The sequence below is a fragment of the Phyllobates terribilis genome, unplaced genomic scaffold (genome assembly GCF_046119375.1).
Source record: "Phyllobates terribilis strain yellow unplaced genomic scaffold, ASM4611937v1 Scaffold_8__6_contigs__length_399053987, whole genome shotgun sequence".
Taxonomy (NCBI): domain Eukaryota; kingdom Metazoa; phylum Chordata; class Amphibia; order Anura; family Dendrobatidae; genus Phyllobates; species Phyllobates terribilis.
Window position 1 is genome coordinate 191,404,487 of NW_027362768.1, and position 144,179 is coordinate 191,548,665.

A 144,179-nucleotide genomic window follows, 5' to 3' on the forward strand; every position below is an offset into this window, starting at 1 on the left:
GTAAAATTTGGTGGAGGTTCCATCATGCTTTGGGGCTGTGTGGCCAATGTCGGCACCGGGAATCTTGTTAAAGTTGAGGGACGCATGGATTCCACTCAGTATCAGCAGATTCTTGACAATAATGTTCAAGAATCAGTGATAAAGTTGAAGTTACGCAGGGGATGGATCTTTCAGCAAGACAATGATCCAAAACACCGCTCCAAATCTACTCAGGCATTCATGCAGAGGAACAATTACAATGTTCTGGAATGGCCATCCCAGTCCCCAGACCTGAATATCATTGAACATCTGTGGGATCATTTGAAGAGGGCTGTCCATGCTCGGCGACCATCAAACTTAACTGAACTGGAATTGTTTTGTAAAGAGGAATGGTCAAAAATACCTTCATCCAGGATCCAGGAACTCATTAAAAGCTACAGGAAGCGACTAAAGGCTGTTATTTTTGCAAAAGGAGGATCTACTAAATATTAATGTCACTTTTCTGGTGAGGTGCCCATACTTATGCACCTGTCACATTTTGTTTGAATGCAGATTGCACATTTTCTGTTAGTACAATAAACCTCATTTCAAGGCAGAAACATTACTGTGTCCAACAGTTATTACATATATCAAACTGAAATAGATGTTGCAAAAACACCAATTTTTAAAAAACATTAAGCTTAAGATTAATAGGGGTGCCCAAACTTTTTCATATAGCTGTATGGAGAGGACCATATATGACTATGGCTCTGTCAAATATTTTTGTATCATGTTGGAATTAACCTGAATGTAATTACTTTAGGTATACCAGCATTGAAGATAATATTGCCCACTGACACTTGGTTGTCAGAATGTAGCCACACAAGATTTCATTATTAGAGATGAGAAAAATGTAGATAATTTGACCAAATTGTCATTATGGAAATGTAGAACCATATTTCTTGCCACAATACACTTTAGAGAGAATCCGCCAAAACCTAATTTTAGCAGAACTGGTAAAACCTCTAATTTCACTGGGATTTTCATGACTCTCCCCAACAGAAGATGTTGAGTGAAAGAAAGCATGCTGAATTTTAATGCCCAATATTTTATCCAAGAGAACAATGCAATGGATAGAGAACGGTTGTCAGAACAATTATCTAAGGTGCTTGGGAGCTGTGTAGTCATCATTAGTAGCTGTGATAGGAGTTTTTATCTCCCATGTAGAGAACTTGTGTGGCACAGTCTAGCCAGTTTCATCAAGGAATATGTTCTGATAAGAGTAGATACTGTCAGAGAAATAAACCGAACAGCACTAGGATGTCTCACAAGGATGTATGAATGTAGCCTAACTGAGATCATGACCGCCTTGAGGGAACATAAAGCCATGACGTTTCCAGAGAAGCCCCTGTGAGATCATATGACCAAAATTATGAGGAGACCATGAAAAGAATTAGAACCAATTAAACAATATATTAAAAAACAATCGCTGTCATGTTACTTTTATGCTAAGAATCCTCCAATATCTTATAAAGCAGAACTAGGTTCACGTACTAAAACATTGGAAATAATGGCCAGTCAGCAAATAGGAGAGAACCTGATAACGTTCTGATCTTTTCTCATTACGGTTTAATGCTTATTTTATGTTTGAGCTTAAGTTTAAAATGTAATATAAAACTTATCTATGCACCTTGTTGCGCTACTTATCTTTCCTTATAGTCGGAAGGTGATAAAACTTCAGTGTCTTACAGAAAACCTAATGCATTCCATATTTTCATTTGTATTAATTGCTATGTACATTTTAGTGGTAAACTTGCTGATTCCTTAATTATGCAAATGTCATCCATTAAAAACGTTTTAAGATGTTTGAAAGGGAAAAATGAAGCGGTCTAAAATCCCAAAAGTGAAAATATTAGAAATCTAAAGCGACATGTCATAAAAGTAGGAACATTTCTAGAGCAATTGTGAAAAAAAGAGATGGACTTATCAAACATATATCTTCCTTTCAGAATAATTGAGGTTAAGAGCACAGAACTTTGTCCAAATAGACCTTGATTGCTCCCATTCAATTCTGAGTACAAGATGGCTTTGAATATGGCAGAAAATATCGTAAAATTGTCAAACTGTATAAAGTAACCGAACCGAACTTTTTCACGTTTCACTGTACCCCGTTTTTTTTTAGACAGTGCACCCACAAATAAGCAGATAATAGGTTATCCTGCTGCTGGGACACTGCAAGGGAGAATCGCTTGTGGAAACTTGGCAGCTTTCTATAGGGAGATCAGACTTTGCACAAGTCATTCTGCTTAGTAGATCCCAGATGTATCCTTGTCTTTATTCGATAACCCCTATACAGGAATCTGAACTTAGGAGTTGAATCCATGGAGAAGTTGCTGACTGGTGGAGCGAGCTGGCAGCAGAAAGTTGACTAGATGGATCAAACCCAGAAAGAGCCGATAAGAGACAAAATAAGGAAGCAGAGATGAGGTCAAGAGGCTAGCTAAGGTCAGAACCAGAAGGACGGAGTCAGAGACAGAAACATCAGTCAAGAAGAAAACTAAGTCAGTCCAAGGTCAGCAACATAAATCTAACAAGCTGGATAAGGTAACTGGGACAATCGAGAAAAAATAAACCAGAAAAAGATTAAAGTTATAGCTGGAAACTCCCAGTTGACTTTTGGGAGTTTAAATGGGATGTGGTGTGTCGCGCCCCCTGGGGCCTTACTGTTTGGGGACAGTATATATATCACGGTGGCTGGCCCAGGGCGGACAGTGCACAAAAGGGGTAGCGATTACTAATAAAGTTCAGAGAAATTCGTGACGCCACTTGTGGTGTCTGGTGAAGGTCACCAGCGCTGCAGCAGTCCTCTGAGGCAGGTGACAAGGCAGCTAAAGATGGTACAGCTCCCCACAGGTGGAGAGGGCCTCAGGGCAGTGTAGATAGATAGATGGTGGAATGATGTGCTGGGCGTTGTAGTGCAGTGAGGATCAGTGATGCCGGCGAAGAAACAGACAGAGGCTGTTCGATGCAGTCGTCCAAGGTTTTACGTACAGTTCTTAGGCAATTCACAAATGCACTTTGCAGGTGAAGGCCTCCCTCGTCGCGCTGCGTTCACGGGACAGGGGTTCAATCCTTTCTCGAGCAAATGTAGGAATGCCTGGCGGAACCCCACTTTCATATGTACCTATCTTGACCTTTTTTCACACTCGGTCCTTCTCACCGTTGTCCTACGCTGAAGTCCTTCCTGTACGTCGGATCCGGGACCAACCTGACCTCCTGGGGATTAGAATGCAGTAACCGATCCCTCCTGACACCTGGCAGGAGCGGGGCGTACGGGTGCCGTCCTGCACGCGCTGTACCCCCTGGGATCCTTTACGTAGAATGGAGCCTGCTCCCTGCTCCCCTCCGGGGTCTCTATTCTGGGCCCTAACTTGTGGAGCAGAGTTCTGACTGAGCCTCTGCTCCCGGACTGTTCCACTGAACAGCCCTCACTAGAACTCCCCTTAGACCTAATATGGCTTTCTGTTATATACTTACTGTATACGTGCTCCGTGTATCTGTTTCCTCCACTCACCCCCTACCTTTGGGTTCCCCCCCTACTCCAGCCAGGGCCAGGGCTCAGCAGAAAACTACATTGCGTCTTGCCCCTCCTGCTGGCCTGGAGCGGTGTTGTGTTGGATGTAGGTGGTTGGGGTTCCACGCAGCACTCCCTCCTTACCTGAGAGAAGGGAGACACCACACCTCAGGGTGAGGTGCAGTACCTCTGTGGCGACTGAACCCTCAGGGGCGCCACATGGTGCAACTCCATAGGTTATAGCAGGGAGCTGACAATCAGGTCTGCAGAAAAATACACACTCCTTGGCTTGGGCAGCACAAGGCTCAGCCATACCGATTCGCTCGGTAAGAACATGCGTGCATCTGCCAGTGATTTCCATTGCCACCTTTTCTATTGTGAGGGCCACTTGCAAAGTAAGTGCAACACCGCCTGGAAAATGAGGTAGATGTATTTATGCATTGTTTTTCAATAGAAGAATACATAAAATGTTCTGGATTTATGACATTTCCTCTGCAAAAAATAATGAAATAAAAATCTTCCATTTCTGCACTCACTATACTGACGTGTACTCGATGTCACCAGAATCATTCAGCAGCACTTTATGTTTTCGTTCTGTAACTTTAGGTAATTATGTCTGATACCTTAAGGAAATTAAGATTCCAGATAAGACCCTCCAAAGCAAAACAGACCTCAGAGCATCCTCAACTCCCAATCTGATACCAGGTAATGTTTAATGGGATGTCCTGCTATTCAGGAGGAAGAAAAGGCTGCTGCATTTTGTAGACTGTTAGCCCTCGCAGGCAGGGTCCTCTCTCCTCCTGTGCTTAATTTTTGTTCAAAATTTTTGTAATTGTTTCAGCTATGTATACCCCTTTTCACATGTAAAGCGCCATGGAATAAATGGTGCTATAATAATAAATAATAATAATTTTAACATGTCCAATCCTTTAGTTCTCAGTGACTATAGCAGGAGGCCAGACATATCTGTCATCTGCTTCATCCCAACTTTACATTCACAATACATCCATGCTTGGTCAGTCCTCATCTGTATGGATACGTCAGTCTTCAGGAGGGATGTATAGATAACAGCTCTGTAACTTATATATTTTATTAATTTTCAGCTTAAGATGCAGAATAGTAATTTCTTTCATCAGAAATAACTCGGTGGCGAGTTGTTACTTTATATCTTCAAATTCCAAACAAACAACTAACATTTGAACAAGAGAAAACTTTCTCTAGTAGCGTGAAAAAAGGAAAAGTCAACAAAGATAAAGAGTAAACCCCCCAGAGAGGAAATCCCTGTGGATTGTCTACATTTGGCATGGACAAATAAACTGACTAAGTAGTTAAGGAAAAAGTAAAAGTAAAATAAGGACAACAGTAAAAAAGAGATGTCAGACGTCACTGCGCTCAGTGCTATTACTCGGGCAACGCACATCGTAATATCGTGACTTAATGACTTCATGCTGGAGGTTCTGGCCTAAAGTGAAGAGGCCAAAGAGAATCCGCGTAATAAGAGAAGATGAAAAAATGAGGCGCTGAGGACAGCGGGCTGCAGGGACAGGGACAGGTGAGATGAGTATTATTTTTTTTTTTACTGTTCTCCAGGTCCTCTTTAGTTCAGTAAATTTGCTGCATAGCACTTTTCTAAATTTTAAATATTATGAATTTTTGTAAAATTTGTTGAGAATTAAATTCCACTCTAATAAATCCACTTACCTCTATTACTGGCATCGATGACGGCTAGATAATTAAAACAGGAGCCAGAAATGCCTTCTAGTGTGAGGTGGTTCGCAGTGCAGAAAATAAATGCCATATAATATATATATATGTATATATATATATATATATATATATATATATATATATATATATATATATACAGTACAGACCAAAAGTTTGGACACACCTTCTCATTTAAAGATTTTTCTGTATTTTCATGACTATGACAATTGTACATTCACACTGAAGGCATCAAAACTATGAATTATCACATGTGGAATTATATACTTAACAAAAAAGTGTGAAACAACTGATAATATGTCTTATATTCTAGGTTGTTCACAGTAGCCACCTTTTGCTTTGATGACTGCTTTGCACACTCTTGGCATTCTCTTGATGAGCTTCAAGAGGTAGTCATCGGAAATGGTCTTCCAACAATCTTGAAGGAGTTCCCAGAGATGCTTAGCACTTGTTGGCCCTTTTGCCTTCACTCTGCGGTCCAGCTCACCACAAACCATCTCGATTGGGTTCAGGTCTGGTGACTGTGGAGGCCAGGTCATCTGGCGTAGCCCCCCATCACTCTCCTTCTTGGTCAAATAGCCCTTACACAGCTAGAGGTGGGTTTGGGGTCATTGTCTTGTAGAAAAATAAATGATGGTCAAACTAAACGCAAACCGGATGGAATAGCATGCCGCTGCAAGATGCTGTGGTAGCCATGCTGGTTCAGTATGCCTTCAATTTTGAATAAATCCCCAACAGTGTCACCAGCAAAGCCCCCCCAGACCATCACACCTCCTCCTCCATGCTTCACGGTGGGAACCAGGCATGTAGAGTCCATCCGTTCACCTTTTCTGCGTCGCACAAAGACACGGTGGTTGGAACCAAAGATCTCAAATTTGGACTCATCAGACCAAAGCACAGATTTCCACTGGTCTAATGTCCATTCCTTGTGTTCTTCAGCCCAAACAAGTCACCTCTGCTTCTGAGGATAAGTTTATCCGAGTCACCAGCCTCAGAAATCGCAGGTTAGCAGCAGCGCAGATTAGAGACCAGGTTAATGCCACACAGAGTTCTAGCAGCAGACACATCTCTTCAACAACTGTTAAGAGGAGACTTTGTGCAGCAGGCCTTCATGGTAAAATAGCTGCTAGGAAACCACTGCTAAGGACAGGCAACAAGCAGAAGAGACTTGTTTGGGCTAAAGAACACAAGGAATGGACATTAGACCAGTGGAAATCTGTGCTTTGGTCTGATGAGTCCAAATTTGAGATCTTTGGTTCCAACCACCGTGTCTTTGTGCGACGCAGAAAAGGTGAACGGATCGACTCTACATGCCTGGTTCCCACCGTGAAGCATGGAGGAGGAGGTGTGATGGTGTGGGGGTGCTTTGCTGGTGACACTGTTGGGCATTTATTCAAAATTGAAGGCATACTGAACCAGCATGGCTACCACAGCATCTTGTAGCGGCATGCTATTTCATCCGGTTTGCATTTAGTTGCACCATCATTTATTTTTCAACAGGACAATGACCCCAAACACACCTCCAGGCTGTGTAAGGGCTATTTGACCAAGGAGGAGAGAGATGGGGGGCTACGCCAGATGACCTGGCCTCCACAGTCACCAGACCTGAACCCAATCGAGATGGTTTGGGGTGAGCTGGACCGCAGAGTGAAGGCAAAAGGGCCAACAAGTGCTAAGCATCTCTGGGAACTCCTTCAAGATGGTTGGAAGACCATTTCCGGTGACTACCTCTTGAAGCTCATCAAGAGAATGCCAAGAGTGTGCAAAGCAGTCATCAAAGCAAAAGGTGGCTACTTTGAAGAACCTAGAATATAAGACATATTTTCAGTTGTTTCATACTTTTTTGTTAAGTATATAATTCCACATGTGATAATTCATAGTTTTGATGCCTTCAGTGTGAATGTACAATTTTCATAGTCAAGAAAATACAGAAAAATCTTTAAATGAGAAGGTGTGTCCAAACTTTTGGTCTGTACTGTATATATATATATATATATATATATATATATATATATATGTATATATAAATATATATAAAAAATGTTGCTATGCATCAACATATAGGAGCTTGTTCACACTGGCCACTAAACAGACAAAACCTAAGATGGAAACAAAATAAGCCAATACCCTGCTGTAAGTAAGTAAAACGTAATAATGCATATAAATAACATAAGGGACTTAGTAAACACTGTTTTTTATCACAAAAAGTGTAAAAGCCATCCCACCGCGTCAATCTGTACTCAAATCTGGATGTCCTATACTATCTCTACAGTATAATATATAGTCAGTATACTATATAATAAAAACGTAATAATGTAATATAATAAATATGTGAACAATATATAGTGAACACTAGTCAATAAAAGCTAATAATGTAATTCAATACATACATAAATCCCAAAATAAATGCTATAATATATACGGTAATAAAACATACGAGTTATAAAATAAACACTATACTTTATATAGTGAATACTACATACTAAAACCTAATATAATACATAAAGAAAACATAAAATAAAGGCTATAATATATAAACAACCTAATATATAAAATATACTGTACAATATATAGTTAATGCTAGATAATAAAAACCTAATATAATAAATGTATAAAATCTAAAATAAACGTATAATATATAGTCAATATACTATATAGTAAAAACTTAATGTAATAAAATACATATATAAAATAAACGATATACAATATATAGTCAATACAAGGTAATAAAACCTAATAATGTAATATAATACATAAATCATAAAATAAATGCTATAATAAAACTAAAACTTAATAATATGATAAATATATAAGTTATAAAATAAGCACTATATATTATATAGTGAATACTACATACTGAAACCTAATATAATATAATACATAAAGAATACATAAAATAAAGGCTATAATATATAAAACAACCTAATAATATGATAAATCTATAAAATATACTGTACAATATATAGTTAATACTAGATAATAAAACCTAATAATCAAATAAATGTATGAAATAAACATTGTATAATATGGAGTAAATGTATTATACAATAAAAACTTAATGTAATATAATAAATATATAAATTATAAACTAAATGCAATATACAGTGAATAGTAGGTAATAATAACCTAATATAATATAAACACTGTATAGTATATAATCAATACTAGAAAATAAAACAACATAATAAACACGTAACATAAAGTTAATGCTAGATAAGTAGATAATAAAAGAGATAGAACAAAGTTGCTATTTTCCAATATTTTCGTTTGTGATTCATCTAAATTAAGAGCACCTGATATTTGACTTGAAAGAAGCCGCTCCGGCAAGGTTCCCCCACCAAGAAGCCCGGCCTTAATAAAGACTGACACAGGTCACACAGTCAAGGATAAACAATCGCTCCCCAATCCTTTGGTTTCCAGCTGATGTGTAACTGTATCCCCCCGGTGGTTTTTGTCTGTTAATGTGCAGCGTTTTTATAAGGCCGGTGTCTCTTACAACCGCACAGCTCCGCACGGCGAGGCATTTGATTTCTAGTAATTAATCAGATCATCGTACATTCCCTGTGTCTCCTTCAGGCTGAGATCGTTAGTGATCTCAATCTGACCTCGGTAATAAAAGGAAACCATTCATGTTCTTAAAATACAGAAGGAGAAGCGCGGCCATCGGTTCAGGCTGCTGTCACCGTTCGGCCATTTTCTGTCTATGCGGAGGGTAATTTTACCAGGGTAGGATGCTCATCCGGATAGATCAAGCCGCTGAATGTCATGAAGATGGACGTTAATATGCCGAACATTGTTCTCCTGTGTGATAGAAACAGACTGCAGATAATTCACGCAATCCCGGTAATGAACGCTGAAGCCCCCGTCTATGTCGCTGCTTCTTCCTCCAGAGGCTTAACTTAGAAACACAATGTAATGATATTACCGCCGCGCCAATGTGTAAACCTCCATCAGCCGCTTCACCGAAAAGTAGCAAATAAACAACCACCGATGTTTGATTTCTACTTTTGGTTATTTTTGTTCTTTTTGTAAAAGAGTCGAATAATATTAAGTAATTTAAAATCAATTTACTAAAAGTATGGCGACCAGAGAAGGGCGAGAATATGTGGGTAGAATTGAATATTACTCGAATAGTACAAAAATCCACATTGGTCGAAATACGGATTTTTAGTAATTCGCTATCACACAGATTCAACAAAATGTTAGCCAGTTGGCAGCCGTTTCTCTGAACCATAAAGGGACATCAAAAAGTTAAAAAGCAAAAAAATATATATATACTCACCTTACTGCTCACCTCTTAGGCCTCTCCGCTCTTCACCGTTCCCATCAGGTCTTCGGAGCATCTTCTTATCACCGCTTCAAGACCTGAATCCTGTTTCCATACATACATGCAGAAGGTTGTTGAGCAGGTCGCAACGTCACGTCATCATGACCATTCACAGGCTTGTGTAAAAATGTAGGCTCAGTGCTTGCGGCAGATAAAAAAAAAGGTGCACCGAGGACCGTATGGAGGACGGTGAGGAGCGGAGAAGCTGGAGAGGTGAGTGGTGAGGTGAGCGATGAGGGAAGCGGTGAGGGGAGCGGTGAGGGGAGCGGTGAGGGGAGCGGTGAGGTGAGCGGTGAGGGGAGCGGTGAGGTGAGTGGTGAGGGGAGCAGTGAGGTGAGCGGTGAGGGGAGCGGTGAGCGGAGCAGTGAAGTGAGCGGTGAGGTGAGCGGTGACGGGAGCGGTAAGGGGAGCGGTGAGGTGAGCGGAGAGGTGAGCGGTGAGGTGAGCGGTTAGGGGAGCAGTAAGGTGCGTGGTGAGGTGAGTGGTGAGGGGAGCGGTGAGGTGAGCGGTGAGGGGAGCGGTGAGGTGAGCGGTGAGGTAAGAGGTGAGGTAAGAGGTGAGGGGAGCGATGAGGTAAGAGGTGAGGGGAGCAGTGAGGTGAGCGGTGAGGGGAGCGGTGAGGTAAGAGGTGAGCGGAGCGGTGAGGGGAGAGGTGAGGTAAGAGGTGAGGGGATCAGTGAGGAGAGCACTGAGTAGAGCGGTGAGGTAAGAGGTGAGGGGAGCGCTGAGGGGAGCGGTGAGGTGAGCGGTGAGGTAAGAGGTGAGGGGAGTGGTGAGGGGAGCGGTGAGGTGAGCGGTGAGGGGAGCGGTGAGGGGAGCGGTGAGGTGAGTGGTGAGGTGAGTGGTGAGGGGAGCAGTGAGGTGAGCGGTGAGGGGAACGGTGAGATGAGCGGTGAGGTAATAGGTGAGGTAAGAGGTGAGGTGAGCGGTGAGGTGAGCGGTGAGGTGAGCGGTGAGAGGAGCAGTGAAGTGAGCGGTGAGGGGAGCGGTGAGGTGAGCGGTGAGGGGAGCGGTGAGGTGAGCGGTGAGGTAAGAGGTGAGGGGAGCGATGAGGTAACAGGTGAGGGGAGCGGTGAGGTGAGCGGTGAGGGGAGCGGTGAGCGGGAGCGCTGAGGGGAGAGATGAGGTAAGAGGTGAGGGGAGCGGTGAGGTGAGCGGTGAGGTGAGCAGTGAGGGGAGCGCTGAGGGGAGCAGTGAGGTGAGCGGTGAGGTAAGAGGTGAGGGGAGCGGTGAGGTGAGCGGTGAGGGGAGCGGTGAGGTGAGCGGTGAGAGGAGCGGTGAGATGAGTGATGAGGGGAGCAGTGAAGTGAGTGGTGAGGGGAGCGGTGAGATGAGCAGTGAGGTAAGAGGTGAGGGGAGCGATGAGGTAAGAGGTGAGGGGAGTGGAGAGGTGAGCGGTGATGTGAGCGGTGAGGGGAGCGGTGAGGTAAGAGGTGAGGGGAGCGGTGAGGTGAGCGGTGAGGGGAGCGCTGAAGGGAGCGGTGAGGTAAGAGGTGAGGGGAGAGGTGAGGTGAGCGGTGAGGTAACAGGTGAGGGGAGTGGTGAGGGGAGTGGTGAGGTGAGCGGTGAGGGGAGCGGTGAGGTAAGAGGTGAGGGGAGTGGTGAGGTGAGTGGTGAGGGGAGCGGTGAGGTGAGCGGTCAGGTAAGAGGTGAGGTAAGAGGTGAGGGGAGCAATGAGGTGAGCGGTGAGGGGAGCGGTGAGGGGAGCGGTGAGGTAAGAGGTGAGGGAAGTGGTGAGGTGAGCGGTGAGGGGAGCGGTGAGGTGAGCGGTGAGGTAAGAGGTGAGGGGAGCGGTGAGGGGAGCAGTGAAGTGAGCGGTGAGGTGAGCGGTGACGGGAGCGGTAAGGGGAGCGGTGAGGTGAGCGGAGAGGTGAGCGGTGAGATGAGCGGTTAGGGGAGCAGTAAGGTGAGTGGTGAGGTGAGCGGTGAGGGGAGCGGTGAGGTGAGCGGTGAGTGGAGCGGTGAGGTGAGCGGTGAGGTAAGAGGTGAGGTAAGAGGTGAGGGGAGCGATGAGGTAAGAGATGAGGGGAGCAGTGAGGTGAGCGGTGAGGGGAGCGGTCAGGTGAGCGGTGAGGTAAGAGGTGAGGGGAGCGGTGAGGGGAGAGGTGAGGTGAGCAGTGAGGGGAGCGCTGAGGGGAGCGGTGAGGTGAGCGGTGAGGTAAGAGGTGAGGGGAGTGGTGAGGGGAGCGGTGAGGTGAGCGGTGAGGGGAGCGGTGAGGGGAGCGGTGAGGTGAGTGGTGAGGTGAGTGGTGAGGGGAGTGGTGAGGTGAGCGGTGAGGGGAACGGTGAGATGAGCGGTGAGGTAATAGGTGAGGTAAGAGGTGAGGTGAGCGGTGAGGTGAGCGGTGAGAGGAGCAGTGAAGTGAGCGGTGAGGTGAGCAGTGAGGGGAGCGGTGAGGTGAGCGGTGAGGGGAGCGGTAAGGTGAGCTGTGAGGTAAGAGGTGAGGGGAGCGATGAGGTAAGAGGTGAGGGGAGCGGTGAGGTGAGCGGTGAGGGGAGCGGTGAGCGGGAGCGCTGAGGGGAGAGATGAGGTAAGAGGTGAGGGGAGCGATGAGGTAAGAGGTGAGGGGAGCGATGAGGTGAGCGGTGATGTGAGCGGTGAGGGGAGCGGTGAGGTAAGAGGTGAGGGGAGCGGTGACGTGAGCGGTGAGGGGAGCGCTGAAGGGAGCGGTGAGGGGAGCGGTGAGGTAAGAGGTGGGGGGAGTAGTGAGGTGAGCGGTGAGGTAACAGGTGAGGGGAGTGGTGAGGGGAGTGGTGAGGTGAGCGGTGAGGGGAGCGGTGAGGGGAGCGGTGAGGTAAGAGGTGAGGGGAGTGGTGAGGTGAGTGGTGAGGGGAGCGGTGAGGTGAGCGGTGAGGTAAGAGGTGAGGTAAGAGGTGAGGGGAGCGATGAGGGGAGCGATGAGGTGAGCGGTGAGGGGAGCGGTGAGGGGAGCGGTGAGGTAAGAGGTGAGGGGAGTGGTGAGGTGAGTGGTGAGGGGAGCGGTGAGGTGAGCGGTGAGGTAAGAGGTGAGGTAAGAGGTGAGGGGAGCGATGAGGTGAGCGGTGAGGGGAGCGGTGAGGTAAGAGGTGAGGGGAGCGGTGAGGTGAGCGGTGGTGAGGGGAGCAGTGAGGTGAGCGGTGAGGGGAGCGGTGAGGGGAGCGGTGAGGTGAACGGTGAGGGGAGCGGTGAGGTGAGCGGTGAGGTAAGAGGTGAGGTAAGAGGTGAGGGGAGCGATGAGGTGAGCGGTGAGGGGAGCGGTGAGGGGAGCGGTGAGGTAAGAGGTGAGGGGAGTGGTGAGGTGAGCGGTGAGGGGAGCGGTGAGGTGAGCGGTGAGGTAAGAGGTGAGGTAAGAGGTGAGGGGAGAGATGAGGTGAGCGGTGAGGGGAGCGGTGAGGTAAGAGGTGAGGGGAGTGGTGAGGTGAGCGGTGAGGGGAGCGGTGAGGTGAGCGGTGGTGAGGGGAGCAGTGAGGTGAGCGGTGAGGGGAGCGGTGAGGTGAACGGTGAGGGGAGCGGTGAGGGGAGCGGTGAGGTAAGAGGTGAGGGGAGCGGTGAGGGGAGCAGTGAGGTGAGCAGTGAGGGGAGCGCTGAGGGCAGCGCTGAGGGGAGCGCTGAGGGGAGCGGTGAGGGGAGCGGTGAGGGGAGCGGTGAGGGGAGCGGTGAGGTGAGCAGTGAGGGGAGCGCTGAGGTGAGAGGTGAGGGGATAGATAATAGATAGATAGATAATAGATAGATAATAGATAGATAATAGATAAATGATAGATAATAGATAGATAAATAATAGATAGATAATATATAGATAAGAGATAGATAGATAATAGCTAGATAATAGATAGATGATAGATAGATAAAAGATAGATAAAAGATAGATAATAGATAGATAATAAATAGATAATAGATAGATAATAGATAGCTAATAGACAGACAGATAACAGATAGATAGAAAAAATATAGATAATAGATAATAAATAGATAAATGATAGATAATAGATAGATAAATAATAGATGGATAATGTATAGATAAGAGATAGATAGATAGATAATAGAAAGATTATAGATAGATTGATAGATAATAGATAGATGATAGATAGATGGTAGATAGATAATAGATAGATAGATAATAGATAATAGATAGATAATAGATAATAGATAGATGATAGATAATAGATAGATAATAGATAGATGATAGATAGATGATAGATAGATGCTAGATAGATGATAGATGATAGATAATATATAAATGATAGATAATAGATAGATAATAGATAGATGATAGATGATAGATAGATAGATAATAGATAGATAATAGATAATAGATAGATGATAGATAGATGATAGATAATAGATAGATGATAGATAGATGATAGATAATAGATAGATGATAGATAGATAACAGATAGATGATAGATGATAGATAGATAGATAATCGATAGATGATAGATAATCGATAGATAATAGATAGATGATAGATGATAGATAGATGATAGATAATAGATACATAGATAGATAGATAGATAGATAGATAGATATTATAGATGACTAAATGTTTTGAAATTCAAATTTGCCAGCTTAGTTGCGTTTTTCCCCATAATGTTATATACTTTCCATCTCATACTACAAAACACACAATTGCCCTGAAACATGTACAGTATGTAACATTTTGAGGTCTTCTAGGACTGTATTGAACACTTTTCAAGCTTTTTAATGCAAACACAGTCTTGCACATTGCAATAGGACTTTAACATACACTGTGTGCAGAATTATTAGGCAAGTTGTATTTTAGAGGATTATTTTTATTATTGATCAACAACTATGTTCTCAATCAACCCAAAAGACTCATAAATATCCAAGATTAATATTTTTGGAAGTTGGAGTGGGCTTTTTTTAGATTTGGCTATCTTAGGAGGATATCTGTTTGTGCAGGTAACTATTACTGTGCAGAATTATTAGGCAACTTAATAAAAACCAAATATAATCCCATCTCACTTGTTTATTTTCACCAGGTAAACCAATATCAGTGCACAAAATTTAGAAATAAACATTTCTGACATGCAAAAACAAAAACAAAAAAAATTAGTGATGAATATAGCCACCTATCTTTATGATGACATTCAACAGCCTCCATCCATAGATTGTGTCAGTTGCTTGATCTGTTTTTGATCAACATTGCGTGCAGCTGCCACCACAGACTCCCAGACACTGCTCCCAGAGGTGTACTGTTTTCCCTCCCTGTAGATCTCACATTTTATGATGGACCACAGATTCTCTATCGGGCTCAGATCAGATGAACAAGGGGGCCATGTCATTATTTTTTCTTCTTTTAGACCTTTACTGGCCAGCCACGCTGTGGAGTAGTTGGATGCATGTGATGGAGCATTGTCCTGTATGAAAATCATGTTTTTCTTGAACGATACCGACTTCTTCCTGTACCATTGCTTGAAGAAGTTGTCTTCCAGAAGCTGGCAGTAGGTCTGGGAGTTGAGCTTCACTCCATCCTCAACCCGAAAAGGTCCCACAAGTTCATCTTTGATGATCCCAGCCCATACCAGTACCCCACCTCCACCTTGCTGGCGTCTGAGTCGGAGTGGAGCTCTCTGCCCTTTACTGATCCGGCCTCTGGCCCATCCATCTGGCCCATCAAGAGTCACTCTCATTTCATCAGTCCATAAAACTTTTGAGAAATCAGTCTTAAGATATTTCTTGGCCCATTCTTGACGTTTTATCTTATGTTTCTTGTTCATAGGTGGTGGTTTTTCAGAATTCCTTACCTTGGCCATGTCCCTGAGTATCGCACACCTTGTGCTTTTTGATACTGCAGTAACGTTGCAGCTCTGAAATATGGCAAAACTGGTGGTGAATGGCATCTTGGCAGCTTCACGCTCGATTTTCCTCAATTCATGGGCAGTTATTTTGCGCCTTTTTTGGCCAACACGCTTCTTGCGACCCTGTTGGCTATTTGCCATGAAACGCTTGATTGTTCGGTGATCACGCTTCAAAAGTTTGGAAATTTCAAGACTGCTGCCTCCCTCTGCAAGACATCTCACAATTTTGGACTTTTCAGAGCCGTCAAATCTCTCTTCTGACCCATTTTGCCAAAGGAAAGGAAGTTGCCTAATAATTAAGCACAATTTATATAGGGTGTTGATGTCATTAGTCAACACCCCTCCTCATTACAGAGATGCTCATCAACAGATTTACTTCATTGGTAGTTGGCTCTCAAGCCTATGCAGCTTGGAGTAGGATGACATGGATAAGAAGTATCATGGGATCAAAATACGCATCTGCCTAATAATTCTGCACGCGGTGTATATGGCTATGGGAGAATGAAGGAATAAAGAAAAGGAAAGAAAGAAAGATAGAAAATCAGGCGAGAGGGAATGTATAGGGATGGGGGGAGAAGAAAGAAAGAAACTTGTAATGTATAACGCTGTGAGATGTAATCGACATTACAGAATTTCCCTAGATATTATCCGTTGCGGAGCTGCAGTGCTCAGGCAGCCGCTGTAGATGGGGGGCTCGTGCCTGAGGTTCTTATAAGCCAATTTCTTCCATATGAAGACCCCAATGATGCGTCAGCACAGTGATATTTGGGACTGTTATGTTATCTCAGAAGCCTCCTGCTGTGCTGAGGTCTGTACACACTGGTCATCAATGGCCCCGCATCCGCTCACATAATAACGTCCCGCTCTGTAATATTCCTCCCGTGTACAGTGCAGAAATCCACATTTGTTTGTCAATAATCGTCACCTTACGTCGTCATCTGTGATTGGCAGAGATCATTATTCTCACCTGTACTAGATCTCCCAGCGACGCTCCTGTGAGCGGGGGAGGGGATATAGATTTCCCAAGCACCATGGATGTCACTGGTGTCCTTAAACCTAAATCAATCAGAGACACAAATGTTGCTGAGACGACAGAGTAACTACAGGACGTGGGCACGATCAATGCCGGGGGTCTCGCTCTAAGACGCTGATGGAAAATCAAAGCACCCTGAGAATATTCTGCAGAAAGTTCCAGGTATTATCACAAGTTTCACATTAGATAATGATTTTCCAGCTATATTTATCTTTATCTACAACATAATAATTCCTCTCTTCATATCCACAGCTGTATCAGGAGTTCTGCTACCTTCTTGGTAAAAGGATTGTCCTGCATAAAAATACGTATTTTTCCTATAAAATGCATAAGTATTAAACTTTCCTAGAAACCAGAAAGGAGCCATGATCTGAATATATCAGCACCGGACCCATGTCCATTACCGCCACTCCCAGCTTTGCTTTGACACGGTAGAGAGCTATGTCATCAGTGCTGTGTATGAAGTGGGTTGGCTGCTCACTTCCATACCTAAGCCAGCCTCCTTCTCTGTCACTACTGAACCATAGACAGAGGAAGCAGATAAGCTGTCAGCCGGCCCCTTCATACACGTCACTGGTCACGAGCTGTAATAGGTAGCTCTTTCCCATGTCAAAGCAAAGACGGAAGTGGAGGTTATGCGAATGGTGAAGATATCTTGAGATTGAGGTACCTTTCTGAATACAAGTATATTGGTAAGTTTCATCTTTTTGCTCCTTCACCCAGCGGAGGCAAGCCGCCACATTCTTATACCTGCGATCACAAAGTCAGTGTTTGCCAAATGTTGCCCACGTCGTCCATCTTTCATTGTCCCAAAGAGATGGAAGTCTGAAGGCGCCAAATCCAAACTAAATGGTGGATGTGGTGACAGACAAATTTTGCAATGTGCTCGATGGTCTTGACACTGGAATTGTGCTCGGCGAAAAGTTGTCATCTCTGCTCTGGAAATTTGAGTCTTCAGATTAGTCAACGTCTTCCAGAATTGACAGCCTCGTCTGTGATGACGCTGCTGTCCAGGAAAGGGTCACCTTCAGCCTCTTATTGGACCAAATGGTGCTGATATATTTGCATTTGATGCTTTTTCTCCTCCTGTGTAAGCATTCGAGGGATCCATCTGTCTCAAACCAACATTGCCAACATTTTTTCCAAAGCCGACATTGAGCTCTGTACATATTTCCCTGGTTGTAATCCACCAATTTGCAGGGATGAGCTGATCGAGGGTCTTCATTTTCAGAGTTGATAGCTGGGCATCATCATTTTTGCCAGAATAATAACATTTTTGCCCCTGTTGAAGTGCAGCACCCGCCGCCTGTGCTCACATCCACTGTATGGCCTCTGTAAACCTTCAGCGAGCGTCTGTGGATATCAATGGGGGCAATTATTCCAACATGGAGGAATTCACTGAAGCATCTCTGCTTAGTAAGCGCAATCTATGTCAGATTTTGGTCGACTGTCCCTCGGATGTACGACGACAATGGAATTCTGAGGATATTAGTGGGAAGACTGACTAAAACACCAACATCCAGCTCAGACGCTGTAGGCCAGCAACAGCCATATAGATGAAATTCCTTATCTCAGAAAGGGGGTTCACGTCCCTGTTTGTAGAAAGTGCAAGAAACTACAGTAAAACCAAAGAAATGAGCCGGAGCTCTTACACATTTGCACAAATACCAACGTACGCTCTGGCTCATTTCTTTGGGTTTGCTGTAGTTTCTTGCACTTTCTACAAACAGGGACGTGAACCCCCTTTTCTAAGATAAGGAAAGACTCGGCTGACACAAGGTAAGACTTTAATAATAGAGACAGGTTAGGACCGTCCTGATGGGTGCAGCTTGTCATGGTGGGAAGGTTTTTACGTTGTATTGATTAAAATAGACTTAACTAAGTCCTCAATGTTATTTACATGTTGTATTACTGTTTACTTATTACAGGGTACACGCTCCGTTTGTTTTTTTCTTAGTTTTTTTTTTTTAAATAGATAGATAATAGATAGATAATAGATAGATGATAGATAGATAATAGATGATAGATAATAGATAATAGATAATAGATAGATGATAGATAATAGATAGATAATAGATAGATTCATAATAGATAGATAGATGATAGATAGATGATAGATGATAGATAGATGATAGATAGATGATAGATAATAGATAATAGATAGATAATAGATGATAGATAGATAACAGATGGATAATAAATAATAGATAGATGATAGATAATAGATAATAGATAATAGATGATGGATAAATAATAGATAGATAATAGATGGATAATAGATGATAGATAATACATAGATAATAGATGATAGATAGATAATAGATAGATAATAGATAGATCATAGATAATAGATAGATAATAGATAGATAGATAGATAGATAATAGATAGATGATAGATAATAGATAGATAGATAATAGATAGATAGATCAATAATAGATAATAGATAGATGATAGATAATAGATAGATAATAGATAGATAATAGATAATAGATAGATAATAGATAGATAATAGATAGTAGATAGATAATAGATAGATAATAGATAATAGATAGATAATAGATAATAGATGATAGATAATAGATGGATAATAGATAGATGATAGATAGATAATAGATAGATGATAGATACATAATAGATAGATAATAGATAGATAGTAGATAGATAATAGATAGATGATAGATCAATGATAGATAGATAATAGATAGATGATAGATAGATGATAGATAGATGATAGATAATAGATTGATAGATAGATAATAGATGATAGATAATAGATAGATGATAGATAGATAATAGATAATAGATAGATAATAGAGAGATGATAGATAGATGATAGATAATAGATTGATAGATAGATAATAGATGATAGATAATAGATAGATGATAGATAATAGATAATAGATATATAGATAATAGATAGATGATAGATAGATAATAGATAATAGATAGATAATAGATAGATGATAGATAGATAATAGATAGATGATAGATAGATGATAGATAATAGATAGATGATAGATAGATAGATGATAGATAGATGATAGATAATAGATAGATGATAGATAGATAGATGATAGATAGATGATAGATAGATAATAGATAATAGATAGATAGATAATAGATGATAGATAGATAATAGATAGATGATAGATAGATGATAGATAATAGATTGATAGATAGATAATAGATAGATGATAGATAATAGATAGATGATAGATAGATAATAGATAATAGATAATAGATAGATAATAGATAGATTATAGATAATAGATAGATAATAGATGGATAATAGATGATAGATAATAGATAGATTATAGATAGATGATAGATAATAGATAGATAATAGATAGATTCATAATAGATAGATAGATGATAGATAGATGATAGATGATAGATAATAGATAGATAATAGATGATAGATAGATAATAGATGGATAATAAATAATAGATAGATGATAGATAATAGATAATAGATAATAGATGATGGATAAATAATAGATAGATAATAGATGGATAATAGATGATAGATAATAGATAGATAATAGATGATAGATAGATAATAGATAGATAATAGATAGATCATAGATAATAGATAGATAATAGATAGATAATAGATAATAGATGATAGATAATAGATAGATGATAGATAGATAATATATAGATTATAGATAGATGATAGATAGATAGATGATAGATAATAGATAGATAATAGATAGATAGATCAATAATAGATAATAGATAGATGATAGATAATAGATAGATAATAGATAGATAATAGATAATAGATAGATAATAGATAGATAATAGATAGTAGATAGATAATAGATAGATAATAGATAATAGATAGATAATAGATAATAGATGATAGATAATAGATGGATAATAGATAGATGATAGATAGATAGATAATAGATAGATGATAGATACATAATAGATAGATAATAGATAGATAGTAGATAGATAATAGATAGATGATAGATCAATGATAGATAGATAATAGATAGATGATAGATAGATGATAGATAGATGATAGATAATAGATTGATAGATAGATAATAGATGATAGATAATAGATAGATGATAGACAGATAATAGATAATAGATAGATAATAGATAGATGATAGATAGATGATAGATAATAGATTGATAGATAGATAATAGATGATAGATAATAGATAGATGATAAATAGATAATAGATAGATAGATAATAGATAGATGATAGATAGATAATAGATAGATGATAGATAGATGATAGATAATAGATAGATGATAGATAGATAGATGATAGATAGATGATAGATAGATAATAGATAACAGATAGATAGATAATAGATAATAGATAGATAATAGATAGATGATAGATAGATGATAGATAATAGATTGATAGATAGATAATAGATAGATGATAGATAATAGATAGATGATAGATAGATAATAGATAATAGATAATAGATAGATAATAGATAGATTATAGATAATAGATAGATAATAGATGGATAATAGATGATAGATAATAGATAGATTATAGATAGATGATAGATAGATAATAGATAGATGATAGATACATAATAGATAGATAATAGATAGATAGTAGATAGATAATAGATAGATGATAGATCAATAATAGATAATATATAGATAATAGATAATAGATAATAGATAGATAGATGATAGATAGATGATAGATAATAGATTGATAGATAGATAATAGATGATAGATAATAGATAGATGATAGATAATAGATAATAGATAGATTATAGATAGATGATAGATAGATAATAGATAGATGATAGATAGATAATAGATAGATAGATAATAGATGATAGATAGATAATAGATAGATGATAGATAATAGAAAGATAATAGATAGATGATAGATAGATAATAGATAGATGATAGATAATAGATAGATGATAGATAGATAATAGATAGATAATAGATAGATAATAGATGATAGATAATAGATAATAGATGATGGATAGATAATAGATAGATAATAGATGGATAATAGATGATAGATAGATAGATAGATAGATAATAGATAGATAATAGATAGATGATAGATAATAGATAGATAATAGATAGATACATAATAGATAGATAGATGATAGATAGATGATAGATGATAGATAGATGATAGATAATAGATAATAGATAGATAATAGATGATAGATAGATAACAGATAGATAATAAATAATAGATAGATGATAGATAATAGATAGATAATAGATAGATAATAGATAATAGATAGATAATAGATAGATAATAGATAGTAGATAGATAATAGATAGATAATAGATAGTAGATAGATAATAGATAATAGATGATAGATAATAGATGGATAATAGATAGATGATAGATAGATAGATAATAGATAGATGAAAGATACATAATAGATAGATAATAGATAGATAGTAGATAGATAATAGATAGATGATAGATCAATGATAGATAGATAATAGATAGATGATAGATAGATAGATGATAGATAGATGATAGATAATAGATTGATAGATAGATAATAGATGATAGATAATAGATAGATGATAGATAGATAATAGATAGATAATAGATAGATGATAGATAGATGATAGATAATAGATTGATAGATAGATAATAGATGATAGATAATAGATAGATGATAGATAGATAATAGATAATAGATAGATAGATAATAGATAGATGATAGATAGATAATAGATAGATTATAGATAGATGATAGATAGATAATAGATAGATGATAGATAGATGATAGATAATAGATAGATGATAGATAGATAGATAGATGATAGATGATAGATAGATAATAGATAATAGATAGATAGATAATAGATGATAGATAGATAATAGATAGATGATAGATAGATGATAGATAATAGATTGATAGATAGATAATAGATAGATGATAGATAATAGATAGATGATAGATAGATAATAGATAATAGATAATAGATGGTTAATAGATGATAGATAATAGATAGATTATAGATAGATGATAGATAGATAATAGATAGATGATAGATACATAATAGATAGATAATAGATAGATAGTAGATAGATAATAGATAGATGATAGATCAATAATAGATAATATATAGATAATAGATAATAGATAGATGATAGATAGATGATAGATAGATGATAGATAATAGATTGATAGATAGATAATAGATGATAGATAATAGATAGATGATAGATAGATAATAGATAGATGATAGATAGATAATAGATAGATGATAGATAGATAATAGATAGATAGATAATAGATGATAGATAGATAATAGATAGATGATAGATAATAGATAGATAATAGATAGATGATAGATAGATAATAGATAGATGATAGATAATAGATAGATGATAGATAGATAATAGATAGATAATAGATAGATAATAGATGATAGATAATATATAATAGATGATGGATAGATAATAGATAGATAATAGATGGATAATAGATGATAGATAGATAGATAATAGATAGATGATAGATAATAGATAGATAATAGATAGATACATAATAGATAGATAGATGATAGATAGATGATAGATGATAGATAGATGATAGATAATAGATAATAGATAGATTATAGATGATAGATAGATAATAGATAGATAATAAATAATAGATAGATGATAGATAATAGATAATAGATGATGGATAAATAATAGATAGATAATAGATGGATAATAGATGATAGATAATAGATAGATAATAGATGATAGATAGATAATAGATAGATAATAGATAGGTCATAGATAATAGATAGATAATAGATAGATAATAGATAATAGATGATAGATAATAGATAGATGATAGATAGATAATATATAAATTATAGATAGATGATAGATAGATAGATGATAGATAATAGATAGATAGATAATAGATAGATAGATCAATAATAGATAATATATAGATGATAGATAATAGATAGATAATAGATAGATAATAGATAGATAATAGATAATAGATATATAATAGATAGATAATAGATAGTAGATAGATAATAGATAGATAATAGATAGTAGATAGATAATAGATAATAGATGATAGATAATAGATGGATAATAGATAGATGATAGATAGATAGATAATAGATAGTTGATAGATACATAATAGATAGATAATAGATAGATAGTAGATAGATAATAGATAGATGATAGATCAATGATAGATAGATAATAGATAGATGATAGATAGATGATAGATAGATGATAGATAATAGATTGATAGATAGATAATAGATGATAGATAATAGATAGATGATAGATAGATAATAGATAATAGATAGATAATAGATAGATGATAGATAGATGATAGATAATAGATTGATAGATTGATAATAGATGATAGATAATAGATAGATGATAGATAGATAATAGATAATAGATAGATAGATAATAGATAGATGATAGATAGATAATAGATAGATGATAGATAGATGATAGATAATAGATAGATGATAGATAGATAGATGATAGATAGATAATAGATAATAGATAGATAATAGATAATAGATAGATAATAGATAGATGATAGATAGATGATAGATAATAGATTGATAGATAGATAATAGATAGATGATAGATAATAGATAGATGATAGATAGATAATAGATAATAGATAATAGATAGATAATAGATAGATTATAGATAATAGATAGATAATAGATGGATAATAGATGATAGATAATAGATAGATTATAGATAGATGATAGATAGATAATAGATAGATGATAGATACATAATAGATAGATAATAGATAGATAGTAGATAGATAATAGATAGATGATAGATCAATAATAGATAATATATAGATAATAGATAATAGATAGATGATAGATAGATGATAGATAGATGATAGATAATAGATTGATAGATAGATAATAGATGATAGATAATAGATAGATGATAGATAGATAATAGATAATAGATAGATAATAGATAGATGATAGATAGATAATAGATGATAGATAATAGATAGATGATAGATAATAGATAGATAATAGATTGATAATAGATAATAGATAGATAATAGATGGATGATAGATAGATGATAGATAGATGATAGATAATAGATCGATAATAGATGGATAATAGATAGATGATAGATAGATAATAGATGATAGATAGATGATAGATAACAGATAGAAAATAGATAGATAATAGATAGATAATAGATTGATAATAGATAATAGATAGATAATAGATGGATGATAGATAGATAATAGATAGATGATAGATAATAGATAGAAAATAGATAGATAATAGATAGATAATAGATTGATAACAGATAATAGATAGATAATAGATGGATGATAGATAATAGATAGATAATAGATGGATGATAGATAGATGATAGATAATAGATAGATGATAGATAGATGATAGATAATAGATAAACAATAGATAATGAATAGATAATAGATCGATAATAGATAATATATATATAATAGATAGATAATAGATAGATAATGGATAGATAATAGATCGATAATAGATTATATATATAATAGATAGATAATAGATAGATGATAAATAGATAATAGATGATAGATAATAGATAGATAGATAATAGATAGATGATAGATAGATAATAGATGATAGATAATAGATAGATAATAGATAGATGATAGATAATAGATAGATGATAGATAATAGATAATAGATGATAGATAGATGATAGATAGATAATAGATAGATGATAGATAATAGATATATGATAGATAATAGATAGATAATAGATAGATAATAGATAATAGATGATAGATAGATAATAGATAGATAATAGATAGATGACAGATAATAGATAGATGATACATAATAGATAGATGATAGATAGATTTACTATATGCCTATATACCTGTCCATGTTTCCTTCCCTGATTATTTTCACATTTTCACATTATTGGAAGGTATGGGATACATAGGACAATTTCTGCAATGTCTAAAAATAATTCCGTTGATCAGATCAATGGCTGCAGCCACATTGGTCTTTATTGCATATTTTTCATAAAGCTGAATACTGTAGAGATTTTTTTTCCAATTCATTCCGCGCGGTGAGATGAAATGACCTTATTTAACTGTACATATGTCAAGTGTATCCAAAAGTGTTTTCCAATAGACAGAAAGGTTAGATGAAAAACGTAACGATTCATTCCATTTCTTAGGGATCCTGCTGATTTACAGCCGATCATCTGACTTCATAATGACAAAGTTGATTGCAATACTAGAGAGGTTTGTGCTCACATTTTAATCTCAGGCTCTGGCGAGGCTGACAGTAATATATGTTACAATGTGACAAGGTGTTGTTTATTAGAGCTGATTGTTCTCGGTAACTTCTATTCTCTGTTGTACGACTTGTACCGCACAATGGGGAAGGCTCCATTCCCGCACTCTAATTTTCTGCTTTAAAAAAAAAAAGCAATCAATATGTAAAGACACATTGTGCAGGGGCTGGAACAATGGAATTAACTAGAAATATTGATATAATTTATTGATGGGTTACTAGTAATAACTATTAACATTATCATTAAGCTAAGGCCATTTTTTAAATTATGAAGACGCATCAAGGTCATTTATTTCAGCCATACATCTTTGGCCACAGATGGATCAATAAACCAACAGATGATGGGGACAGGACGAAGATTTAATAGATAGATACAAGTGCTTCTCACTAAATTAGAATATCATCAAAAAGTTAATTTATTCCAGTTCTTCAATACAAAAAGTGAAACTCCTATATTATATAGAGTCATTACACACAGAGGGATCTATTATATAGAGTCATTACACACAGAGTGATCTATTATATAGAGTCATTACACACAGAGGGATCTATTATATAGTGTCATTACACACAGAGGGATCTATTATATAGAATCATTACACACAGAGGGATCTATTATATAGAGTCATTACTAGTGTTGAGCGAGCATGCTCGACACTGCTCGATACTCGCAAGAGCATCACGCTACTCGGGATGTTCGGCGAGCACAGAGCATTTCCGGGTTACTCGGGCGGGAGCTCGGGTCTCCACCCTGCATGTTTGGCGCTCTTTACAGAGCCAATGAACATGCAGGGATTGCCAGCCAGTCACTGTAATGCTGCAGCCATGTTGTTTGTGGGCATTACAGTGATTGGCTGGCCGCACAGCGTCACCTCGAGTATTTAAAACGGGGCGCCGCCATCTTGGACACAGTCGCTCCGGATTAGACAGTGTAGGGACAGCGCTGCTGATTTAGGGAGAGATATAAACTGCAAAATAGTTAGTGTAGGGTCTGTAAAGGCTGCCAGATCAAACAAACAGTCCTTCTCAGGACTAATGTCCATCCCAGATATCAGGCAGGCAGGCTGTATAGGAGACACAGTGGTTATACCAGCAAACACTGCATTACAGTCCTGTGTGCTCCTAGAGAAACAGAAGTGTTGTTTCGCAGTTCCACGGTTCAAACCTCTGTATTATCCATTTTGGGCCATTTGTATCTAAAAAAAAAAAACAGTCTGAGTGTGTCGCTCACTGTTCAGCCGCAAATATCTCTATTTAAAAAGTGTGGTATACCCCAGTAAACAATAACTGTGGTTTTGCCATCCCACGGTAAACAATCTCTATTATTCAGGTTTTGGTAGTTTTTTCCGTAAAGAAAAACAGTAGTGTCTCCTAACTGTTGTGACACAAAAATATATCTGTTGAAAATAGTCTTGTGTAGGCCCGACATCCCAGTGTGGTTTCGCAGTTCCACAGGTCAAATCGCTGTACTATCCAGTTTTGGGCCTTTGGTATCTAAAAAAAAGCAGTTTGAGTGTGTCGCTCACTGTTCAGCCGCAAATATCACTATTTAAAAACGTGTGGTATACCCCAGCAAACAATAACTGTGGTTTTACCATCCCACGGTAAAAAATCTCTATTATTCAGCTTTTGGTAGTTTTTTCCGTAAAGAAAAACAGTAGTGTCTCCTGACTGTTGTGACACAAAAATATATCTGTTGAAAATAGTCTTGTGTAGGCCCGACATCCCAGTGTGGTTTCGCAGTTCCACGGGTCAAATCGCTGTACTATCCAGTTTTGGGCCTTTGGTATCTAAAAAAAAAGCAGTTTGAGTGTGTCGCTCACTGTTCAGCCGCAAATATCTCTATTTAAAAAAGTGTGGTATACCCCAGTAAACAATAACTGTGGTTTTCCCATCCCACGGTAAAAAATCTCTATTATTCAGCTTTTGGTAGTTTTTTCCGTAAAGAAAAAAAGTAGTGTCTCCTGACTGTTGTGACACAAAAATATATCTGTTGAAAATAGTCTTGTGTAGGCCCGACATCCCAGTGTGGTTTCGCAGTTCCACAGGTCAAATCGCTGTACTATCCAGTTTTGGGCCTTTGGTATCTAAAAAAAAGCAGTTTGAGTGTGTCGCTCACTGTTCAGCCGCAAATATCACTATTTAAAAACGTGTGGTATACCCCAGCAAACAATAACTGTGGTTTTGCCATCCCACGGTAAAAAATCTCTATTATTCAGCTTTTGGTAGTTTTTTCCGTAAAGAAGAACAGTAGTGTCTCCTGACTGTTGTGACACAAAAATATATCTGTTGAAAATAGTCTTGTGTAGGCCCGACATCCCAGTGTGGTTTCGCAGTTCCACGGGTCAAATCGCTGTACTATCCAGTTTTGGGCCTTTGGTATCTAAAAAAAAAGCAGCTTGAGTGTGTCGCTCACTGTTCAGCCGCAAATATCTCTATTTAAAAAAGTGTGGTATACCCCAGTAAACAATAACTGTGGTTTTGCCATCCCACGGTAAAAATCTCTATTATTCAGCTTTTGGTAGTTTTTTCCGTAAAGAAAAACAGTAGTGTCTCCTGACTGTTGTGACACAAAAATATATCTGTTGAAAATAGTCTTGTGTAGGCCTGACATCCCAGTGTGGTTTCGCAGTTCCACGGGTCAAATCGCTGTACTATCCAGTTTTGGGCCTTTGGTATCTAAAAAAAAAGCAGTTTGAGTGTGTCGCTCACTGTTCAGCCGCAAATATCTCTATTTAAAAAAGTGTGGTATACCCCAGTAAACAATAACTGTGGTTTTCCTCTTCCACTGTTCTAATCTACTCTTTATTACCCTTTTTCCATTGATAGTGCAACTGTGAGCTATTTTACTTCATTTACAATGGGCAAGGCGCGTGGCAAGGGACGTGGAAGTGGACGTTCTGGTGATGGTTCGTGCAGAGGACGGGGCTGTGGCCAAGGTGAAAATGTGCCACAACCAACAGCCACATCTTCTCACTCCCTCTTCTTGACCGAATTACTAGGGAAGCATAGAACAACACCAGTATTGAGAACTGATCAGTGTGAACAGGTTATTAATTGGATAGCAGATAATAATTCCAGTTACCTGGGCACCACCACCTCCGGTCTGTCTTCCACACGGTCAACTCTTAGTAGCCGTGAGTCTCGACCGCATACTCCTCCTCACCCTGATGCTCCTTCCTCCCACCATGCCGAGTGTCGTCAGACAGCAAGTGATCCCACACTTGGACACTCTGAAGAGCTGTTCACTGGTCCATTTCCATATTTGGGCCCCTTGCCTGATACGCTTGAAGTAGTGGAAGAGGAGATCCCATGTTGCGATGCCCTAATATTTGAACAGCCACGGCCACAGGAAGTCGACGTTGGCAATCTGTCACAAGAGGTGGATGATGACGAGACACAATTGCCAGGAAGTGAGGAAGAGGATCGTGGTGCGCAAGTGGAAGAGGAGGAGGTGGTGGATGATCTAGTAACTGACCCAACGTGGAAGGAGGACATGCAGAGTGAGGCCAGCAGCACACAGGGGGAGGGAGGCAGAGTACCCCAACAGGCAGGAAGAAGCAGTGTGGTGGCCGCAGACAGAAGGCAGGCAACCGTTCCCCGTAACACCAACACGAGGGACGTTGCCTGTACAAGCGGTAGGTCTTCCAGAGTCTGGAATTTTTTTAAAGACTCTGCTGATAACCCCAAAAAGGCCATATGTTCCACCTGCCATGCCAGCATCAGCAGGGGTAACAAAACTACCAGCCTGACCACCACCAGCATGATCAGGCACATGGCAGCAAAGCACCCGACTTTGTGGGGCGAAACCCAGGGTCCACGACCAGTGTCAGCGGGTGTCACCACTGCTTCTTCCACTGTTGTGCGTGCAATAGAATCCCCTGTTGTGTGTGCAAGGCAAACCCCTGTCCATACTGTATGTAAAGATGCCCCCTCCTCTCAGTCTTCACTTGTTATGGCAGTTTCTCAAGAAACAAAATCAACGTCCACGTCCACGTCCCACCGCAGCGTTCAATTGTCCATATCCCAGACCTTTGAACGAAAGCGGAAATTCGCAGCTAACGCCCCACAGGCCACAGTCCTAAATTCGCACATTTCACGACTGCTTGCATTGGAAATGCTGCCTTTTAGGCTGGAGGAGACGGAATCCTTCCGCAATCTTATGACGGTGGCCATCCCTCGGTACTCGGTCCCCAGCCGACACTATTTTGCCCGGTGTGCCATCCCGGCACTATACAAGCACGTGTCCCAAAGCATCTGCCGTGCCCTCAACAACGCAGTTACTGGGAGAGTCCACCTGACAACGGACACGTGGACAAGTGCTTGTGGCCAGGGACGGTACATCTCTCTGACGGCACACTGGGTAAACATAGTGGAAGCCGGGACCCAGTCGGACCTTGGGACGGAACACATCCTCCCCACACCAAGGATTGCGGGCCCTATGTCAGTCAGAGTTGCCCCCACAGTGTACAGCTCCAGCGCATCCTCCTCCTCCTCCTCCTCATGTTCAGCCACCATCTCAGATATCACCACATCAGTTACAAGCTGGAAGCATTGCAGTACTGCCTCCGCCAAGCGGCAACAGGCTGTGCTGAAACTCATAAGCTTAGGTGATAAACCTCACACTACTTGTGAGTTGTGGACAGCTGTGAAAGAGCAGGCAGATCTGTGGCTGAGACTGCTGAACCTACATCACGGCATGGTCTTGTGTGACAATGGCCATAACCTGGTGGCGGCTATGAGGCGAGGTGAGATCACACACGTACCATGCCTGGTTCATGTGCTTAACCTCGTGGTTCAGCGGTTTCTTAAATCGTACCCCGAGTTGCCAGATCTGCTCGTGAAAGTACGCCGCCTGTCAGCTCATTTTCGCAAGTCGGCTACAGCTTCCGCACGCCCTTGCTGTGTTGCAGCAGTGTTTGCAGCTTCCGGCACACCGACTGGTGTGTGATGTCCCCACACGTTGGAACTCTACCCTCCACATGTTGCAAAGGATTTGTGAGCAGAAGAGAGCAGTTGTGGAGTACCAGCTGCAACAAGGCCGTCGATATTCAGGTCAGACTCCACACATAAGACCTCAGGAGTGGACCTGGATGTCTGACATATGTACCATCCTGACAAACTTTGAGGAGGCCACCAAGATGGTGAGTGGCGATGACGCCATCATTAGTGTCAGCATCCCACTTGTCTGTCTTTTGCAATGCTCTCTGCAGAGAATTAAAGAGGAGGCATTGCAGCCAGAGTATGATGAGATGGTTCAAGAAGCCGTAGCGGGCGATTACACACAGCCCAGCCTCATCTCATCCCAACGTGCATTGGGGGACAATGAGGGAGAGGAGGAGGAGGAGGAGGAGGAGGAAGAACAGGAGCTGCCTTCATGCGTTGTAGATGGTAGTACCTGTACAAGTGTCATACCGTCGGTTCAGCGTGGGTGGCCTGAGGACAGGGGGGAGGAGGAAGAGGTGGAGGAGGAGAGCATGGTCAGTCGTCATCTTGGTGAGGACACGGAAATCTTGCCCGTTACCAGTCTGGCACGCATGGCTGACTTTATGTTATGCTGCCTTACCGTGACCCCGTTGTCAAAATGTTGGGTGACAGTCATTACTAGTTGGTGACACTTGTAGATCCCCGCTACAAGGAGAACTTTCACTCTCTTATTCCTGAGGTGGAGAGGTCTACAAAAATGGGGCAATACCAGAAGGCCCTTGCTGCAGAACTCTTAAAAAAATTCCCATCTGAACACGCTAGCGGCAGAGGTCACAGTTCGTTGCCCAACCAAGGTGTACAGGCGAGAGAGATGCAACTCCAATCCAGCAGAGGCAGGGGAACACTGTCAACGTTCTGGGACAGTTTTCTGACACCCGCCCAGCTTACAGGCCCTGAGGCGCGGGGTACTCTCACAAGGAGTGGAAAGTTTCAAAAGATGGTGAGGGAGTACCTTGCCGATCGTACCAGCGTCCTCCGTGATTCCTCTGTGCTTTTAATTATTGGGTATCCAAGCTGAACACTTGGAATGAACTCGCTCTGTACGCCTTGGAGGTCCTGGCCTGCCCTGCCGCCAGCGTGTTATCGGAGCGTGTTTTTAGTGCCGCTGGGGGAATTATAACTGATAAGCGCACTCGCCTGTCAACTGACAATGCTGACAAGCTGACCCGTATCAAAATGAACAAGGGCTGGATTGGGCCAGACTTCTCATCACCACCAAATGACAGCAGAGTAACATAAAGTCAAATCCACTGTTATTTCGGGAGGTGTATTCACATGCACCGCTTCACACCCACACATGGGTATATGCTTCCTCGTTTCGGCTGTTTAATCTTCTTCTCCTTATCCTCAGCCTCCACCACCACTATACCACCAGGGTGCCAGCATTGCAAGTTCCTCCGTCCTTATTTTTGGCAGCTTTTGCTTGCAAGGCATAAGCAAATACTATGGGACACCCACTCCCCAATAATGGGACTTATGTTAGTAATATGCTGTACTGCATGGCTCTTGTAAGGGGCATTGCAAGTTGCTCCGTCCTAATTTTTGGCAGCTTTTGCTGGGAAAACATAAGCAAATGCTATGGGACACCCTCTCCCCAATAATGGGACTTATGTTTGTAATATGCTGTACTGCATGGCTCTTGTAAGGGGCATTGCAAGTTGCTCCGTCCTAATTTTTGGCAGCTTTTGCTGGGAAAGCATAAGCAAATACTATGGGACACCCACTCCCCAATAATGGGACTTATGTTTGTAATATGCTGTACTGCATGGCTCTTGTAAGGGGCATTGCAAGTTGCTCCGTCCTAATTTTTGGCAGCTTTTGCTGGGAAAGCATAAGCGAATACTATGGGACACCCACTCCCCAATAATGGGACTTATGTTTGTAATATGCTGTACTGCATGGCTCTTGTAAGGGGCATTGCAAGTTGCTCCGTCCTAATTTTTGGCAGCTTTTGCTGGGAAAGCATAAGCTAATACTATGGGACAACCACTCCCCAATAATGGGACTTATGTTTGTAATATGCTGTACTGCATGGCTCTTGTAAGGGGCATTGCAAGTTGCTCCGTCCTAATTTTTGGCAGCTTTTGCTGGGAAAGCATAAACAAATACTATGGGACACCCACTCCCCAATAATGGGACTTATGTTTGTAATATGCTGTACTGCATGGCTCTTGTAAGGGGCATTGCAAGTTGCTCCGTCCTAATTTTTGGCAGCTTTTGCTGGGAAAGCATAAGCAAATACTATGGGACACCCACTCCCCAATAATGGGACTTATGTTTGTAATATGCTGTACTGCATGGCTCTTGTAAGGGGCATTGCAAGTTACTCCGTCCTAATTTTTGGCAGCTTTTGCTGGGAAAGCATAAGCAAATACTATGGGACACCCACTCCCCAATAATGGGACTTATGTTTGTAATATGCTGTACTGCATGGCTCTTGTAAGGGGCATTGCAAGTTGCTCCGTCCTAATTTTTGGCAGCTTTTGCTTGGAAAGCATAAGCAAATACCATGGGACACCCACTCCCCAATAATGGGACTTATGTTTGTAATATGCTGTACTGCATGTGACGCGCCCCCTGGGCCGTGTGTACACGTGTGTGGGATACCCGGTGCCGGGTCTCTGGGGTCTGTAGTCTCCGTGGCGGTGAACCGGTCCAGTGGTTCAGGCTGGTCAAACCAGTGGCAGTCTTTCTTAGGTTTTGAGGTTAATTGTCCGACTGCGCCACCCGTGGATTGCGGTCAGGGAGTACCACCGCTGCGAGGCAGACCGCTGAGGCTGGTGTTGTGTGCGCAGCATAGAATGGGATAACTCCCCTCGGGAGGAGTATAGCCTCAGGGCAGTGAATGTGGATGATGGGGGTGATGGTGCACGAGCGCAGCAGGAATGACTCAGAGTCTTTGCAGTGCAGTTCAGGGTCTTTACTGATGATTATAAGGTAGACCCTCCCGGGAGTACTGGCTAGCATAAGAGGCCTGGTCAGTCTGTGAGCAAGCAGGAGTTCTCCTGGCCAGGTGGAGTTGTAGGCCTCCCCGTCTGTCTGCACTCTTCCTGGCTACCTTGCTGTAAGCGGGTAGAAGTAGCCCACGTCCCTGAGTGTACCGTGTAGTGCTCACCCGTATGGCTGGTGACTTGGGGCCTTCTGTTAGCCTCCGCTCCACGACGGCGGTGCTGGTCCCTTGCTTGTGACTGAGCCTCCGGGCTTCTATGGCCAGAGGACCTGAAATCCCCTGCCGGCTGGTTTCTGCTGCTGGATATATAAGTCCTGACAGCTTCGGACTCCTGTGTCCGGTTCCTATTGTCTTCTGCCAGGGCGAGCTCTGCTCAGCTTCCAGCCCCTGGTCTTTAGCTCCTAGCTCCTACAGAGCTCCTTGCTGTTACTTTCCCTTGCTCTCACTCTGACTCTGACTGTTCTCTGACTCACTCAACCCCGCCCTAGATCCAGTTTATAAGGGCAGAATTCTCCCCTCCCAGGATTGGGGCAGGAGGATGTTGCATGTTTAAGGGATCCTGACCAGGAAACCTCCCACTTGCTCTCCGACGTAATATCTTTATTACTGTGGTGACCAGATCCCTGGGGTGCCACACATGGCTCTTGTAAGGGGCATTGCAGTTCCTCATAATTTTTGGAAAGCCTTCCATTCACTGCTTAGGCCAACAGTGCACGGGAGACCCAGTTGCTATAAATGGAAAAAAAGGTTTAGTTAATGCCCTCTGACCTCCATGTCATTTCCAAGGGGCATTGGAGTGGCTCGAAATTTTTGGTAGGCATTGCACTCACTGTATGCCCTATAACTGTGTAGCCGAACCGCTCCTTTTGTTACAGAAACATATCCTACAAGACATATCTGGTTGACTGGCCTGATATTGATGTGAATGGTCCCTGTTCCTCCTGCTCTTTCTCCTTTGCCACTACCTCATCCATCATTTATCACCTGAAGCTTTGTTTTAACGGGAGTCATAGAACTTGGATAGTAGCAGGAAAACATCCAGCAATCCTCGGAGGAGGTAGGATATGCGCCAAAACGCGGACCACCTCAGGCCTAGCCGCTACTACATACATGCGCTTGCATTACAACAAAACAAAGCAGATGCTAACTTCTATCATCCTCATCATGCTCCTCACCTTGGCACTCTCAACTCCCCTGATGGAGAAGCCAGGGCCCACCGGAGGAGTCTGATAGTCCGGTGGGCTCGGCCAATGCTGACCTAAAGCAGACCAGGCTAAGAAAAGTGTGGGAAGGGTTACCGGGACAAATAGGGGTGGCTGGGGACCGAGTATGGACACCCGGCCACCCCCTGGAGGCTGGGGAGCAAGCGGGGACACCCGGCCACCAGGCAGCTGGGGACTGAGTATGGATACCAGGCCGCCGACACAGCCATAGCGTGGTGGCCAGATTCCACCTCCACATGCCTAAAAGGCCCAATTTAAAGTGCAAGCAAGCAAGCAGTATGGTATTGCAGCCTGGGGGTGGGTGGGTGGCAGGCTGCATACTTGCGCTTGCATTGCAAGGAATGGGAGAGGTACAATTGAACACTGCCCTGGGACAAGGACTTGAATGGGGATAGTTGCAAGTCTGCAACGACAGGTGCAAGGTGGGAGGCATCTTCGCATGTACCATGAACAGGGGTTTGGCATGCACACACTACAGCGGAATAGGCTCTCCTTCCCACTAAATGCACTGGGGAGGGCACAGGTAATGTTTTGGTATACGCGCTTAATCTTATGTATAAGGCACACCAGGACAAATAGGGGCGGCTGGGGACTGAGTATGGATACCTCGCTGCCGAAGCAGCCATGAGGTAGTGGCCAGCTTCGGCCTCCTCCAAACTAAAAGGCCCCATTTCAAGTGCAAGCTAGCAGTATGGAATTGCAATCTGGGGGTGGGTGGGTGGCAGGCTGCACACTTACACTTGCATTAAAAGAAAGCATAGCAGATGCTAACTTCTGTCATCATCATCATGCTCCTCACCTTGGCACTTTCAAGTCCACCGATGGAGAAGTCAGGGCCCACCGGAGGAGTCTGGTTCTCTGGTGGGCTCGTCCAATGCTGCCTAAAGCAGGCCGGGCTAAGAAAAGTGTGTGGGGGGATGTTCCAAGGAGAAATAGGGGCGGCTGGGGACCGTTTATGGACACCCGGCTGCCCCCAGGCGGCTGGGGACCGTGTGTGGACACCCGGCCGCGGGGCGGCTGGGGACCAAGTATGGACACCCGGCCGCCGGGCGGGTGGGGACTGAGTATAGATTCCCGGCCGCCAACACAGCCATGACGTGGTGGCCAGATTCCGCCTCCACATGCCTAAAAGGCCCAATTTCAAGTTCAAGCAAGCAAGCAGTATGGTATTGCAGCCTGGGGGTGGGTGGGTGGCAGGCTGCATACTTGAGCTTGTATTGCAAGGAATGGGGAGGTACAATTGAACACTGCCCTGGGACTAGAACTTGCATGGGGATAGTTGCAAGTCTGCATCTTCTGATGCGGTAAGGATCACTTATGATGGGCACACTTTTAGACAGTGACCTGGGAGTCAGAAATGCTTCCAGGGGTCTTCCCCATGCTGTTCCCTTGTCTTTTCAGCACTTTATGCATGTGTCACACAGCACATGGCCAGATAAGGTTGTAAAATGTTAAAATGACATTTCCCGGTGAATGTATTTGTCATAGTTGAAAGCAATACAAAAATGCAAAAATGCATAAAAAATGCTACTTGTGAACATAGCCGAAGGTGTGGAGGAGTATTTTTGTTTTTGGTCATTTATTTTAACTTATACACAAGTCTTTACCCTGGAAAGGAAGTTCCTTAACATATTTCACAGGAAAAAAGTTTCACTTTCGTTTTTGAACGTTTTATTGTGAGCCCGTAAAAGTGGCTTAATACCTCTGACCACGTTGTTGACAGCAGTGACCTGGGGGTCAGTAATGCTTCCTGGGGCGATCCCCATGCTGTCCCCATATCATTTGAGCACTGTTACTATCGTTTTGGGCACTTGTTAGGCTTTTAAAAAACTGCCGGGGGTGCCACCGCAAAAATGCTCGAGTCTCCCATAGACTAACATTGGGCTCGTTGCTCGGGTCGAGCACCCGAGTATCACGGCGAGCTCGACCCGAGCTTCGAGCACCCGAGCATTTTAGTGCTCGCTCAACACTAGTCATTACACACAGATGGATCTATTATATAGAGTCATTAAACACAGAGGGATCTATTATATAGAGTCATTACACAGAGGGGTCTATTATATAGAGTCATTACACACAGAGGGATCTATTATATAGAGTCATTACACACAGAGCGATCCATTATATAGAGTCATTACACAGAGAGTGATCTATTATATAGAGTCATTACACACAGAGGGATCTATTATATAGAGTCATTATGTAGCACCCTGAGGATTCGGCTGCTACAGGGGTATTGCACCTCAAGCCAGAGGTGTGATATTCCACTCCCGGGTAAGGATGGAGTGTGGAACTGAGCTCAGTTAGCTGCATGCACTACACACATCCCATTTCCGAGGAACAGACCGATGGTACTCCCACTAGAGAAATGTGCAGGTACAACAGAGTCTGTTCCTGGCTGGAGTGGGAGGGGGGTGGAACATCCCAGTAGTGTAGGGGCAGATAGGGGGAGCAGCCTGGGTAAAGTTACGAGCTCATTGGGTGCTGGTCACCTGAGCTCACACATAGAGGGAGTATATAAGGTGGGAACCATCTTAGATCAGGGTCAGTCAGTGAGACGTCAGTCTTTTGCAGAGTGAGGTCAGTCTGTCAGAGCAGAGGAGAAGAGCAGCTCCAAGGCCAAGAGAGAGAGAGGAGAAAGAAAGACCCAGAGGGGGAGACAGAAGGAACTCCAAGAGCCCAAATTAGACCAGAGGGTGAAGAGTTGGCAACAGGGTACCGGATCCCAAGCTGGCAGAGGCTACAGCACACCTTAGCCAGGAACCGGAGGTCGTGGGCAGGATCTGCCACGATCACCCACTAAATCCACCCGGAAGGCAGACCAGGAATAGGGTCAGGGAACCCAGAGACAAGGGTTTACCACCAAGAGGCCCGAGGGAGCCGGACATAGGTGGATCCCTGGTGGGGAAGGCCAGAGAAGAGGACAGGACAGAAAGGGAGCTCAGGACCACGCTCCAGAATCACCTGGGGGTTGGCCGAGTCCAGGACCTGGTGGACGCAGCACGGCTCGGGTGGTCACTTAAGGCCGGAGTGACCAGAACAACTGCAGTAAGTAAACAAACCCTGAACTGCACAGCCCGACTCTGAGTCTCATTTCCATCCCCGCTGCACCACCACAACCCCCATCCTCTGCAACTGACCCCCTGAGGCTATACCCCTCCCGTTGGGGGTTATACTACCTGAGCTGCACATACATCACCAGCCTCAGCGGACCCTGCTGCAGCGGCGGCCGTATTGACCGCAATTCAACGGGTGGCGTAGTCGACACAAAAGAACATCTAGTAACACCATAAGGACTGCCACACACTGAGCTTGACACCCTGGGCACGGACCGGGTCACAGCCACTCGGAGACTACAACCCCCATCTGATCCGGCTCCGGGTATCCCTAACAACACTGGCCCAGGGGGCGCGTCAACTTTGGCGTAGTCGGCAGGATAACGTGCCCGCAACCACCGGGTACTGCGTGCCTGAAGAAAAGTTCATCGTTACCTTAAAAAGAAGTCTCCTGCCGGTTCCGGAGGGTCCCCGCCAACGGACCCCATCACAGGTCGTTTCCCGCCGGTTGTCCGCCATTTGCAGCTTTTTCCCGCCATCCATGGAGTTTCCCGCCACTGGGAGATGATTACCGCCATTTCCGAAGATTTCCCGCCTTGGGGGAGCGGACGCCATTATGGGCGTGCCAAAGGATGGCAAGAGGCCACCTCCCATCGTGGGCCAGGTCGAAGAATGGCGCCAAAAGCGGAAACCGCGCCCACCAACAGAGACTGTGATGCTGGAAGTGTCCATCAGCATGAGAGAACTGCCCCTGGAACTGAAGTTGCCCCGGGACCACCCTCGATGTGGGCGGAGACAGAAGAAGAGAGCAAAGATGGGTGTCGCCTGGAGCAGTCTGGAGAGAGCGCACCCGGAGACAAGACGTCTGGAAGAGAGTCCAGAGAGAGCCTATCCGGAGATGGAGGAAGAGCCAGGCAGCACCGACCCAGCGGTCAGGAGCCTGATGCGGGCCGCCACTCCAGGCAGCACCGACCCAGTGGTCAGGAGCCTGTTGCAGGTCGCCACTCCAGAAGGCCTGCTGGAGATCCTAACACAGCTCCCCCGAGACCGGGAGTGTGCACAGACCGCGCTGGAGGGCCTCGCACAGAGGTTGGCCCGGGTGCAACGAGAGACGTTGGCGGAGTGGAGCCGAGAGATGGCCCAGCAGACCGAGACTCGTCAGCGGAGCACGCCACCCGAGACGAGGAGACAGACCGCCTCTGAGGATGGCGCAGGAGGACTGAAGGCCGGAGGCGGCGCCGAGAAGGGAGCCGAACGAATGGAGGCAGGTAAAGGGGACGTCACTACCCCGAGCCGGGAAACCGCGTGCCTGCCCCAGCTCCCCGTCGCAGAGCCCGAAGTACCCCCTGCCGTGCCCGTCGCTGCAACGTCACCGCCGCAGACTAGGCCTCAAACGGAAGCCGCGACCCCTGTGACGTCACACGCCTCGACCCCGAGCGTGGCCAAGCAGGAAGTACCATCGGCCTGGTCGCAAGGCCTAGTACCCCCGGGCGCCGCAATACCAACAGCGCCCCCTACCTCCGCGGAGCCCCCGGCCTGGTCGCAGGGCCAAGTAACACAGGGCGCCGCCGTACTTACGGTGCCCTTTACTTTCAAGGTGCCCCAAGCCTGGTCGCAAGGCCTGGTTAACCCGGGCGCCGCTACCATCACGGCGCCCATAACACCTAAAGTACCGCACCTGGGTTAGGACCTGTTCGCCCAGCATACGTGCCCGGATGGGCAGCCCTTCGTATGGCCCCAGGAATACATCCAGCTGGAGCTGCAAAAAGCAAGGGCCATGTGCGAACCCCTGATCCCGGCTCCGTGGCCCATGAAGAGGATCTCGCCCCCGCTAGAAGAGACCCAGTTTGAGTGGGATCCCACCGGAGAAGACCTCATGGGGTTCACTCAGGAGACTCGGGCAGCCGCAGCGGAGCGTGCAGAGTGCTGCCGCCAGCAGCTCGAGGTCTTTGAGAGGGAGCGGAGAGAGAGGCGGGTCCGGGAACAACAAGCCCAAATAAGGAGCGCGGAGCAGAAGAGCCGGACCAGGAGAAACCCCCGTGCAGCGCATGGTCCCCGTACCATTGGGACTGTGATAAAGTTCAATCTGCAGCATGGGAGGGGTTTCATCAGGGATCACCGCACCCCAGGCGACGTCTTCGTGACCAGGAGAGACGTTGAGTCCCACCTACCGGAGGGACACAGAGGTCGTGACCTGTATTTAGGGGACGAGGTCACCTTCACCCGGCACAATTGTGCCAAAGGACCCTACGCCCTCCATGTGCATCGCCTGACGGAGGAGGAGCTGCGGTGTGAGGAGGAGCAAGAGGACCCGGACGGGTCTGAAACTGAAACAGAATCTAAAGAAAGAGCAGGAGGACGCCGTCGTTGAAGTACGGTAGAGAGAGACTGTATAAAGTTACCCGTCAGGGTATAAGAACTGTTCTAGTTAAAATATAGTCCCCGTTGGGACCAGCCAAGAGTGAACTGTTAATCCCGTGTGTCCCTATTCCCACTGACCGAGGACTGAGAGCGGTCAATCCTCCCTAATACCTGGCCGAGGACTGAGAGCGGCCATATTTCCCTTGTATATAGTTGCGCTTCCTAAAGCGCCCCCTACCGGTTTTATAGGAAACTGTTGTTTTTTCTTCAAGAGACTGTCGCACTTTACCCGGTCACAAGTTGCACCGTGGCCGGAGGAACAAGAGTGTTATTTATGATAAGTTTTATATGAAAAGTTTATGCTGATAATATATGATGTTTTATATGTTTATGTTTTGAAAAAAAAAAATAAATGTATGTTTGTGGATGTTTATATCTTACAGCCCGAGAACGTGCTGTGATTTACCAGGGGGGAATGTAGCACCCTGAGGATTCGGCTGCTACAGGGGTATTGCACCTCAAGCCAGAGGTGTGATATTCCACTCCCGGGTAAGGATGGAGTGTGGAACTGAGCTCAGTTAGCTGCATGCACTACACACATCCCATTTCCGAGGAACAGACCGATGGTACTCCCACTAGAGAAATGTGCAGGTACAACAGAGTCTGTTCCTGGCTGGAGTGGGAGGGGGGTGGAACATCCCAGTAGTGTAGGGGCAGATAGGGGGAGCAGCCTGGGTAAAGTTACGAGCTCATTGGGTGCTGGTCACCTGAGCTCACACATAGAGGGAGTATATAAGGTGGGAACCATCTTAGATCAGGGTCAGTCAGTGAGACGTCAGTCTTTTGCAGAGTGAGGTCAGTCTGTCAGAGCAGAGGAGAAGAGCAGCTCCAAGGCCAAGAGAGAGAGAGGAGAAAGAAAGACCCAGAGGGGGAGACAGAAGGAACTCCAAGAGCCCAAATTAGACCAGAGGGTGAAGAGTTGGCAACAGGGTACCGGATCCCAAGCTGGCAGAGGCTACAGCACACCTTAGCCAGGAACCGGAGGTCGTGGGCAGGATCTGCCACGATCACCCACTAAATCCACCCGGAAGGCAGACCAGGAATAGGGTCAGGGAACCCAGAGACAAGGGTTTACCACCAAGAGGCCCGAGGGAGCCGGACATAGGTGGATCCCTGGTGGGGAAGGCCAGAGAAGAGGACAGGACAGAAAGGGAGCTCAGGACCACGCTCCAGAATCACCTGGGGGTTGGCCGAGTCCAGGACCTGGTGGACGCAGCACGGCTCGGGTGGTCACTTAAGGCCGGAGTGACCAGAACAACTGCAGTAAGTAAACAAACCCTGAACTGCACAGCCCGACTCTGAGTCTCATTTCCATCCCCGCTGCACCACCACAACCCCCATCCTCTGCAACTGACCCCCTGAGGCTATACCCCTCCCGTTGGGGGTTATACTACCTGAGCTGCACATACATCACCAGCCTCAGCGGACCCTGCTGCAGCGGCGGCCGTATTGACCGCAATTCAACGGGTGGCGTAGTCGACATAAAAGAACATCTAGTAACACCATAAGGACTGCCACACACTGAGCTTGACACCCTGGGCACGGACCGGGTCACAGCCACTCGGAGACTACAACCCCCATCTGATCCGGCTCCGGGTATCCCTAACAACACTGGCCCAGGGGGCGCGTCAACTTCACACAGAGGGATCTATTCTATAGAGTCATTACACGCAGAGGGATCTATTATATAGAGTCATTACACACAGAGGGATCTATTATATAGAGTCATTACACACAGAGGGATCTGACTCGCCCCCTGGGCCGTGGGGCACACGGATCCGGGCAATAGGGAACGATGGGAGTAGTAGTGGCAACCCGGTTCCGTGGGTCAGGGTGGTCAGGCCAGTGGTAGTCCGTTATATTGATTATGTCCGACTACGCCACCCGTGGATTGCGGTTATTAGGAACCGCCGCTGCATGCAGACCGCTGGGGCTGATGAGGTGTGCAGCTATGGTAGTGTGACTCCCCACGGGAAGAGTGCGGCCCCAGGGCAGTATAGTGGATGGTGGGAGTGATGGTAGTGCTGGAGGAGCAAGGAGCACACAGACAACAGGTTGCAGTCCAGGGTCTTTACTAAACAGGTAAACTGACCCACAAACAGTCCCAGCTAGGAGGGGACCTGGATGTCTGAGAGCAACGGGGAAATTGGCCCTGGTCAGGGCGAGGGTGTAGGCCTACCGTGCTTTCTGCGCTCCTTCTGACTATCTCCTCTTGATAGGATAACAGCCCACGTTTCCGAGCTTTCCGTGCTTTCTCGCCTGTATGGCCTGCGACGTGGGTTCCTTTCTGCTCCCAGCCTTGTATGGCTTTACTGGTCCCTTCTGTTGTGGCAGGGCCTCCAGGCTTCTTAGGCCAAGGAATGTACAGTCCCTTGCGGACTGGTTCTCTGCTGGGGGATGTGGAATCCTTCCAGCCTCAGACACCAAAGTCTGGTAAAGCTAAGTCTTTCTCTGCCAAGACAGGCTCTCTTCGCCTCTTGTCTCTGGCTTGTGGCTCTCTCCTACTGCCACACTTCCTCTTAGGTTACAATGCAACTTTCTGTCCCTGCTCCACTCTGGGACACGTCTCAAAGCTGAGACAGGCTTTCCAGTTCTCTCTAACCCTGCCCTCAGTACCAGCTTTTATAGGGGCAGCCTGCTCCCCCTACTGGCCTGAGACAGGAGGCATTGCATGCTAATGTTCCCCTGACCAGAGAACCTCCCCCTTGCTCTCAGACACAGCTTTAATACATTTTGTGGCATCCAGGTAGGGTGACACATTCCCCCCTAGTGAAATTTAGTACTCCGGGACTAAACAATAAACAAGGATAATATACATGACAATAAAACATTAATAGACAGACGACGCACAAATTGAGTTCTTTAGGTCACAGTGTGGCCTGTGACCGGGTGTCCATATCACCAAGACAAAGGGGAGCCTTAACCAGGTGGGGGTCTGTCCTACCCCAAGTCCTTCACAGTCTTAGTTCATTCCTGGGTTAGGCTCAGAATGCAGTCCATACAAGGTCCCGGTTATAAAAGTCCATAACCTTTGAATCCTTACGGTAGCTGCAAGAAACTGAAACAGAGTATTACCAAACATGCATGTAACTTTGCAAACGATTCAACATTTGGCAACAGGGTTATTTACAATTTAGTACACTCTATATTCTCCAGCGAGCGGGTATCTGCCCCTTTGTGCTCCTGGTTGACCTCCTTAACCCACTGTCTGGTGGTGGACCAACCTGGCTTTCCCCACTAGCGTTAGGGGTACAGCTACCAGCTGGGTGTACAGGTAGGGCAGGCAGCTGTCTGCAGGTTCTTTGGCTTACCGCAGGCATGGCAGGCTCACTGTCAGCAGAGGGTTGACTCTCCTGGGCTGCTGGAACAGGCTCTTCTGCCTCTGGAACCGCTTGCTCCTCTTCACCTTCCGGCTCTGGTGTTGGTTGTTGCTGGGCCGGTTGCAGGAAATGCAGGACGGGTACCACTATGGCATCATTTATGCGAGTCCAGGACTGAGGGAACTCTCCGAGAACGGTGCTGATCATTTCTTCCTTGTCCTCTGCGGGTTCAAGGTCACTCTGATCCTCTTCTGCACTACGGAGTTGCTCGGGGCACCTTTTGAGGTGGTCTCTGGAGACGACACTAGTGGTTTCTCCTCCGTCCTTGGTGATTACGCACACCTTTGGGTTGTCGTGGTCAGACTGTAGTACGGTGTAGGGTTCCCTTTCCCACTGGTCGTCCAACTTATGTAGCCTTCTTTTTCGCTTTAGGACTTGCTCACCAGGTTCTAGGGGACTAGCAGGGGCGTGTTGATTGAAGAGTCTTTCTTGCTTCTCTCTCACCTGGGCCAGGCTCTTCTCCACACTCTCCTGTACCTTCTTGTACTGCAGTTGCCTTTCCGTATCCTAGTCCGCATCCGGGGAGGTGTCCTCAGGTATTAGGACTCCCATCTCCAGGTCTACGGGCAGCTTACCCGGTCTGGCTCGCATCAGGTAAGCCGGGGTGCAGTTTGTAGCATTCACCGGGATATTGTTGTACATGTCTACCAGGTCCGGCAATTTTTCTGGCCACAGGCTGCGTTCCTCCAGGGGCAACGTCTTCAGGAGATCAATGACTATATTGTTCATCTTCTCACACATCCCGTTGGTTTGGGGGTGGTAAGGCGTTGTCCGAATCTTCTTACAGCCATAGAGGTTGCAGAACTCCTGGAAGATTTCAGCTTCGAACGCTGGACCCTGGTCTGTCAGGACTAGAGATGAGCGGTGTTCGACTTGAACTGTTCGCCAATCTCAAATTCGAGCTGTTTTGGGCGGTGTTCGAGTTGTTCGACGAACCCGAACGATTTGCAAAAAATTCGGCTGTTCTAGGTTATGTTCGATAACTGTTCGTGCACCAAAAGCGTGTCCTGCATGTCTGGCGCTATTTAGAGCACCAATCATGCAGGGATTGTCTGCCACTCACTGTAATGCCACAGCCATGGTGGTTGTGGCATTACAGTGATTGCCCAAATCGATGGGAACAGTGCTCACAGTGAAACATGAAAAGCCGGCAATTCAGCAGCGGCATACACCTGTACCCGACAATTTAGAACCGAAAGAATAGAGCATCACACATAGATTAGATAGATATAAACATGTCAGCCACATATATACGAAGTACAGTGAAAGTGCTGCTTACTGTACTTGTCATTTAGCGTAAAGGATTTATCAAAAAAAATAATAGTGTTTTCATGCACCGTCTCTTTAAAAAAGCCGGCCGGCAATTCAGCATCTGTACCCGACAATTTAGAATAGAAGGAATAGAGAATCACACATAGATTAGATAGATAGAAACATGTCAGTCACATATATAAGAAGTGCAGTGACAGTGTTGATTACTGTACTTGTCATTTAGTGTAAAGGATTTATTTAAAAAAATAATAGTGTTTTCATGCACTGTCTCTTTAAAAAAGCCGGCCGGCAATTCAGCAGCGGTACCCGACAATTTATAACAGACAGAATAGAGCTTCACACATAGATTAGATAGATAGAAACATGTCAGTCACATATATATGAAGTACAGTGATAGTGTTGGTTACTGTACTTGTCATTTAGTATTAAAATAAAGGATTTATTATTAAAAAAATTGGCGTGGGGTTCCCCTTAATTTTAGGCTCTAGCGGAGGTTAAGCAGACGGCTGGGGCAGATGTTTGAAGCCTGGGAAGGGGGTAATACCCATGGAGCTTCCCAGGCTACTAATATCAGCCCCCAGCTGAATACATAGCCTTTACTAGCTATTAAAATGGGGGACCCCCCAAAAAAAATGACGTGGGGTCCCCCCTAATTTAATAGCTAGCAAAGGCTAGGCAGACAGCTGGGGGCTGATATTAATAGCCCAGGAAGGGAGCCATGAATATTGGCCCCCTCCCAGGCTAGAAACACCAGCCGTCAGCCGCCCCAGAAATGGCGCATTCATAGGATGCGCCAATTCTGGCACTTAGCCTCGCTCTTCCACGCTGCCCTGGTGCGGTGGCAGGGGGTAATAGGGTTGGGGTTGATGTCAGCTTATAATGCCAGCTGACATCAAGCCCAGGTTAGTAATGGAGAGGCGTCTATAAGACACCCCCATTACTAACCCCATAGTCAAAGTTAAAAAAAACACAAACACCCAGAATAAAGTCGTTTAATTGTAATAAAGACACAATCCTTTATTGTTCTAAATTAAACCATACTTACCGTCACGCCCATTCCAGCTGAAGCCAACGATCTCCTGCAATAAAAGAAAAATAATAAAGCAACCTCATCCTTACCTTTCCATGGTTCCCACAACAGCTTCAGCTCTGCTACATCGAGATGACAGGCTGGACCGCAGCAGAACGCTGCCATCCAGCCTCTCATCCCGCAGACACTGAGAAGCGCAGGCTTGCTTGCGCTGCTCAGCGTCTCTCTGTGACGACATCCAGATGAGCCGAGTTCATGTCCAATGAACTCGGCTCACCTCATGCACGTCACTGACAGCGTGGGAAAATTCTCAAGCTGAAGCGGTGAGTGCAGGAGAATTCTCCCACGCTGTCAGTGACGTGCATAAGGTGAGCTCATGTCCAATGAACTCAGCTCACCTCCTGCACGTCACTGACAGCGTGGGAGAATTCTCCTGCACTCAGCGCTTCAGCGTGAGAATTCTCCCGCTGAAGCGCTGAGTGCAGGAGAATTTTCCCACGCTGTCAGTGACGTGCATAAGGTGAGCTCATGTCCAATGAACTCAGCTCACCTCCTGCACGTCACTGACAGCGTGGGAGAATTCTCCTGCACTCAGCGCTTCAGTGTGAGAATTCTCCCACGCTGAAGCGCTGAGTGCAGGAGAATTTTCCCACGCTGTCAGTGACGTGCATGAGGTGAGCCGAGTTCATTGGACATTAACTCGGCTCATCTGGATGCCCTCACAGAGAGACACTGTGGAGCGCAAGCAAGCCTGTGCTTCTCAGTGTCTGCGGGATGACAGGCTGGATGGCAGCGTTCTGCTGCGGTCCAGCCTGTCATCTCGATGTAGCAGAGCTGAAGCTGTCATGGGAACCATGGAAAGGTAAGGATGATGTTGCTTTATTATTTTTCTTTTATTTCAGGAGATCGTTGGCTTCAGCTGGAATGGGCGTGATGGTAAGTATGGTTTAATTTAGAACAATAAAGAATTGTGTCTTTATTTCAATTAAAGGACTTTATTCTGGGTGTTGTGTTTTTTTTAAATACTTTACTAGAAACTCATGGTGGTCATGTCTAATATTGGCGTGACCCCATGAATTTCGGGCTTAGGGCCAGCTGATAATGCCAAGCTGGCCCTAACCCCTTTATTACCCAGTGAGCCACCGCATCAGGGCCCTGGATGAGTTGGGTACAGCGCCAGAAGATGGCGCTTCTATGAACGCGCCATTTTCCGGGGTGGCTGCGGACTGCAATTTGCAGCGGGGGTGGCCCAGAAAGCTTGGGCCTCCCTGCACTGCGGATTCCAGCCCCCAGCTGCCTAGTTGTACCTGGCTGGACACAAAAACAGGGCGAAGCCCCACGTCAATTTTCTTTAAATTATTTCATGAATTTCCTGAAATAATTTAAAAAAATTGAAGTGGGGCTTCGCACTATATTTGTGTCCAGCCAGGTACAGCAGGCAGGAACGGGCTGCCCCCATCCACCAGCTGCCTATTTGTACCTGGCCGGACACAACAATATAGGGAAGGCCTTTTTTTCTTAATTATTTCATGAATTTCATGAAATAATTAAAAAAAAAGTACGTGGGGCTTCGCCCTATTTTTGTGTCCAGCCAGGTACAACTAGGCAGCTGGGGGCTGGAATCTGCAGTGCAGGGAGGCCCAAGCTTTCTGGGCCCCCCCCCCCGCTACAAATTGCAGTCCGCAGCCACCCCGGAAAATGGCGCGTTCATAGAAGCGCCATCTTCTGGCGCTGTACCCAACTCATCCAGGGCCCTGGTGCGGTGGCTCACTGGGTAATAAAGGGGTTAGGGCCAGCTTGGTATTATCAGCTGGCCCCAAGCCCAAAATTCATGGGGTCACGCCAGTATTAGACATGACCACCATGAATTTCTAGTAAAGTATTTAAAAAAAACACAACACCCAGAATAAAGTCCTTTAATTGAAATAAAGACACAATTCTTTATTGTTCTAAATTAAACCATACTTACCATCACACCCATTCCAGCTGAAGCCAACGATCTCCTGCAATAAAAGAAAAATAATAAACCAACCTCATCCTTACCTTTCCATGGTTCCCACGACAGCTTCAGCTCTGCTACATCGAGATGACTGGCTGGACCGCAGCAGAACGCTGCCATCCAGTCTGTCATCCCGCAGACACTGAGAAGCGCAGGCATGCTTGCGCTCCTCACTGTATCGCTGTGACGGCATCCAGATGAGCCGAGGTCATGTCCAATGAACTCGGCTCACCTCATGCACGTCACTGACAGCGTGGGAAAATTCTCACGCTGAAGTGCTGAGTGCAGGAGAATTCTCCCACGCTGTCAGTGATGTGCATGAGGTGAGCTCATGTCCAATGAACTCAGCTCACCTCCTGCACGTCACTGACAGCGTGGGAAAATTCTCCTGCAATCAGCGCTTCAGCGTGAGAATTTTCCCACGCTGTCAGTGACGTGCATGAGGTGAGCCGAGTTCATTGGACATGAACTCGGCTCATCTGGATGTCGTCACAGAGAGACGCTGAGCAGCGCAAGCAAGCCTGCACTTCTCAGTGTCTGCAGGATGACAGGCTGGATGGCAGCGTTCTGCTGCGGTCCAGCCTGTCATCTCGATGTAGCAGAGCTGAAGCTGTCGTGGGAACCATGGAAAGGTAAGGATGAGGTTGCTTTATTATTTTTCTTTTATTGCAGGAGATCGTTGGCTTCAGCTGGAATGGGCGTGATGGTAAGTATGGTTTAATTTAGAACAATAAAGGATTGTGTCTTTATTTCAATTAAAGGACTTTATTCTGGGTGTTTGTGTTTTTTTTAACTTTGACTATGGGGTTAGTAATGGGGGTGTCTTATAGACGCCTCTCCATTACTAACCTGGGCTTGATGTCAGCTGGCATTATAAGATGACATCAACCCCAACCCTATTACCCCCTGCCACCGCACCAGGGCAGCGTGGAAGAGCGAGGCTAAGTGCCAGAATTGGCGCATCCTATGAATGCGCCATTTCTGGGGCGGCTGACGGCTGGTGTTTCTAGCCTGGGAGGGGGCCAATATTCATGGCTCCCTTCCTGGGCTATTAATATCAGCCCCCAGCTGTCTGCCTAGCCTTTGCTAGCTATTAAATTAGGGGGGACCCCACGTCATTTTTTTTGGGGGGTCCCCCATTTTAATAGCTAGTAAAGGCTATGTATTCAGCTGGGGGCTGATATTAGTAGCCTGGGAAGCTCCGTGGGTATTACCCCCTTCCCAGGCTTCAAACATCTGCCCCAGCCGTCTGCTTAACCTCCGCTAGAGCCTAAAATTAAGGGGAACCCCACGCCAATTTTTTTAATAATAAATCCTTTATTTTAATACTAAATGACAAGTACAGTAACCAACACTATCACTGTACTTCATATATATGTGACTGACATGTTTCTATCTATCTAATCTATGTGTGATGCTCTATCTTTCTGTTCTAAATTGTCGGGTACCGCTGCTGAATTGCCGGCCGGCTTTTTTAAAGAGACAGTGCATGAAAACACTATTATTTTTTTAAATAAATCCTTTACACTAAATGACAAGTACAGTAAGCAACACTATCACTGTACTTATTATATATGTGACTGACATGTTTCTATCTATCTAATCTATGTGTGAAGCTCTATTCTTTCTGTTATAAATTGTCGGGTACAGATGCTGAATTGCCGGCCGGCTTTTTTAAAGAGAGGGTGCATGAAAACACTAATATTTTTTTTAATAAATCCTTTACACTAAATGACAAGTGCAGTAACCAACACTGTCACTGTGCTTCTTATATGTGTGACTGACATGTTTCTATCTATCTAATCTATGTGTGATGCTCTATTCCTTCTTGTCTAAATTGTCGGGTACCGGTGTATGCCGCTGCTGAATTTGCCGGCCGGCTTTTTTAAAGAGAGTGTCTTCTGAGCAGTTTGTCAGCTTTTGGACACCTTTGCAGGTGTTTTCTATGTGTTTCTATGTGTTTTTGTTTGCCTGCCATTGGTTTTAACGGTGTTCGACGGTGTTCTAAGGTGTTCGACGAACAGTTCGACGAACAGTTCCTCGAACATCCCGGTGTTCGACGAACCGAACCGAACCCGAACACTACGGGGGTGGCTCAACACTAGTCAGGACCTGTTCCGGATACCCGTGTGGACGGCAGAAGTATTGCTGGAAGGCTCTGGCCGCTGTTTGGGCTATCAAGTCCTTTACCGGGACCACCACTAGAAAACGGGAATAGTGGTCCACGATTGTCAGGGCATAGATGTATCCTGACCGGCTGGGAGCCAATTTGACGTGGTCCAGAGCTACCAGCTCAAGAGGCTGCGTGGTGACGATGGGCCTCAAGGGTGTCTTCTGGCTGGTGCGGTCCTTCCTCCTCAGGTGACAAGGGCCACAGTCTCTGCACCACTTTTCTACTGCTCCTCTCATGCCGACCCAATAGAACCTTCCTCTTAGTAGGAACTCCAGTTTCTTCCAACCGAAGTGTCCCGCTCTGTCATGGTAAGCCCCCAGGACCATAGCTGCATCCCGCCTTGGGACCACGACTTGCCAGGTCAGCTCGTGCGTCCGGTGGTTAACAATCCTTCTGCACAACTTGCCTTCGTAGAGGAACAGCTTGCTCTTCTCCTTCCATAGCTGCTTGGCTTCCTCTGGGGCATCTGGATCTAGGCGGGCGTCTTCCTGGGTCAGCAGATCTTTCACCAGGCGAACTGCAGGGTCACTATCTTGGGTTTCGGCCCAGCTGTGGTGAGGTAGGGGATTCATCATCACAGTTGTTAGATCCTCCTCCTTCACGCGGTGAGAGTGTTGAGCGGCTCCATACCGGTGAAAGCGGGGAGTTCTACCTCTTCCAGCTCTTCTGGGTCTTCGTCACCTTCAGGTAAGTGAGGCATTCTTGACAGGGCGTCCGCGTTGGCATTGGTTTTGCCTGCCCGGTACTTGATCACGAAGTCATAGTTGGAGAGACGGGCCATCCACCGCTGTTCTAGGGCACCCAGTCTTGCATTGTCCAGGTGTGTCAATGGGTTGTTGTCCGTGTACACGGTGAACTTCGCGGAGGCCAGGTAATGCTTGAAGCGTTCCGTCACGGCCCACACCACCGCCAAGAATTCTAGCTTGAAGGAGCTGTAATTCTCCGGGTTCCTCTCGGTGGGCCTCATCTTCCGGCTGGCGTATGCGATCACCCGTTCTCTGCCCTGTTGGTTTTGGGACAATACGGCTCCCAGTCCCACATTACTGGCATCTGTGTGGAGAATGAAAGGCTGGCCATAATCAGGGTAGGCCAGGATCTCATCCCCAGTGAGGGCCAACTTTAGCTGGCGGAAGGACTCCTCTTCCGGTTTATCCCACTTGAAGGGTGGCTTTTGACTTCTGGACTTGGACTGTCCGATCAGGAGGTCCTGCATAGGAGCTGCCATCTTAGTGAACCCGGGGATGAACCTTCGGTAGTAGCCTACCAACCCGAGAAACTGTCTCACCTCTTTGATGTTCGAGGGGCTTGGCCAGCTCTTGATTGCCGTGACCTTGTCAGGGTCGGGGGCCACTCCTTCCGCGCTTACCACGTGCCCTAGGTACTGGACCTTTGGTTTCAGCAGGTGGCACTTCGATGGTTTCACCTTCAGGCCATAGCCTGCCAGGGCTTCGAACACCTCGGCCAGGTGCTTTAGATGGTCCTCGTAGGTCTTCGAATAGACGATCACGTCGTCCAGGTAAAGGAGGACCGTCTCGAAGTTTCGGTGCCCTAGACAGCATTCCATCAGCCGCTGGAAGGTCCCTGGTGCATTGCAGAGCCCGAAAGGCATACAGTTGAATTCGCTCAGTCCCATCGGGGTGGTGAAGGCGGTCTTCTCCTTGTCAGCCTCTGCCACAGGAACCTGCCAGTACCCGCTAGTAAGGTCCAAAGTAGAAAAGAAGTTAGCAGATTTTAGTGCGGCTAAAGACTCTTCTATTCTAGGCAGCGGATATGCGTCTTTGTGGGTGATACGGTTGATTTGTCTATAGTCCACGCACATTCTCATGGTGCCGTCTTTCTTTTTGACCAGAACCAAGGGGGCTGCCCAGGGGCTACAGCTGTCTCTAATGACCCCAGCTTCTTTCATCTCCCTTAGCATACCCTTGGCGTTCTGATAATGTGCAGGGGGTACAGGTCTGTGCCTCTCTTTTATTGGTGGGTGGCTCCCTGTGGGGATGTGGTGTTCTATCCCTTTTACTCTGCCGAAGTCTAGTGGGTGCTTACTAAAGACTCTCTCGTACTCCCGTACCACCCGGTAGACTCCTTGTTTTTGGTGCAGGGGAGTGGATTCAGCACCCATGTGGAGTTTCTGGCACCAGTCCTCCTTTTGTTTCTGGGAGCCATTACCCTCCGCCTGTGGAGATGGAGGCAAGGGTTCCACGGCCCTGATAGCTTGGTGTTCGACGACAAACAGTTTGGCGAGTGTAGCGTACCTGGGTAAGTGTACTTCCCTCTCCCCAATGTTGAGGATGCGGACGGGCACCCTCCCATGACGGACATCAACCACCCCCCGGGCTGTCAAAATGGTGGGCCTGCTGTCTGAGTACACGGGTTCTACCATGGCTTGGTAGTCTCTACCTTTCAACCCGATTGCAGTCCGACACCAGATCATCATTTCACTTTTGGGAGGCATGGAAATGGGGAATGGATCACTGAGTCTTACGCTACCGATCTCACCACCAGACAGTTCTACCTGCTGCCGTCTCATCAGGGCTTTTATCTCCTTGTTGAGGACTCTCTGTTGGCTGGAACTAGCATTCACCGCCACCTGTTGTAGAATTACAATTACTTCTGAAAGACAATTTTCAATTATGTTAGTACCCACAGTTATTTTAGGGTGACTTTCATGACGGTCAATGTCCACAATAATCACTCTCTGTGCCGGCAGTTCAACTTTACCAATTTTAATGGTCATCTCCTTGAACCCCATCTGCGGCACGGGTAAGCCATTACTGGCGATGATGCTCAAGTTACTGTCTGGATACCGTGTGATATCAGCATCAGTCCAATACTGCTTAAAAAGTACATAAGGGATAGTGGTTACTTGTGACCCAGTATCCAGCAAGGCGCTCATGGGGATACCGTCCAGCACCACGGGTAAAACCGGGCGCCCCCCAACGTACTTATCACGCCAATTATAAGGGCCTGGTGATCTTATGCCTGGGGGTCGGCCCTCTGCCCCAGGTTGGACCCGTTTAAATTACAGTACCTGGAAATGTGTCCGGGCTGGTTGCATCGACGGCAAATGGGCTGTCCATCCTCTGCGTAGCGGTCTGTGGGCCTCCCTCGGAACGACGGTTTCCTCCTCTGTCGATGCCACGGGACATCCTCCGGACTTGAAGCCAGCTCGATGGGTCTTGACGGGTCCACTTGCAACGCCTGGACGGTCCTGGTCAACGCCGCGACGCTCCTGGTCAGCTCCTGGACTTGGTGGTGCAGATCTTTCGACGGGGCTTGGTTCAGGGCCTGTGCATCAGCCTCCACGGAGTCCATAGAGGAGTGCACCGCCTCCTGGTGGTAGGTGATAGCAGGGCGCCGGGGGTTTATAGCGCCACTGGTTGCAGATTCACGGAGCACCCTTATGGCCCTGTCCTTAAATTGGGCAAAGGTTAGGTCGGGGTTCTGAAAGAACATGAGGCGCAGTTGGGCCCTGTGGGCGCTAGACAGCAGACCCTCTATGAATTGTTCTGTTAGCAGCTTATCGGTTTCCTGCACACTGCCAGGGTCAGTTTGTTGAATAGCCCTCAAGGCTTCCTGCAGATTTAGGGCATAGTCTCTGATGCTGTCCTGTGCCCACTGCTTACATCCATAGAACCTCATTTTAATCTCAGCGGAGGTACGTGTATCAAAGGTACCCCGCAGCCGGGCCAGAATACCCTTCACAGTCCTTTTCTCCTCAGTGGGCCATGATTTTACCTCCCTCTGGGCTGCGCCAGTTAACTGCCCAGTTAGTATGCTGACCTTCTGTTCCTCTGTCAGGGGGTAAACCTGGAACAAACTGTATAGCCTTTCCTTGAAGTCAGTTAGGGCATGTGGCTCCCCTGAGTACTTGGGCAGCCAGGCCGCTCCCGGGATGTAGGGTAAGGAAAAGGGCATAACCGCTGCTGCAGCTGCGTTGCTGGTAGTGGGCGCCTCTGTGTCCGACATCTTCCTCCCCCCCTAGTGAAGTGTGGCCTACCTTCCGAAGATCCTCTTCTGTAGGCCGCGGCTCCGCTGCTGCTCTGGACGAGGACCTGGCGTCGCACTCCGATGACGTCAGCGTCGCTCTCTCTCCCTTCCAGGACCTTGCGCAGCGTCGGTGCGTGGGGCGGAGCTTCGGATCTCGCGCAGTTTTGACGTCCACGCCCCTCTTCTTCCCGCGCGGCGTCCTGAAGATGGCGTCCGATGGCGGGAAACAGCTGCGGATGGCGGGAAGACGGCAGAAGACGGCGGGAAAAGGTCCAAGATGGCGTCTGATGGCGGGAATCGGCTCCGGATGGCGGGAAACTTCTCCACAGGTAAGTTTACAACAGTCTTTTTCAGGCACGCAGTACCCGGTGGTTGCGGGCACGAAATCCTGCCGACTACGCCAAAGCTGACTCGCCCCCTGGGCCGTGGGGCACACGGATCCGGGCAATAGGGAACGATGGGAGTAGTAGTGGCAACCCGGTTCCGTGGCTCAGGGTGGTCAGGCCAGTGGTAGTCCGTTATATTGATTATGTCCGACTACGCCACCCGTGGATTGCGGTTATTAGGAACCGCCGCTGCATGCAGACCGCTGGGGCTGATGAGGTGTGCAGCTATGGTAGTGTGACTCCCCACGGGAAGAGTGCGGCCCCAGGGCAGTATAGTGGATGGTGGGAGTGATGGTAGTGCTGGAGGAGCAAGGAGCACACAGACAACAGGTTGCAGTCCAGGGTCTTTACTAAACAGGTAAACTGACCCACAAACAGTCCCAGCTAGGAGGGGACCTGGATGTCTGAGAGCAACGGGGAAATTGGCCCTGGTCAGGGTGAGGGTGTAGGCCTACCGTGCTTTCTGCGCTCCTTCTGACTATCTCCTCCTGATAGGATAACAGCCCACGTTTCCGAGCTTTCCGTGCTTTCTCGCCTGTATGGCCTGCGACGTGGGTTCCTTTCTGCTCCCAGCCTTGTACGGCTTTACTGGTCCCTTCGGTTGTGGCAGGGCCTCCAGGCTTCTTAGGCCAAGGAATGTACAGTCCCTTGCGGACTGGTTCTCTGCTGGGGGATGTGGAATCCTTCCAGCCTCAGACACCAAAGTCTGGTAAAGCTAAGTCTTTCTCTGCAAAGACAGGCTCTCTTTGCCTCTTGTCTCTGGCTTGTGGCTCTCTCCTACTGCCACACTTCCTCTTAGGTTACAATGCAACTTTCTGTCCCTGCTCCACTCTGGGACACGTCTCAAAGCTGAGACAGGCTTTCCAGTTCTCTCTAACCCTGCCCTCAGTACCAGCTTTTATAGGGGCAGCCTGCTCCCCCTACTGGCCTGAGACAGGAGGCATTGCATGCTAATGTTCCCCTGACCAGAGAACCTCCCCCTTGCTCTCAGACACAGCTTTAATACATTTTGTGGCATCCAGGTAGGGTGACACAGATCTATTATATAGAGTCATTACACACAGAGCGATCTATTATATAGAGTCATTACACACAGAGGGATCTATTATATAGAGTCATTACACACAGAGGGATCTATTATATAGAGTCATTACACACAGAGTGATCTATTATATAGAGTCATTACACACAGAGGGATCTATTATATAGAGTCATTACACACAGAGGGATCTATTATATGAAGTCATTACACACAGAGGGATCTATTATATAGAGTCATTACACAAAGAGCGATCTATTATATAGAGTCATTACACGCAGAGGGATCTATTATATAGAGTCATTACACACAGAGGGATCTATTATATAGAGTCATTACACACAGAGGGATCTATTATATAGAGTCATTACACACAGAGGGATCTATTATATAGAGTCATTACACACAGAGGGATCTATTATATAGAGTCATTACACACAGAGGGATCTATTATAATTGAGTCATTACACACAGAGGGATCTATTTCAGGTGTTTATTTCTGTTAATGTTGATGATTATGGCTTACAGCCAATGAAAACACAAAAGTCATTATCTCAGTAAATTAGAATACTTTATAACAGCAGCTTGACTTCCTCCTGAAATGTCTGTTCAGTAAATGCCTCAATACTTGGTCGGGCTCCTTGTGCATCAATTACTGCATCAATGCGGCAATGTGGCATGGAGGGATCAGCCTTTGGCATGGAGGTGATCAGCCTGTGGCTCTGCTGAGGTGTTATGGAAGCCCAGGTGGCTTTGATAGCAGCCTTCAGCTCGTCAGCATTGTTGGGTCTGGGGTCTCATCTTCCTCTTGACAATACCCCATAGATTCTCTATAATAGATTCTCTATGGGGTTAAGGTCAGGCGAGTTTGCTGACAATCAAGCACAGTGATACTGTTGTGTGTAAACCAGGTATTGGTACTTTTGGCCATGTGGACAGGGGCCAAGTCCTGCTGGAGAAGGACATTTCCATCTCCATAAAGCTTGTCGGCAGAGGGAAGCATGAAGTGCTGTAAAATGTACTGGTAGACGGCGGCGCTGACTTTGGTCTTGATAAAACACAGTGCACCTACACCAGCAGATGACATGGCTCCCCAAACCATCACTGATTGTGGAGACTTCACACTAGACCTCCAGCAGCTTGGATTGTGGCCTCTCCGCTCTTCCTCCAGACTCTGGGACCTTGATTTACAAATGAAATGCAAAATTTACTTTCATCTGAAAACACCTTGGAGCACTGAGAACAGTCCAGGTCTTCTTCTCCTTGGCCCAGGTAAGACGCTTCTGGCGTTGTCTATTGGTCATGAGTGGCCTGACACCAGGAATGCGACACTTGTAGCCCATGTCCTGGATACGTCTGTGTGTGGTGGCTCTTGAAGTAATGACTCCAGCACCAGTCCACTCCTTGTGAATCTCCCCCAAATTTTTGAATGGCCTTTTCTTAACAATCCTTTCAAGGCTGCGGTTATCCCGGTTGCTTGTGCACCTTTTTCTACCACACTTTTTCCTTCCACTCAACTGTCCATTAATATATATATAGATAATAGATAATAGATAATAGATAGATGATAAATAGTATAGTGCGGCGGTGTTCACACTGTGCGGTAAAGTGGCAGTGACCCAGGAAAAGTTCAAACCAAATGTCTTTATTCTCCAGAAACTCACAAAGTAACGGTAATTGGTATCCTCCGGATCGTAGCCGAGCCATCAAAGTACAGTCCGGTTCCAGACCCATTGCTGGGGGCGACGGCTCCGCCGTATCGCTCTGGGGTGCATCAGAGTTTTGCCTTCTTGGGCTCTGTGTTTCTGTCACACAGACCAGTATCGCAGCTTGCAAACACAAAACTGATACACCCAAACCATTACTGCAGGTTTTTAAAAGGAATCTGTGGCCATGAGCCACTTGTAAGTCCTGGACTGGAGGGAGTGGACCGCCCCCCTGCCATCCTGTAGTCCACTCCAAGAATAAAAGCCTGTGCCGGATTTTACTAAATCTGCCTTGGTCAAATAGCTTGACCAAGTCCAAACTTACTTTTATTCTGCACTGGAACCACAGATATCTCTGTGATTGTAATGCACTCCAGGGAGTTCAATATGTTTCTATACGCATCCTGGGGCATACATACCGTCCCTCGCAAATAATTCTCCTGACTGCCTCACAATAGATAATAGATAGATGATAGATAGATATGAGATACATTAGATAACCATCTACATTAGTCGCTGAGCTCAGTGATTGGCTGCAGCACTGTTACCATGACATCACTGCTGCAGCTGATTTTACTTATCACTGAGTCTGTGGACAAAAAATGTGAAAGAAAGTGAACAATCCCTTTAACTATCCTCAGTGGTGTGTGTACCATAGAGGCAGCATGTGATATGAGGGCATCATTGGTCTTGTCACCATCTAATGGGTCACTGTCCTCGAAGTGATTCAATGGTGGCAATCACAGAAGATACGTCAGTGCTTTAGCTGTTACAATGGTCTCCATCTCCAGTGCCTCCGAGTCCATTTCACCAGCAGGTCGTTGTGTCACCCAGACCCTTACAACAGCCTAGACTGTATCTCTGCTTCTTCCTTTCTAGTCTGTATCTCTGCTCCCTCCTTTTGGTCTGTATCTCTGCTCCCTCCTTTTGGTCTGTATCTCTGCTTCCTCCTTTTGGTCTGTATCTCTGCTTCCTCCTTTTGGTCTGTATCTCTGCTCCCTCCTTTTGGTCTGTATTAGTGTTGAGCGAGCATGCTCGACACTGCTCGGTACTCGCCCGAGCATCACGCTACTCGGGATGTTCGGCGAGCACCGAGCATTTCCGGGTTACTCGGGCGGGAGCTCGGGTCTCCGCCCTGCATGTTTGGCGCTCTTTACAGAGCCAATGAACATGCAGGGATTGCCAGCCAGTCACTGTAATGCTGCAGCCATGTTGGTTGTGGGCATTACAGTGATTGGCTGGTCCGCACAGCGTCACCTCGAGTATTTAAAACCGGGCGCCGCCATCATGGACACAGTCGCTCTGGATCAGACAGTGTAGGGACAGCGCTGCTGAGCTAGGGAGAGATTTATCCTGCGAAATAGTTAGTGTAGGGTCTGTAAAGGCTGCCAAATCAAACAACCAGTCCTTCCCAGGACTAATATCCATCCCAAATATCAGGCAGGCAGGCAGGCAGGCTGTATAGGAGACGCAGTGGGGTTATACCAGCAAACGCTGCATTACAGTCCTGTGTGCTCCAGCTGATCAAATTGCTAGACTTATCCCCCGGTCTCAGAGGCCAGGAAAAATCCTTTTTTTTTCATCTAAATCCTGTATTTTTTTTCCCTCAGTCAGACTGTACAAATACGCGTCTCATTAACCTTTTGGTATCCCCCCCCTAAAAAAAAAAAAATTGAGTGTGTCTGTGACTGTTCAGACACCAATATATCTGTTTAAAAGAGTCTGGTGTAGGCCAGATAACTAGAACAGTGGTTTTGCAGTTCCACGGGTCAAATCTCTGTATTATCCTGCTTTTGGCATTTTTTCCGTAAAAAAAAAACTGTAATAGTGTCTCCCTGACTGTTCAAACACAAATACAGTCATATGAAAAAGTTTGGGCACCCCTATTAATCTTAAGCTTAATGTTTTATAAAAATTGGTGTTTTTGCAACAGCTATTTCAGTTTGATATATGTAATAACTGTTGGACACAGTAATGTTTCTGCCTTGAAATGAGGTTTATTGTACTAACAGAAAATGTGCAATCTGCATTCAAACAAAATTTGACAGGTGCATAAGTATGGGCACCCTTATCATTTTCTTGTTTTAAATACTCCTACCTACTTTTTACTGACTTACTAAAGCACTTTTTTTGGTTTTGTAACCTCATTGAGCTTTGAACTTCATAGCCAGGTGTATGCAATCATGAGAAAAGCTACTTAAAGTGGCCACTTGCAAGTTGTTCTCCTGTTTGAATCTCCTCTGAAGAGTGGCATGATGGGCTCCTCAAAACAACTGTCAAATTATCTGAAAACAAAAATTATTCAACATAGTTGTTCAGGGGAAGGATACAAAAAGCTGTCTCAGAGATTTAACCTGTCAGTTTCCACTGTGAGGAACATAGTAAGGAAATGGAAGAACACAGGGACAGTTCATTAAGCTTAAGATTAATAGGGGTGCCCAAACTTTTTCATATGACTGTATATCTGTTTAAAAGAGTCTGTTATACGCTACATAACTATAACTGTGGTAATGCAGTTCCATGGTTCAAATCTCTGTATTATCCACCTTTTTGCCTTTTTTACATAAAAAATAAAAAAATTGAGTGTCTCGCTCAGTGTTCAGACACAAATATATCTGTTTAAAAGATTCTGGTGTAGGCCAGAGAAATAGAACTGTGGTTTTCCTCTTCCACGGTTCTAATCTCCTTTTTATTACCCTTTTTCCATTGATAGTGCGAGTGTAAGCTATTTTACTTCAATGGGCAAGGCGCGTGGCAAGGGACGTGGAACTGGATGTTCTGGTGATGGTGCGTGCAGAGGACGGGGCCGTGGCCAAGGTGGAAATGTGCCACAACCAATAGCCACATCTCCTCGCTCCCAGTTCTTGACCGAATTACTAGGGAAGCACACAACAGCACCACTATTGCGAACTGATCAGTGTGAACAGGTTATTAATTGGATAGCAGATAATACTTCCATTCACCTGGGCAAAACCACCTCCGGTCTGTCCTCCACACGGTCAAGTTTTAGTAGCCGTGAGTCTCGACCGCATACTCCTCCTCTCCCTGATGCTCCTTCCACCCACCATGCCGAGTGTCGTCAGACAGCAACTGATCCCACACTTGGACACTCTGAAGAGCTGTTCACTGGTCCATTTCCATATTTATGCCCCTCGCTTGCTCCGCTTGAAGTGGTGGAAGAGGAGATCCCATGTAGCGATGCCCAAATATTTGAACAGCCACGGCCAGAGGAAGTTCACACTGGCAATTTTTCACAAGAGGTGGACGATGACGAGACACAATTGCCACGAAGCAAACATCTGCCGTGCCCTCAACAACGCAGTTACTGGGAGAGTCCACCTGACAACGGACACGTGGACAAGTTCTTGTGGCCAGGGACGGTACATCTCCCTGACGGCACACTGAGTAAACATAGTGGAAGCCGGGACCCAGTCGGACCTTGGGACGGAACACATCCTCCCCACACCGAGGATTGCGGGCCCTATGTCAGTCAGAGTTGCCCCCACAGTGTACAGCTCCTGCGCATCCTCCTCCTCCTCATGTTCAGCCTCCATCTCAGATATCACCACATCAGTTACAAGCTGGAAGCACTGCAGTACTGCCTCCGCCAAGCGGCAACAGGCTGTGCTGAAACTCATAAGCTTAGGTGATAAACCTCACACTGCTTGTGAGCTGTGGACAGCTGTGAAAGAGCAGGCAGATCTGTGGCTGAGACCGCTGAACCTACATCCAGGCATGGTCGTGTGTGACAATGGCCGTAACCTGGTGGCGGCTCTGAGGCAAGGCGAAATCACATACGTATCATGCCTGGCTCATGTGCTTAACCTCGTGGTTCAGCGGTTTCTTAAATCGTACCCCGAGTTGCCAGATCTGCTCGTCAAAGTACGCCGCCTGTCAGCTCATTTTCACAAGTCGGCTACAGCTTCCGCCGCCCTTGCTGTGTTGCAGCAGCGTTTGCAGCTTCCGGCACACCGACTGGTGTGTGAAGTCCCCACACATTGGAACTCTACCCTCCACATGTTGCAAAGGATTTGTGAGCAGAAGAGAGCAGTTGTGGAGTACCAGCTGCAACAAGGCCGTCGATATTCAGGTCAGACTCCACACATAAGACCTCAGGAGTGGACCTGGAGGTCTGACATATGTACCATCCTGACAAACTTTGAGGAGTCCACCAAGATGGTGAGATGCGATAACGCCATCATTAGCGTCAGCATCCCACTTGTCTGTCTTTTGCAGCGCTCTCTGCAGAGAATTAAAGAGGAGGCATTGCAGCCAGAGTATGATGAGATGGATCAAGCTGCCGTAATGGGCGATTACACACAGCCCAGCCTCAACTCATCCTAACGTGCATTGGGGAACAATGAGGGAGAGGAGGAGGAGGAGGAGGAAGAACAGAAGCTGGTATCATGCACTGTAGACGATAGTACCTGTACAACTGTCATACCTTCGGTTCAGCGTGGGTGGCCTGAGGACAGGGGGGAGGAGGAGGAGGAGAGCAGGGTCAGTCATCATCTTGGTGAGGACACGGAAGTCTTGCCCGTTACCAGTCTGGCACGCATGGCTGACTTTATGTTATGCTGCCTTAACCATGACCCTCGCTTTGTCAAAATGTTGGGTGACAGTCATTACTGGTTGGTGACACTTTTAGACACCCGCTACAAGGAGAACTTTCACTCTCTTATTCCTGAGGTGGAGAGGTCTACAAAAATGTGGCAGTATCAGAAGGCCCTTGCTGCAGAACTGTTAAAAAAATTACCATCTGAACACGCTAGTGGCAGAAGTCACAGTTCGTTGACCAACCAAGGCATACAGGCGAGAGAGACGCAACTCCTATCCAGCAGAGGCAGGGGAACACTGTTAACGTTCTGGGACAGTTTTCTGAGACCCGCCCAGCTTACAGGCCCTGAGGAGCGGGGTACTCTTACAAGGAGTGGAAAGTTTCAAAAGATGGTGAGGGAGTACCTTGCCGACCGTACCAGCGTCCTCCGTGATTCCTCTGTGCCTTTTAATTATTGGGTATCCAAGCTGGACACTTGGAATGAACTCGCTCTGTATGCCTTGGAGGTCCTGGCCTGCCCTGCCGCTAGCGTGTTATCGGAGTGTGTTTTTAGTGCCACTGGGGGAATTATAACTGATAAGCACACTCGCCTGTCAACTGACAATGCTGACAAGCTGACCGTTATCAAAATGAACAAGGGCTGGATTGGGCCAGACTTCTCATCACCACCAAATGACAGCAGAGTAACATAAAGTCAAATCCACTGTGTTATTTTGGGAGGTGTATTCCCATGCACCGCTTCACAACCACACAATGGTATATGCTCTCTCATTTCGGCTGTTTTTTGCTCTTCTCCTTATCCTCAGCCTCCACCACCACTAGACCACCAGGGTGACCGTGGTCCATGTTGCCAGCATTGCAAGTTCCTCCGTCCTAATTTTTGGCAGCTTTTGCTTGGAAGGCATAGGGAAAGACTATGGGAGACCCAGTCCCCAATAATGGGAATAATGTTTTTAATATGCTGTACTGCATGGCTCTTGTAAAGGGCATTAAAAGCATCTTGTTAAGCTACTGCGACCTCCACCACTCTCCCAAGGGGCATTAAAACCATCTTCTTAAACCACTCTGACCTCCACGTCTCTTCCAAGGGGCATTAAAACCGTCTTGTTAAGCTACTGCGACCTCCACCACTCTTCCAAGGGGCATTAAAACCGTCTTGTTAATCTACTCTGAACTCCACGTCTCTTCCAAGGGGCATTAAAACTGTCTTGTTAAGATACTGTGACCTCCACGTCTCTTCCAAGGGGCATTAAAACCGTCTTGTTAAGCTACTGTGACCTAAACCACTCTTCCAAGGGGCATTAAAACCGTCTTGTTAAATAACTCTGACCTCCACGTCTCTACCAAGGGGCATTAAAACCGTCTTGTTAAACCACTCTGAACTCCACAGCTCTTCCAAGGGGCATTGAAATGTTGTTTTTAATTACCTCTAAACTCCACGACTCTTCCAACGGGCATTGCATTTCCTCCAAATTTTAGTCAGCTTTTGCTTTTCAATACATAGGCGAACACTAAGGGAGACCCACTCCTCAATAATGGGTAGAAGGTTTTTAGTATGCTGTAATCCACGTCTGTTTCAAGGGGCATTGCAGTTCCTCATAATTTTTGGAAATCCTTCCATTCACTGCTTAGGCCAACAGCCCACAGGAGACCCAGTTGCTATAAATGGAAAAAATGGTTTAGTTAAGGCCCTCTGATGTCACTTCCAAGGGGCATTGGAGTGCCTCGAAATTTTTGGTAGGCATTGCACTCACTGTATGCCCTATAACTGTGTAGCCGAACCGCTCCTTTTGGTACAGAAACATATCCTACAAGACATGTGTGGTTGACTGGCCTGATATTGATGTGAATGGTCCCTGTTCCTCCTGCTCTTTCTCCTTTGCCACCACCTCATCCATCATTCATCACCTGAAGCTTTGTTTCAACGGGAGTCATAGAAGTGGGATAGTAGCAGGAAAACATGCAGCAATCCTCGGAGGAGGTAGGATATGCGCCAAAACGCTGACCACCTCAGGCCTATCCGCTACCACATACATGCGCTTGCATTCCAAGGAACAGAAAGCTAAGGCGATGGAAGGCCTCATGATCATTAATAATTTACTCGTTGTGTAGGAGGCCGACCACTGCTGCTGTCTACCTTCTGAACTTTGTATTGAAGCATGATTGACCCAGGTCCCGCAATCCTCTATGTCTGGAGGACGTGTTACATCCCAGTGTCCAACTGTGTCCCGGCTTATAATATTAACCCAGTGTGAAGGTGTCAGTCAGATGGACCATCCCTGGCCACATTCACATGTCCACGTGTTTGTGGTTAGGCTGTCCTTCAAATAGGGGCGGCTGGGGACCATTTATGGACACCCGGCCGCCCCCAGGTGGCTGGGGACCGTGTGTGGGCACCCGGCCGCGGGACGGCAGGGGACTGAGTATGGACACTCGGCCGCCCCATGGCGGCTGGGGACCAAGCGTGGACACCCGGCCGCCGGGCGGCTGGGCACTGAGTATGGACACCAGGCCGCCGATGCAGCCATGACGTGGTGGCCAGATTCTGCCTGCACATGCCTAAAAGGCCCAATTTCAAGTGCAAGCAAGCAAGCAGTATGGTATTGCAGCCTGGGGGTGGGTGGGTGGCAGGCTGCATACTTGCGCCTGCATTGCAAGGAATGGGGGAGGCACAATTGAACACTGCCCTGGGACAAGGACTTGCACGGGGATAGTTGCAAGTCTGCATCTTCTGATGTGGCAAGGATCACTTCTGATGGGCACACTTTTAGGCAGTGACCTGGGTGTCAGAGATGCTTCCAGGGGTCTTCCCCATGCTGTTCCAATGTCTTTTCACTGTATGCATGTGTCACACAGCATATGGCCAGATAAGGTTGTAAAATGTTAAAATGACATTTCACGGTGAATGCATTTGTCATAGTTGAAAGCAATACAAAAGTGCAAAAACGCATAAAAAATGCTACTTGTGAACATAGCCGAAGGTGTGGAGGAGTATTTTTGTTTTTGGTTATTTATTTTACCTTATACACAAGTCTTTACCCTGGAAAGGAAGTTCCTTAACATATTTCACAGGAAAGCAGTTTCACTTTCGTTTTTGAACGTTTTATTGTGAGCCCGTAAAAGTGGCTTAATACCTCTGACCACGTTGTTGACAGCAGTGACCTGGGGGTCAGAAATGCTTCCTGGGGCGATCCCCATGCTGCCCCCATGTCATTTGAGCACTGTCACTATCGTTTTGGGCACTTTTTAGGCTTTCTACAGACTGCCGGGGGTGCCGCAGCAAAAATGCTCGAGTCTCCCATAGACTAGCATTGGGCTCGTTGCTCGGGTCGAGCACCCGAGTATCACGGTGAGCTCGGCCCGAGCTTCGAGCACCCGAGCATTTTAGTGCTCACTCAACACTAGTCTGTATCTCTGCTCCCTCCTTTCTGGTCTGTATCTCTGCTCCCTCCTTTTGGTCTGTATCTCTGCTCCCTCCTTTTGGTCTGTATCTCTGCTCCCTCCTTTTGGTCTGTATCTCTGCTCCCTCCTCTTTGCACGTTGCTGACTCTAGGCGCAGACCAGCATTCAGCAATATTTCCAGCAGTGGGATTCGGCCCGGAGACGAGATTACATTTGCACGAGATAAATGTCCGCATTCCTATGAGCTAATAATGGTTTATTTAGAAATGTAACGCGGCAATATCGGCTATTTTGCACTAGAAATTATATTGCTGCAAATGTAAAAGGCGGGAGGGAGCGCAGAGCATTCGCCGTAAAAGCTGAGGAAACGCCGTCCCACCATTATTTTCCTCTATGTGTATTATTTTAAGGGCTGCAAATAAAACTGTAATATTCTGTGTGAATAATTTTACCAGAAAGGGCACGAACCGGTAAATCTAACAAATTGTCCTTTATTATGTGATTGTTTTTGCAATGCAAAATCCGCGAGGAAAGAAACATGGAAAATCTAAATGAGCAAATATTAAAGAACAAGAATACATTGCAGCGACAACGTACATCATGGCACCGCGCGCTGCACCCAGGACTCAGAAATCCCATTTCACTAGGAGAATATCGGCGTTAACTCTTGTTTTATTCATTCTCTCCTCATGGGATGCAGCTGTAGGGGGCGCCGAGGAGGCAATTACACTGCTGTCCTGAGAAGACCACAGTACATAAATAACAGCGCGCGTGGTGGGGGGGGCAGTAGGTGTTTTGTTGTGACTTGGCAGTGCGCTGTTCATAAGGTGACCATACACATTAGCTGAACGTTGGCCAAACCTACTAATTTCGCTAGAGCAAATCATTGAATGTGCAGCTGATTTTCATTTTCCCAGTGAGAAATGATGGTGGACAGAAGGGTTGGGCATGCCACTATTCAATATGCCTGATTCTTTGTTTGCAATGGAAATAAACTACAATCAAAGATGAATTACAGCAACTTATTACTTTTCTCATATTCAGAGCAAGTGCATGCTCGGCCAAGATGAGTGTACATGTATAATGGTGGTGCGTAATGTGAATAGCTCTTAGATGAATGCTAGGCGATGGACAGCCATTGTATATGCCTGGGTCAGCAATACTGCACTCTGATGATACATAGAAGGTAAGAAGAACTCAGAGAACTTGGAGGAAAGAAATGCAAACTGGCAAAAATTAGCGAAAACAGTCAGAATATATATAGCCTATATCAGGCCAACCAAGATACACACCTGAGTCTTGGCATTAATCTTTTTAGTGTTCCTGAGTCCTGTCTTCCTGCTGTCTCCAGGACCTCTGCTACTGGCTCATTTTCTCCTCTTTGCCTGTGGTTTCCCAGACCTCTGCTACCTGTTCCTGCTCTCCTGTCTGTCTGCGGTCTCTAGGACCTCTATTACCTGTTCCTAATCTCCAGGACCCCCACTACTCGCTCCTTTTCTCCTGTCTTCCTGCTGTCTTCAGGGCCCCTGCTACCTGTTCCCAGTCCCCTGTCCGCCTGGAGTCTCTAAGACCTCTACTACCTGTTCCCAATCTCCAGTACCTCTGCTACTTGCTCCTTTTCTGCTTGCGGTCTCCATGACCTCTGCTACCTGTTCCCAATCATCAGGACCTCTGCTACCTGTTCCTGGACACCTGTTCCCCTGCTGTCTCCAGGACCTCTGCTACATGCTCCTTTTCTCCTGTCTGTTTGCAGTCTCAAGGACCTCTGCTACCTGTTCCCGGTCCCCTGTCCACTGGGAGTCTCCAGGACCTCTGCTACCTGTTCCCAATCTCCAGGACCTCTGCTACCTGTTCCAAATCTTCAGGACCTCTGCTACCTGTTCCCAATCTCCAGGACCTCTGCTACCTGTTCCCAATCTCCAGGACATCTGCTACCTGTTCCCAATCTCCAGGACATCTGCTACCTGTTCCCAATCTCCAGGACCTCTGCTACCTGTTCCCAATCTCCAGGACCTCTGCTACCTGTTCCCAATCTCCAGGACCTCTGCTACCTGCTCCCAATCTCCAGGACCTCTGCTACCTGTTCCCAATCTCCAGGACCTCTGCTACCCGCTCCCAATCTCCAGGACCTCTGCTACCTGTTCCCAATCTCCAGGACCTCTGCTACCTGTTCCCAATCTCCAGGACCTCTGCTACCTGCTCCCAATCTCCAGGACCTCTGCTACCTGTTCCCAATCTCCAGGACCTCTGCTACCCGCTCCCAATCTCCTGGACCACTGCTACCTGTTCCCAATCTCCAGGACCTGTGCTACCTGTTCCCAATCTCCAGGACCTGTGCTACCTCTTCCCAATCTCCAGGACTTCTGCTACATCTTCCCAATCTCCAGGACCTCTGCTACCTCTTCCCAATCTCCAGGACCTCTGCTACCTGTTCCTGGACACCTGTTCCCCTGCTGTCTCCAGGACCTCTGCTACTTGCTCTTTTTCTCCTGTCTGTTTGCAGTCTCAAGGACCTCTGCTACCTGTTCCCGGTCCCCTGTCCGCCTGGAGTCTCCAGGACCTCTGCTACCTGTTCCCAATATCCAGGACCTCTGCTACCTGTTCCCAGTCTCCAGGACCTCTGCTACCTGTTCCCAATCTCCAGGACCTTGGCTACCTGTTCCCAATCTCCAGGACCTCTGCTACCTGTTCCCAATCTCCAGGACCTCTGCTACCTGTTCCCAATCTCCAGGATCTCTGCTACCTGTTCCCAATCTCCAGGACCTCTGCTACCTGTTCCCAATCTCCAGGACCTCTGCTACCTGTTCCTGGACACCTATTCCCCTGCTGTCTCCAGGACCTCTGCTACCTGTTCCTGGACACCTATTCCCCTGCTGTCTCCAGGACCTCTGCTACCTCTTCCCAATCTCCAGGACCTCTGCTACCTGTTCCCCTCATGCCTCACCTGCCTGCTGCACTGATGCCCATGGCCCGTGTGCTCACCTGGACCTTGAGCTGGGAGGATCCACCTCACCAGGTGAGCCTAACTGATACCTTTGGGAAGCTTTTTTTTTTACTTAAATATATGTGTTTTGAGCTAAAATTGTTTACCTTCCATAGTCCTAATGTGGCGCCCCTGAGGGTTCGGCCGCCACAGGAATGCTGCACTTCCTTAATGGAGTGTGCTGTTCCTCCTCTGAGGTAAAGCCTGGTGTGATGGTAGTGTATCAGCCTTTTGCATCCAACACCACATTCCACCAGAGGGAGCTAGTATACACTAAGTGCGGCTCCCCTGGTTACAGGGAGACTGGGGAACACAAAGTAGTAGGAACCAGTTAGTGGGTGTGGGTGGAGGAACAGTTAGTTAGTGACACTTCTAATTTCATATTTAATAGTACGCCATCTTTGATCTTGGTCTTGGTTGCTGTAAAACTACTGTGTGTTATGTGACCTCCCTCCGGGAGCGCAGATCCTGTGTGGGCCTGCACTGAGAAGGGACACAGCCCTCGTACCCTGGCCTTGGGACGAGAGGTAGGTTGCAGACGAGGAATGTCTCAACCCGGCCAAGGACCAGGATCAAGAAGGCCCGGGAGCTTTAGAGTGTGGCTCCCTAGCAAATGGGTCCCGGGGAGGATGCAGACGGAGCGGAGTACGCCACCTGTCCTCTTCTACCTGATCTATTCAGAGGGATTCCGGCTGCAAGAGGGGTACCGGCCCCCGACACCCGACCTCATACTCTATGTCCAGGACGGGAAAGCCCGGTTAGGCCCTGAGGATCCCGCCGGGCTTGGGATGGAGAGGAATTGCCACCCGAGCCATATACCTGAGAGGAGCTCAGAGGGAGACCCGGCCTATCTACACACGCACAGACGGGAAGGGGTAAAGTCTGTAGTGCAGGAACACTCTGGTGTAGGGATGCTACCTCACACTGGACTTCTTCGGAGGTAGTCGGACCCCCGTCCCTGGTGGCCGCAGGACTCCGCGAGGAGCAGGGAGAAGCCTTGCGCTGCTTATGAGAACTGTGAGTAAAGCCTTGGAAATTCATCCCTATGGCCTCCGGACTGTTCATTACGCGCCGTACCATGCGACGCGGTGCCCGCACTCCCCGCGCTACTACTACTACCCCTTTCATCCTGCCTTGCCTGCCCTGAGGCCTCGCTCTGCCTGTGGGGAGCAGCGAGAACTTTAGCCGCCATGACACCGGGCCTCAGCGGACTGTAGCGGCGTCTGGTGGCTCATCACCAGACACCACAGGTGGCGTAGTCGACAATTACCACTCAACCCGGAAAGCCCTAACATCATTTTCAATGTGACGGCCCTGGGCACGGAACGGATCCAGGCCACGACTGCATCCCCGTTCTCAACATCTGACCCGGCTCCGAGTACCCCATCTTCACAGGGCAGGGCTTGCGAGCGTCACACTTACACTTGCTATTTATGAATATAGAATAAGTAAACTGAGAATGTGTCAGTGAGCTCATACGATGAGGAATCTGTATCTCCTTTTTCTGTCTTTTTGCTGATTTATGACTTCAGGTCACATAAAAGTTAAGCTGAACTTCGATGTGGTCATAAATAAAATCAGCTTTGAGGATATCAGAAAAAGAAAGATAAAAAAAAATATTCCATAAAAACGAGCTCACTGATAGATTCTTGGTTAACTTTTCCAGCTGCCAGCAATGTGCAGGGAAAACGAGGAGTTTGTTGAAGCCAAACGGTGCATATTTTTCTGTAAAAAACAAATGCAAAAATATTTTTTTTCTTTCCTTTGAAAATACATTAATTGAATAACAAACAACAATGTTATTGGGGGTCTCAATGTCCTTTAAGCACCAATTTCCGTGATACTTACAGTTTTTTATCCACTTATGGGTTACCAATTTCAAAAATTATTATTTTTCAGCCCAAAATACATACAAAAATGATGTCTTTGAAATCTTTGGTTGATGACTGGTGGGTTCCCGGTACTGGGCTACATTTGGTCGTAGAGAGTTATCCGAATCCTTGACCTTCCTGATAGGTGGACTTCCCTCCTGAATTAACCACTTATATCTGTATCCTCAATGCCCTGGTGACGTCTCTTGCAGGGGACCAGGTCTCGGTGTTATTGTTACTCGGTCGCCTGATTTTTGGATGATTGAGACATTCTCATTAGGACTAGTGTTGAGCGAGCATGCTCGACACTGCTCGGTACTCGCCCGAGCATCATGCTACTCGGGATGTTCGGCGAACACCGAGCATTTCCGGGTTACTCGGGCGGGAGCTCGGGTCTCCGCCCTGCATGTTTGGCGCTCTTTACAGAGCCAATGAACATGCAGGGATTGCCAGCCAGTCACTGTAATGCCGCAGCCATGTTGTTTGTGGGCATTACAGTGATTGGCTGGCCGCACAGCGTCACCTTGAGTATTTGAAACCGGGCGCCGCCATCTTGGACACAGTCGCTCCGGATCAGGCGGTGTAGGGACAGCGCTGCTGATTTAGGGAGAGATATATCCTGCGAAATAGTTAGTGTAGGGTCTGTAAAGGCTGCCAGATCAAACAAACAGTCCTTATCAGGACTAATATCCATCCCAGATATCAGGCAGGCAGGCTGTATAGGAGACACAGTGGTTATACCAGCAAACGCTGCATTACAGTCCTGTGTGCTCCTGTTTCTGAAATTGCTGGACTTAGCTCCAGGTCTCGGGGGCCAGGAAAAATCCTTTTTTTTCATCAAAATCCTCTTTTTTTTTTCCTCCTTCACACTGTACAAATACCCGTCTTATTAACCTTTTGGTGTCCCCCCCCCCCCAAAAAAAAAAAGTGTGTCTCTGATTTTTCAGGCACAAATATATCGTTGAAAATAGTCTGGTGTAGGCCACAGAAACAGAAGTGTGGTTTTGCAATTCCATGGGCCATTTGTATCTAAAAAAATCAGTTTGAGTGTGTTGCTCACTGTTCAGCCGCAAATATATATATTTAAAAAAGTCTGGTATACACCAGTAAATTATAACTGTGGTTTTGCTGTTCCACGGTAAAAAATCTCTATTATTCTGCTTTTGGCATTTTTTGACGTAAAAAAAAAATAATAGTGTTTCCCTGATTTTTCAGACACAAATATATCTGTTGAAAATAGTCTGGTGTAGGCCAGAGAAACAGAAGTGTGGTTTTGCAGTTCCACTGTTCAAACCTCTGTATTATCCACTTTAGGGCCATTTGTATCTAAAAAAAACAGTTTGAGTGTGTCGCTCACTGTTCAGCCGCAAATATACAGTACAGTCCAAAAGTTTGGACACACCTTCTCATTTAAAGATTTTTCTGTATTTTCATGACTTTGAAAATTGTACATTCACACTAAAGGCATCAAAACTATGAATTAACACATGTGGAATTATATAGTTAACAAAAAAATGTGAAACAACTGAAAATATGTCTTATATTCTAGGTTCTTCAAAGTAGCCACCTTTTGCTTTGATGACTGCTTTGCACACTCTTGGCATTCTCTTGATGAGCTTCAAGAGGTAGTCACCGGAAATGGTCTTCCAACAATCTTGAAGGAGTTCCCAGAGATGCTTAGCACTTGTTGGCCCTTTTGCCTTCACTCTGCGGTCCAGCTCACCCCAAACCATCTTGATTGGGTTCAGGTCTGGTGACTGTGGAGGCCAGGTCATCTGGCGTAGCCCCCCATCACTCTCCTTCTTGGTCAAATAGCCCTTACACAGTCTGGAGGTGTGTTTGGGGTCATTGTCCTGTTGAAAAATAAATGCTGGTCCAACTAAACGCAAACCGGATGGAATAGCATGCCACTGCAAGATGCTGTGGTAGCCATGCTGGCTCAGTATGCCTTCAATTTTGAATAAATCCCCAACAGTGTCACCAGCAAAGCACTCCCACACCATCACACCTCCTCCTCCATGCTTCACTGGGGGAACCCGGCATGTAGAGTCCATCCGTTCACCTTTTCTGCGTCGCACAAAGACACGGTGGTTGGAACCAAAGATCTCAAATTTGGACTCAACAGACCAAAGCACAGATTTCCACTGGTCTAATGTCCATTACTTGTGTTCTTTAGCCCAAACAAGTCTCTTCTGCTTGTTGCCTGTCCTTAGCAGTGGTTTCCTAGCAGCTATTTTACCATGAAGGCCTGCTGCACAAAGTCTCCTCTTAACAGTTGTTGTAGAGATGTATCTGCTGCTAGAACTCTGTGTGGCATTGACCTGGTTTCTAATCTGAGCTGCTGTTAACCTGCGATTTATGAGGCTGGTGACTCGGATAAACTTATCCTCAGAAGCAGAGGTGACTCTTGGTCTTCCTTTCCTGGGGCAGTCCTCATGTGAGCCAGTTTCTTTGTAGCGCTTGATGGTTTTTGCAACTGCACTTGCGGACACTTTCAAAGTTTGCCCAATTTTTCGTACTGACTGACATTCATTTCTTAAAGTAATGATGGCCACTCGTTTTTCTTTACTTAGCTGCTTTTTTCTTGCCATAATACAAATTCTAACAGTCTATTCAGTAGGACTATCAGCTGTGTATCCACCTGACTTCTGCACAACACAACTGATGGTCCCAACCCCATTTATAAGGCAAGAAATCCCACTTATTAAACCTGACAGGGCACACCTGTGAAGTGAAAACCATTTCCGGAGACTACCTCTTGAAGCTCATCAAGAGAATGCCAAGAGTGTGCAAAGCAGTCATCAAAGCAAAAGGTGGCTACTTTGAAGAACCTAGAATAAAAGACATATTTTCAGTTGTTTCACACTTTTTTGTTAAGTATATAATTCCACATGTGTTAATTCACAGTTTTGATGCCTTCAGTGTGAATGTACAATTTTCATAGTTATGAAAATACAGAAAAATCTTTAAATGAGAAGGTGTGTCCAAACATTTGGTCTGTACTGTATATTTAAAAAAGTCTGGTATGCAACCAGTAAATTATAACTGTGGTTTTGCTGTTCCACGGTAAGAAATCTCTATTATTCAGCTTTTGGTATTTTTTCCGTAAAGAAAAACAGTAATAGTTTCTCCCTGGTTGTTCAGATTGCTTAAAAGAGTCGGGTGTAGGCCAGAGAAATAGAACTGTGGTTTTCCTCTTCCACGGTTCTAATCTACTTTTTATTACCCTTTTTCCATTGATAGTGTGAGTGTAAGCTATTTTACTTCCTTTACAATGGGCAAGGCACGTGGCAAGGGACGTTGAAGTGGACGTTCTGGTGATGGTGCGTGCAGAGGACGGGGCCGTGGCCAAGGTGAAAATGTGCCACAACCAACAGCCACATCTTCTCGCTCCCACTTCTTGACCGAATTACTAGGGAAGCACAGAACAACACCAGTATTGCGAACTGATCAGTGTGAACAGGTTATTAATTGGATAGCAGATAATACTTCCAGTTACCTGGGCACCACCACCTCCGTGCTGTCTTCCACACGGTCGACTCTTAGTAGCCGTGAGTCTCGACCGCATACTCCTCCTCACCCTGATGCTCCTTCCTCCCACCGTGCCGAGTGTCGTCAGACAGCAACTGATCCCACACTTGGACACTCTGAAGAGCTGTTCACTGGTCCATTTCCAGATTTGTGCCCCTCGCCTACTCCGCTTGAAGTGGTGGAAGAGGAGATCCCATGAAGCGATGCCCAAATATTTGAACAGCCACGGCCATAGGAAGTCGACACTGGCAATTTGTCACATGAGGTGGACGATGACGAGACACAATTGCCAGGAAGTGTGGAGGAGGATCGTGGTGCGCAAGTGGAAGAGGAGGAGGTGGTGGATGATCTAGTAACTGACCCAACGTGGCAGGAGGACATGCAGAGTGAGGCCAGCAGCACACAGGGGGAGGGAGGCAGAGTACCCCAACAGGCAGGAAGAAGCAGTGTGGTGGCCGCAGACAGAAGGCAGGCAGCAGTTCCCCGTAACACCAACATGAGGGACGTTGCCAGTACAACCGGTAGGTCTTCCAGAGTCTGAATTTTTTTTAAAGACTCTGCTGATAGCCCCAAAAAAGGCCATTTGTACCACCTGCCATGCCAGCATCAGCAGGGGTGACAAAACTTCCAGCCTGACCACCACCAGCATGATCAGGTGACTCGCCCCCTGGGCCGTGGGGTACCCGGAACCGGGCTTCATTTGTGGGATGCTGGAGGTTGTAGTCACCGTGGCGATGACCCGGTCCCGTGGCTCAGGGTGGTCAAACCAGTGGCAGTCGATTGATATGGTTTTCATTATTTTCGAATGTCCGACTACACCACCCGTGGATTGTGGTCAGGATGAACCGCCGCTGCAGGACAGACCGCTGGGGCTGGTGTTGGTGAGCAGCACAGGAATAGTATAACTCCCCACGGGAAGAGTGTAGCCCCAGGGCAGTGTAGGTGGATGATGGGGGTGATGGTGCGTGGGAATAATGACTCAGAGTCTCTGTAATGCAGTCCAGGGTCTTTACTCACAGTTCGTCATTCCACATTACTCCGGCCGGCTGTAACTTCCCGCGTCGCACCATGTTCACCAGGTGAGGGGGCTCGGCCAACTCCCAGATGATTTTGGAGCGCTTCACAGGACCCCCTTTGCGTGTCCTTCCTCTGGCCTGTCATACCCCACCAGTGACCACGCTTCTGTCCGGCTGCCTCGGGCCTTCTCTGGGTAAACTTTGGCGCCAGTTTCCCTGACCCTATGTGGTGCCTTCCTAGCGGGTGTAGCGAGGGACTGCACCATATAAAATGTCTCAGCCTCCGGTTTCTAGTTGAGGGTAGTTCCCCGCCTCCACTAGTTTCGGGGACCGGTCTCCCCCTTGGCCTGACCCCACTACTCAGGTAGATGCGGGCGTATGGTGGCTATCAGCCGGTCCACACCCCTGGGGTCCCTTCTCTCCTCTGTGTTTCTGGAGACTCCTCCGCTCTTCTTCATCTCTTCTCCCCTACTCTCTCTCACTCCTTTCAGTGCTGACTGGGTCTCACAGGCTAGACCCGCGTCCGGAGCAGAGCTCCACAGAGTCCTGCTCTGTCACATCTTCTCTCTGACTCCACTCAACCGACTTCTCTCTGAACTAAGATGGTGCCCACCTTTTGTACCTCCCTCTAGGTGCACCCAGAAACTGCTTCCTCCCTGCTCCTGCACTACCGGGTTCCCCCTTTACTAGGTGTTCCCTCCCCCCACTCCAGCCAGGGACAGGGACTGTCGTGCTCTACTTGGAGTATAGCGGTCGCCCTGCCCCCCGGACATGTGGTGTAATGCATGCAGGTGTCGGGGTCCTGATCCACACTCCATCCTTACCTGAGAGTGAGATATCGCACGTCTGGAAGAGATGCAATACCTCTGTAGCAACCGAACCCCCAGGGTGCTACACAGGCACATGGCAGCAAAGCACCCGACTTTGTGGGGTGAAACCCTGGGTCCACGACCAGTGTCAGCGGGTGTCACCACTGCTTCTTCCACTGTTCTGCGTGCAATAGAACCCCCTGTTATGCGTGCAAGGCAATCCCCTGTCCATACGGCATGCAAAGATGCCCCCTCCTCTCAGTCTTCACTTGTTATGGCAGTTTCTCAAGAAACAGCATCAACGTCCACGTCCCACCACAGTGTTCTATTGTCCATATCCCAGACCTTTGAACGAAAGCGGAAATTCGCAGCTAACGCCCCACAGGCCACAGTCCTAAATTCGCACATTTCACGACTGCTTGCATTGGAAATGCTGCCTTTTAGGCTGGTGGAGACGGAATCCTTCCGCAACCTTATGGCGGTGGCGGTCCCTCGGTACTCGGTCCCCAGCCGACACTATTTTGGCCGATGTGCCATCCCCGCACTACACAAGCACGTGTCCCAAAACATCTGCCGTGCCCTCAACAACGCAGTTACTGGGAGAGTCCACCTGACAACGGACACGTGGACAAGTGCTTGTGGCCAGGGACGGTACATCTCCCTGACGGCACACTGAATAAACATAGTGGAAGCCGGGACCCAGTCGGACCTTGGGACGGAACACATCCTCCCCACACCGAGGATTGTGGGCCATATGTCAGTCAGAGTTGCCCCCACAGTGTACAGCTCCTGCGCATCATCCTCCTCCTCCTCATGTTCAGCCTCCATCTCAGATATCACCACATCAGTTACAAGCTGGAAGCACTGCAGTACTGCCTCCGCCAAGCGGCAACAGGCTGTGCTGAAACTCATAAGCTTAGGTGAGAAACCTCACACTGCTTGTGAGTTGTGGACAGCTGTGAAAGAGCAGGCAGATCTGTGGCTGAGACCACTGAACCTACATCCAGGCATGGTCGTGTGTGACAAAAGCCGTAACCTGGTGGCGGCTCAGAGGCGAGGCGAGATCACACACGTACCATGCCTGTCTCATGTGCTTAACCTCGTGGTTCAGCGGTTTCTTAAATCGTACCCCGAGTTGCCAGATCTGCTCGTCAAAGTACGCCACCTGTCAGCTCATTTTCGCAAGTCGGCTAGAGCTTTCGCCGCCCTTGCTGTGTTGCAGCAGCGCTTGCAGCTTCCGTCACACCGACTGGTGTGTGATGTCACCACACATTGGAACTCTGCCCTCCACTTGTTGCAAAGGATTTGTGAGCAGAAGAGAGCAGTTGTGGAGTACCAGCTGTAACAAGGCCATCGATATTCAGTTCAGACTCCACACATAAGACCTCAGGAGTGGACCTGGATGTCTGACATATGTACCATCTTGACAAACTTTGAGGAGTCCACCCAGATGGTGAATGGCGATGACGCCATCATTAGCGTCAGCGTTCCACTTGTCTGTCTTTTGCAACGCTCTCTGCAGAGAATTAAAGAGGAGGCATTAGAGCCAGAGTATGATGAGATAGATCAAGAAGCCGTAGCGGTCGATTACACACAGCCCAGCCTCAACTCATCCCAACGTGCATTGGGGAAAAATGAGGGAGAGGAGGAGGAGGAGGAGGAAGAAGAATAGGAGCTTGTATCATGCGCTATAGACGGTAGTACCTGTACAACTGTCATACCGTCGGTTCAGCGTGGGTGGCCTGAGGACAGGGGGGAGGAGGAGGAGAGCATGGTCAGTCATCATCTTGGTGAGGACATCGAAGTCTTGCCCGTTACCAGTTTGGCACGCATGGCTGACTTTATGTTACGCTGCCTTAACCGTGACCCTCGCGTTGTCAAAATGTTGGGTGACAGTCATTACTGGTTGGTGACACTTTTAGACACCCGCTACAAGTAGAACATTCACTCTCTTATTCCTGAGGTGGAGAGGTCTACAAAAATGGGGCAGTACCAGAAGGCCCTTGCTGCAGAACTGTTAAAAAAGTTCCCATCTGAACACGCTAGCGGCAGAGGCCACAGTTCGTTGACCAACCAAGGCGTACAAGCGAGAGACAGGCAGCTCCAATCCAGCAGAGGCAGGGGAACACTGTCAACGTTCTGGGACAGTTTTCTGAGACCCGCCCAGCTTACAGGCCCTGAGGCGCGGGGTACTCTCACAAGGAGTGGAACGTTTCAAAAGATGGTGAGGGAGTACCTTGCCGACCGTACCAGCGTCCTCCGTGATTCCTCTGTGCCTTTTAATTATTGGGTATCCAAGCTGGATACTTGGAATGAACTCGCTCTGTACGCCTTGGAGGTCCTGGCCTGCCCTGCCGCTAGCGTGTTATCGGAGCATGTTTTTAGTGCCGCTGGGGGGAATTATAACTGTTAAGCGCACTCGCCTGTCAACTGACAATGCTGACAAGCTGACCATTATCAAAATGAACAAGGGCTGGATTGGGCCAGACTTCTCATCACCACCAAATGACAGCAGAGTAACATAAAGTCAAATCCACTGTGTTTTTTCGGGAGGTGTATTCACATGCTCCGCTTCACACCCACACATGGGAATACGCTTCCTCATTTTGGCTGTTTTATGTTCTTCTCCTTTTCCTCAACCTCCACCACCACTATACCACCAGGGTGACCGTGGTCCGTGTTGCCATTATTTAATGTTCCTCCGTCCTTATTTTTGTCAGCTTTTGCTTGGAAGGCATAAGCAAAAACCGTGGGAGTCCAACTCCCCACTAATGGGAATAATATTTTTAAGATGCTGTACTGTATGGCTCTTGTAAGGGGCATTGCAAGTTCCTCCGTCCTAATTTTTGGCAGCTTTTGCTTGGAAGGCATAAGCAAATACTATGGGAGACCCACTCACCAATCATGGGAATAATGTTTGTAATATGCTGTACTGCATGGCTCTTGTAAGGGGCATTGCAAGTTCCTCCGTCCTAATTTTTGGCAGCTTTTGCTTGGAAGGCATAAGCAAATACTATGGGAGACCCATTCCCCAATCATGGGAATAATGTTTGTAATATGCTGTACTGCATGGCTCTTGTAAGGGGCATTGCAAGTTCCTCCATCCTAATTTTTGGCAGCTTTTGCTAGGAAGGAATAAGCAAATACTATGGGAGACACACTCCCCAATAATGGGAATAATGTTTTTAAGATGCTGTACTGTATGGCTCTTGTAAGGGGCATTAAAAGCGTCTTGCTAAGCTACTGGGACCTCCACGTCTCTTCTGAGGGACATTAAAAGCGTCTTGTTAAGCTACTGGGACCTCCACCACTTTTCTGAGGGGCATTAAAATTGTCTTGATAAGCTACTGGGACCTCCACGTCTCATCTGAGGGGCATTAAAAGCGTCTTGTTAAGCTACTGGGACCTCCACCACTTTTCTGAAGGGCATTAAAAGCGTCTTGTTAAGCTACTGGGACCTCCACGTCTCTTCTGAGGGGCATTAAAAGCTTCTTGTTAAGCTACTGGGACCTCCACCACTTTTCTGAGGGGCATTAAAAGCGTCTTGTTAAGCTACTGGGACCTCCACGTCTCTTCTGAGGGGCATTAAAAGCGTCTTGTTAAGCTACTGCAACCTCCACTACTTTTCCGAGGGGCAGTAAAACCATCTTGTTAAGCTACTGTGACCTCCATGTCTCTTCCTAGGGGCATTCAAACCGTCTTGTTAAGCTACTGGGACCTCCACGTCTTTTCCGAGGGGCATTAAAACCGTCTTGTTAAGCTACTGGGACCTCCATGTCTCTTCAAAGGGTCATTAAAAGCGTCTTCTTAAGCCACTCTGAACTCCACAGCTCTTCCAAGGGGCATTGAAATGTTGTTTTTAATTACCTCTAACCTCCACGACTCTTCCAACGGGCATTGCATTTCCTCCTAATTTTAGTCAGCTTTTGCTTTTCAATGAAAAGGCGAAAACTAAGGGAGACCCACTCCCCAATAATGGGTGGAAGGTTTTTAGTACGCTGTAATCCACATCTGTTTCAAGGGGCTTTGCAGTTCCTCATAATTTTTGGAAAGCCTTCCATTCACTGCTTAGGCCAACAGTGTACAGGAGACCCAGTTGCTATAAATGGAAAAAACGGTTTAGTTAAAGCCCTCTGACCTCCATGTCATTTCCAAGGGGCATTGGAGTGCCTCAAAATTTTTGGTAGGCATTGCACTAACTGTATGCCCTATAACTGTGTAGCCGAACCGCTCATTTTGTTACAGAAACATATCCTACGAGACATATGTGGTTGACTGACCTGATATTGATGTGAATGGTCCCTGTTCCTCCTGCTCTTTCTCCTTTGCCACTAACTCATCCATCATTTATCACCTAAAGCTTTGTTTTAACGGGAGTCATAGAACTGGAATGGTAGCAGGAAAACATCCAGCAATCCTCTGAGGAGGTAGGATATGCGCCAAAACGCTGACCACCTCAGGCCTAGCCGCTACTACATATATGCGCTTGTATTCCAAGAAAACAAAGCAGATGCTAACTTCTATCATCATCATCATCATCATGGTCCTCACCTTGGCACTCTTAACTCCCCTGATGGAAAAACCAGGGCCCACCGGAGGAGTCTGGTTCTCTGGTGGGCTCGTCCAATGCTGCCCTAAAGCAGGCCGGGCTAAGAAAGGTGTGTGGGGGGATGTTCCAAGGAGAAATAGGGTTGGCTGTGGACCGTTTCTGAACACCCCGCTGCCCCCAGGCAGCTGGGGACCGTGTGTGGACACCCGGCCGCCGGGCGGCTGGGGACCGAGTATGGACATCCGGCCGCCCCCTGGCGGCTGGGACCGATTGTGGACACCTGGCCGCCGGGCGGCTGAGGACTGAGTATGGATACCAGGCTGCCAACGCAGACATGACGTGGTGGCCAGATTCCGCCTCCACATGCCTAAAAGGCCCAATTTCAAGTGCAAGCAAGCAGTATGGTATTGCAGCCTGGGGGTGGGTGGGTGGGTGGGTAGCAGGCTGCATATTTGCGCTTGCATTGCAAGGAATGGGAGAGGTACAATTGAACACTGCCCTGGGACAAGGACTTGAACGTGGATAGTTGCAAGTCTGCAACGACAGGTGCAGGGTGGGAGGCATCTTCGTATGTACCATGAACAGGGGTTTGGCATGCACATACTACAGCGGAATAGGCTGTCCTTCCCACTAAATGCACTGGGGAGGGCACAGGTAATGTTTTGGTATGCGCACTTAATCTTATGTATAAGGCACACCGGGACAAATAGGGGCGGCTGGGGACTGAGTATGGATACCTCGCTGCCGAAGCAGCCATGAGGTAGTGGCCAGCTTCGGCCTCCTCCAAACTAAAAGGCCCCATTTCAAGTGCAAGCTAGCAGTATGGCATTGCAGCCTAGGGGTAGGTGGATGGCAGGCTGCACACTTACGCTTGCATTCCAAGAAAACAAAGCAGATGCTAAGTTCTATCATCATCATCATGGTCCTCACCTTGGCACTCTCAACTCCCCTGATGGAGAAGCCAGGCCCACCGGAGGAGTCTGGTTCTCTGGTGGGCTCGTCCAATGCTGCCCTAAAGCAGGCTGGGCTAAGAAAAGTGTGTGGGGGGATGTTCCAAGGAGAAATAGGGGCGGCTGGGGACTGTTTATGGACACCCGGCTGCCCCAAGGCGGCTGGGGACCGTGTGTGGACACCCGGCCGCGGGGCGGCTGGGGACCGAGTATGGACACCAAGCCGCCGGGCACCTTGGGACTGAGTATGGATACCAGGCCACCAACGCAGCCATGACATGGTGGCCAGATTCCGCCTCCACGTGCCTAAAAGGCCCAATTTCAAGTGCAAGCAAGCAAGCAGTATGGTATTGCAGCCTGGGGGTGGGTGGGTGGCAGGCTGCATACTTGCCCTTGCATTGGAAGGAATGGGGGAGGTACAATTGAACACTGCCCTGGGACAAGGACTTGAACGGGGATAGTTGCAAGTCTGCATCTTCTGATGCGGCAAGGATCACTTCTGATGAGCACACTTTTAGGCAGTGACCTGGGTGTCAGAGTTGCTTCCAGGGGTCTTCCCCATGCTGTTCCCATGTCTTTTCAGCACTGTATGCATGTGTCACACTGCACATGGCCAGATAAGATTGTAAAATGTTAAAATGACATTTCCCGGTGAATGCATTTGTCACAGTTGAAAGCAATACAAAAGTGCAAAAACGCATAAAAAATGCAGCTTGTGAACATAGCCCAAGGTGTGGAGGAGTATTTTTTGGGGGGGGTATTTATTTTACCTTATACACAAGTCTTTACCCTGGAAAGGAAGTTCCTTAACATATTTCACAGGAAAGCAGTTTCAGTTTCGTTTTTGAACGTTTTATTGCGAGCCCGTAAAAGTGGCTTAATACCTCTGACCACGTTGTTGACAGCAGTGACCTGGGGGTCAGAAATGCTTCCTGGGGCGATCCCCATGCTGTCCCCATGTCTTTTGAGCACTGTCACTATCGTTTTGGGCACTTTTTAGGCTTTCTACAGACTGCCGGGGGTGCCACCGCAAAAATGCTCGGGTCTCCCATAGACTAACATTGGGCTCGTTGCTCGGGTTGAGCACCCGAGTATCACGGCAAGCTCGGCCCGAGCTTCGAGCACCCGAGCATTTTAGTGCTCGCTCAACACTAATTAGGACTCATTAGAGCACGACCTCCCCGTGACCCATCACGTCAGTCCAGATATGATGTAAATGAACTTTTAATATTCTTAAATACTTGCTAACCCAAATGAAATGGTGCATTGCTTAGAAAGCCATGTAGTGCTGCGAGCGCGGTCTCGTCTTTATGACACTTACCATAATCCCTTGTGTAATTAAGTGTAGAGTGGTTATGCATGCAGTTTGCCGTCCATGACAAGTCTCATAGAAAATACATCAGTATTAGCCACAGGTGAATTCGTTTAGAAAGATTAATGACTGCACCTGAATCTTAATGTCTAAGAAGAGATGCAACACTGAATCCTTAATTAAAAACTTGAATGAGTGGTACGGTTTTGCTTAACATCCCAAATTTTTAAGGTTGGGGTTTTTTTTTTGTTTTGTTTTTTTCCCATTGCTGTCAGCGGTGGGATGCTGGTAATTTACTGATCAATTAAGATGTAGATAGTTATTGACATGCAGAGATAAATAAAAAATCAATTTGAAGAACTGGATTTATAAAGAAGCTGTCGCTAGAAATGACTTTTTTGAAAGAACTTTGGATGTTTTATTTAATTATTTTACATGTTGTTATTCATAGTAAAAGTATTATCCATTCCTTGAAATAATCATTTTGTTACGCGGTCATAGAGACCTCGCCGTGTGCTGACACTTAGGCTATGTGCAAACGTTCAGGATTTTCTGCTGCAAATTCTGAAGTGTTTTCAGTAAAAAATACTGCATAAAATATGTGCATTTTTGCAGCATTTTTTGCAACAAAAATTTACAAACTGCAGATCTGAATCTGTTGCAAATCTGCAAGGATAAAAAGTCACATGTGCTTGAGATTCCAGAAATATGATTCACTTTGCTACTGTAAAACTCTGAATTTTCGACATCATATCCATGCAGAAAAAATGCAACAAAAACGCAACGTTTGCACTTAGCCTAACTGTCATTTTCAGCTTGTGCTGTTTCCACCCGGGGCAGGGACAGGAGTTATTACTTTATGATCATATGATGGGACTAGAGTTGTAGAGTAACAATATGCAACTGATTAGTAATTAATTATTGATTATCTTCATATATCCCGGTGTGGGTTATCTTATTGGCAGAATTCACACAATAAAACTGCAATGCAAATTTTTAAAGCGATTTTTTCAAAACTGCGCCAAAACAGAATTTTGTACAATATATATAGATACTTGTCACTATTATTAAGTTGTGTGTTGTTATGTCACCATATCGTGGTCTTCGTGGCATGGAAGCATTGGATCCTAAAGAGCTAAACTGAGGAGTGGAATCTAAGACAAAACCCTCATTTTCTCCCAGGGATCTGGATTTCTATCTATGGAGGCCTCAGATCATGACTAGTGTTGAGCGATACCTTCCGATATCAGGAAATATCGTATCGGATTGGATCGGGCCGATACCCAAAAAGTATCGGATATCGCCGATTCCGATACCGGAAACCAATGCAAGTCAATGGGACACAAATATCGGAATGAAAATAAACCCTTTCTTTCCTTGTAGGTTAATTCTACATGAAGTAAAACAACTAAGAATAATGTAGAATGACATGAAAAGCCGGCAATTCATCAGCGGCATTCACCGGTACCCGACAATTTACAACAGAAAGAATAGAGCTTCACACATAGATTAGGTAGATAGAACCATGTCAGTCACATATATATGAAGTACAGTGATAGTGTTGCTTACTGTACTTGTCATTTAGTGTAAAGGATTTATTTTAAAAAATATTAGTGTTTTCATGCACCGTCTCTTTAAGAAAGCCGGCCGGCAATTCAGCATCTGTACCCGACAATTTATAACAGACAGAATAGAGCTTCACACATAGATTAGATAGATAGAAACATGTCAGTCACATATATATGAAGTACAGTAATAGTGTTGATTACTGTACTTGTCATTTAGTGTTAAAATAAAGGATTTATTTAAAAAAAAAATGGCGTGGGGTTCCCCTTAATTTTAGGCTCTAGCGGAGGTTAAGCAGACAGCTGGGGCAAATGTTTGAAGCCTGGGAAGGGGGTAATACCCACGGAGCTTCCCAGGCTACTAATATCAGCCCCCAGCTGAATACCTAGCCTTTACTAGCTATTAAAATGGGGGAACCCCCCAAAAAAAATAACGTGGGGTCCCCCCTAATTTAATAGCTAGCACAGGCTAGGCAGACAGCTGGGGGCTGATATTAATAGCCCAGGAAGGGTGCCATGAATATTGGCCCCCTCCCAGGCTAGAAACACCAGCCGTCAGCCGCCCCAGAAATGGCGCATCCATAGGATGCGCCAATTCTGGCACTTAGCCTCGCTCTTCCCACTGCCCTGGTGCGGTGGCAGGGGGTAATAGGGCTGGGGTTGATGTCAGCTTATAATGCCAGATGACATCAAGCCCAGGTTAGTAATGGAGAGGCGTCTATAAGACACCCCCATTACTAACCCCATACTCAAAGTTAAAGAAAAACACAAACACCCAGAATAAAGTCCTTTAATTGAAATAAACACACAATTCTTTATTGTTCTAAATTAAACTATACTTACCATCACGCCCATTCCAGCTGAAGCCAACGATCTCCTGCAATAAAAGAAAAATAATAAAGCAACATCATCCTTACCTTTCAATGGTTCCCAGGACAGCTCCAGCTCTGCTACATCGAGATGACAGGCTGGACCGCAGCAGAACGCTGCCATCCATCCTGTCATCCCGCAGACACTGAGAAGCGCAGGCATACTTCCACTCCTCAGTGTCTGGCTGTGACGGCATCCAGATGAGCCGAGGTCATGTCCAATGAACTCAGCTCACCTCATGCACGTCACTGACAGCGTGGGAAAATTCTCACGCTGAAGTGCTGAGTGCAGGAGAATTCTCCCACGCTGTCAGTGACGTACATGAGGTGAGCTGAGTTCATTGGACATGACCTCGGCTCATCTGGATGCCGTCACAGCCAGACACTGAGGAGTGGAAGTATGCCTGCGCTTCTCAGTGTCTGCGGGATGACAGGATGGATGGCAGCGTTCTGCTGCGGTCCAGCCTGTCATCTCGATGTAGCAGAGCTGAAGCTGTCGTGGGAGCCATGGAAAGGTAAGGATGAGGTTGCTTTATTATTTTACTTTTATTGCAGGAGATCGTTGGCTTCAGCTGGAATGGGCGTGATGGTAAGTACGGTTTAATTTAGAACAATAAAGAATTGTGTGTTTATTTCAATTAAAGGACTTTATTCTGGGTGTTGTGTTTTTTTTAATTACTTTACTAGAAATTCATGGTGGTCATGTCTAATATTGGCGTGACCCCATGAATTTCGGGCTTAGGGCCAGCTGATAATGCCAAGCTGGCCTTAACCCCTTTATTACCCAGTGAGCCACCGCACCAGGGCCCTGGATGAGTTGGGTACAGCGCCAGAAGATGGCGCTTCTATGAACGCGCCATTTTCTGGGGCGGCTACGGACTGCAATTTGCAGCGGGGGGCAGAAAGCTTGGGCCTCCCTGCGCTGCAGATTCCAGCCCCCAGCTGCCTAGTTGTACCTGGCTGGACACAAAAATAGGGCGAAGCTCCACGTTTTTTTTTTTTTAATTCATGAAATTCATGGAATAATTAAGAAAAAAAGGGCTTCCCTATATTGTTGTGTCTGGCTAGGTACAAATAGGCAGCTGGTGGTTGGGGGCAGCCCGTTCCTGCCTGCTGTACCTGACTGGACACAAATATAGGGCGAAGCCCCACATAATTTTTTTTTAATTATTTCATGAAATTCCTGAAATAATTTAAAAAAATTGACGTGGGGCTTCACCCTATATTTGTGTCCAGCCAGGTACAGCAGGCAGGAACGGGCTGCCCCCAACCACCAGCTGCCTATTTGTACCTAGCCGGACACAACAATATAGGGAAGCCCTTTTTTTCTTAATTATTCCATGAATTTCATGAAATAATTAAAAAAAACAAAACGTGGAGCTTCTCCCTATTTTTGTGTCCAGCCAGGTACAACTAGGCAGCTGGGGGATGGAATCTGCAGCGCAGGGAGGCCCAAGCTTTCTGCCCCCCGCTGAAAATTGCAGTCTGCAGCCGCCCCGGAAAATGGCGCGTTCATAGAAGCTGGATGCTGTACCTGGCTGGCATACAAAAATATGGCGAAGCCCACGTCAAAAGTTTTGGGAAAAATTAATTAAAAAATAAATAATAATTTAGGGACTGCATCTTTATTAACTCCTCAAATGTCATTTAGTGTTAAAATAAAGGATTTATTTAAAAAAAAAATGGCGTGGGATCCCCCATAATTTTAGTCTCTAGCGGAGGTTAAGCAGACGGCTGGGGCAGATGTTTGAAGCCTGGGAAGGGGGTAAAACCCACGGAGCTTCCCAGGCTGCTAATATCAGCCCCCAGCTGAATACATAGCCTTTACTAGCTATTAAAATGGGGGACCCCCCCAAAAAAAATGACATGGGGTCCCCCCTATTTTAATAGCTAGCAAAGGCTGGCAGACAGCTGGGGGCTGATATTAATAGCCCAGGAAGGGTGCCATGAATATTGGCCCCCTCCCAGGCTAGAAACACCAGCCGTCAGCCGCCCCAGAAATGGCGCATCCATAGGATGCGCCAATTCTGGCACTTAGCCTCGCTCTTCCACGCTGCCCTGGTGCGGTGGCAGGGGGTAATAGTGGTGGGGTTCATGTCAGCGCCAGCTGCCATGAAGCCCAGGTTAGTAATGATGGCCGTCTATATGACACCCCCATTACTAACCTACAAAGTGTTAAAAAGAAAAAACACACTACACCCAGAAAAAAATAATTTATTTGAAATAAAACACCATTTTATTTAATTCTTAGTTTACTAAAAAAAAAATAGTTACCTGTCCACGTTCCTGCGCTGATCTCCCATGCACAGCTGTCACATCTGGAGATGGTGACAGCTGTGCATGGCTGCTGTAAGCTCACGCTGCCGGGAACACGTCCGCTCCCGGCAGCGGGAGCCACTGACTGAGGTCACCGGAGTGCATTCAGGCAGCGCAGCTCCGGAGACCTCCTTTACGGCAGTGCTGTACCGTGGGAATTTCTCACGATACAGCAGTGCCGTAAAGGAGCTAACTGGAGCAGCGCTGCCTGAACTCCGGTGAACCCTTACGGCCCCGTCATTCTAGCAGCGGCAGCGGTTCAGAGCGGTCACATTCTATGTGGCTGCTCTGAACTGGAGATCTTCGTGGGACACTCGTGGACTACTACGGAGGGGTAAGGATAAGGTTGTGGTTTATTATTTTATATTTTATTACAGGAGATCGATGGCTTCGGGGAATTAGGTGTCTAGGTGAGTATAGGTGTAGTTTTTTATTTTTTACTTTATTTTAGGTGGCGATCGGCGGGGACAGGTAATGTATGAACTAATTTCTTTTAGGTAACCACTGGCCACCAATGACATGTATCTAACATTTATTGGGGACACAGTAGGGCAATTTAAATAGCAGGATCAGGCTGATGGGAACTACTGCTCCCATCGAGCTGATCCTGCTGGCAGGAGTGGACGGGGGACAGACATAGGCCGATGGGAGTAGTAGTGTCACATCGGCCTATGTCTGCCTGCACGCACAGACACCGCGCACACCCGCACAAACATCGCACACACACCCCGCACACACACCCCGCACACATCGCACACACACCCCGCACACACATCGCACAGACACCGCACACACCCGCACAAACATCGCACAGACACCCCGCACACACACCCCGCACACACACCCCGCACACATCGCACAGACACCGCACAGACACCGCACACACCCGCACAAACATCGCACACACCCCGCACACACACCCCGCACACACACCCGCACACACACCCCGCACAAACATCGCACACACACCCCGCACACACACCCCGCACACACACCCCGCACAAACATCGCACACACACCCCGCACACACACCCGCACACACACCCCGCACACACACCCCGCACACACAGCCGCACACACACCCCGCACACACACCCCGCACACACACCCCGCACACACACCCCGCACACACACCCCGCACACACACCCCGCACACACAGCCGCACACACACCCCGCACACACACCCCGCACACACACCCCACACACACACCCCGCACAAACATCGCACACACACCCCGCACACACACCCGCACACACACACCGCACACACACCCCGCACACACAGCCGCACACACACCCCGCACACACACCCCGCACACACACCCCGCACACACACCCCGCACACACACCCCGCACACACACCCCGCACAAACATCGCACACACACCCCGCACACACACTAATCATGACGGGTCTGGGAGGTGAGGCTGACCTGTGCGGCCGTGGGAAAGTTCATGTGAGTTCATGCAGTCAAGCATGAACTCACATGAACCCTCTGAGGGCACCGCGGCGACTTCAAATGAACAGCTGATCGGCATCACCTGATACCTCAGCTGTTCATTTGAAATAACCGGCGGGAAAGCGCAGCACAGAACGGGAAAGCCGGCGGTGAAGTCTTTTCACTGCCGGCTTCCCCGCCCGGGTCCTTCGCTCCTTGGAGCTGCGCTCCCTGCCCGGTCCTAATTTACGATTGGGATTGGAGGTGGCGAGGGGAGCGGAGGATCGGGGTGGGAGGCTGCGGGGAAGCAGTATGGGGCTGTGTGATTGTTTAAAAGCCGGCGGCTTTTTACCGCGCGCCGGCTTTTAAACAATCAGGAGAATTCTCCCCCGCTGGGATGGCATTCTGATGACAGGCTGGATCGCAGCGGAGCGCTGCCATCCAACTTGTCATCCTTCACAGACACTGCAGAGCGCAGGCATTATGGGAACTTCCGATTCCGGTATTCGATATTGTAAAAGTATCGGAATTAAGTATCGGAATTCCGATACCGCGAATATCGGCCGATACCCGATATTACAGTATCGGAATGCTCAACACTAATCATGACCCTAGAGCAGTTTTCTCAGCGATATTTCATTATCTTAACATGCTAGCAAAACTCTTAACAGGCTGCAATTCATATAACTTCCACAGGGCGGCCACATATATAGCCATGTAGCGTAACCATCTCCAGACAGAGTATCTCAAAATCATGTTTTTTTTCTTCATAGCTGGTAATTTTTTATTACTTATCTTGAAATGTGTGGAGTTAAGGACAACTGTAAGGAAGAACACGTCTGCACCTCATAATGTCACAATGTGGTTAATATCACCTTCCCAACACACTTGTCATTCTTGTGCTTTAGTATTTTTCATCCCCTTCTGCCAAGAGTCATAGCTTTGTAATTTTTTCCATAGCCATAGCTCATGTCCGATTTCTGCTGTTACAGACAGATGTCAGCTGTATAACGCAGCCAGCATCTGTGGGCTATGTTGTGGGCTCGGATCCTAAGCCCGCTCCATGCACCCGCACCCAACATGCCGTACATGCTCGGCGGATATCAGGAAGGGGATGTTTCATGCAGGATTATTGATAAACCTACTGCTTTTTTTTTAATCCTCAGACTTATCAAGATGCACTTTACATACATAAATTTTACGTTTCCTTACAAATCAATTTTTTGCTGTCACAGCACGTAAATTAATGCAAAAACCTACCCAATAGATTTCCCGACTCAGGCTGACACTTTTTTTTTTATTGGTACTGGTCTATAGAGACAAAGGAAAAAAATATGTATTTTCCTTCTTGGCTTCATTCCTATCAACCTGTTAATTAATAACACATATTAGAATAAAATGCCCCCAGAGGTTCCCTGCTCTGTAGTGATAGAATTAAAGAAGTCTCTGTTCAGCCCTACGAGGGAACGTCGGCTCTTTATGCAAACACAAGGCAACTGCTGCTACAATAACATGTCAGTCACCTGCGCTGCTGCCAGCTCAAAGGCTGGGGCCCATCTGATGATCGGGGAGAAAAGAGACTTGTTACAAGTTTTCTTTTGTTTGTTTAATTCCACATTTTTAAAATGAAATAAAAATAAAAATAATTGTGCAACAAAGAAAATAAAAGATAAGTCAGTGACGTAAAACACAAATAGTCAACCAGCAGACTGTGCTCCAAATCCGGACTTGGCGTCCAAGAGACATTAGAGGAGAGCAGCATCGTCTGCATTGCATCCAGCGTTTCTCAGCTGACTGCACATGTTCCATTCAGGGTGATCCTGCCATCAGTAGATACGTGTGCACGGACCATGCGCAGAGGAAACAGCACTCAGTGCACAGGAAACAGCACTCGCTGCAGAGGAAACAGCACTCAGTGCACAGGAAACAGCACTCGCTGCAGAGGAAACAGCACACAGTGCACAGGAAACAGCACTCGCTGCAGAGGAAACAGCACTCGGTGCACAGGAAACAGCACTCGCTGCAGAGGAAACAGCACACAGTGCACAGGAAACAGCACTCGCTGCAGAGGAAACAGCACTCGCTGCAGAGGAAACAGCACTCACTGCAGAGGAAACAGCACTCAGTGCACAGGAAACAGCACTCACTGCACAGGAAACAGCACTCGCTGCAGAGGAAACAGCACACAGTGCACAGGAAACAGCACTTGCTGCACTCTGAATGCTCCATCAGTTAATATCAGCCGTACATACAACTTTTACTCCATGTTCATATGAGACTGACCCCAACCTGGTGCTGCCTGTGACCCACGCAACATTCATCATTGGGACATGCCCCTCATTAGTGAATACAGTCCTAAAGACGAGTGCCACATGTGCCAATACAAACAAAAGCAGCGAGATTGGGGTCCGTCCACATGTCCACATTAGAGGTGTCGGACCACCACTCTGATTTTGTGGAGCACGAGGCTTCAGTTCTCTGGTGCTCTGAATTAAGGTTTTATCTTCATCTTTTTGGGTTGTGTTCAGAATCTAAGTTACCTTCAGCAATTTGATCTGGGGTCTGAAAAAATATAAGGGGTCTTGAGTTTTAATTAAAGGGGTTTTCCACTACTGGATCATTCATTATTAATATCCCCGGGGTGCAACATAAAACAATAAAGAAACTATACACAAAGCTCTCATCACTCTGACAAGAATGAGCAGAGCAGCAAGACACAATAGCCAAAAAGAAAAGAAAAAAAGCACCAGAACAGGGACCCCAAACATATAGGCCATGTCATCAAGAAGTGTCTGCACACCAGATACTGATGATGGAGGAGACAGGTCACCAGATACTGATGATGGAGGTGATGGGCGGTCACCAGATACTGATGATGGAGGAGACGGGCGGTCACCAAATACTGATGATGGAGGCAACAGGTCACCAGATACTGATGATGGAGGAGACGGGCAGTCACCAGATACTGATGATGGAGGTGATGGGCGGTCACTAGATACTGATGATGGAGGCGACAGGCGGTCACCAGATACTGTTGATGGAGACAATGGGCAGTCAACAGATACTGATGATGGAGGAGACGGGCGGTCACCAGATACTGATGATGGAGGAGACGGGCGGTCACCAGATACTGATGTTGGAGGTGACGGTCGGTCAGAAGATACTGATGATGGAGGTGACGGGCGGTCACCAGATACTGATGATGGAGGTGACGGGCGGTCACCAGATACTGATGATGGAGGAGACGGGCGGTCACCAGATACTGATGATGGAGGTGACTGGTGGTCACTAGATACTGATGATGGAGACAATGGCCAGGCAACAGATACTGATGATAGAGGAGACAAGCGGTCACCAGATACTGATGATGGAGGAGACGGGCGGTCACCAGATACTGATGATGGAGGTGACAGTCGGTCACCAGATACTGATGATGGAGCTAATGGGCGGTCACCAGATACTGATGATGGAGGTGACGGGCGGTCACCAGATACTGATGATGGAGACGACGGGCGGTCACCAGATACTGATGATGGAGGTGACGGGCGGTCACCAAATACTGATGATGGAGGTGATGGGCGGTCACCAAATACTGATGATGGATGTGACAGTCGGTCACCAGATGCTGATGATGGAGGTGACGGGTGGTCACCAGATACTGATGATGGAGGTGACGGGCGGTCACCAGATACTGATGATGGAGGTGACAGTCGGTCACCAGATACTGATGATGGAGCTAATGGGCGGTCACCAGATACTGATGATGGAGGTGACGGGCGGTCACCAGATACTGATGATGGAGACGACGGGCGGTCACCAGATACTGATGATGGAGGTGACGGGCGGTCACCAAATACTGATGATGGAGGTGATGGGCAGTCACCAAATACTGAGGATGGAGGTGACGGTCGGTCACCAGATACTGATGATGGAGGTGACGGGCGGTCACCAAATACTGATGATGGAGGTGATGGGCAGTCACCAAATACTGAGGATGGAGGTGACGGGCGGTCACCAGATACTGATGATGGAGGTGACGGGCAGTCACCATATACTGATGATGGAGGTGACGGTCGGTCACCAGATACTGATGATGGAGGTGACGGGTGGTCACGAGATACTGATGATGGAGGTGACGGGTGGTCACCAGATACTGATGATGGAGGTGACGGGCGGTCACCAGATACTGATGGGAATAACATTTCTCTTTTCCTTAGTCATTTTGCATTTTGTTAAATGATAAAAATGAACTATTAAGTCTTCTATGTATGAAGCTTTTTACTCTGCAGCATTTTTTCCACATTTGCCTAAACCCTTTGCACACAACTGTACACGAATGAATATTGTTATAAAAAGGCATAACGGATCTTTGCTAACGCTCCCGGGTAATAATCCATGAATTAAAAAAGTTATTCCGCATGCGCGATATTACACATGTGCAGAGAGGACACAACAGGGTGTGAAGACGCAGAATCAGCCCCCAGGGATCCCTGCCCTAGCGGTGACATATACCATTAAACACAAGTATTATTTTCAGCTTTTACCTGGAGATCACTTTAAAAAATTCAGGCAACAGTAAATATCCAGTATCTGTAAATGCCGGAATCCTCTTGTAATGCGGGAGTGATACGAGCCCGTCTAACACTCCTTTAAGTGCTTCCTCTTCTTGAAGTGCTTTATTCTCTTGTTTTCCTCTTTGGTGCTTCGTGAACTGTACTCATTAGGGGAATTAAAACACTGCATCAAAAAAACAAAGCCTTAAAAATCTTTAAATTAATGAGTTGCGTTAAGCTAAATTAGTTATGCAAATTTTCCAAAAATGAAACAACACCTACTATCAATTTTAAAACGCTCTTCCATATGGTCGTTAATTCAGAAAGCTTTTGTTAATCAGCCATATTGTTCAGTTCTGGAGTCATAGACTGCGGTGGAGGCAACAAAATATTTCAGTGCAATTTGTCAGGATGATCGGCACGGGTTAACCCGTTCTTGACCGGTTGCCATCATTGGGCAGTGCCTTTCAACTGCCCTACTGGATCCTAGGGGACCTTTTCATCCACTAAAATAATTTGGTGTCTTGTATTTTCACTGAACACTAGTGGTTAACGTTGCACTGGTAATGGGGGATTCCAAGAGTGGATCCATCCTGAACCTTTCATCTGAACATCGCTGACCAGAAAACCACTTCACTATGTTACCGTTCCTGCGCAGGATTGCTACGTTGCTTATTTTGGGTGAAACTATCAAAACCCAATTGCAAAGGAAGTAGTGGACGGATTTTGAGTTATTCATAGGAGTGGGTCAAGGTTGTGGGATAAAACTTTTAAGACAAAACTTTCTTTGAGGAACTCACTTATATTGTATTGAGAAGAGCTGAGAAAAGACAAGACAGAAAAAGTAATAAATATTAAAGTTTACTGATGGGAGAAGCATTACAGAAATAGTCTTTCAAAGACTGTCACAAAGTGTAAAAATAGAAGAACCAATCAGTTTTCAGATATTACAATCATACATCGCCCAATGTCACCATGATGGTGGAGAAGCATCCAAGATGTCCATTGTGCTTTCCCCAAGACCCAGTTTGTTTACTGTGGCTTGTAGTAAAGACTTAGAGAGGTCAAAACTCGATAGAAGTCAATACTAATTTCTTTACATTTCTTAAAATCTGCATCAAAAAGTTGGGTTGAGTAGTCTGGTTACCTTGACTATTCAAAAAAAGTCTTGTGCCTTGTGGAATAGGCTCCATTATAGTGTATGATCTTCCTCGAGAGTTTGGCCTCAGTCAAAGACTTGTGCAAAATACACAAATTTCCAGTGACGTGGAAAGTGTTGGTACTTTCTAAATAATGTCAAATAAGCACTGCGAATGGTCCTCTACAAGCTCTTCAGGCTTCCAAACTTTGGAAAGAGAAATTGAAGACAGCGGGTCACTTGTTGAAAAATGTTATTCCGGTTGCCCAAAGCATTCGTCTTATTTTCCTCACTGCACCCCCTGTTACTCATCTAACACCAGGAATCCAAAACTGCAGCAAAACAAGAAATAAGTTGAAAAATGTCACACAGTTAGGCCCCCCAGGGGCCAATCTAAATCTTAAACATGATTAAACTCTAACTGTCCTGAAACCTAATCTTCCGATACACCTAAATGAACATAACTACTGACAGAGATAAGAATTACATCTCGAAATTTCAGGCTTCGGACAACATTATGGGCAGCAAATCAATTTGAAAGAGTCTGGCGGAAGAACTTGAAAAAAATAAAGTTAAGAAGTTTTCAAATATTCTTTTTCTTTATTTTTTTCATTTAGGATTTTTTTTTTCCTGACGTTTCTTAGAATTCTCACTAAAAGATTTTTGATTGTCCAAAGCCTACGACTTATCCAGTATCAACAAATTAATAAAATGAGCAGATGGAACCCACCAAGCAGTTGGTTCACATTCTGACGCGCTCACCAGTTGGGTTTTCTTCTTTTTCGCTACCATGTGGACCGCCTGCTGCTCTACCTCCTGGGAGAAGGCTTCACCCGATCCCCATCATGGCTGACGAAACTCAACATTACTGAAACTGACCCGCAAGGTTCTACTTGTTTACATTCATTTCCAAATAAAACTCACTAAAATGCTTTTACCAAATACTTATATTTATAGTAATGTTAAAAAATGTAGAATTTAACTTTAACTGTAGCTTAAATGGCGAAATCACAATTATCCAGTGCATGATAAAAGCTTGCAATAATGCTCAGCGACATAAATTTGTACTCTATTATTACTAGAAATCTACATAGGGGTTCACATAAGCTGCAAACATCAATTCTCTAAGGATTCAGAAGAAGCACTGCATCCCCCCTTGCTCCAGCCAAGAGGCAGCCATGTACATTTAAGGGGGTGCTTCCCTAGATCAATGCCTATCAGGACGATCGGCAGATCACTTCTGCTTCCATTGCTGGCATATCCTGCAAACTGCAGAGCAAACGTAAATTTAGCATTGGATAGAGGCCATTCAGATGAGCGACTGACCTTGTATTATAAAAATGGCTTGGGTCTGGCAAAATGGAAGCCAATCAAAATGGAAGCCAATCAAAATGGAAGCCAAATAAGATGTCCATATGCCCTAATACGTCCTCATAGGGAATGTGAACGGGCTGTTTTCAAGACACAACTTCTTTAGATCTGAATGTATTAAAGCTTTCAGTATAGTACAAAAAAAGTTATCTGTTTTAGTTCTACAGCACTTCCATCATCATAGACAGGAGAGTGCGAAGATATCAGCGACAAAGTGGATGCAAAGACTCCTCTGAAATATAAGAGGACTCCAGTGTTATATATGGTACATGGTGGCTGGTGGGACCCTGTTACAGATTTTGCATTGGGGTCCATTAGCTTCAGGTTACCCCCATTCATGAATAAAAACATTAGGGGGTAAATGCACCCAATAAAAAACCTTCAACCATTTTTAGCTTCAAGATTTCCAAGGCAATGACACAGATTGATACACGTTCCCTCCAGCACTGCCATCACTTGAGTAGATGGAGGTAAAGTTTTCACCCACAAAAGGTGAATAAACTCATTAGACTTAGGTTGTCCACACCGGCCAATTTATGGTGCCACCGGCCGACCTTCTAAGTTGTAAGTTAAGGGATGAAGGATGAGCCATGTTGAATTTCAAAGTGCGAATCGTTAATCCTCTAGGGAGATAAGATGCTGCCAGACATTGAGCCGAGCACGCTGGTGTATGGAGAGGTGTTAGAATTCGCTATTAGATGAATATTTGTTCAGTCGACAGCTATTGACCGAACGTCCAAACATGGACTTGAATTTTCCCTAGCATTATCAATATCTATTGCTTCAACTCTGAAGGACAGAAAGATGTCTCTAAAGAGAAGATCCACTTGTAGTTATCTTCAGATATGCCAATAAAGACATGAAGATAAGACTGATGGAGTCCATGTGCGCATTCCCCACCAAGTCACAGATTAAAGGGACAATGGAGCTGTGTCAAGCACTAGTTCTATAGATTTCCTTATCTTAGCTTTTCTGACACATAGCTTCCATAAAAACACCCTGGCTGTCAGTGTGCTCCATGACATAAGCCAAAAACAGCATTATTAAAGTCAACGTGGCCCCTTGTAGATTCCAAGCAATGGAAACCTTAAACAGCGCTAAATATCTTACATGGGGCTGCAGCCAATGTTGTATTGTTCCAGCAGATCCTGGCAGCATTAATGGTCCCGAGCTCTAGCAGAAGACAACTCTGTGTGTAAAGGACTTTGGGGCCAATCCCTTATTACTTGGGTCTATTTCTTTTTGGATGATACATACAAAACTGGTTAGATCTTATTGATGTGTTCTGGGTGTAGTGATAAGAGCAAAGACAACAGCGGAATAAAAATGGACCTTCACTTGTACCATACATCAGGGTGGCCTCTTTTCTTCTGGTGGATCCAAGGAACCAAACTGTCACTGGATCACATTCCCGGGGCACATAGGTGGTTCAGTTGTTTAAATCCAAAAATCATAAATAGTTGCAAATGCAATTATGCAAAAAAAACCATAACTTTCTCAATTCTTCCCCAAAAGCTCCTTCTTTTCCATTAATATGCTACACTTCATCATTTTTTACCTTCCGTTGCTCCTGGACACATTCTCGAGTAGTTCTTTGGTGATTGAGCATGTGCAATTCCTTTTCCTTATTCGGTTGCCATATTTTCCCGTGCGGAGAAACCATGCATACGCGGCTTCCCCATTTCAAGTGCACCTGATGAGCATACGCAGAAGAAATTGTTGTGTCTCTGCCTGCTCACTCTGCCCTAAAATCAGTAAGCTGTGACATCCAGGCACGGGGGAAGTACAACCAAGAGATGGTAGTAGGGTAACTATGGTTTGTAAAAAATCTTATTATGTTTCAGAGGCAACAAAGTATTGCTGATCGGTTGGAGGTTCAGATCCAGAGACCCCACTAATCACTGAAGCCCCTGTTCTGAAGCATGCAGCTCCTTCATCATCTGCTTGTATGGATTGATGTGAAGGCTCAAGAGTAATTCTATGGGTCCATCCACCACCCGCTGCACAGAGCCATAATGGTACTATTGAGCCCCTATAGGGCTCTGCGTGTGCAGCTCGTGCAGGAGTCGCACATTGCAGAGACGTGTTTTGAGGAAACGGTGGAGATTTTTGGACATAGACGCTTATCGATCAGCAACACTTGCTGCCCCAATAGCATATAAAAAGCTTTTACATAGTTACCTTTTAAAATTTCTAATTCTATTAATATCGAAGAGCAGCTAAAAATCTCCCCACGAGACCAAAAGCATCGGTAAAAAATGCTGTTTCTCACTCTGAAATGACTTCCATTTGGGACACTCATCAGGACAAGACATGTTACCTTGTACATGACGAGAGTGGAACAAAGGATCAGAGGAAAAACGGTGCAAAGAAACTGCATGATAAAGGGGTTATTCGCTACTTCTTAATTACTAGAGTCCCTCCGATAACATGAAATAGGAGGAGACAGTAGGTAGAACGTGCTTGTAATGTACGATCCAACTATCATTATAATCATTATAATAAATAAATAGGGGTTATGATAGACAGGTGCTGGCTGATGACCTGATCGTACAACTTTATAAGTGCAATTACCGTGTGCTATTGGGTGCATGGAGGAAGTGGAGGCAGATGAACAGGAGGGAGCAGGTTATGATTAACATTTAGAAGGAGGGAACAAGGGAGAGTTAGGTTAGGGAGTTGAGGTGATTGGCTTGTCTCAAGAGAAGAATTTGTAAAGCACGCTTAAAAATGTGGGGGCTAGGCATTAATCAGATCGTCTTGGGTAGTGCATTCCAGAAAACTGGAGCAGCACGAGAGAAGTCTTGGAGATGGAGGTGTGAGATTCGAATTATGGAGGATGCTAGTCTCACATCAGTTGCAGAACGGAGAGCACAGGTAGAGTGATAGACAGAAATGAGGGATGAGATATAGGGTGGTGCTGAAATGTGGAGAGATTTGTGGGTGAGAGACATACAGGGGGGGAAATAAGTATTTGATTCTCTGCCCATTTTGCTAGTTTTCCCACCTACAAAGAATGGAGAGGTCTGTAATTTTTATCGTAGGTCACTTCACCTGTGAGGGACAGAATCTAAAAGTGAAAACCAGAAAATCACATTGTATGATTGTTACATCATTAATTTGCATTTTATTGCGTGAAATAAGTATTTGATCATCGACCAACCAGCAAGAATTCTGTCTCTCACAGACCTGTTAGTTTTTCATTAAGAAGCCTCCTACTCTGCACTCGTTACCTGTATTAATTGCACCTGTTTGAACTCATTACCTGTAGAAAAGACACCTGTCCACACACTCAATCAATCACACTCCAACCTCTCCACCATGGCCAAGACCAAAGAGCTGCCTAAGGACACCAGGGACAAAACTGTAGGACTGAACCCTGAGGAACCCCGACAGTAAGAGGAGGGGACCTAGTTACTGAACCCTGGAAACCCCAACAATAAGAGGAGGGGACCTAGGACTTTGCCCTGAGAAACCCCGACAGTAAGAGAAGGGGGCCTAGGACTGTGCCCTGATGAACCGTGACAGTAAGAGGAGGGGACCTTAAGGAATCCAGATAGTAAGGGGAAGAGAAGGGGAGGAAGATACAGTGAAGGAGCGGTCAGGGAGGTATGAGGAGAACCAAGAGAAAGCAGTTCTTTGAGGCCGGTAGAGTGGAGCATAGCGTCATTGTCAGCCAGGAGAGACACGTGACTGCACCGTTTCAGAAGGTAAATGTGTCTTTTTATTGATTGATATGCAGAACTATAGCAGTTAAGAAGGGTTTGTTCAGTAATGTCAACAAATTCAGGGACGGCCTGCTGAACTCTAGGAACTATTGGTTTTCTAGCAGATGGTGCCCAGTCACTGATATCATGCACGCAATGTATTCCCCTTTAAAACTTAAACCTGAGCTCCTAATTGCCTCCTCTTCTGCCTTCAGGCTGGCGTTACATGGCAACTACATCACAGCACAATACAAGAAAATGGAATCGCTTTGCATCTGCAACCCTAGGGTGCTGCAACTGCAGCGAATTGTAAAAAATTGGACCCAATTAGAATTTTTGCAACTAACTTGTAGCACTCGCGATACCCCAATGCAACCGCATTCACTCATATTGAGCCGCCATGTGAAGCGTGAAGATGAAAACTAAACAAAATACCATAGACGTAAAGAGGAAGGGAGATAGGGAGTGAGCCAGTGGAGGACCAGCGTGGAGCTGCGGCGCCAGGACCGGTGAGAGGCCAGATGAGTATAATATTTTTTTTAACCCCTCTATTTTCCAGAACATAATAAACGTTTTTTTTTGTTATTTTTTAACCTTAAATTCGATTTGCATCCAATAAATTCAAAACAAATCTAAATTCTCCGACGAAGTCAAGCGAGTAAAACATCCCATATAAATGCTGGACGCACGAAAAAAAAAAAAAATCATTATTTGGAATTGATTTAATACAGAAAAAAAAATAAATTGTTCCATGATGAACATGTTGGGGTTTTGGATAATTATTGCAAAAAAAAAAAAAGGAATCCCATTTTAGTAGAAAGGAGAAGCCATTACAACGAGCGACAAAGAACGAGGTAATGAGGAAATGTGACATCGGATCCCACCAGAGCCCACAATTTACCACCATTCCCCCACTCCTACGACAACTCTCTCATTGATTACATCGTTTCCATTCACTTCTCTCGGAGTTTTTAATTTTTTCATTTTATTCTTTTGCCAAGTGCAGTCGAGTGTTTGAGCGCTCGTCTCCTCCGATGCTTCATATTTCAAGATCTACAGCGTCTATTCTATGTTTTCTTTGTTCTATGGCTCACAGAGGAAAATATTAGACGCCGGTTGCAGTTTGTTATATTAATATGCAGCTATGTTTCTCCCACCTGCTGTGGCTGAAATTAAACCTTGGTGTTCGGAATGACTCCAGACTACGAGTCCAAATAACATTTTATTATTTATTCATGAAGCCTGGCTAATTTGTGGGTTTCTGCTTTTTTTTTTTTTTTTTTTTGTGGAGTGAGAAAGTAGTTGCACTCTTGATAGCGCTTACAGTTCATCGAAATGAGAGAATTTTATTTTTTTAATTTTTGGATTTTTTTTTTCTTTATTATTTTTTTTTTTTTTTTTTTTACTTGCAGTGGAAACATTAAAGTCTGGTAAGGCTCGTTCTTTTTTTTATATGGTTCTATAAGTGTGTTCTGCTGGAGATATAAAGTAACAGGAGCGATACAATAAAACGTTATCTGAAGCGGCGGGGGCGGCGGCGGCTCGCACACATGTGGCTATCCACTTAACTGAACATTTAATGGCAATTGGGCTTAAATCTGCGAGCCGCATTTCCCCAAAATGTTAGGAGTCTGGGGAAGCCGAGCTGCTACTGGAAATAATGACCATTATACCAGTAATCCCCAGTTCAAGGTGATCTTCTTCAAAGGGAAATGGTTGGGTGTTTAGTCTTAAAGGGCCAGCACTCTTTTTTTATATATAGGATTTGTATTTAGACTATTTCCACCATGTATTGTAGTTTTGATCCTGCATTTGACTTCATTAAATAATGGAACATTTTTCTGTACTGGTGATTATGAAGTTGGGCATAGTTACAGGGCCCAACTTACATTGGATAGGGCACAGCAGACATCCCTTTTAAGAATAAAATATAATGTAAAGTGAAGAAATAAATATGCCCTATGCAAATGTTTGTATCCTTAATTTTCTGCAAGCTTCATTAAAAAAAAAAGTTAATTATTCATGATAGAAATTTGATACAATATTACAACATGCTTAAAAAAAAAAAAAAAAAACCTCAATCGGTGGCAACACACATCACAACCACTGGGTGGCCACATGTGGACACACAGCAAGAACATCTCCCGACAGGGTCCTAAAGGGATGGTCTCATGTTCTTTTATGGGGAAAATTGCAAAGTGTTTGCGAAAACGAACAACTTTGTAATTTATTTATTAAAAATCCTTTCCATTTTCAAAATCGGAGGTTTTTTTTTGCATTGTTGGATATTGCTTATTGCCTCAGTTACTGGCCACCTCTGCAGTCTATCAGCGCTGGCCGAACATGCTCAATGCTTATAAACTCTTTCCAATAGATCTGGTAACTGTTGCTCTGAAGCTTGACAAGTCGCTGGCGCACACTATTAGCTACCGATCCGGCCAACATCGGTGTCACTCCACTTCTCTGATGCTGCTCAGACATAGCTGTCTGTGCAGGGCAACCAGTCTGTTGCTCCGATCTGTCAATCATGAGGAGTGCACCGCCCCCCAGGAAGCAAGAAGGCAGCAGGCAGGGGAGCAATGCGCCTCTACTTCCGAAGATGAGAATGACCCTTTAAGAAAATGGATTTTTATTGACATAGCTGGTCATCTCACGTCACTCATCCCGGGATGTGTCGAGTCGTGAGGAAAGGTAAGGAATAAGTCATTTGTAGTGCCGAATAATCAGTAGGACACAGGATAATGACTAAATAATGGAGATGAGCTAAGTGACTTAATAAAAATTTAACTTTGGTAGAATTTTTAATAATTCGTTAAACTAGGCAAGTTCCAAACAATTTGCGATCCACTCCACCTAAAATAGCCACTATGGACATTATTCACCATACAAAATATTGCATGAAGGCTCACATGAACTCATGTGCCACCAGGTGGCTTTCACCACATCACGTGCTATAACACAGCCAATCAGGAGAGATTATCATAGCCTGTATAAAAGCCATGGCAGGGAATGCAGCAGCAAAAGTATGATGAATCTGGATAGTGAGAGGACGTCACAGCTCACAGATTAGCCATAGAGAGAAAGCCATAAAACACTGAATAAACATTACAGACAGTGTGTGTCAGAAAAATAACGTGTGAGAAAAAGAGATTAGTGTGAGATATGTCTTTTAGGAAGGTAGGAGGCTTTCAAGCACTTTCAATTAGGGGAAATTAATTTGCAGTAAATTGAATTTCCTGGAAACATTAGTTGAATGTCGAATTTTAATTTCACAATGAACAGACAATATCCAAATACAGTGAGCAAATCACAGCGTGGCAGTCACAGGCCTGATGGACCGGCCATTAGTAGCCCCCCTTTCAGCAGGATATAGCCTGAAATAGGAGCTTGGCTGGGGAAGGGCTGGCAGAGCACTTGCCCCCGGTGCTGATGGACGTAGTGGCGTCATTGGCCACAGAATGAAGAGCTATATGTAAGGATATATCAGAAATGCCTCCCAGCATGTACGGGCCAGCACTGGGTCTCTGCTCCTTGGCATATAGAGATTAATATGTTGGATATATGGGCGGGCACTTCTGACGATACGAATGGGTTCTTCTCACTAAAGGGTTAATACTACACCCCCGTCATGACTGGAATAGGAGGCATATGCTTCTACTTAATGCAGCTTTCCTCCATTCCTCGGCCAAATGCGATCAAACAGATGAAACTATAGTACGGTACAGTCCATCTGTACGATAATACCGCAATGGTATCACGAAGAGATAAGAGCCAAAGACTGCGCCCACCTATATCCTCCTCCGTCACACAGATTACCTAGGAATTTTGATGGAAAACCCATTTGCCTTTTTCGGAGTTAGAGTTTATATTTCGGAATTTTATCACCCGTAGAGATGATCGGATCGATTCCACGACGAATCAAATTCATTACAAATTTATCAATAATTGTTACATTTTGGCAAATTAAAATTTTGGTGATTTGACTTACATTCTTTTGAGGGATTAAAATAAAATAAAAAAAACACTATATTCACCAGTCAGAGGCCCTCAGCAAATCTTATGAGGACTATGCCACAGCCCCCCGGCCCTCTGTTCAGTTCTTTGGTTCTTCTGGCGCTGAGGTTCATGTGGTCACATGTGGGGGTGACAGATATCATTTATATTGTACATCGCCATGAGACTCCATGGGCCTCAGTGTCAGAGGAACTGAAGACCTGCGAGGAGGAACAAAGAGAGGCATAAAGCACATGACAGGTGAGGATAAGGTGTATTTTTATTATTAAACCCTATCCTGGCCCTCGGTTTATTATATTTTGGGGTCTGCAGGGCACAATAAATACCATCAGGTCCCTAATGTCTCGTGGAAGCGCACACCTGTTAATGATCTTGGGTGGAGATGTTGGAGATTCTGATTACTCTGTTAACCCAAGTGTCCATAACTGTTTTAATGTCCATAAATTCCTATTATTTTATTCAGGACACATGCACACAGCCATAAAATGGTGCTAATATTGCGCATTTTTTACATTTTAATTGCTATATTGTGAAGGTATAAAAAAAGCATTATGTAGGATATACAGAATACAGAATGTAATGCAGGTGCCGGAATGCAACACACAGAGACACAAGGCGAAGACAGTCAGAGATGAATATATACAGTTTATATACAGATATAACAAATATTAACAAAATATGAAATCTCTCAAGGTAGTGTGGTGCACCCAATCACGGGAGTCACCACGTCAGTTCTTTAACTCTGCATATGGCCCTAGAGCAGTTATTCCCACTAGGCCGAAAGTCAATTAAATCACGTTTAGCTTCTTCCGCCCCAACCGTTCCCCTCCCAACCTGAGTACCTAAACCCAACTGGCCCCAGTACCATGAGTGAACAGTAGAAGTGACGGCCCTGTTCATGTATGCAGCTCCTCTGCTTTCACTGGAGCAACCGTCTCCCAAATCCTCTCTTCCTGGCCGTTGGAGGCAGTCTCTCAAGCCGTGGATAGGGGGGTCCAGACCTCTTCTGTATCAGGGTCCGCGAACTCACTCAGCACTGCAAGCAGGTTCCGACTCTCCTCAGTAGGCACAGCACTCAGGGCACATCCGTGAGGGATCCGGAGCTCATCCACCAGTGTCCGACTGTGGCACCTCGCAGGCCTCTGGCATAGGCCAGCTACGCGGGTCTTCTCAGCATGTAGGGAGCACGTCTGCTCCTCTCTGCTGCTTGGCGCCAAAACCCCCTCAGACTTGGCGCGCTGGCCTCTTTTACCCAGGAACTCCTTCCTGGAAGTCACCTGACTGGGTCCAGCGTCTAAATCTGCTCCCCCTTCAACTTCCCTTGTACATCTCGGTTTTGCTTGACTGTGCCTGACCAGCAGATGGCAATCTCTCTCCATCTTTGAAGCATACTGTAAGAATTCTCTTAAAGGCTCTCTTGCCTCCATTACACTTGCACAGGAGCTTCTACTGTCTGTGTCTGCCCCTGATATGGCGGCAACCCAGTAATACAGACCTATAGGACCACTCTACAAGCGGCGTGGCAATTGCTGATGAACCCGCCATCATTTCACTAACTCTAACTTTTGCATTTCCGCAAACACGAATCTTCCAATGTGCCCGAGCTGTAGCCGCACTGCTTGTCCTCACCCCAAAAGTTGTATTTCAGCCTAAAACATATTTCACCAAATCACTAGAACTGGGGCGGTTTCTATCATTGCCGTAGACTTTGAACGTTGTGTCTATCAATGCTCGACCAGCAATCCATAAAAATGACACCTGTCCCCCTTCCATTCTAGCAACCGGGGGTCGGGTTTGGAGGCCAGAAGTCACGTCCCTACTGATCTAACATTTATCACCTATCCAGTGAGGAGGCGATAACTCTTTAGCGGTGGATCAACCTTTTAATATCTTTACTTGTCATATGTTCCACCATTATTCACAAATTATAGTACAAGTCTAAAATTTGTTGTTAAAATATAATATGCCAATGCTATTAAAAATAACCTGGAATTGTCGATCCACTGGACGAAACGTTCAGGAAAAGAACTTGACACATTTACAGAATTATTAATGATATTTTTTTCTAAAAAATAAAGCTTCTAAGTCTTTAATGAAACCATCAGAGGTTCCCTCTGTGACCGGCTGGGGTCGACTATTCCACAGAATAGCTCTTATAGTAAAGAAGCCTTGTATCCTCTGGGGATTTAACCAGTCTTTCTCCTTCGAGGGGGTTTTACATGAAACAGCTTTTGACTATACTTTTTGTATCAGCCATTTATGTACTTGTACAAGTCAATCTTGTCGCCCTTTAGACGTCGCTTCTCAAGACAACTTAGATTTAATTTTTCTCATCTTTCCCCATAACTAAGCTCCTCCATACCTCTTATCAGTTCTGTGGCTCTTCTTTGTGTCTTTTTCTAACTCCAGGGCGTCCATTCTATGAACTGGTGCTCAGAACTGAACTACATATTCCAGATGGGGTCGCACTAAGGCTTTGTAATGTGGTCGTATCACGCCCCTGTCCCACGAGTCCATGCCTATTTGCGAAATTCCTATTGGACAAATTTACTCAAATCAGATTTTTAATAAATTCAGTCCAAATTAGAGAGTCACGATTGCCATCATTCTACCGTAAGGTGCTTGCACATGCGCAGATTGGGAGTTGGGTCAATGACGAGCCGAGATCTCCATCTGTGCATGCCATTTTTCTGGAGACCAAAAGGTTAATTTGAGCATATGCCATCTCCGGCGCCATTTTGCTGAAGACCGCCAGAGGTTAGTCTGAGCATGCACCGCCTCTGGCACCAATTTGCTGAAGAACGTTGCGTAATGAATGTGCACAAGCGCCGCCCACAGAAAAGGACAGAGCTAGTGCAAAATTTAAGAAAGGAGGCTGATACAAAAGTGGAGGGGCCACGGCAGAGATAAAGACCCTGCCCACAGTCCAGCCCCGATGCACAAAGAGGCTATTGCACCAAAACTTCTGCAGTGAATGAAACAAGAACCGGGCTACGGATTTTTTCACTATAAATATTCATTAAATCAATATGACAGGGCCATTATGGCCATACCTTTACTTTAACAGGTTAAATTGTGATGACAGGTTTTCGCTAAAGCCCACGTAGAGAAACAGTAGCTGGACAGGCTATTTTAAACCCTTTTCAGGCCCTAAAAACAAAAGAATTCAGAAAAGTGCCAGGTAGATGGCATTAATATTGCTGGATTTGTGCAAAATAAATCCTGAAAATTTTGAATTCAAAAGATGATAATAATAATAATAATAATAATTAATAATAAATAATAATAACTATATTATTAAAAATAATAAATTACATTATTAATACTATTATTTATGTTACACTATTAGTTACACATGTGGTCAAAATTGCTGGTACCCCTCGTTTAATGAAAGAAAAACCCACAATGGTCACAGAAATAACTTGAATCTGACAAAAGTAATAATAAATTAAAAATCTATGAAAATGAACAAATGAAGGTCAGACATTGCTTTTCTGCTTCCACAAAATTAAAAAAAAAATTAACCTCAAGAAATCGGCCTGGACAGAAATGATGGTACCCCTGAAAATAATGTGACAAAAGGGACATGTTAAATCAAGTTGTGTCCACTAATTATCATCACAGGTGTCTACAATCTTGTAATCAGTCAGTGGCCTGTATATAGGGCTACAGATACTCACTGTGCTGTATATAGGGCTACAGATACTCACTGTGCTGTATATAGAGCTACAGATACTCACTGTACTGTATATAGAGCTACAGATACTCACTGTGCTGTATATAGGACTACAGATATTCACTGTGCCTGTATATAGGACTACAGATACTCACTGTGCTGTATATAGAGCTACAGATACTTACTGTGCTGTATATAGGACTACAGATACTCACTGTACTGTATATAGAGCTACAGATACTCACTGTGCTGTATATAGAGCTACAGATACTCACTGTGCTGTATATAGGACTACAGATACTTACTGTGCTGTATATAGGACTACAGATACTCACTGTACTGTATATAGAGCTACAGATACTCACTGTGCTGTATATAGGGCTACAGATACTCACTGTACTGTATATAGGACTACAGATACTCACTGTGCTGTATATAGAGCTACAGATACTCACTGTGCCTGTATATAGAGCTACAGATACTCACTGTGCTGTATATAGGGCTACAGATACTCACTGTGCTGTATATAGAGCTACAGATACTCACTGTGCTGTATATAGGGCTACAGATACTCACTGTGCTGTATATAGGACTACAGATACTCACTGTGCTGTATATAGAGCTACAGATACTCACTGTGCTGTATATAGAGCTACAGATACTCACTGTGCCTGTATATAGGGCTACAGATACTCACTGTGCTGTATATAGAGCTACAGATACTCACTGTGCTGTATATAGAGCTACAGATACTCACTGTGCCTGTATATAGGGCTACAGATACTCACTGTGCTGTATATAGAGCTACAGATACTCACTGTGCCTGTATATAGAGCTACAGATACTCACTGTGCCTGTATATAGAGCTACAGATACTCACTGTGCTGTATATAGGACTACAGATACTCACTGTACTGTATATAGAGCTACAGATACTCACTGTGCTGTATATAGAGCTACAGATACTCACTGTGCCTGTATATAGGGCTACAGATACTCACTGTGCTGTATATAGAGCTACAGATACTCACTGTGCCTGTATATAGAGCTACAGATACTCACTGTGCTGTATATAGGGCTACAGATACTCACTGTGCCTGTATATAGAGCTACAGATACTCACTGTGCTGTATATAGAGCTACAGATACTCACTGTGCCTGTATATAGAGCTACAGATACTCACTGTGCCTGTATATAGGACTACAGATACTCACTGTGCTGTATATAGAGCTACAGATACTCACTGTGCTGTATATAGAGCTACAGATACTCACTGTGCAGTATATAGGGCTACAGATACTCACTGTGCTGTATATAGAGCTACAGATACTCACTGTGCTGTATATAGAGCTACAGATACTCACTGTGCCTGTATATAGAGCTACAGATACTCACTGTGCTGTATATAGGGCTACAGATACTCACTGTGCCTGTATATAGAGCTACAGATACTCACTGTGCTGTATATAGGACTACAGATACTCACTGTGCTGTATATAGAGCTACAGATACTCACTGTGCTGTATATAGAGCTACAGATACTCACTGTGCTGTATATAGAGCTACAGATACTCACTGTGCTGTATATAGGGCTACAGATACTCACTGTGCCTGTATATAGAGCTACAGATACTCACTGTGCCTGTATATAGGACTACAGATACTCACTGTGCTGTATATAGAGCTACAGATACTCACTGTGCTGTATATAGAGCTACAGATACTCACTGTGCCTGTATATAGAGCTACAGATACTCACTGTGCTGTATATAGAGCTACAGATACTCACTGTGCTGTATATAGGGCTACAGATACTCACTGTGCCTGTATATAGAGCTACAGATACTCACTGTGCTGTATATAGGGCTACAGATACTCACTGTGCTGTTTGGTGACATGGTGTATACCACACTCAACATGGACCAGAGGAAGCGAAGGAAAGAATTGTCTCAGGAGATTAGAAAGAAAATTATAGACAAGTATGTTAAAGGGAATCTGTCACCCCCAGGGAGATATCAGACCTCCTCTATGGCCATACAGGGTATAGAAAAGTAAATCTATACTTACCTGTATGGCCCATAGTAGAGGTCTGGTTGCTGTGAAAAGTAGTTTTATCCTTTTTGTGTTCAACAGGCTTGGCGTCCAGGGGATGCCAAGCAATGCCCGCCTATCTGAATATTATTCCCCTAAATCACTGCCTATCAGCCTAGGTTCCATTTTCCCTCCCTCCCCCGCACATCACAGGGCGCTGTGACGTGCACTTTCCTTATTCACCTCCCGGCGCATGCGCAAAGCGCGGCACTTATAGACCGCGCTTTGTTTCCTCCCAGCCAGGTTTGTATGAGCACAGTGCCGCACTGCTCTATTGCACAAGTGCCGGGGAGTCACTGTGACTTCCGCTCCAGTGATCCCCGGCGCATAACAAGAAGGTTTTCTGTGGTAACTGTGTTCATACAAACCCGGCCGGGAGGAAACAATGCGCGGACTATAAGTGCCGCGCTTTGCGCATGCGCCGGGAGGTGAAGAAGGAAAGCGCACGTCACAGCACCCTGTGACATGCGGGGGAGGGAAAATGGTAACTAGACTGATAGGTGGTGATTTAGGGGAATAACAATCAGATAGGTGGGCATTGCTTGGCATCCCCCAGACGCCAAGCCTGTTGAAAACCAAAAAGATAAAACACATTTCTCTACAATCAGACCTCTACTATGGGCCATACAGGTATTTATAGATTTACTTTTCTATAACCTGTATGCCCATAGTAGAGGTCTGATAACTCCCAGGGAGGTGACAGATTCCCTTTAAAGGTAAAGGTTATAAGACCATCTCCAAGCAGCTTGATGTTCCTGTGACTACAGTTGCACATATTATTCAGAAATTTAAGATCCATGGGACTGTAGCCAACCTCCTTGGACGTGGCCACAGGAGGAAAATTGATGACAAATCAAAGAGACGGATAATACGAATGGTAAAGAAAGAGCCCAGGAAAACTTCTAAAGAGATTAAAGGTGAACTTCAAGCTCAAGGAACATCAGTGTCAGATCGCACCATCCGTCATTGTTTGATCCAAATTGGACTTCATGGGAGATGACCAAGGAGAACACCATTGTTGAAATAAAATCATAAAAAAGCCTGACTGGAATTTGCCAAACTACATATTGACAAGCCACAAAGCTTCAGGGAGAATGTCCTATGGACAGATGAGACAAAAATGGAGGCTTTTGGCAAGTCACATCAGCTCTATGTTCACAGACGGAAAAATGAAGCATATCAAGAAAAGAACACCTTCCCTACTGTGAAACATGGAGGAGGCTCTGTTATGTTCTGGGGCTGCTTTGCTGCATCTGGCACAGGGTGTCTTGAATCTGTGCAGGGTACAATGAAATCTCAAGACTATCAAGGGATTCTAGAGAGAAATGTGCTGCCCAGTGTCAGAAAGCTTGGTCTCAGTCGCAGGTCAGGGGTCTTGCAACAGGATAATGACCCAAAACACACAGCTAAAAACACCCAAGAATGGCTACGAGGAAAACATTGGACTATTCTGAAGTGGCCTTCTATGAGCCCTGACCTAAATCCTATGGAGCATCTTTGGAAAGAGCTGAAACACGGAGTCTGGAAAAGGCAACCTTCAAACACGAGACAACTGGAGCAGTTTGCTCATGAGGAGTGGCCAAAATACCTGTCGAGAGGCGCAGAAGTCTCATTGACAGTTACAGGAATCGTTTGATTGCAGTGATCGCCTCAAAAGGTTCAACAAAATATTAAGTTAAGAAGAAGAACCATCATTTCTGTCCAGGCCGATTTCATGAGTTAAGTTTTTTTTTAAATTCTGTGGAAGCAGAAAAGCAATGTCTGACTTTCATCTGTTCATTTTCATAGATTTTTAATTTATTATTACTTGTGTCAGATTCAAGTTATTTCTGTGACCATTGTGGGTTTTTCTTTCACTAAACGAGGGGTAACAACAATTTTGAACACGTGTGTATGTAGTTAATACTATTAATAATCATATAAATAACAATAACAAATATGTATTATTATTTGATAATAATTATTTATATTATGATTACTGTTATTATTATGTCTATCATTATTAAGTATAATAATACTAATAGTGTTAACAGAAATAGTAAGAATAAAAATATAATAATATAAATTATTAATACTATAGTTATTATTATTATTACTATTATTTCTAACATCGTTGGTATTATTTTTGTTATTAATTATGTAATAATAAAAATAGTAGTAGTAATAATAATGATTCTAAGAATAATAGTAATAATACTAATAATATAAACATTCATTGTGTTAATGGAAACCTTATTGATTTTCTGTTTTCTTAAGTAAAACTAGAATTAAACAATAAATTCCCAGAATCTGCCATCGCACCAGACCTTTCATTCCGATGTTTCCCCTGAGCATATTTCCTTCCCTTTCCCCTTTTTCAAATGCTTTCAAAAAGTCCAGCTCCTGTTTAACCCCGTGCCCCCGGCTCACTATTCCGCGTCCTGTCATTCATTTCTGGTTCTGGTACCTTATTTGTATTCCTTACTGCACCCCGTGGATTCCTTCTTGTTGAAACCTCGGCTAGTTGCGAACTTTGGATTTCTCTTTTAACTTTAAAACACAAGCTGCTCTTGTCCCATCTGACCTTGACGCAGCAGGACTTCACACGCTGCATTGTACCAGACAGATTTACCCGGAGACTTCTCTCTTTTTAACCTTTTTGAATTCTTCTGCTTTGTGCATTTTGCTAAATATATTTTATCTATCTAATTATCTATCCATCATAATAATAAATAATAATAATGTTATTTGTATGGTGCCAACATATTCTGCAGCACTTTACAATTAAGTGGAGGGTAGTACATTACAGAAAACCGGGAAAAGCACGAGAGAAGTCTCAGAGACAGAGGTGCGAGGTTCAGATTATAGAGGATGTTAGTCTTACGTCATTAGCGGAGAGGAGAGCACGAGTAAGGTGGTAGACAGATGAGGAGATGTAGCGAGGTGGAGTAATGTGGAGAGGATGGGTAGGGAGGCAGACCGATGAGATGTAGGGAGGTGCAGTAATATGGAGAGCACAGTTGGGGTGGAAGACAGATGAGGAGGAGATGTAGGGCGGTGCAGCATTGTGGAGAGGACGGGTAGGTGGTAGACAGATGAGAAGGAGATGTAGGGTGGTGCAGTAATGTGGAGAGCATGAGTAGGTGGTAGACAGATGAGAAGGAGATGTAGGGAGGTGCAGTAATGTGGAGAGCACAATTAGGGTGGTAGACAGATGAGGAGGAGATGTAGGGAGGTGCAGTAATGTGGAGAGCATGGGTAGGTGGTAGACAGATGAGAAGGGGATGTAGGGAGGTGCGGTAATGTGGAGACCACAGTTAGGGTGGAAGACAGATGAGGAGGAGATGTAGGGTGGTGCAGTGATGTGGAGAGCAGGTGGAGAGTAGGTGGTAGACAGATGAGGAGGAGATGTAGGGTGGTGCAGCACTGAGGAGAGGACTGGTAAGGTGGCAGACAGAGATTAGGATATGTAGGGAGGTGCGGTAATGTGGAGAGCTTTGTGGGTGAGAGAGATAAGTTTATATTGGACTCTGTAGTGAATGGGTAACCAGTGTAATGGCTGGCACAGGGTGGAGGCATTGGTGAAGTGGCTGGACAGAAATATGATCCTGGCTGTCACATTCAAGGCAGATTTGAGAGATGAGAGTTTAGTAAGAGGGAGACTGATCAGTAGAGAGTTGCAGTAGTCCAGACAAGAATGAATAAGAGCAACAGTAAGGGTTTTTGCAGTTTCAAAGGTCAGAAAAGGTCGGATTCTGGAGATGTTGTTTAGATGCAAGTGACTTGAGTGGATATAGATAATAAAGGAAAGTTCTGTGTCACATGTGACTCCAAGGCAGCGGACATGCTGCTGGGAAGTTATGGAAGAACCAGCAAAGTCAGCTGCAATATTGGGTATAAGTCCGTTAGCAGAAGAGGGAAACATAGGGTAGAATCATAGAATCATAGAATGGTAGAGTTGGAAGGGACCTCCTGGGTCATCTGGTCCAACCCCCTGCTCATCTATCTATCAATCTTTTTATGTATCTATTTATATATCTATCTAATAATCTATCTATGTATATATCTATGTTTGCATCTATTTATCTATCTAAAAGTGTATCTAATAATCTATGTATCTATCTATTCATCTACCTATATATTAATGTATCTATTAACCTAGCTAATAATCTATCTATCTATCAATCTGTCTGTCTATCTGTATATCCATCTATCTGTATGTCGGGGGATGCTTTTATGTTCTGCTTTTATGCCGCTCTGATCAGCCTGACATCTGTCAATCTAAATAATTTCAGAAAAACAATCATTGAGAAGATCCCGTCTCCTGGCCCATGCGTCACCCCTCACTGTGGCCTTCCTGTAATACAGTACACATTTTTGGATTTTTTCTTTAACTTTTAACTCTTCCAGCTCCTGATAATGATAATGATTTGCCTTACAAAGAAATTACCGTCAGTTCTGAACACTTGTAGCAATGATTCATTTTGAAACAAGACCACAACCGCCCTAATCAACATCGAATTAAAAAAAGATTTGAACAAAAATTCTCAAAGCTGGGGGCCGAGCTCCGAGTTCCAGTTGACATATTTTGTGATTAAAGGAAAACTAGTCCAAAATACATGTTAGTATATTAAAAACAGATGTTTTTGCATTTTATATATATATATATTTCGTCACTTATTTAGACCTTTCATCCATTTATATAAAAGTAAGTGCTCATTCTTGGCCATTCCCAGAGAAATTATCTATGCAGATTGGAATACCTGTCGATAATGTTACAGAATATCAGTACAATTCTGCATACTATCTGATCTACAGAAGCTCATTACTTCATTTTTAGGTCAAATATTACAGGGAATGTGTCAGGTAAGACCCTTTACAGAGGTTTCCAACATTAAAAATCTACTTTGCAGATGATACTGTAGCTTTTGCTGACTAGTCCCTGGCAGCTGATCACTCTCGTCACCATTGTGGCCAGTCACAAGTAGCAGAGGGGGGTAAACAAACTGTCTTTTGTTGCAGAGGGGCCTTTAGATCAATTTTAGTTATTAGATCCTAGAAGCCCCCTGTAAAATAGGCGAAACCCTTTGATTTAGGAGAAACTGGTCAACCAAGTGATGTATATGGAGGGCCTTCTGACTTTCCTCAGACATTTGTGATAAGAATCAAACAGCAACATTTTGTTCTCCATAGATAAGCCGCCTCTTCTCCTCATTGTAACACATGAAAGCTGGACTGGGCCAAACATTCACATGTGTAAATCAGGATAGAAACTGTTGGCTGGGGTTTGGACATCTTCACTTCTACTTCGGCCTCTCCGGTAGCTACTTGGCCGGTAGACCGCTACAACATTTAGATGGTAGGATAGATCAATCAACAGCTGATAAGACAGTATGCAAAGTCTTCATCGGTTGTATGTAGAGGTTTTGTTGTTGGTGGTATTTAAATTGTGTTTTGGAAAAATTTAAGTCCGACAATCTATTAACTATTTGAATTTTTATATTTAAGCCAAGTTATAGAGCTCAAACTTTGGAATGGAAGTGAAGTAATGTTGATTTCGAAAGAACGATCATCAGAGTTTCTAAACTCCTTAGATCTCATAGATCTCGGCCATCTGATATTTATATGAAGTTGACGATACACCACCAATATCTGTAGGCTGGATGGTCATTTGATCAGCAGATGTTCCTCGCAACACAGTGGCTCAGTGGTTAGCACTGTTGCTTTGCAGGACTGGAGTCCTTGTTTCAACATCTGGACAACATCTGCTAGGAGTTGGCATGTTCTCTCTGCTCTTGCATGGGTTTCTTTTGGTTTCAGACATATTAACAGGGAATTAGATTGCGAACTCCAATGGGGACAGAGATGATATTTTCTAAAAAGAGCTGAGGAATTAATGGCACTATATAAGTGAGCATAAATAAATCCTCCGTAAACATGGATGACAGTACATGTGTTCTTGAGGAAGAGAGGCATGTAAATTGCTATCAAGTACCACTGGAGGTGGCCTATCAGCCATGAAAGCAATGGATCAGGTGTGTATTCAACATGCTCAAACGTTTTTCATCCAAGGTCATCTGTCACAGGTCAGGTGAGAGGACCTAGGTTGGTTTGGCTTAGTTTGGTCTTAGGTGTATGAGCAATCTTGGGGATAAGTCAGATCTACACACATAATGGTTTTCCACCAAGACACATTCTTTTTATACCCGAAGCAATCACATGGGCTACATATAGTAACTGCATTGTAATTCCTCATCATTATTTTAATGCCATATGAACAAAATTATAAAGTTTCAAGAAGTTTGGGGCTTTGGAAGGACTACTCATTCTGTTTTCAGGTTGGTGGCTTTCAGTGGAGACTAGAAATGAGCGATTTTCGCTGCCCTGGTTTGGCGTTCTGTACATTCCTCCATGACAGGTGGTCTTCACTTCTGCTCCTAGGCATCCTGAGCACTTCTCATACTTACATGGGACCTAGTAAGAGACAGAGGCGCCCAGATTGCCAGGCTGAGGATGCGAACGTGGAAGTGATGACCCGGCTGCCATTGAGGATCGGACTGGACATTGTGCCAGGATAACGCAAATTCAATTTCTCATATCTGGTGGAGACCAATGTGGCCACCTCTTCAACAAGACTAGGAACTGGACTCTAAAAGACTGACGAGTAGTGTTGAGCGATACCTTCCGATATCAGGAAATATCGTATCGGATTGGATCGGGCCGATACCCAAAAAGTATCGGATATCGCCGATTCCGATACCGGAAACCAATGCAAGTCAATGGGACACAAATATCGGAATGAAAATAAACCCTTTCTTTCCTTGTAGGTTAATTCTACATGAAGTAAAACAACTAAGAATAATGTAGAATGACATGAAAAGCCGGCAATTCATCAGCGGCATTCACCGGTACCCGACAATTTAGAACAGAAAGAATAGAGCTTCACACATAGATTAGGTAGATAGAACCATGTCAGTCACATATATATGAAGTACTGTGACAGTGTTGCTTACTGTACTTGTCATTTAGTGTAAAGGATTTATTTTAAAAAATATTAGTGTTTTCGTGCACCGTCTCTTTAAGAAAGCCGGCCGGCAATTCAGCATCTGTACCCGACAATTTATAATAGACAGAATAGAGCTTCACACATAGATTAGATAGATAGAAACATGTCAGTCACATATATATGAAGTACAGTGACAGTGTTGCTTACTGTACTTGTCATTTAGTGTAAAGGATTTATTTAAAAAAATATTAGTGTTTTCATGCACCGTCTCTTTAAGAAAGCCGGCCGGCAATTCAGCAGCGGTACCCGACAATTTATAACAGACAGAATAGAGCTTCACACATAGATTAGATAGATAGAAACATGTCAGTCACATATATATGAAGTACAGTGACAGTGTTGATTACTGTACTTGTCATTTAGTGTAAAGGATTTATTTAAAAAAATATTAGTGTTTTCATGCACCGTCTCTTTAAAAAAGCCGGCCGGCAATTCAGCAGCGGTACCCGACAATTTATAACAGACAGAATAGAGCTTCACACATAGATTAGATAGATAGAAACATGTCAGTCACATATATATGAAGTACAGTGATAGTGTTGATTACTGTACTTGTCATTTAGTGTTAAAATAAAGGACTTATTTAAAAAAAAAATGGCGTGGGGTTCCCCTTAATTTTAGGCTCTAGCGGAGGTTAAGCAGACAGCTGGGGCAAATGTTTGAAGCCTGGGAAGGGGGTAATACCCACGGAGCTTCCCAGGCTACTAATATCAGCCCCCAGCTGAATACCTAGCCTTTACTAGCTATTAAAATGGGAGACCCCCCCCCAAAAAAAATAACGTGGGGTCCCCCCTAATTTAATAGCTAGCACAGGCTAGGCAGACAGCTGGGGGCTGATATTAATAGCCCAGGAAGGGTGCCATGAATATTGGCCCCCTCCCAGGCTAGAAACACCAGCAGTCAGCCGCCCCAGAAATGGCGCATCCATAGGATGCGCCAATTCTGGCACTTAGCCTCGCTCTTCCCACTGCCCTGTAGCGGTGGCAGTGGGGTAATAGGGCTGGGGTTGATGTCAGCTTATAATGCCAGATGACATCAAGCCCAGGTTAGTAATGGAGAGGCGTCTATAAGACACCCCCATTACTAACCCCATAGTCAAAGTTAAAGAAAAACACAAACACCCAGAATAAAGTCCTTTAATTGAAATAAAGACACAATCCTTTATTGTTCTAAATTAAACCATACTTACCATCACGCCCATTCCAGCTGAAGCCAACGATCTCCTGCAATAAAAGAAAAATAATAAAGCAACATCATCCTTACCTTTCCATGGTTCCCACGACAGCTTCAGCTCTGCTACATCGAGATGACAGGCTGGACCGCAGCAGAACGCTGCCATCCATCCTGTCATCCCCCAGACACTGAGAAGCGCAGGCATGCTTGCGCTCCTCAGTGTCTCTCTGTGACGGCATCCAGATGAGCCGAGGTCATGTCCAATGAACTCAGCTCACCTCATGCACGTCACTGACAGCATGGGAAAATTCTCCTGCACTCAGCGCTTCAGCGTGAGAATTCTCCCACGCTGTCAGTGACATACATGAGGTGAGGTCATGTCCAATGAACTCAGCTCACCTCATGCACGTCACTGACAGCGTGGGAAAATTCTCACGCTGAAGTGCTGAGTGCAGGAGAATTTTCCCACGCTGTCAGTGACGCACATGAGGTGAGCTGAGTTCATTGGACATGACCTCGGCTCATCTGGATGCCGTCACAGCCAGACACTGAGGAGTGGAAGTATGCCTGCGCTTCTCAGTGTCTGCGGGGTGACAGGCTGGATGGCAGCGTTCTGCTGCGGTCCAGCCTGTCATCTCGATGTAGCAGAGCTGAAGCTGTCGTGGGAACCATGGAAAGGTAAGGATGAGGTTGCTTTATTATTTTACTTTTATTGCAGGAGATCGTTGGCTTCAGCTGGAATGGGCGTGATGGTAAGTATGGTTTAATTTAGAACAATAAAGAATTGTGTGTTTATTTCAATTACAGGACTTTATTCTGGGTGTTGTGTTTTTTTAAATACTTTACTAGAAATTCATGGTGGTCATGTCTAATATTGGCGTGACCCCATGAATTTCGGGCTTAGGGCCAGCTGATAATGCCAAGCTGGCCTTAACCCCTTTATTACCCAGTGAGCCACCGCACCAGGGCCCTGGATGAGTTGGGTACAGCGCCAGAAGATGGCGCTTCTATGAACGCGCCATTTTCTGGGGCGGCTGCGGACTGCAATTTGCAGCGGGGGTGGCCCAGAAAGCTTGGGTCTCCCTGCGCTGCGGATTCCAGCCCCCAGCTGCCTAGTTGTATCTGGCTGAGCACAAAAATAGGGCGAAGCCCCACGCATTTTTTTTTTTAATTATTTCATGAAATTCATGGAATAATTAAGAAAAAAAGGGCTTCCCTATATTGTTGTGTCCGGCTAGGTACAAATAGGCAGCTGGTGGTTGGGGGCAGCCCGTTCCTGCCTGCTGTACCTGACTGGACACAAATATAGTGCGAAGCCCCACATAATTTTTTTTTAATTATTTCATGAATTTCATGAAATAATTAAAAAAAACAAAACGTGGAGCTTCTCCCTATTTTTGTGTCCAGCCAGGTACAACTAGGCGGCTGGGGGATGGAATCTGCAGCGCAGGGAGGCCCAAGCTTTCTGCCCCCCCGCTGAAAATTGCAGTCTGCAGCCGCCCCGGAAAATGGCGCGTTCATAGAAGCTGGATGCTGTACCTGGCTGGCATACAAAAATATGGCGAAGCCCACGTCAAAAGTTTTGGGAAAAATTAATTAAAAAATAAATAATAATTTAGGGACTGCATCTTTATTAACTCCTCAAATGTCATTTAGTGTTAAAATAAAGGATTTATTTAAAAAAAAAATGGCGTGGGATCCCCCATAATTTTAGTCTCTAGCGGAGGTTAAGCAGACGGCTGGGGCAGATGTTTGAAGCCTGGGAAGGGGGTAAAACCCACGGAGCTTCCCAGGCTACTAATATCAGCCCCCAGCTGAATACCTAGCCTTTACTAGCTATTAAAATGGGGGACCCCCTATTTTAATGACGTGGGGTCCCCCCTATTTTAATAGCTAGCAAAGGCTAGGCAGACAGCTGGGGGCTGATATTAATAGCCCAGGAAGGGTGCCATGAATAATGGCCCCCTCCCAGGCTAGAAACACCAGCCGTCAGCCGCCCCAGAAATGGCGCATCCATAGGATGCGCCAATTCTGGCACTTAGCCTCGCTCTTCCACGCTGCCCTGGTGCGGTGGCAGGGGGTAATAGTGGTGGGGTTCATGTCAGCGCCAGCTGCCATGAAGCCCAGGTTAGTAATGATGGGTGTCTATAAGACACCCCCATTACTAACCTACAAAGTGTTAAAAAGAAAAAACACACACTACACCCAGAAAAAAATAATTTATTTGAAATAAAACACACAATTTTATTTAATTCTTAGTTTACTAAAAATAATAGTTACCTGTCCACGTTCCTGCGCTGATCTCCCATGCACAACTGTCACATCTGGAGATGGTGACAGCTGTCATGGCTGCTGTAAGCTCACGCTGCCGGGAACACGTCCGCTCCCGGCAGCGGGAGCCACTGACTGAGGTCACCGGAGTGCATTCAGGCAGCGCAGCTCCGGAGACCTCCTTTACGGCAGTGCTGTACCGTGGGAATTTCTCAAGATACAGCAGGGCCGTAAAGGAGCTAACCGGAGCAGCGCTGCCTGAACTCCGGTGAACCCTTACGGCCCCGTCATTCTAGCGGCGGCAGCGGTTCAGAGCGGTCACATTCTATGTGGCTGCTCTGAACTGGAGATCTTCGTGGGACACTCGTGGACTACTACGGAGGGGTAAGGATAAGGTTGTGGTTTATTATTTTATATTTTATTACAGGAGATCGATGGCTTCGGGGAATTAGGTGTCTAGGTGAGTATAGGTGTAGTTTTTTATTTTTTACTTTATTTTAGGTGGCGATCGGCGGGGACAGGTAATGTATGAACTAATTTCTTTTAGGTAACCACTGGCCACCAATGACATGTATCTAACATTTATTGGGGACACAGTAGGGCAATTTAAATAGCAGGATCAGGCTGATGGGAACTACTGCTCCCATCGAGCTGATCCTGCTGGCAGGAGTGGACGGGGGACAGACATAGGCCGATGGGAGTAGTAGTGTCACATCGGCCTATGTCTGCCTGCACGCACAGACACCGCGCACACCCGCACAAACATCGCACACACCCTCAGACACACCCCGCACACACACACCCCGCACACACACCCCGCACACACACCCGCACACACACTAATCATGACGGGTCTGGGAGGTGAGGCTGACCTGTGCGGCCGTGGGAAAGTTCATGTGAGTTCATGCAGTCAAGCATGAACTCACATGAACCCTCTGAGGGCACCGCGGCGACTTCAAATGAACAGCTGATCGGCATCACCTGATACCTCAGCTGTTCATTTGAAATAACCAGCGGGAAAGCGCAGCACAGAACGGGAAAGCCGGCGGTGAAGTCTTTTCACTGCCGGCTTCCCCGCCCGGGTCCTTCGCTCCTTGGTGCTGCGCTCCCCGCCCGGTCCTAATTTACGATCGGGATGGGAGGTGGCGAGGGGAGCGGAGGATCGGGGTGGGAGGCTGCGGGGAAGCAGTATGGGGCTGTGTGATTGTTTAAAAGCCGGCGGCTTTTTACCGCGCGCCGGCTTTTAAACAATCAGGAGAATTCTCCCCCGCTGGGATGGCATTCTGATGACAGGCTGGATCGCGCTGCCATCCAACTTGTCATCCTTCACAGACACTGCAGAGCGCAGGCATTATGGGAACTTCCGATTCCGGTATCCGATATTGTAAAAGTATCGGAATTAAGTATCGGAATTCCGATACCGCGAATATCGGCCGATACCCGATATTACAGTATCGGAATGCTCAACACTACTGACGAGTCCTTAATGTGTTCCCTAAATAATCTTTGGGAAAAAAATAATGCATTTATTAAACTTTTATGATGTACTCAGATAAACATCATCATTTGAGATACAAAAAATAAGATATTTCCCCATCTGGAAAACATATGACTATTAATGAATGTTACAATCAAGTATATGAAAAGTGACTAATTAGGTTCTGACGTGAGTGTTGTGAATGGAACGAGTAATGAGATAGTAGTGTGGAAGATGCAGGTTAATCTAGCATATGCCGCTTCCCACACTCCTTTAATGAGACAGCAGGATTCACTGGTGAAAACAGCAGGACAGGAGTGTTGTACAAGCTGAAATCTGGTTAGTTTAGAAATTGCAAATTACTTAATTCTGTCAGCAGTCAATCAACCATCAGCTATTTTAAGTGTCGGCAATGAGCGTGTCATTCCTGACAGTCTCTCTACACAGAATGTCTATTTCAATCCCGAGCGTGTCCACCATACGGGCAATTGCCGTAAGGTACAGAAAGAGAAGTGGCGCTGGGTCAGCATAGGCCATAGGATTCTCTCTGTCCACTAGAAATGGAGTAACACCAAGTGGGATTATAATATATATTTTGTTCTATGTATCATAGACAAAGGGGGGTAGATAGAACTGGGCGCTAGAGATAAGCGAAATTGGCAAAATTGGATTCACCAAATAAGCTCAAATGCAGCTGATAAATTTGGCTTCCATCAAATTTTTTTGGTAAATTGCTGGTAAAAACTGTTTATTATGCACTCAGGTTTCTCCAGACTCCAAAAGTTAAGAAAAAAATAATTATTCTTCACCTATCCCTCCTCACCTGTCCTGCTGCCGCCACTCCCCACCTAGTTCTCCTCTGGCTCACATTCTCCCTCCAGCTCCAGGCTTCTCCTCTATATTATTCACTCTTCGGTGCCTCCATCCTCCCCTAGTCCTGATGCAACGTTGTGACGTCACTCGAACTTCTAGAGGTGATAAAGAGTGAAGAGCGGGAGGAAGCGAGCTCGGAGGACGAGAGCAGCTGCAACGCCAGGCCAGGTGACGGGCAAAGACAATACGAAGAGTTTTGTTTTTTTATTTTAATGGCCCATTCTGTCTCTCTCAGTTGGTAGGCTGATTTTAGGTAGTCAAGGTGCAAAAGAGTTCAGATTCTGGCAAATATGGAATTTTGAGGAAATTCTAAGCGAGTTTGATTCACCTTAAATCGATTCACAGATCTCTACTGGGCGCTCCTCTTCTGTCATATGAACGGCTTGACATCAAACATCACCACATTTTAGGGTCTCTTTTATGGCAGCAATACTCTGAGCCCCCAAAGTTGTCCTGATTCAGACAAATGGGTCCACTCCTATCTGTACTTAGTTTTAGTTAAGAGCAACAACACCTTAAAGAGACAAGATAGTAAAACCCTCAAAAACATGGGGGGTGGCCACATAGACACCTCCCAACACAGTACCGCAAAATCAAGAATTAGTTTCTTCTTTTTTAACGCTGCTCATCTTCTACACATCTCCGAGACAAGAACAAAAATAAAGACAAATCTGTCAATCACAGAAGAACCCTAAGGAGATCTAAGTTTAGTTAAGTAAGATCATGCGGGGTCCATATGTTGCAGCCATAATATGTCGATATCATGTTTGCATAGATCCAGCTCCGGCCCAGCTAGCGAAATCATACATTTTACACTTAGTCTCAATTCCTAAACTGTGATTTATATTTATTAAGATTTTTTTCTTGCATGTCCTGTACGTTATGTAGATGGAGCCACGGGGTGTTTTGTAAAATAACATAATGATATTTGTCAGTGGGTGTAGCTCCGAGGCTCCGGATGATAAACAGCTAAAGGCTAATATGGTAAGATGTCTGTATCCCAGCCTGGTCCTAATTATTTACTTACATATACATAATTAGATCAGTGTGTTACATTCACAGAATTGTGACATTCGTATTTGTGACATCGCACTGACAAGGTGCTAAGAATAATCCCGTAATCCTGTAAAGATCTCCATATGGTGCGGTGCACAGGTCATGATTCGGGGATGTGCATTGCATTATCTACGTGTTATTAGAAATAGAAGCGTTTGTGAGGACGTCCGTACCTCTAAGATGCCTCAATCCTCTTTGTTCTATATGAGATGATGAGCTGGAAATCCAACTGAGATATTGATTTCCTGCAGCTAAGCGAAATTTTGAAAAATGAGCAACATGAGCATTTATAGTTTACATATTGAACAAAATGTATCAGCTTACTGCCATTCACGGCAAGTTTTTTTGCGGAGGTCCTTAATCTATCAACTGCAGCACTGGCAGCCACCACCGCTGCAACAGAGCACTGATAGGAGGAGTGACCCAGGCGCACAACACCCGTTACTCCCCTGTCCCCCCTGCAGCACCGTCTCTATTTCCTTCCCTTATGTCTATCCTGGGGAGGCTGCACCCAGCCTGAGCATTAAGGCAGCAGTGCACACTGCCGCCATGTGCTTTCCTATAAGCAAACCTCACTTCACAGATGGTTCTGCATCAACCATATGTCTGATGATCCACTCAGTGCTGTCCAGCCACCAACTCAGGTCTGCTATTCCTTGTACTGTCTGCACACTCAACTCTGCTTTCGAGCAGGGTTGTCAACCATCCAGAAATTCCAGGATAATCCATAAAAATTGAGCACTTTTTTGCCCTGTTCATAAGAAAAATGTAAGGCATCCATGCTTTTTTTAAGCTTATACAGATTATTTTGACTGTAATTATCATCATTTCACAGTTTGCAGTGAATGCAGCTGATGTCTACATATCAGAATTATCAGCTGTAGACATTTAGCACTTGTAATCATAATGATTTATTATGGTTTTCCAATATATCCATAAAATATATTGTCTGTCCCTGATTTTATTATATGCTGTCCCAAAAAAGTAAAAAGATAAGTTGGCAATCCTGCTATCGAAGTAAGTGATAACCAACTCATCTCTGCTATTCCTGGTGCTGTTCTTACCCTAAAGGTTGCCATTAATGTACCTGACAACAAGCTCATGCATGCTGTTCGTCTTGTGGCCAACAACTACAGTTCTGTTGTTTGTGTGCTACATCACTCCTGCAATAAGGTGTTTGATTGCTTAGTCAACACTGCTTTTACTATGCTGTCTGCACATTTGGCTCTGCTACGTCTAATACTTCCAACTCTGCTGATTTACCTGACATCCTGCATATCCAGCTCTACTGGTCCTCATTGCTCCACCTGCCATCCGGCAAGTCAATCAATACCTCCGGTCCATGCTGCATCAATACCTCCGGTCCGTGCTGCATCAATACCTCCGGTCCGTGCTGCACCAATACCTCCGGTCCATGCTGCATCAATACCTCCGGTCCGTGCTGCATCAATACCTCCGGTCCGTGCTGCATCAATACCTCCGGTCCATGCTGCATCAATACCTCCGGTCCGTGCTGCATCAATACCTCCGGTCCGTGCTGCATCAATACCTCCGGTCCGTGCTGCATCAATACCTCCGGTCCGTGCTGCATCAATACCTCCGGTCCGTGCTGCATCAATACCTCCGGTCCGTGCTGCATCAATACCTCCGGTCCGTGCTGCATCAATACCTCCGGTCCGTGCTGCATCAATACCTCCGGTCCGTGCTGCATCAATACCTCCGGTCCGTGCTGCATCAATACCTCCGGTCCGTGCTGCATCAATACCTCCGGTCCGTGCTGCATCAATACCTCCGGTCCGTGCTGCATCAATACCTCCGGTCCGTGCTGCATCAATACCTCCGGTCCGTGCTGCATCAATACCTCCGGTCCATGCTGCATCAATACCTCCAGTCCGTGCTGCATCAATACCTCTGCTCCGTGCTGCTCAACTTGATCTACTGCTTCTATCTCAACAAGTGAACCCATTAACAACTTCATAGACACCAAAGCAACAATGGCTGCCACTCAGCACCATCACCTCAATACTTATTCATTGAGCCCTAGTTGTTTCCTTTTGTGGTGCTACATGGTCTGACATTTAGGACGTTCATGAGAACTCTTCCATCGAACAAATACATTTATAGAAAATAAAAGGAAGATGTAGATTAGACTGTAGAAATTGGTACATAACGCAGGTAAATACCAGGGACATGAATCTGCAGAATATAAAACTGTTAATCTGACAATTAAACAAAAAAAAATGGCAAGATGGTAAAACTGAAATGTAAATGAAGCATTATACAGTGTCCACTTACATCATTGTGGCTTTTTTTTGTAATGAGTAAATATGCCAGATACTTCTGAATGAACAAAAAAGCTCTAAATTAATCTGGTAAATGGACATACTTTTCCTAAATAACCCTAAACAATATTGTGTTAAAATATAAAAATGTAGCAAAAAATAAAGCAGTGAGGTATTACGTACTTATTTTCGTTGATCTACATTAGTAGCCTTAAACTACAACTCCCAGCATGCCTTGACAGCGGCAACCCTACGGGTTGAAGTTGTAGTGCCACAGGTTGGAGGCTAATAAAACGTCAAATTTAAGCAATAGGAATGCTAAAAATATCAGGTACTATCTCACAGAAGTGATTTCCGGAGTTTAGAAGAAGCTGCACACGAGAGATAACTTGCGTCTCGCATTTTTCACCACTTTTCCTCTATTCAAGCTCTGTGTCTAATTTTCAGTTGTCTCTGAGCTGGTGGGTGGAGACGAGCTGCTATGTTGTCTCCCATATAAAGCACACGCTGACATGGGAGCTCTCCTGTCTCTATGTTCAAATGTCCAGAATCATCAACAGCAAGAAGGACATCATACAGCAGTACTGAGCAGTGTAGCTGTGAATCCACACTGGAGTGGGATAAAACACTTGCTAGAAAACAGCAGCAGCTTGGAGACACTTTAGATCAATACTGAGCAGTGGAGAAGTAAAACACTTTCTATTAAGCATCATCAATATCTCTGTGCCTCAGCCTATGTCACTTTGATCCTTCCCCTCTCATCTGATCCCTTGGTGAGATAGCAGTCTTTCTTCTCTGGAACATGATGGATTTTACGGGTTTTCTGACTAAATGATGAGTCCAGGAGGCAGGGGCATTTGTTAGATTGCAGTAGGACAGGTGGATCCTCAAAGCCCTTGCTCTAAATGAGCAGTTGTGATGCAGCAGAGACAGATAATGTTGATACAGCCGGGCTGCTCAGTTGGATCTACTGTGTATTGAGACTAGATGGCAGCTGGAGGAGTAGAATAATAGTCCACCATGAATCCAGAAACTCAGCATAGGGAGACTGATGAAGCAGAGCTGAGGTAATAGTACCCCACAAGAGATTTAGTGATGAGGTAGAGCAGAATATGTCATGGAGTTCTATGCGGAGTCAGTAAATAGTATAGCAGAACCTAGTGATGTAGTAGAGCTGGGTATTCCGGGATGCTCAATGCAGAGATGATCAATAGAATGGAGCAATGTAGAACTGCCCAGGTTGCTTCATTTAGATATGTTTAGGTGAGTAGCAGAGCCCAGCAATGTAGCAGAACTATGTATGTCTGTGTATGAGCAGAGATGAGCATTGTAGCAGAGTCCAGCGATGTAACAGATCCGGGTAAGTCAGCCGGCTTAATGTAGATATGTTTAACAGACTTGAGCTATGTAGCAGAGTCCAGCGATGTAGCGGAGATGTGAATGTCACACTGTAGAAAGGATAAGCAGTATGAAAATCCTGAGTAGTGGCAAGAAGGCTAACTACTTGAATGCTTCCGAGTCGCCACTTGAGCTGGCCTAAAAGGTCTTAGAATGCTTGACCTCATAGATTATCATTGTAAAACAACACGCAGAAAAGAAGAAGAACCGAGATCTCGCCGATGGACCCAAAGATGCCATTACCAATATTTTTCCTTTAAGATATATTACAAAGTTTCTTATTTTTCTTTGTACTATTGATTTAAGTTTTTTTGAAATAACATTGACCATTTACCTAAGTTCAAAAAGACATCAGTTATGGAGTCCATTGCCTACTGGAAAAAAAAGTGCTGCCCGAAAGTAAGACATTCCGAAACAAAGCGGCAGCAGAAACAGCTTCAAGGTGGATTCATTAGCAATTTACATAATTAATCTGTGCAGCTTGTGAGCTAATTTTCTTATTTTAGGGTTTTATTTACTTATTTTGAGTTTTGAGCATTAATATTCCAAAGGAAGGGGAGCTAGCGGCTGTGAAGGCGATGCATAACCCCTTCACGAAACATATAAACAAAAAGAAACGGCTCATTATCAGCTGATTTCATAGTGTTATTGTGATAATGTAATCAGAGTACAAATTAATAATTTGCATATTATTCGTTTACTTACCACTCTGGGGATTTGGAGAACATTGCCATTTCCAGCTACTTGCATCTTTTATTTAGGATTTGCATTGTCTGCAGCCGTTGTGAATTACTACTAATAAACTTAGCAATTAAGCATCATGCATTTGTTTCCACCAGTTGTATCATTCCTGCACAGTTAGGTCTGTAGATTGCTGAGGCTCATGCAAAATAGAAGCAAAGTTGTTATTTTTTATTCTGTTCTAATTATTATGATTGTTGTTTTACTATGTTACTATAATTGTTATTATTATAGTTATGTTATTATCATTATTTTCATCTTCATTCTTACGAGGGGTGCCCATTGGGACAGCCCTTTTCCATGCATAATGTTAGAGGGGGGCACATACACATGAGATAGCGGTTGGCTGAGCATTTGTTCTGCGGACAGCGATCTCTCCCGACTCCCCTTATACATAAGTGCTCAGCTCCACTGGGAAAGGAAAGAAAGGAGAAAGCTGCTGCCAGTCACCTCTGACAGAGGCTCATCTCCCCTGAAAAGAAGAATCAGGCATTGGAATTTCAGCTACTTGATCTATTTCTTCTCCAAATCATCTGTCAGGGCAGAGTCTGGAGAATTCCTTAAACATGAGACGGTTGGTTGTTTGGCCAATTTCCATCTTCTTGCTAGGAGAATCCTGAAGGCTCCGTCAGCATCTGACATTTTTGCCAACTTTAGATGAGCAGATCCGGCAAACTTCAAATTTGCCTGTTCTCGTGGTTTTTCTTCGGAAATTCGATGTGTAGGGAAGCATAATAATCATAATAAGTAAAAAATTAAGAAAATATACTTATGCTCACTTCACTGTTTGCCTCTTTGGCTACTCCACCTACTCTCTGCTTGCTGTCTGGTCCTCCATGCCTTCGTCGCATTGCATATCCGGCGGTCACACTAGGACGCGAGCAGGCTTCAGAGTTAAACAGAGCCTGTCAGCAGGACTTTTCGCTATAAAGTAAAAGTATAACCAAAGTGAAACAATTACACTGATTAAATTAATACCTTTGTCGAAGGAATCTGATCAGTGGTTCTTTTCTAATCATGATTTTAACTTTTCTTGTCATGATGTCTTCAGTGCACTGGGGCGGGCCTGGGGAGGTTGGGTCTTCTTCCGCTCCGGCCCTTCGTGATTATTCAGTGACCTGCATCCGTTTTGAAATTTTCCGCCGCCATCATTGAGTGGGCTGAGTGTGCACAGTGTGAGATTTCACGTCTGGTCTTCAATAAAATGGAGCCGGAGTCGGCGAATTCGCAGATCGAGATCTCAGTGTTCTGCGCATGCACCGAATTCAGCACCATTTTATTGAACACCCGGAGATCAAATGTGGAATCTCACACTGGGCACACGCCGCCTACCCAATGATGGTGACAAAGCGCAAAAAATTTTAAAAATTGAGGCAGGCGGAGTGGCCGGAGTAGAAGAAGACCCAATGAACAAAAGTTAATTTTAATAAAAAGATCTTGGAATGATATAACTTCCACAATTGGATGTGTTTAGATACAATGTCCCTGTGCTGAGATAATCTTATACATGTGCCCCTGCTGTGTACTGTGTAATGGCTGTGTCTGACCGTGCAGGAACATGGTCTGATCATACCACATCTCCTGGGCAGGGGAGGAAGCAAAAAACTTTTCGATGTCTGTTTTTAAACAATGTTTTACTTCAAAGAAAGAATCAGCTGTGACCCCGGCTGTAATGTCTGTATACTCTCCTGCGTCCTCCCCTGCTGTCCTGTCTGTATACTCTTTTGCTTCCCCCCCTGCCCAAGAGCTGTGGTATGATCAGACCATGTTCCTGCACGGTCAGACACGGCCATTACACAGTACACAGCAGGGGCACATTTATAAGATTATCTCAGCACAGGAACATTTAATTTAAATACATCAAACTGTAGAAATTATTATTATTCCAAGATCTATTGATTAAAATAAACTTTTATCTGTAGGAAAACCCCTTTAAGGTAGGTAATGTAAAAGCTCCAAAAGATGGATAGTGGTGACCCAGCATTAATTTGGCAATTCTTCATTTTAATATAGGCTTGGTTTACTGTACTTCTGGAATTGTCTGGTTATTTTTAGCATTATTATCTTGAATAATCAGAACACAATAAAAATGAACTTAAAAGTTACAAAAAATGGAAAAAAAAGTCCCAATAAAAGTCCAAAACTTCATACATATAAAGTTTCTTTATCAAATTGTCATTGGAGCTGGACATGTGTTTGATCAGAAGACCCACAATGAACTCCACAATAAATGAAATGAAAAAGCAAAATCAGGGCCACTTAGCACTATCACTGTCTGAATGGTGTCATAAGAAGCTCACAGGCCACCGGCTTTTGCATTACTACTTGTTCCGGTAAGTTGTTCTGTAAAGGACATATTAATATTCATGCTATCCAAGTGTAAAGGGCATATTGATACTCATGCTATAGCAACTCCATTTTGTCTGCTTGCTTTAAAATCATGTTATTATACTCCTTGCATAACATACTTTCTTTCCTTCTTTTCACATGCAACTTTCCCACACTAACCTTTTCTCTCAGGAACATTCTATGAGACACCCTGCTCCTGTTATCTAGCTAGTCTGATGTACAGTACAGACCAAAAGTTTGGACACACCTTCTCATGTAAAGATTTTTCTGTATTTTCATGACTATGAAAATTGTACATTCACAGGGCTATTTGACCAAGAAGGAGAGTGATGGGGTGCTACGCCAGATGACCTGGCCTCCACAGTCACCAGACCTGAACCCAATCGAGATGGTTTGGGGTGAGCTGGACCGCAGAGTGAAGGCAAAAGGGCCAACAAGTGCTAAGCATCTCTGGGAACTCCTTCAAGATTGTTGGAAGACCATTTCCGGTGACTACCTCTTGAAGCTCATCAAGAGAATGCCAAGAGTGTGCAAAGCAGTTGACGCGCCCCTTGGGCCTGTGCTGTGGTGCAGCGTTGCGCACGCGGGGAATACCCGGAGCCGGATCTGTTGGGAGTAGTAGTCCTCGTGGCGGTGACCCGGTCCGTGCCCAGGGTGTCAAACTAAATGGCAGTCTTTAGCAGTAGATGTTAGAATGTTCGACTACGCCACCCGTTGAATGCGGTCATGAGACCGCCGCTGCAGGGCAGACCGCTGAGGCTGGTGATACGGTTGTGCAGCGGGGATGGTATAACCCCCAACGGGAGGGGTATGGCCTCAGGGCAGCGGATGTGGATGATGAAACACTCAGAGACGGTGCAGTGTAGTTCAGGGTCTTTACTGGTGGCAAAGGTAGACCCTCCCGGAGTACTGGCTAGCGATCGGGGCCTGGTCAGTCTGTGAGCAGATGGAATCTCCCCTGGCCAGGTGGAGTTGTAGGCCTCCCCAACTAATTGTACTCTTCTGGCTACCTTGCTAGAGGCTGATAAAAGTAGCCCACGTCCCTGAGTGTACCGTGTGGTGCTCACCCGTATGGCCGGTGACTCGGGGCCTTCTGGTAGCTTCCGCTCCACGACGGCGGTGCTGGTCCCTTGCGTGTGACCGTGCCTTCGGGTTTCTTGGCCAGAGGACCTGAAATCCCCTGCCGGGCGGTTTCTGCTGCTGGGTAAGGATTAGTCCCCACAGCCTCGGACTCCGGGTCCGGTAAGAACTCTTCAATCAGGGCGAGCTCTACAGCTTCCAGCCCCTGACCTCTTTTAGCACAGCTCCCACAGAGCTCCTGATCTTTCTTTCCCTAAAGCTGCTCCTCTCCAGACCAGACTATGTCTCTGTCTGGGACTCCTCTTCTTCTCTCTAACCCTGCCTCAGCCCTAGTTTTATATAGGGGAAGTTCTTCCCCTCCCAGGACTGGGCAGGAGGTGTGGCATGCATAGGATTCCTGACCAGGAGACCTCCCACCTGCTCACAGACGTAATATTGCTATTACTGTGGAAACCAGACCCCTGGGGTGCCACACAGTCATCAAAGCAAAAGGTGGCTACTTTGAAGAACCTAGAATATAAGACATATTTTCAGTTGTTTCACACTTTTTTGTTAAGTATATAATTCCACATGTGGTAATTCATAGTTTTGATGCCTTCAGTGTGAATTTACAATTTTCATAGTCATGAAAATACAGAAAATTCTTTAAATGAGAAGGTGTGTCCAAACTTTTGGTCTGTACTGTATGACTTTGTAAATTTCCATCATGCGCCGAACTAATGATGATATATGACCATATGTGTATTTCCGTAATAATTGTACTAACATTGGTTTAAGCCGGTAGTATGGCTGTAGGTGATTGGCTATTGATATACTCAAAACAATATAAAATGGTAAGTAGAAATAAACGAGATTAGAGATTCTCTGAATCCTCCCATACAGAGCACTGCCTCCGTTTGGTTTTCCGTTGGATTGCGCAATCAACATAATAATTTGGCACTCACTTGGTCAACCGTGAAGTGACGTTGATGCCCTCCCTCAACAGTTCTAATCAGGCAGCTTCCATTAGGATAGATGTTGGATTATGGCTTTACACAGATTTTCTCCAAATAAACAATGTGATTCTCTATAAATCGGAGTAGCCAAAACATAGTGTAAGAACAATAACAAATTTATATTTGAGAGCACAATTATCATACCACAAGGAGAGGATATTAAGAGCATCAATATAATCCATTTTCGGGAAAAAAAGACATATTTTCAGCATTTTGCTGTCCGGGGTTTCACTCTTTAAGCTTCATCTAGGACTATGTGGGGTAGTGTATGACTTTATGACATCATTCAGACTGTGATAATGGTGAGCTGCCTTAATTTCACTTTCTGGTTTGGTGAACCTTTATGGCCGTTATAGTCAAATATTAATTATTATTTCTGCCCTTGAGCAGTAAATACATCATATTTTGGAGCAGGTTAGTGCAAATTGTTGCACTAAGGGCTTAATTCATCATTGCATTGACATTTATTGGGTCAAAATGATCAAAATGGTGCATATAGTTCATGAATTTTACAGAAATTCAAAAAATGCTTTTTCGGCCTTTATTATTGCATTATGCCTGTTTTTTTCGTTGTTTTTAGTGTTTTATTCTTTTTTCTTGTTTCTGCCAAACTCATTTTTCCATTTGCACTTTTTTTAAAAAGTTATTTTATGTGTTCATCTGGGTTTTTTTTAGTTTGCCACTGCGGGTGAAGGTTACGATTTTCAGATGTTTTCAGATGTACTTTTTGAAAAGTCTCAAATTTTGTTGCGAGTGCTACAGTCCCCCCCCCCCAGAGTTATTTCATGTTCAAATGGAATTTCTCCTCTTTTTTCTTATATTTTAGTGGAAGAAGAGACTTTTTTTCACACAAAAATTGCAAAACAAGTTTAAGACAAAAATAAAGAGAATTTTTCATTTAGCGCCAAATTCTTAGAAAGCGTGCAACAATTTAATGAATTTAGCACAAAAAAAGTCAGTGAATACCCCAAGACGAAAAAAAGAGAAAAGAAGAGGGACTTAAAAAAATTGCACATGATAAATCTGGCCTCAAAAGTGACTTAAAACGTCCCACAAATGATGAATCAGGCCCTTTATTTTTGTCAGTAACCCGTGTTGTGACTTTTAACGCAAAATCTCTCATGTTCCGCTATAATATTGCAAAAATTGCATAAAACTCAAGATGAACATAAAATCCGGGCCAGATGACCCTGGAGGTCCCTTCCAACTCCAACATTCTATGATTCTATTTCGATGGTTTAGTGAATCCCGCAGTGAGCAGGAGGTTGGATCAGATGACCCTAGAGGTCCCCTCCAACTGTAACATTCTATGATTCTATTTTGATGGTTTAGTGAATCCTGCAGTGAGCAGGAGGTTGGATCAGATGACCCTAGAGGTCCCTTCCAACTCCAACATTCTATGATTCTATTTCAATGGTTTAGTGAATCCTGCAGTGAGCAGGAGGTTGGATCAGATGACCCTAGAGGTACCCTCCAACTGTAACATTCTATGATTCTATTTCAATGGTTTAGTGAATCCTGAAGTGAGCAGGAGGTTGGATCAGATGACCCTGGAGGACCCTTCCAACTCCAACATTCTATGATTCTATTTCGATGGTTTAGTGACTCCTGCAATGAGCAGGACTTTGGACCAGATGACCCTGGAGGTCCTCTCCAACTGTAACATTCTATGATTCTTCTATGATTCTATCCCTCCAGGATGAAACACTGGAGTACATTTGCGCCAAATTCTGCCACTTTTTGAATAGTTATAAATGATGAATTGGGTAAGAATATGTGAACAATATACTTCACCCACAACGGTGAAATAAAAAAACGGACAATCACTTAAAAAGTGACTTTAAAATGGTGCAAATGAAATCATGAATATGGTGAAAAAAAAGGCGCAAAACAGTAAAAATTCAACTATAAAAAGGCACAAATGCAATAACGAATTCAGGGTTTTGTTTTAGTGCTGAGGATACTACAGCTAAGATGCCATGGAGAAGTTAGCTAGGTACTGTAGAATACATAATTTAGTATATGTAAGAAAAAATAAGGAAAAATGTGAAGGTAAAGTCAGCCGCACACATTGGATGGCTGACGGTCGACATCGTTCAGCCAGCAGCCATCTCAGTTGGCTCTCCCATAAACAGAAGCGCTCCTGTAATTTCTATGAGAACCAGAGGCTACTTGTAGACACCATTGGCTATTATGGAGTCCATTGGGTCTCTGTCATATTGTTTGTCATTTTATTGGAAAATGCTTTGCTATTTTTTCCAGTAATTTGCTGGGAATGAAATAAGCTTCTGACATTGATTAGTGATTTGATGGCAGCCAGTGAGTCATCTTCATAGAAGAAGCCAAAGAGACTTGTCTGGTCAAGAACGTTCATGTATGTCCACCTTTAGCTATTTGGGCTACTATGTTATCATTCTGCTTCCCTACATTGGTTACAGTCAACACAGGTCTTTCTTTACTTCTACTCAAGAGCAGCCAAGAATTTGGAAGGATCTTATTTCTGTGCTCTGGTATTTAACAGGGAGAAATGCAAATTTCTACATCTGGGCAAGAAAAACTAAAATGACATCTACAGAATGGGAGGAATAGAACTAAGCAACAGCACGTGTGAAAAAGACTTATGTATACTAATAGATCACAGACTGCACAGGAGTCAACAGTGTGATGGAGCAGCAAAAAAAAGGAAAACATTTATTAAGAGAAGCATAGAGTCTATATCACATGAAGGAATTATCCCCCTCTACTCCTCCTTGGTCAGACCTCATCTGGATACTGTGTCCAGTTCTGGGCACCACATTTTAAAAAAAGACACAGAAAAACTGGAGCAAGTTCAGAAAAGAGAAAAAAAATCCAGCTTCCAGGATGTAAAATCTTCTTTCTTTATTTAATCCAATTAAAATAGAGACAATGGTACAACCACTGGGGGAGGTGTGAGGGGAAAGGAAAAAGACAGCACACTAGACGCGTTTCGAGCACATGCTCTTAAACTCTGGGATTTTTTTCTCCTCTACATTGTGTGCTGTGTCTGGCAGAGACACCATCTGTGCTTTGTACCACGAACTGGAGTCTTCAAATAAGGGTGAGCTTAATTACAACTTGTTTTACAAGTTCAGAGAAGACCTACCAGGATGGTGAGCGGTCTGCAAACTATGTCAGACTATGTCGGTTAAAGGATCTGGGAATGTTTCGCTGGAAAAAAGAAACCTAAGAGGAGACTTAATAGCTGTCTCAAAATATCTGAAGGGCTGTCACAGTGTAGAGGGATCATCCTTATTCTCATTTGCACATGGAAACCTGAGAAGCAATGGGATGAAACTGAAAGGGAGAAGATACAGATTAGATATTAGAAAACACTTTTTGACAGTGAGGTGATCAATGAGTGGAACAGGCGGCCACGAGAGGTGGTGAGGTCTCCTTCAATGGACGTCTTCACATAGAGGCTGGACAGACACCTGTCTGAGATGGTTTACTGATTCCTGCACTGAGCGGGGGGGTGGACACGAGGACCCTGGAGGTCCCTTCGAACTCTAACATTCTAGGATTCTTCTAAGAGTCGTAGGAAAACTTGAGTTGGGAGAATATTAGACCGAATCATCACAATGATGAGGGTCCTGCTTTGATCTTTTGCTTCCTTACCTCCCCTCCTTAATATATGCTCCAGAGTGTGGTGTATACCTGTATTCCATATGGATATTCTGTGTGTGTATAGGTAGGCATCATTAGAGGTTCGAGAAGTGGATGGAGCTCAGATGTTGAATTCCGCCCAGGAGTCTCCAGTTTTTCTCTTAGCGAAATATGGATCGGCGTTAAACTCAATTTCCCTCCCGGCAAATTTTTGAGCCTCATGTGCTCATCACCCAGAGCGGGAAAAAAATCCAATGATAACTTTTTTCAAATATAAACTTTTTATAACTAAACCTCATACAAGTTCATCAAAGTTGAAAAGAGAAAGTGAGTGCAAAAAAAGCTAACGCTGGAGATTACCGCTCGACAAATACCGATTAAAAATTGAAGGCGCCCCATAAAATAGCAGCGAAATTTCTATCCACAAGTTTATTTCTCTTTCTTATTTAATATTTAGTAAGTGTTCTCTTATTCGATCTTGTGATCTGGAAGCAAAATACGCTTAAAAATTCTTCTCCCATATGCTCTTTCCTTCAAACCGTTGTTTTTTAATGTTGCAGATTTTTCGCTTTTTGCTGTCAGAGTCCAGTTTACGTGGCCCGGGGTCTTTCGTTTAGTCTCCTGCAGAGTCTAATTAGTCATGCGTCCTAAGGGGAGACTGGTTTGTTTGTGCCAATTCCCCTGCTTGAGGCTGAGAATTTGGAATCTGGAGACGGGGGGGGCTACATGTGAAGATTGAAAGTCTAATGGTATGCCTTCATTACAATTCTCAGCCGCGCTCTCTGCATATTTTAGTCCTTTTCCAACAAATATCATTCGGTTCTGTGTTTTAAATCGTTAACAAAAATTGATTCTTCCAAGTGTTAAATAAAAATTACAATTTCGGCTCAGTTCTTCCTCCAGAAATGAGCACATTGGCCTCGTATTTCAATATCTTTCCTTCCTTATTATAAACCTGTTAAGTGCTGAGGTGGGGTTAAAAAATAATTTTTTTAAGACTTCCCACTGATCCCGCCAAGTGAAAGCCAATCTTTGAAAAAGTGTCAGAAGCCGGGATTATTACGTTTATTAAAATGAGGCTTATGAATAAGGAAAAGTTAAACAGCTCTGTCACATCCCATTGGCGTAAAGTTGACGGTCAGCACTTGTCAGCATTGCTCCCGAACAGGAGAGAACAATTATGTGAAAGCGGCTGGGTGGATACAATTTGTATTATTTGTTATAAGTAGTGTTGAGCATTCCGATACTGAAATATCGGGTATCGGCCGATATTCACTGTATCGGAATTCCGATACTTAATTCCGATACTTTTATAATATCGAATACCGGAATCGGAAGTTCCCATAATGCCTGCGCTCTGCAGTGTCTGTGAAGGATGACAAGCTGGATGGCAGCGCTCAGCTGCGATCCAGCTTGTCATCAGAATGCCATCCCAGCGTGGGAGAATTCTCCTGACTGTTTAAAAGCCGGCGCGCGGTAAAAAGCCGCCGGCTTTTAAACAATCACGCAGCCCCATACTGCTTCCCCGCAGCCTCCCACCCCGATCCTCCGCTCCCCTCGCCACCTCCAATCCCAATCGTAAATTAGGACCGGGCGGGGAGTGCAGCACCAAGGAGCGAAGGACCCGGGCGGGGAAGCCGGCAGTGAAAAGACTTCACCGCCGGCTTTCCCGTTCTGTGCTGCGCTTTCCCGCCGGTTATTTCAAATGAACAGCTGAGGTATCAGGTGATGCCGATCAGCTGTTAATTTGAAGTAGCCGCGGTGCCCTCAGAGGGTTCATGTGAGTTCATGCTTGACTGCATGAACTCACATCAACTTTCCCACGGCCGCACAGGTCAGCCACTCCTCCCAAACCCGTCATGATTAGTGTGTGCGGGGTGTGTGTGTGTGCGGGGTGTGTGTGTGTTCGGGTGTGTGTGTGTGTGCGGGTGTGTGTGCGGGGTGTGTGTGTGCGGGGTGTCTGTGCGTGCAGGCAGACATAGGCCGATGTGACACTACTACTCCCATCGGCCTATGTCTGTCCCCCGTCCACTCCTGCCAGCAGGATCAGCTCGATGGGAGCAGTAGTTCCCATCAGCCTGATCCTGCTATTTAAATTGCCCTACTGTGTCCCCAATAAATTTTAAATACATGTCATTGGTGGCCAGTGGTTACCTAAAAGAAATTAGTTCATACATTACCTGTCCCCGCCGATCGGCACCTAAAATAAAGTAAAAAATAAAAAACTACACCTATACTCACCTAGACACCTAATTCCCCGAAGCCATCGATCTCCTGTAATAAAATATAAAATAATAAACCACAACCTTATCCTTACCCCTCCGTAGCAGTCCACGAGTGTCCCACGAAGATCTCCAGTTCAGAGCAGCCACATAGAATGTGACCGCTCTGAACCGCTGCCGCCGCTAGAATGACGGGGCCGTAAGGGTTCACCGGAGTTCAGGCAGCGCTGCTCCGGTTAGCTCCTTTACGGCACTGCTGTATCGTGAGAAATTCCCACGGTACAGCACTGCCGTAAAGGAGGTCTCCGGAGCTGCGCTGCCTGAATGCACTCCGGTGACCTCAGTCAGTGGCTCCCGCTGCCGGGAGCGGACGTGTTCCCGGCAGCGTGAGCTTACAGCAGCCATGCACAGCTGTCACCATCTCCAGATGTGACAGCTGTGCATGGGAGATGAGCGCAGGAACGTGGACAGGTAACTATTTTTTTTTTAGTAAACTAAGAATTAAATAAAATGGTGTTTTATTTCAAATAAATTTTTTTTTTCTGGGTGTAGTGTGTTTTTTCTTTTTAACACTTTGTAGGTTAGTAATGGGGGTGTCATATAGACGGCCATCATTACTAACCTGGGCTTCATGGCAGCTGGCGCTGACATGAACCCCACCACTATTACCCCCTGCCACCGCACCAGGGCAGCGTGGAAGAGCGAGGCTAAGTGCCAGAATTGGCGCATCCTATGGATGCGCCATTTCTGGGGCGGCTGACGGCTGGTGTTTCTAGCCTGGGAGGGGGCCAATATTCATGGCACCCTTCCTGAGCTATTAATATCAGCCCCCAGCTGTCTGCCTAGCCTTTGCTAGCTATTAAAATAGGGGGGACCCCATGTCATTTTTTTTGGGGGGGTCCCCCATTTTAATAGCTAGTAAAGGCTAGGTATTCAGCTGGGGGCTGATATTAGTAGCCTGGGAAGCTCCGTGGGTTTTACCCCCTTCCCAGGCTTCAAACATCTGCCCCAGCCGTCTGCTTAACCTCCGCTAGAGACTAAAATTAGCGGGGCCCCCACGTCATTTTTTTTGGGGGGGTCCTCCATTTTAATAGCTAGTAAAGGCTAGGTATTCAGCTGGGGGCTGATATTAGTAGCCTGGGAAGCTCCGTGGGTATTACCCCCTTCCCAGGCTTCAAACATCTGCCCCAGCTGTCTGCTTAACCTCCGCTAGAGACTAAAATTATGGGGGATCCCACGCCATTTTTTTTTAAAATAAATCCTTTATTTTAACACTAAATGACATTTGAGGACTTAATAAAGATGCAGTCCCTAAATTATTATTTATTTTTTAATAAATTTTTCCCAAAACTTTTGACGTGGGCTTCGCCATATTTTTGTATGCCAGCCAGGTACAGCATCCAGCTTCTATGAACGCGCCATTTTCCGGGGCGGCCGCGGACTGCAATTTTCAGCGGGGGGGGGGGGCAGAAAGCTTGGGCCTCCCTGCGCTGCAGATTCCATCCCCCAGCTGCCTAGTTATACCTGGCTGGACACAAAAATAGGGAGAAGCTCCACGTTTTTTTTTTTTTAATTATTTCATGAAATTCATGGAATAATTAAGAAAAAAAGGGCTTCCCTATATTGTTGTGTCCGGCTAGGTACAAATAGGCAGCTGGTGGTTGGGGGCAGCCCGTTCCTGCCTGCTGTACCTGGCTGGACACAAATATAGTGTGAAGCCCCACGTCAATTTTTTTTTAATTATTTCAGGAAATTCATGAAATAATTAAAAAAAAAAATGTGTGGCGCTTCGCCCTATTTTTGTGTCCAGCCAGGTACAACTAGGCAGCTGGGGGCTGGAATCTGCAGCGCAGGGAGACCCAAGCTTTCTGGGCCCCACCCGCTGCAAATTGCAGTCCGCAGCCGCCCCGGAAAATGGCGCGTTCATAGAAGCGCCATCTTCTGGCGCTGTACCCAACTCATCCAGGGCCCTGGTGCGGTGGCTCACTGGGTAATAAAGGGGTTAAGGCCAGCTTGGCATTATCAGCTGGCCCTAAGCCCGAAATTCATGGGGTCACGCCAATATTAGACATGACCGCCATGAATTTCTAGTAAAGTATTTAAAAAAAACACAAACACCCAGAAAAAAGTCCTTTAATTGAAATAAAGACACAATTCTTTATTGTTCTAAATTAAACCATACTTACCGCCACGCCCATTCCAGCTGAAGCAAACGATCTCCTGCAATAAAAGTAAAATAATAAAGCAACCTCATCCTTACCTTTCCATGGTTCCCAGGACAGCTTCAGCTCTGCTACATCGAGATGACAGGCTGGACCGCAGCAGAACGCTACCATCCAGCCTGTCATCCCGCGGACACTGAGAAGCGCAGGCATGCTTGCGCTCCTCAGTGTCTCTCTGTGACGTCATCCAGATGAGCCGAGGTCATGTCCAATGAACTCAGCTCACCTCATGCACGTCACTGACAGCGTGGGAAAATTCTCCTGCACTCAGCGCTTCAGCGTGAGAATTCTCCCACGCTGTCAGTGACGTGCATGAGGTGCGCCGAGTTCATTGGACATGACCTCACCTCATGCACGTCACTGACAGCGTGGGAAAATTCTCACGCTGAAGCGCTGAGTGCAGGAGAATTCTCCCACGCTGTCAGTGACGTACATGAGGTGAGCCGAGTTCATTGTCGGCTCATCTGGATGCCGTCACAGCCAGACACTGAGGAGTGGAAGTATGCCTGCGCTTCTCAGTGTCTGCGGCATGACAGGCTGGATGGCAGCGTTCTGCTGCGGTCCAGCCTGTCATCTCGATGTAGCAGAGCTGGAGCCGTCGTGGGAGCCATGGAAAGGTAAGGATGAGGTTGCTTTATTATTTTTCTTTTATTGCAGGAGATCGTTGGCTTCAGCTGGAATGGGCGTGATGGTAAGTATGGTTTAATTTAGAACAATAAAGAATTGTGTGTTTATTTCAATTAAAGGACTTTTTTCTGGGTGTTTGTGTTTTTTTTAAATACTTTACTAGAAATTCATGGTGGTCATGTCTAATATTGGCGTGACCCCATGAATTTCTGGCTTAGGGCCAGCTGATAATGCCAAGCTGGCCTTAACCCCTTTATTACCCAGTGAGCCACCGCACCAGGGCCCTGGATGAGTTGGGTACAGCGCCAGAAGATGGCGCTTCTATGAATGCGCCATTTTCCGGGGCGGCTGCGGACTGCAATTTGCAGCGGGTGGGGTCCAGAAAGCTTGGGCCTCCCTGCGCTGCAGATTCCAGCCCCCAGCTGCCTAGTTGTACCTGGCTGGACACAAAAATAGGGCGAAGCTCCACGTTTTTTTTTTTTAAATTCATGAAATTCATGGAATAATTAAGAAAAAAAGGGCTTCCCTATATTGTTGTGTCCGGCCAGGTACAAATAGGCAGCTGGTGGTTGGGGGCAGCCCGTTCCTGCCTGCTGTACCTGACTGGACACAAATATAGGGCGAAGCCCCACGTCAATTTTTTTTAAATCATTTCAGGAAATTCATGAAATAATTAAAAAAAATTGATGTGGGGCTTCGCCCTATATTTGTGTCCAGTCAGGTACAGCAGGCAGGAACGGGCTGCCCCCAACCACCAGCTGCCTATTTGTACCTGGTTGGACACAACAATATAGGGAAGCCCTTTTTTTCTTAATTATTTCATGAATTTCATGAAATAATTAAAAAAAAAAAAAATACGTGAAGCTTCTCCCTATTTTTGTGTCCAGCCAGGTACAACTAGGCAGCTGGGGGATGGAATCTGCAGCGCAGGGAGGCCCAAGCTTTCTGCCCCCCGCTGAAAATTGCAGTCCGCAGCCACCCCGGAAAATGGCTGGATGCTGTACCTGGCTGGCATACAAAAATATGGCGAAGCCCACGTCAAAAGTTTTGGGAAAAATTAATTAAAAAATAAATAATAATTTAGGGACTGCATCTTTATTAACTCCTCAAATGTCATTTAGTGTTAAAATAAAGGATTTATTTTAAAAAAAATTGACGTGGGGCTTCGCCCTATATTTGTGTCCAGCCAGGTACAGCAGGCAGGAATGGGCTGCCCCCAACCACCAGCTGCCTATTTGTACCTGGTTGGACACAACAATATAGGGAAGGCCTTTTTTTCTTAATTATTCCATGAATTGCATGAAATAATTAAAAAAAAAAAATGCGTGGGGCTTCGCCCTATTTTTGTGCCCAGCCAGGTACAACTAGGCAGCTGGGAGCTGGAATCCGCAGCGCAGGGAGGCCCAAGCTTTCTGGGCCACCCCCGCTGCAAATTGCAGTCCGCAGCCGCCCCAGAAAATGGCGCGTTCATAGAAGCGCCATCTTCTGGCGCTGTACCCAACTCATCCAGGGCCCTGGTGCGGTGGCTCACTGGGTAATAAAGGGGTTAAGGCCAGCTTGGCATTATCAGCTGGCCCTAAGCCCAAAATTCATGGGGTCACGCCAATATTAGACATGACCACCATGAATTTCTAGTAAAGTATTTAAAAAAACACAACACCCAGAAAAAAGTCCTTTAATTGAAATAAACACACAATTCTTTATTGTTCTAAATTAAACCATACTTACCACCACGCCCATTCCAGCTGAAGCCAACGATCTCCTGCAATAAAAGTAAAATAATAAAGCAACATCATCCTTACCTTTCCATGGTTCCCACGACAGCTTCAGCTCTGCTACATCGAGATGACAGGCTGGACCGCAGCAGAACGCTGCCATCCATCCTGTCATCCCGCAGACACTGAGAAGCGCAGGCATGCTTCCACTCCTCAGTGTCTGGCTGTGACGGCATCCAGATGAGCCGAGGTCATGTCCAATGAACTCAGCTCACCTCATGTACGTCACTGACAGCGTGGGAAAATTCTCCTGCACTCAGCGCTTCAGCGTGAGAATTTTCCCACGCTGTCAGTGACGTGCATGAGGTGAGCTGAGTTCATTGGACATGACCTCACCTCATGTATGTCACTGACAGCGTGGGAGAATTCTCACGCTGAAGCGCTGAGTGCAGGAGAATTTTCCCACGCTGTCAGTGACGTGCATGAGGTGAGCTGAGTTCATTGGACATGAACTCGGCTCATCTGGATGACGTCACAGAGAGACACTGAGGAGCGCAAGCATGCCTGCGCTTCTCAGTGTCTGCGGGATGACAGGCTGGATGGCAGCTTTCTGCTGCGGTCCAGCCTGTCATCTCGATGTAGCAGAGCTGGAGCTGTCCTGGGAACCATCGAAAGGTAAGGATGAGGTTGCTTTATTATTTTTCTTTTATTGCAGGAGATCGTTGGCTTCAGCTGGAATGGGCGTGATGGTAAGTATGGTTTAATTTAGAACAATAAAGAATTGTGTCTTTATTTCAATTAAAGGACTTTATTCTGGGTGTTTGTGTTTTCTTTTAACTTTGACTATGGGGTTAGTAATGGGGGTGTCTTATAGACGCCTCTCCATTACTAACCTGGGCTTGATGTCAGCTGGCATTATAAGCTGACATCAACCCCAACCCTATTACCCCCTGCCACCGCACCAGGGCAGCGTGGAAGAGCGAGGCTAAGTGCCAGAATTGGCGCATCCTATGGATGCGCCATTTCTGGGGCGGCTGACGGCTGGTGTTTCTAGCCTGGGAGGGGGCCAATATTCATGGCACCCTTCCTGGGCTATTAATATCAGCCCCCAGCTGTCTGCCTAGCCTGTGCTAGCTATTAAATTAGGGGGGACCCCACGTTATTTTTTGGGGGGGGTTCCCCCATTTTAATAGCTAGTAAAGGCTATGTATTCAGCTGGGGGCTGATATTAGCAGCCTGGGAAGCTCCGTGGGTATTACCCCCTTCCCAGGCTTCAAACATTTGCCCCAGCTGTCTGCTTAACCTCCGCTAGAGCCTAAAATTAAGGGGAACCCCACGCCAATTTTTTTTTAAATAAATCCTTTATTTTAACACTACATGACAAGTACAGTAATCAACACTATCACTGTACTTCATATATATGTGACTGACATGTTTCGATCTATCTAATCTATGTGTGATTCTCTATTCCTTCTATTCTAAATTGTCGGGTACAGATGCTGAATTGCCGGCCGGCTTTCTTAAAGAGACGGTGCATGAAAACACTATTATTTTTTTAAATAAATCCTTTACACTAAATGACAAGTACAGTAAGCAACACAGTCACTGTACTTCATATATATGTGACTGACATGTTTCTATCTATCTAATCTATGTGTGAAGCTCTATTCTTTCTGTTGTAAATTGTCGGGTACCGGTGTATGCCGCTGATGAATTGCCGGCTTTTCATGTCATTCTACATTATTCTTAGTTGTTTTACTTCATGTAGAATTAACCTACAAGGAAAGAAAGGGTTTATTTTCATTCCGATATTTGTGTCCCATTGACTTGCATTGGTTTCTGGTATCGGAATCGGCGATATCCGATACTTTTTGGGTATCGGCCCGATCCAATCCGATACGATATTTCCTGATATCGGAAGGTATCGCTCAACACTAGTTATAAGTAATCAAATTTACAATTATTAAAAGGGTTATCAAGATGGCTTTGA